At 30.9% G+C, this 121,372-nt stretch overlaps 3 protein-coding genes across 3 annotated transcripts; 1 reads left to right on the forward strand and 2 right to left on the reverse strand.

The window, feature by feature from the left end:
- Nucleotides 1-9,903: 9,903 nt before the first annotated feature.
- LOC145331435 (uncharacterized) lies at nt 9,904-61,365 on the reverse strand. Its single transcript, XM_080176079.1, has 10 exons — nt 61,162-61,365; nt 46,630-46,690; nt 44,621-44,699; nt 44,225-44,304; nt 43,521-43,617; nt 43,379-43,430; nt 27,399-27,516; nt 24,512-24,661; nt 10,961-11,009; nt 9,904-10,466 (listed from the first exon to the last, which is right to left on the reverse strand). Exons 1-10 carry the CDS (start codon nt 61,205-61,207, stop codon nt 10,389-10,391), a joined length of 810 nt encoding a protein of 269 aa, XP_080032205.1. The 5' UTR covers nt 61,208-61,365; the 3' UTR covers nt 9,904-10,388.
- Nucleotides 51,570-58,222, reverse strand: LOC145332367 (uncharacterized). Its single transcript, XM_080177366.1, has 3 exons — nt 58,175-58,222; nt 57,030-58,141; nt 51,570-51,575 (listed from the first exon to the last, which is right to left on the reverse strand). The coding sequence occupies exons 2-3, from the start codon at nt 58,029-58,031 to the stop codon at nt 51,570-51,572; spliced, it is 1,008 nt and encodes a 335-aa protein (XP_080033492.1). The 5' UTR covers nt 58,032-58,141; nt 58,175-58,222.
- Nucleotides 61,366-94,800: 33,435 nt separating the features above from the next.
- On the forward strand, nt 94,801-96,463 carry LOC145332530 (uncharacterized). Its single transcript, XM_080177530.1, has 2 exons — nt 94,801-96,319; nt 96,405-96,463. Exons 1-2 carry the CDS (start codon nt 94,801-94,803, stop codon nt 96,461-96,463), a joined length of 1,578 nt encoding a protein of 525 aa, XP_080033656.1.
- Nucleotides 96,464-121,372: the final 24,909 nt, after the last annotated feature.

Genomic DNA, 121,372 nt, shown 5'->3' on the forward strand with positions numbered 1-121,372 from the left:
ACTACTAAAGGAATCACCATGCAAAATTTGAAATCGATAGGACAATTTTAACATGTCTAAATTAACGAAAAAAGCTAACCGTGACGGACGGACGGACGTACGGACGGACGTACGGACGGACGGACGGACCGACCCTAATTATAGAAAAGCTTCGCTTTTAAAAAGCTTTATTGGTGACGTCTATCGATTGAGTGCAAAAAAGTATTGGTGAATAAAGGTACAATAATAATACAATCAAATTTTAATATATGTAATATACATATAGATCATATTTTAGCAAGGATTTAGAGGATAATTTGATGTACATACCTATGATAATAAACAAAATTATGACTTATAATGATAAAAATTATTGGTTAAAACTTTTGAATTGCTAGTTTGAACCAACCAATTATTATTTGATAAATGTACAAAGCCAACCAATGAGAAAACGTGATTTAAACTTTGGGTACTAGTGTAATAAATGCCATTGGATATAGTTTTTCTTGTTGTTATGTTTTCTTCTAGCATCACTTTAAATGACTTAGACTCCAAGACCTACTCACGACTAGACGAAACTTTTATTCTTTGGTTTAAATTCGAAGATTTATTAGGAACAGCTAAAAAACACAAGGATGATATGGTTAAATTGCAGCAAAATTTTCAAAGTAAAAATATTTAGAAAAAATAAATTATACGAATAGAATGATGAGCCAGTATACATCTACCATTGGTCAATATAAATTTGTACTGGCCTATCATTTGTCATTTGTATTGTATGGCGTCTTTTTTTATTAGGCACTATAAGCTACTTCGGAAAAAAGAAAATAAATTTATATGATTTGTAATGGTCTAATGGTAAAAATAGGTTTTAAAAATATGCAACGTTTGTTTGGGTATTGAGTTGCACCTGTTTTGGGCCAAGACATTCTTTCAACTCAAACTACTACTGGCATATCAGCAGTAGGTACTATCTTTAAGGCTTAGAATTTTGCGCAGTCGTCGCAGGATATCTTGGCTGCTAACTATATTTGCTACTTAACAAAAACATATAAAAAAGATGTTATGTAATGCAGAATTAAATTATAAGCGACAAAAATTGTTTACTCATATATCTTGATTATAGAGCAAAGCCTCTCTATAACTAATAACTTTAATACGTCATTTAGTTTAGTCTAAATTAAGAACACAGTTAAACTATAAAAATCTCTACAATATTCTGTTGATTCTAGCTTGATTTATTCTTAAAGTTCCGCGTCTGACAAAGCAGCATGATTTCATTTTATAGACTTCTTTAAGCATTATAATCAACGAATAAATGTATATTGGCATTCTTGTTTTATGCTATTTCTTCTTATCACCTATTCTTCATTGAATAATTACCAGACACTGTTAAAAATAATTTTTTTTTAGCATCAGATGATACTCTATATTCTTCACATTAATGTATAGTATCAATCCGTACGTAGTAGGAAAAAAACCTCATTACGATACAAGGAAGTTTTCAATGCTGTATTAAGTATTAGGTAATGTTCTGTGAAGTAACACGTAGTACTAAATAATGTATTTGTCTGTATAGTACTGTCTAATACGCTCTTGGGAATATAATTCAATACGGTAGAAGTAATTTTTCATTGCCCTCCTTCGCAATTGTTGTTACCCTCTATCATAATTTTTGATACTTTGTAGGGAATGAAACTGTTTTACTTTGTATGAAAGATCAGTTTATAATATATGATTATTATATGTACATATACATTTTGTTATATCAACAAACATACCAAGCAGAGCCATAAAACATTAATTTAAATATAAATTTAGTAAAAAAATTACTTTAAAGATGTTTAGGACTAAACATTATCCTTAAAAATAAAAACTATGGTCAGTCATAATTACAAAAAACAAAACTATAAATCTGAGCATAAATAGTAACATTTTATCTTTGTCTAAAACGACCAAGCATTGAAACACTTCCATGAGAGGTGTGCACGAATGGTGCCTGTTTCAATTATTCTTTACAGTACAGTTTCGTACCCTAGAACGAATGAATAGTTACTATTTTAATAAATCATTCTCTTGCGTATTGTCTGATACGCTACAGCGTATGAAATAGTACTAAATCAAGAAACATTTCTACAGCGTATTTTCCGATACCCTACAACGTATAAAATATTACTATTTTTATAAACTTTTCTACAGCGTATTCTATAGAACCCTAGAGCATATCAATCGATACTAAAAAATGTATGGGTTCTGTATAGTAATAATTATTGTGTTATATAGTATTACATAGTGTTATATATTAATTATATAGTTGTAGGGTACTTACGGGTCCAATACTCTCCAGAGTATCAATTGATACTAAATAAAAAAATTATTTTTAACAGTGGATACCAAAGGCAAATAAAAATGGAAACGATAATTTAATAGCCAATGTTCTTTCCCTGTAGACATGTTTTAAATTCCATTTTTAATGCCTATTACGGATGAGGCCCAAACTTACTACTAACGGCTAACATACAAAACTGTACATTTTAAAATAGATTAAAGTAGCAGAAATACTCATAATTTCTTGTTATCTAAGGGTTCGATTGTTGAATGGGGAGTGATAATTTTATGGTCAATGTCCTATCCCTGTAGACTTGTTTTAAATTCCATTTTTAATGCCTATTACGGATGAGGCCCTAACTTACTACTAACGTCCTGCAACCAAAACTGTACATTTTAAACAGATTAAAGTAGCAGAAATACTGTTAATTTCTTGTTATTTAAGGGTTCGAATGTTGAATGGGGAGTGATAATTTAATGGCCAATGTCCTATCTCTGTAGACTATTTTTAATTCCATTTTTAATTACGGATGAGGTCAAAAGTAAAACTAACTAATACCGACTAACATACAAAAATGTAGATTTTCAAGTAGCAGAAATTTCCTTAAATTTATAATCTCTGGCGATTCGTTTGTTAGTCAATGCGATCAAGAAAGAATCATTCTAAATGTTAAAATAGAATATTTTTGTGGAGTTTAAAGTTTTAAAAAGTATATTTTTGAGGAAAAAATAAAATTGGCTGTATTCTGAAACAACCCATTTATCATTGAATGACTTAACTAAACCAAAGGAGTAGGGATAGGGTATCGGAAAAATATTTCTCCTAAAACTATTGTCAACCCGTAAAAATCAACAACTTAAAAAAATATATCAAAAAATGATTTTTGATGCTTAATTTAGGTAAGGTCTAGATAGGGGTAGGAAGGAGATCCGCCCGTAGTGAGCCTTAACTTGCATTACACGTCAAAGCTCGACCCTTATACAACCTAAGGTTCACTCTCTATCGCTCTGCAGAGTTAAATTTCTCGCAAAGGGTTAAACAAAAAGTTTCTAAAAGTTAAATCAGATTTTTGTTCTTTTTTCCATTTATATAATATATAATGTTCTGTAGATACAAAAAAAAAATCATGGCTCGGCAGCAGCGCGTCAGCCACTTGTAAGCATTAGGTAAATCAACCTCTTACACTTTTTAACATCAGCTGAAAGACTAAACCTGACCGAAATATGGCAACCACTCTTTTCACAAATATTTTTATAACATCCAAATGGATTAAATTTGAGGTTGCTTCGCGGTTAAAGCGTGGCTGTCAGTGCCGAGCCCTGCAAAATAATGTATTTTTGTCTCAATAATGATTTTTTTTGCCTTTACTATGAATCTTACTGTGGACAAATTTTACGGCTTTAATTGGAAAAACCAAAATTATGATTAAATCATCTCAAAGTTCATTCTTTAGTTAGCGAATCTACTCACTAGACAAGGACGTCTACATTTTTCTTGAGAGAGGAGGGGGGGGGGGAGGGGGCAACCTTTACCTCCAGTCCCTGTTTACACGCCTATATAATTTTTGGTTAAGGGTGTTATAATTGTCATAGGGTGTTTAAATTACACCTCTCTATCGGACGCTTCCATGAAAATAAAATAAATGATTAAATATCTTTTCTTTTGAAGATCATAACAGCACTTAAAACTACTACTATTGTTAAACCTTACTTCAATGAAAATTAACTGAAATATGAGAATGGATATAGACACTGATTAGAGGCGTACAGAAGTGAGGTTTGGAGGTTGTGTATCCAACACCTGAGATGGGTTTTTGAAAGATTTTTTAGACATTGATTGATTGAACGAAGACGATAGGATTTCAACAGAGTATACAACTTAAGAATTCAAAATTTTAAAATTATTATTTTAGCCATTTGTACAATGTCTAATACAGCTCTAAAAAGATTAAATAAATAGTTGTATAAATAGTTGTTTACTCTGTTTAAATTTCGCGAATTGAAAAAACGCGGCATTCATCTTTCAAAAACCCATCTCTGGGCAAAATTATGAGAGTGGGGGTTGATACATACAAATACATACCCCTCAGGTTTTTATCCGCCCTCCCTACACCACTCTACACTCCTCATGACTTTTAATTTGATTATTATAATAATAACATCCCTCTTCTTGTCTGTATTACACCCCACTAATGCTCACACCCAAATACACCCCCTCGATTATCGGGTGCCTACCTAACATAAACCTTTGCACGCCCCTCCACTAGGTATATTAGAGGTAGTAGAATTTGTAACACCATAAGATGAATTTCTTTAGTGGGTTGTTTGTCAATGTAAAAATAAAAGAAAGAAGGCTATGTTTGGATGACTTTTTAGCAGAGAGAGAGAGCTAGGGGACAATGAGCTGTTAATTATACTAGTTTCCAAAGTTTTATAATAACGTTTTCTTATTCATTGGCTTAACAACTTTGGGGGCTCAAGTAAATTTTGATTGGTAGTTTTTTAAGTTGAGTGTTTAAACGTTTAAACCACTAATTTTACTCTACAAAAGGGTAATTTTGTGTATCATCATTGAGGATGTACATTTATCGGCCATTGACTTATCCCGTTAGATCCCTGTTTTTTACTCAATACTACCTCCACCAACCAGTTGGCTACAGGACACCAGCAAACCTTGATTCGTCTTCCAGGAAAAAAAAGTAGAACTTATCTCGGTGAATTAGAACCGGTTCTCATCCATACAAAAAAAAACTATATCTAGCATCGTATTATATCCAGTTTTCTACGGAAATGTAATTGTACCCGTGCCTTTGGTATCTTGGGGCTAAAAAACTGGTTTTAATCTTATAATTCTACACTTTATATCCACGGAAAGCTGTTTATAATACGATGCGGGAAATAACTATTCTTTAATTTAAACAAATCATCATGATATGATTGATCTATTTTTTCTCTAGATTTAAAAGAAGAGGAAATCAAAGTTACGGCTTCAAATTACAACACCAAAGAGTTCAGTTTCTCAAAGAAAAATCTAAACATATTTTTAATCAAAAGTGGTATTTAAAAATGAACAGTAACTTAAAAAAGTTTTAAAAACTTTATTTTACATGAAATACATAGACTTTTTACTATAATAATGTTTGACAATTATTACAGGGAGTTTAATGATCAATAAATTGATTTACATCCCCAATGATGATGACAAAATTACCCCTTATGGAAATTTTAAATTCTTTGTAAAACAGTTTTGACAGTTGAAACAACCAATAAAGATTTATCAAAAGTTTCATTCAACAAATGTGTTAATTAAATAATTTTTATTATAATGACCCCTCCCTTCCTAAAATGTTTATAATGATTAATTTCATAGCGAGGTTATATTAAGCTATTGAAAACTATTCAATGAACCTCAATTTTTTTCAATAGCTTTTTTCATTAATTATTTTTAGTCTTTATTCATAAGTTGTTGTTATAAAATTATGAATACATTTATTTATATACTAAACAGTCAATATATACATTGTTTGATATAAGAAGGAACAAGGGTGAAAAGATCCATATAAGCAAAACTCTGAACCGGCAGTACAAACTAACATTAATTGTTTGTAGATTTGTTACAAAATTGCGTAAATACAAGATAATTGTTTAAAGACATACTTACATATTTTGGATTTGATTATAGAGATGCTTCAAGTAAAGTATTGTACCTTGTTTCAAGGAATCATTTTTCCAAAAATCAGAAGAATAGAATCATTATGCCCTTAAAAAATTGTTGTCAAAAAAGTTAAAAATCAACATGTTTTCAATGGACATTCTGACTTTTCTGATTTTCTTACTCGTACATAGCTCTTGTACAAATCATAGGACAGAGGTTGAAGCGATAGGACAATACTAACATGCTTAAATTAACAATAAGACTTTATTCTAAAAATAAAATAGCCTTAACACATCCTGGGACCTATGTGAAGCATCTCTAAAATGTAGTATTAAATCAGTTGAGTATCTCTCGAAAACTTTAGTTTTAAACAAAAACCTTACTACTTTATGTTATAGAATATCTTAAAAGCTTTCAATTTTTTTTTATCATTTCCATAAATGTTTTTTTCTCTCTCCATATTTTGTGTGATTGTATAAGATTAAGCCAATAGAATGTCGGATTTGTCTCAGCTTTGTCTGTCTAGCTATTTAGCAGCACAACTATTCTACAATTCAAATAAATTTATTATTACTTGGATCTCTTACACCAGATTATCATGTACTCAAATAAAGTGAAACTTGTAGCGGGCTGAAATAATGATCCCTCCGACTCTTTCCCTCCAATTGGATGAATGAACGGATTAATAAATGACAGTGGAAATATCAATCTAAATTAGCTTGCTGTGGGCTAAAATAACGATCCCCTCATCCCCTTCCCTTCCTACTGGATGTACGAAATGGCCATTAAATTACTGACACTTTACGAGTATCTAATTTTGAGCTTCGCATTTATGGAAGTTGTCATCATTGTTATTTTAAAAAACAATATCTACGTTTATTTCATAAAAATATATTATTTTGTTATTTTTTTTAACACTTAGGTTTTAAAAGGTAGAATAGAATTGACAGAAATGTCGATGGTAAAACAGAAATTTATGTTAAATATCTTAAAACTCAGGGGTAAAAGTATAAATGTAAAATAAAGATTTCAAAGGATAAAAGTATCAGGTCTTTGTGTCTGCGTGTTTATAACTTACCGCATGACCGATGTTTTTTTACATTACCTTTTTAAACTAAATTGAAAACCCTCCCATCCAGCTACCATTTTCAGGGAAGCTTAGTTCGAGGCCGGTTTAAGGCTATTAAAAAGAAGATAATACCTCTCTTACAAAGAATAAACGCAACCCTTAAAAAATATTTATAGAGGGAGTGAGACCCCGCCCCCCCCCCCCCCACCAACAGCTACTATTATTGCTAATTTTTCAACATAACTGTCTTATTTTCATAAAAAAACATAAAAATATTTAGTTTTTAAACTAATATGTTTGTCCCTTTTTTTGTATACTTTGACTAAAATGTTTTTATTTATTGAAAAAGGTTCAATTCTATTCTTCTTTTATTGTTCGCGTGATAGCAGACGAAAAAGTTTTAGAAAGACCACAAACTTATTAAAACACCAGAGGCGTGGAGATGGTTGAGGGAGGTGTTCAACCACTGGCAAAATCAGGGAGATTTGATACAAAACTTTTTTAATGTTTTTAAATTTAGGAGGGTGGGGTAGTAAGGCACTTTAAAAGAAACCTAACAACATGTATATATTTACTCTAAAATAATGTTTCTATTGTATTATTGATAGCCGGATACGGATACACCTCTTATTCAATATTCTACCCCTGGTAGCTCCAACACTAACCTCGAGGGGTCTTAAAATACATGCCCGTTTCCCCCATAACATAATACAATGTTGAATAAACCATGTAGAGCCTTTAAGCTACAAGAATCTTCTAAATAAATTCAACCTAACCTGACTTGATTTTCTTATCGAAAGTAAGTTATTATGGTGAAAGGTACCCAGAAGACCGAAGATGAACACAATATTAAAAGTACAAAACAGGAAATTACTTCTAAAGTAATGTTTTAAAATTCTATTAAACTCTACAAAGTACAAAATAAATATGTATCGCACAAAATTGGGCCCTGAATTTGCATGTCATTTTTAAGGGAAGATGATAGAGCTCCATTTGTAGTATATAAGACTTTGTAAGTAATGGTTATTCAAACACACAATAAGAATACAATGGGAGGGAATTTTATAAACTTCCTTATGTATTTTTATTTTACTTTTTAAAACCTTAAGCTTCTGTAAAATTGTACACTATCAAAAGGTAAGAGATTTGTGGGTTTAGATATGGTGAAATTGTGTTACAGTTTTAAAACATTTAGTTTATGTAGATTTTTTGGGATTTTGTTCCTTTTGTTAATGATTTATAATAGGGATATAAGGCAAATATTTTATACTTTCGTACCTTAGAACTTCGCTTTTATGGATATTGTCATCTTAGTTAATGTAAAATAAAAATAAATATTTTACTTTCATATTTTTATTATTTTCTATAAAAGTTTGTTGTTTATATAGCAATAAATAATAATGATAATTTGGTCTAAAAACATAAATTTTTATCACAATGTGTAATACTGTAATATTTTTTAGTAATAATTCTACTCTATAATTCACGTTGTCTGTCCTTACGTTGTAAGGGTAATGTGATTTTCTCTGCTGCTTTTAAAGATAGACGGCAGATTTTTTTTGAAAATACCCATTACCAAAAAGCATCCATTATACCAGGTATAAGGTATAACCAACAAGTGAAATAAATCTAAAATAATTTTTGGGGGGCAAACGGGGAGGTCGTCAATTTTACGATGTGTTGCCCCCAAACGACAGCTGAAAACCACGTATAGGTTTCGTGATTTTTTTTTCGAATTAATTTCATTAATGGTATAAGCATCCATTATACAACTTTTCTTATACGTCAGTCATGCTACCAAAGACATTTATATATTGATATATAAAGGTTTAGTGAGTTTAAGTATGGTATTATCCTTTTTTTACTTTTGCTCTTCCACTTTTTAAAGAACTTCTGTTCTTTAACTAAGATTTCCAATTATCCTACAATTATTTTTGGCGTCTAGCTACTTATGGATGTTGTCATCCTTGTTTAAAATCCACATGCACTTTTAAAAATTCAAAAATCATTATTACTAATGTCTTTCCACAAATTTTAAATTTGAGTTCATAAAATCAACACATCGAGTACACAGCTTTACATATTTCAAAAAAGAGAAAAATATTTACCTATTTTGTGTATTTTTCGTTGTTTTTATAAATAATACAATTATTTGAAAATTTCAATTAAATACATATTTATTTGTTTTGAATATGATTATATTTGTTTACATGGATAAGACAATGGATAATAAATCTACCACTTCATTAACAAAAATGGAGGGAGAGTTTATTTATCTTTCATTGTCATTTACTCGCTGGATAGGTTTACAATATTAATTTGAAGGCAAAACACATACATTTAGCGAGCGATTAAGATGATTAAAAACAGGGACAGATCAATGGGGACAGATTATTGGTATTTTTTGTATCCAGGCTTTGGTAACTTTTCATACTGCTTAACTTTTGGGCATAATAAGAAGGGGATTAAGAATATCAATTATTTGCTTTAAAAAGAAAACAAAACTTTTTGAGAAGTACGAATACTTCCAAAGAAGGGAACCTCCATTAAAAAAATAACTTAACTTTTTGCCTTCTTAGGGAGAATCCAATAGTTTCAATAGCCGAAGCCACCAGTATATATAGTTTCTAATTCAAAATAGTTCATTTGGGTATCCCACTGATTTTTTAAATCATATTTATTATCTGAGCTGGATCTTTAAATCATTTTAGTTGTGAGCCAGATCGGGGTGAGCCGAATTTCAGCCAATGACAGCGCGGCATTTCATAAAATGCTGTGCTCTCATTGGTGGGAAGTTGGCTCACCCCGATCTGGCTCACCCCGATCTGGCTCACCACTAAAATGATTTAAAGATCCAGCTCAGATGTAGATTTATTCCTGTTTTTTTGGTGACTGGATTACATTAATATTTATATATATTTGGGGTCGAAATTTAAAAAAAGACATTTTTAAAAACGTACAAAATGGTATTAAGAATACTTTTAAATTGACCAAATCATAAATGAATACTCCTGAACAGCTGAAGTTGTATTCAATTAAAAAAATTATCAAGAAAAATCAACTTAAATTTTTATTATTTTCACTTATGATGATAAAAATATTTTTAACTTTACCAAAGTTTAATTTAAATGCCAGAAAATCAATATTCAAGGTTTTAGAGTTTTGGTTTTAGACTTAAAATTTACCGAGGTAACTTTAATTAAGATAAAGGGTATAACTCAGAAAAAAGTGCCCTATTAAAAAGGCTTCTTAACTTACTTATTTGCTGAATTAGACATTTGCAATTAAATAATTTTCATTATTTTTTTTCTTCAAAATTTTAAATTATTATCAAATTGACTAAATGATATATCTATATTAAGAGAAAGACAATGCAGTAAAAAGAAGAATTATAAGAAGTTTGAAGCCAATTTCACCAGCAGAAGTTCCAGATACCTAAAAACAAACAAGGATGACAATTTTTTATAATCTTTAAAAATTTTTCTTTTTGTCAGTGCACATTAGTCATAAAATTTAAAGCATTGATTTTTTCAATAAAAAAAGGTACAGAACAGCAAAACTATTCTATCATAACAAACAGATTAAGTTTCTGAAAATTAAAGCATAGAACAATTTTTAATAATATTTGAAGGATATTCTAGATTATTGCTTAAATAGTTAATTTAGAATTATTTAAATAAATTGGATCTTAAAATACAAATAAATTTAGCAAATACTTGTTATTCTCATTCCTTTTCAGCAAAGTTTTTAGTAGCTATGGACTGATTTTTGTCTTTTAAAATAAGGTTTTACAAGTAATTGCCAATATATGATATTAAAACATATCAACTTTAGAAATTTAATTTTCATTAAGTTAAACTTTCTCATTATAGTTTAACCAATCATAACAAAATGTTTATTTTTTTGCAAAGTGTAAAAAAATAACAAACCTGAGATGCTCTTGGTTGTATCTTCCCAGGAAAATACATTGTCTCCTCCCTAAAATAGAATTTATATATCAATAATATTTTAAGCCACTTTTACCCAGGGCTGTAATCAAGCAATTTTTTCCAACTTAAAATTCACCATAAAATGGATATTCAGCCATAGTAGAATATATTTTAGATATATAATCGAAGAAAGGAGATATAGAAAGTTGGTTGAAATAAATATTAAAATCATAAATTATTTGTCCAAATCCGTGTTCTTTTTCCCAAATTTCAGTTAGCTAACATCTCAAGAACAGTATCCCTAGTGTATTTAAAAATTAAATTGTTTTTAAAAATTGATTGAAGTTACAATATTATCACAAAGTATGAAATAAAAACCCATTTTATTCTTTTTTCATTGACTACTATCTTTGGAACTGTGCAAGAAATACATTTTCTTGTTTGCATAATAAATCAAAAAGTTTTCTAGTATTCTGTGAAATAAGAGGTCAATAGACCAATAAGCATCATATACTAATGCACCACTTTGACTCTGCTTTTTTAAGCTACAAGAAAGTTATAAGTTTAGTGTGCATTTCCAGAAATGCTATAGATAAAAACAACACATTTAATGCTTGTAAAATTATAATTTTTTGATCATTCCAAATAAAATATTGATTGTTTGGATTTTGAGTTCATATAAGCTAATTTGGAATTTGTCTGTATTAAATATAAACATATTGTTTTCTTACTAAAGTTCCATTATTTAGTCTCATTACATATAATCAAAATAGTCATTAATTGTTTTCCATTCAAAATGTTAGTCTTTTCTGTTTTAAAATTACTATTTTCAGGAAACCATATCCATGTCTAAAAGAGTATAGAAAGTAATATACAATAGAATTTATTAACAATACTTCATTTTCTCTTTTTTGGTAGTTCTGTGACTGCTAGCTTTAGTGCGGACAAAACTTTTTATAAAGTTAGTTAGTTAGGTTTATACACAGATAGAAACAACTATTCTGAATAACTTTAACAAGACTACTATACTAAGAAATAATATAAAAGAGAAATGTGCACTTTAAGATTAAATTTTTGTTCAAAACAATATGTTTCTGTTGAAAACATGAATATAATAATGCCTTTTTTTTGCTATCAATCCCCAATGTACAGAACCCAAACATACATCTATACCTTTTTCTTCTATCCATGAAATACATAAATAAATGCTTTTTATGTAAATCAACATAAATATATAAGGTACTCATTAGTAAGCTATTACTGTTTCTTTAAATAATTGAATAGAAATAACACTTATCTTTAATGTATACAAATCCCTTTCCATTAGAAGAACTACATTGCACAAAACTCTTATAAAGCTTCTCTGTGCATTTTTAGTTCATGAGTAAAATAGTAAAATTACAATAGAGGATTAAATTGTAAAACTGATATCATTATAACATTCCAACATTTCTGAGGTTATATTATTTAATTATCTATATAACAAGCTGGAATTACCAATCAAAATATACAGCAATATTAATTGTTTATGTCAAATGTAGGGGTTAATGATAAGTGGTTATGGCTGACCTAATATGCAAATGTCATTTTGTAGAATCAATACTTTGACTTTTTATTGTGTAATAATATGGCTTTAATAGCTGACATAGATTATATAATATTGCCATAACAATATTTTGATACCCAATATTCTGATAACATTATGACAACATACGTATGGTGATATCATAACAACACAATTTTCGACAGATACATAAGCCTTGCTAATACTTGGCTCATACATCTAAAAGAAAATTAGAAGATCCTTGCAATTACAAACAACCAAATCTTTAGCATATAACAATTTTTAATAGCACAGAACATTAAATCATTTCTTATCCTAATAATAATATTTACGTCCAAACATATGATCTCCGTCTGTCTTATAATTTAACAATATTAAAAATATCAAATTGAAAACTTTTAAAAATTATTTTTTTATATGTTTTTAGAAAATCTTTTGCTACTGTTACAGGAAGCAAAAAAAATTTAAATAACAAATTTTCACACGGCAAAATATGGGAGCTCTTTTTCAAGGTCGCAGTTTTCTAGTTTATCCTCAGGTTAAACTTTTGCGCAAACATTAACTGCGCTTTTAGATTTGCAGCAGAAAATAAATAATGTAATAATTAGTTGCATTACAATATTAGTAACTAGCGGCTACGCTCATAGAGGTCTCTAGTGGCACTTAAAGGAATGTTTAACGATAATAAGTGCAAAATTGGGAAAAGGTATAGATACATTCCATTAGTAGGTAACATTTTCAACGTTTCTGATCATGATCTTCAAATGTAAACTCCTTGACAACTAGTTGAATGGTTAAACTAGTTGTATGTTTAAGTTAACAATAAAACTATTGCTATTAAAACTTTGGATTTAGCAGACGTATTCGTTGTTGCTTGTAGCGTATATATTTTATAATTAGAAACAGTTCTATATTGCTTTAGCGTGTTTAAAAATCTGGCTATTATAAAAACGTATTTGTGATGCTTGTCTTAGGTTAGGTTAGGTTAAGTTAAGGTTAAAGTACCCCGCCAAGGGCTAGAACACCATTGGGATAGAGCCCCACAGTTATAAGAAAAATTGGGTATAGTCCCTTTCGTGACATCGCACCTTAAGGGGCGATCTTCGTATTTTTCACAGTAGGTTTTCTCCTATTTCTAGCCCCTGTGGGGGGCTCTAACCCTGCGGGGCCAATTACCTAACCCTGTGGGGCAAACACTTAAATGTTTTTTTATCTAATTATTATTTTAATAATATCCTAAGTTGTAAAGTTATGAAAATACTGCAGTATCAGTGGACAAAGACACGTATCCATAAAACACAACCTGAACAATTGCGTAAAACGCATGCGGCTGTTGGCTCTAAAGAAATTTTGTGTATGAATACTGCGTCATACTGGAGAATGAAAATAGGAAATTTTAGGTAAAGGTACGCGTGGTTTTATTATTACTTGGATAGTACATCCCCTCCTTTACCCCTCCTACTGGATAAACAGCCCGACCAATAAAAAGTGGACATTGAAACCTAAATTGACGACAATATTCTCCTGTCATAATATCCTTGTATATTCTACATCCATTTAAACATGCTATATGAAGGAAACAAAAATTTTTTTATGGTTAACTATTAGTTAAAGATAAAGCATTAAATTTTTGGAAGAAAATATAACAAAACAAGGATGACAACATCCATAAGTAGCAAAGCTAGGAATCGATCTAGCACCCCAAGTGTTAGACAGATTGACAAAACAATGTATAGATTAGAAGGGCATATGTCATAGGAATCTTCACTAAAAATTTCAACTGTCTATCTTGAATATGAGCCAAGAAAATCACTTTTCCCCCTTAGCGTTACGGACTGACGGACGGACTGACTGACGGACAAAATGAATTATAGAGTAGCTTCGCTACTAAAAAGTCAGAAAATATAATTCGTTGCCATATCTCTTTCCCTGACGATATCTAATGCAGAATTATTTCTAAAGTATTAATTAATTAATTAGATATGCTTCATGACAGTTTTACATTTTTTACAAGGACAGTTTTGTTCATAAATGGCGCAGCAATAAACAAAACTTTAATGTTGATCTTTACAAGGTTTTCTTAATAGAGGACGTACTTTTTAGACATATTTGTAGAGGTGCTACGTTTAAAACTTATTCTTAATCGGCCTAATAATTATAATTTGAAAATAAAGTTAATGTGTTGATATTTCTCAAGGAAAAAAGTGATATATTTTTATTGGTTAAAAAGGGCTCATGCAAGGTTTGAAATCCTTAGGGATGATTTTAAATGTCTAAAATCAAGTTAAGGCTTTTTTTTGCAAACATACGATTTTGCATTTAAAAGAAAATTAGCTTCGTTTTCATACCAATTAAAACTAATAGCATTACCAAATGTGCTATTTTCTTCATTTGTATGAAAGAATGAACCTCTGCTTGCTATCTATGGGTAAATTAGTGTTCCAACTTTTATGAAAGATTTTCTTGATTGTTGAACCAGTTGGTAGATTGTACACAAATCAAAGTAAAATAATAGAGGGGGCACGAGCTATATCTAACTCGTGAAGGGGACCCTGTGACGATTCACTCGGGTCTTGGAATAAAAACCAATAGCTTCGGAAGTGTTAGCACAGACAAGATCAGAAATAAATTTGCTAGCAGACTAAAAGGTCTCCACACCTTGGGCCAAGTATTGTCTGATAAATACATATATACATTTATTGCACACACTTTTTTTCATTTAATTAAGCACCTCTAAAAACAGGTTTCTTTGCAGAATTGTTGGATTACTTTTGCTATCTATGAGTAAAGTGGTATAGTGCAAATTGGTTTTCAAATTCGGAAAGTGGAATTAAACTTTCTATCTATCTATATCAAGTAGATTAAATTTAATCTATCTATCTGACATTAATGGATTTAAACTTAACCATCCACCATAGGAAAAATAAATTTTAATTTTATCAATGTAGCTTACTGAAGTTTAATTGCATCTTATTTTATCTAATTTATCTAAGCAATCTATCTATTTTCCATCTATAAAATTTTTGTATATCCTTAATTTAAACTAATCCTACTATCTATTTATTTTTGCCTCCTAAGGTCTTATTCAATTTTACTATGAGCTATGACTTTAGTTCCATATGCTTAGTTGGATGTGCTTTCATAGTAAAAGCAAGCCATTTATTTAACATACAGTAAAATATAAATGAAGAAAATCAGCAATATTATAAATTTATCATTCCAAATAACACATAACGAACATAAAGATAATTGGGTAGAAAATTAATTTTTCTTCCATTGTCTTATCCCTATATTCATGATAGGAAAATGTATATATTGATTCTGTTCCTTTTACCTGTCAGTTTTAAATCAGGAATAATATGTATAAGAAAAAAAAATGACTATTTAAACATCAATTTTGCAACTACAGGGTGTTTTTTTTTAATGGAACAAAAGTATTGCTTAATATAACCAACTTGCCATTACTTTGGGTAAACCGGTTTTTAAGGCATAATTTGTTGAGAATCGCTAAACATTTTTTTCTTATACAAAACTCCCCAACCCAATGAAGAATTTAAGATATAGATTATTAATTTCTTTCAATGACAAGTGGGTTATATTAAGCAATGCTTTTGTTCCATTAAAAAAAACACCCTGTATATTGCACTGTTATTTACTCCAAAAGGAATTTACAAAAGTTAACTTTTTAACCCACAAAATTATATAATACTCTATTCTTTGGGTATGGTTATCAATGTTAAGATTTAGGAATGTTATTTATATTAAAACTTTTGCATTTAATTAACAGCTAAAAATTTCGTGAACAGATTTTTAAAGAAATATTGAAAATGTGGTAAAAAGATGGCCAAGATAAGCGACATTTCCAAAGTAGGAAATCCAAAATGCCACACACAAAATCTTTCTACAATATACATAGATAATTTTCTTGTGGACCGCCGTTTTAGAGTTCTTTAAAAACATATAAATGAAGAGCACATGAAAAATATTTAATCAATTTAAAAAACAGCCAAAATGAAATATACCTTCCTCCCTGATTTCTGAGTGAAAAGTAAAGTGAGAGATATTGGAAATTTTGAATATTATATTACAATGTTTCAATCTTGTAGAAATATAAGTTTTATCAAAAATAAATAGAACAGTAGAATTTGAGATGCATGATATATGACTTAAATACTCCAATCACACCTTTTAATATAAAAACATTTATCTTGAAGTACCCAATATGCTTGTAGGGTAAATAGAAATACCTTAGTTTAAAACGGCAAATTTATAATGTTATGAAAGGTTCCAGGACAAACGCAGGAGTGACAAACATCGAAGTGGACAAACGCAGGAGTGTCTACAATGTTTAGTTAATTAAGTATTTCTATACAGGTTAAATAGGTTAAGTGAAGATATAAATATACAAAGAAGCCCACCGTAGGTGTTAGTCTTTTATAAAACCTATAAGATGGTTTAAAAAATGTTAGGTCTGGTTAGGTGTCTACCCCGACGTTTGTCACTCCTGCGTTTGTTTAATTTACTGTCTGCCCTGTTCTATTATTTGTGTTTAAAAATACTTATCCCTTCCCAAAGTTTGAATCCACTTTACAAATTTCCTAAAAGGTCAGAAAATTCATAAATTATTCTTGGGATATATTTCTTTTTATGGAAAACATTAAAAAAAAAGATAGACAGATAAATATTAAATAGACAGATAAATAAAGATATTGATAATGTAAAAAATAGATAGTTAGAGCTTAGAATAAACTATTTAAATAGATAGATAGAGAGTGAGTGAGATAAAGTGCAAAGTTATAAATTGACGATTTGCTAAGAGCTTAAGAGACATACATAAACTGAAAGCGGACTATCTTTCAGAATAATATAATTTTCAGGGGAGACAAAGATTTACAAAGGTCTTCTAATTAAAATATTGACAAAGAATAAAAAATCGTAATAGGATAGGATATATTTAAAAAGAGTCGCTTAAAGCTTTAAGATAAAAAAAAACAATACAAAGTTTTGATAGTAAACAAGTTTTATGTTAAAAATACAGGATACAATACCGTAATTTTCAAATTGAGTGCAAGATGGTTTTATCTTCATTTAACCTATCCTAGTAACGCTAAGTTTGCAAGAGATATAAATTAGTAGATTTTGGACAAGTATAAGAAAAAAAAGTTGAAATCTCTTTAACTTTTATAGAGTAGTAAAAATTTCAAAATAAAAATTAAGATTTTCAATTATTGCATCTACATAAAGAACTTTTTTATTATTTATTTTACAGAAAATTTGTCCCTTGTTTATAGTTAGAGCAATGGAATTTAGTTTCTCGCATCTTAAGCTGCATAAATTAAGCGAGATTCCATTTAATGAAATGAACAGTAGTATAATGTGTAATGTGTATAATATGCACCCACGTCCCACACCTCTCCTTAATAATATTAGAATAATGTGTATAATATGCACCCACACCTTCCCTGAATAATATGTACACTAGTATAATGTGTATGATATGCACCCACACCTCTTCTTAATAATATTTACACTATTATAATGTGTATAATATGCACCCACGTCCCACACCTCTCCTTAATGATATTAGTATAATGTGTATAATATGCACCCACACCTCTCCTTAATAATATGAACACTGGTATAATGTGTATAATATGCACTCACACCTCTCCTTAATGATATGTACACTAGTATAATGTGTATAATGTGCACCCACCCCTCTCCTTAATGATATGTACACTAGTATAATGTGTATAATGTGCACCCACCCCTCTCCTTAATGATATGTACACTAGTATAATGTGTATATTATCTTCTTCACCTTAATAATATATACACCAGTATAAAGGTGTATAATATGCACCCACACTTCCCTTTAATAATATTATACTAGTATGTATTCCGTATGTCTATATTTCAAATTGTTTAGGTTATGTTAAGGAGTATTGTGTTCCATTGCATTCCTAACAAACAGTTAACTCTAAATACATTAAATTAATTAACCACGCACATACGATTTACCATTTTCCTTTTTGCCTCTTCAATATTCATAATTAATAAACATTCTTAATCCTAACTACTTTTTCTTTGGTATATTAGAGTAAAACACTAGTGGGAGAAAGGGTTAAATAACGTATCTCCCCATTGCACTGTCCTTGTGCCGACTCTCAATTGGGTCTTTGAAAATGGTGTGGTGTGTATTAACACAGCCAAGTAGCAGAAAACAATTTGGTAGCAGAGACAGAAAAGATAATTGAAAAAGTGAGGGGAGGTAGTTATCTGTGTATACATCTATACTATGATCTGTTTTTGGTATCATTATCTAACCGTAAAATCTTTTTAAAAATTCTGGCTGCCTTTTTCTTCTTATGATTATGACGTTTCAATAGCGAAGTTATTTATAATTTACGTTGTCTGTCTGTCTGTTTGTCAGTTCGTCCGTAACGCTAAGAGAGAAATATAACTCTTCATAATCCTTGTTTAATAAGAAGTTAAATTACTTTAATTTGATTTATTAATATCAAGATAAGTTAGAGAAATATTTATTTATTTTCTTAACTTCTTAAGCACATATCTGTACAATATAATCATATATATATGTATGTAGATGGTTTGTCCTAATTTCAGATAAAGTAGAAACTAATAACACCTAAGTATGACATTTTAGAGCTCCCTATATACTTTAGAAAATAGTATAACTACTTTTAGCAGACGCAAAGTATTAGAAGAAAATTCAGTAGCATCTAGAGATGTGGGGAGAAAGAAGAGCCATCTTAGGTTGCTTAGTAAATAAATACCTTCAAAAAAAAAGTTGCTAAATAAAAGGGTAATAATCAAGCCTAGAATGACTTTGACTTTATTACAGTCTGTAAGGTGCCATACCAATGTCCTTAAACATGAAAAATGTAAATGTTGGAGGACGTTGCTGTTTGGTCCACTCAAAGTTTCGGGGTAAACCCAGCAGATTGATATTGCAAACACAAACAAACAATTCAGCACACTGTCTCTTCAGCATATCCAGGGAGGAAGAGAATAATAGACAGTAATTTTTCTTTACTAAAAAAAAACTATTTTTCATTACTTCTTTTACTTTAAAAGTATTAGAAGCTACTTTATAATTAGAAATATCGATACGTCCGTCTGGGTGTTTGAAATAAACAAGCGAAAGGGAAAGCGTGAATTCCTCGGCTGCTTTCCAAGATGGATAGCTAAAATTTTCCCTGTATAAGCATTTAGTATACAATTAGTGCTTGGCGAACATTAGAAGTAGGAAAACTTTTATTTACTCTTATTATATCAGCTGTGAACAGATTATAAAATGCTGTATTTTTGATTTATAGGAGCTAATTGATAAGTTAACTATTAACTTTTTAAGTATATTATAATACCAAAATTGATAAATACATTTAAAAAAATAACATTTCTTGTAAAAGTAAATAAATATTAAAGTGGTTTAGACTTCACATTTAATATTTCAAAGAAACACTTAAACGATAATTTCTTTCTCTTGGAAAAGAACTAAAAAAATTGCCACTACATTAAAAATATTACTTTTTAAAGGTTTTCTAGTCAAACAATCAAATTATATAAATATTTTTCAAATAGAATACAATATATCTCTAAAAGGTTCTATGAGTATGGTTGATCAATTATTTAAAAAAAAACTTTTGTTGTTTGTTTTTATGACATTTAAACTGAACTAAGATATTGCAAAATTTTATCTATAAAGAATATAAAACATATGCCTTGAAACCTATTCATAGTCACACATTTATTTACACACATTTAATTTACTACCAAACAAGAATGACAACATCCATAAAAGCGAAGCACTGAAACGGTAGGGCAAACGGACATAATACTTGTATAGTGTAAGAACTGAATAATCAGAATATAAATGTATAAGAGTCAAAGCAAAAATTATAAGTAAATTTGTTGAAAAACTTCTTGATACAGAATAATGTTTATGGACATACTTACATTTTTAGGACTTGACTATAGAGTTGCTTCGCTTATAATATTGTACTTTGTTGTCCCAGGAATCAGAATACAAAAAATCAGATCAATCGGATTATTAGATTACATGAAAATTTGTTGTTAAAAAAGTAAAAAAATCAACATGTTTAAAATGGACGTACGGACATTTTGGTTATGATTATAGAGTTGCTACGCTTTCAAAATCGTACCTAACTACTACAGGAATCACCTTGCAAAGTTTGAAAGCAATAGGACAATTCTAACATGCCTAAATTAGCGAAAAAAGCTATCCGTTACGGACGGACGGACGTACGGACGGACCGACCCTAATTATAGAAAAGCTTCGCTTTTAAAAATTGCCACTACATTAAAAATATTACTTTTGAAAGGTTTTCTAGTCAAACAATCAAATTATATAAATATTTTTCAAATAGAATACAATATATCTCCAAAAGGTTCTATGAGTATGGTTGATCAATTATTTAAAAAAAACTTTTGTTGTTTGTTTTTATGACATTTAAACTGAACTAAGATATTGCAATATTTGATCATATAAAGAATATAAAACATATGCCTTGAAACCTATTCAATTATTCATAGATCTTTATCTAGTCACACATTTATTTACACACATTTAATTTACTACCAAACAAGAATGACAACATCCATAAAAGCGAAGCACTGAAACGGTAGGACAAACGGACATAATACTTAAATGTATAAGAGTCAAAGCAAAAATTGTAAGTAAATTTGTTGAAAAACTTCTTGATACAGGATAATGTTTATTGATATACTTACATTTTTAGGACTTGATTATAGAGTTGCTTCGCTTATAACATTATACTTTGATGTCTCAGGAATCAATATACCAAAAATCAGGTGAATCGGATGATTAGATCACATAAAAATTTGTTCTTAAAAAAGTAAAAAAAATCAACATGTTTAAAATGAACGTACAGACATTCTGGTGATGCTTATAGAGTTGCTACGCTTTCTAAATCGTACCTAACTACTACAGGAATCTCCATGCAAAGTTTGAAATCGATAGGACAATTCTAACATGCCTAAATTAACGAAAAGAGCTATCTCTCTGTGACGGACAAATGTGCGGACGGACCGACCCTATTTATAGAAAAGCTTCGCTCTTAAAAAAGTATTTTAATTGAAAATTTTGAAGAAAACTTTTCCAAAGTTAACCTATGATGAATGCAGTTCTATAGTTGAGTGCAGGGAGGCAGAGGATAATGCCAGATAAATTTATTTTCATCATAATCTTATACCTAATTTTCTCAAGATAACAAAGGCATATTTTTACATTTAAATGTTATCCCCCACTATCATATCCCAGTATTCATTGGTTGTGTCCCAGAAAAAAGTTGACAAAATAAATTTCCAAGGAAGCAACAATTGAGAAAAAATCCTTTTTTTGCAAGTTGAAACTCTCCCCACCCACCAAAAAGGTCCTATAAAGGCTAGGGCGGGTTCATATCGGAATTAGACAAAGAGGGGATATGCAACAGATAAAATTAACCTTTAAAACATTTCTGACCGAAAAGGAATTTTAAAAAATTGAGTTTTAGAACGCGACCACTAAAAAATATATTTGATTACTTATTAATATGCAAAGACGACATTCAAAAAATTTGAATCAGAACTTTGGCTTCATGGTGCTCCCTGGAAAGGCCTTGAGGAGCTGAATCAGGAACTTTTGTCCGTTTCAAAATATCTCGTTACTAGCCTTAGAAATCACTAAAAAATCACATTTTTGAAAGGTTTATTGAGAATTGTCCAATTTGTAGAGGTTTTTTAGATTTTCTCAGGCTAGGAACAAGGTTTTTTGAAACAGTCACAAGTTCCTGATTCTACTCCTCAATGCCTTTCCTGGGAGCACCATGAAGCCATAGTTATGATTCAATAAATTTTTTACTCCCATTTACAAATAGCTATACAATTGAATGTCTGGTCGTCAGGGGTTTTAAGACTTAGGATAAATTTTAAATCATCCAGAGGTGTATTATACTCATACAAATCATTTGCAAATCCCCGCTTTGGCCTCAGAAAAAAATGTTCAAAATCGACCCACCCTAATAAAGGTTGATATCAGTATGTATGTAATTAAGAGTGCTACATATTATGGTCTCGGAAACTGTTAATATATCGAAACGCGCTTTGGATATTAAACTTGAAAATCTCAAAACCAGTGCACAGGGTGCCGATAAAAATTTGACGAAAGCGGCCATGTGGCTAATATAATATTTATATTTGTCATCAGGGGGTCCAAACTGTGAGAAATTTTCGACACAACTACCATCATAAACCAATAATACTGAAAACCTATTTCTAGCATAGAACTATTATGATTAAAGTCTTATTATCTTACCATACCATAATTATAGGGTAGAGGGGACATTGAGCTATTTATTACACTGCTCCTCAAAGTGTTATAATAGTGTTTTCTTATTCGTTGGCTTATCAACTTTGATGACTACATTTTGATTGTTTGGTTCATTAAGTTGAGTGTCCAAACGTTTCAACCACTGATTGTAATCTACATAAGGGGTAGTTTTGTGTTTAATCATTGGTGATGTACGTTGTACATCACTTAATCGGCCATTGTCTTATCCCTTTAGATCTCTGTATCATACCAGCAAAAACGATGAGTTATTGATAGGGAAAGTTGGTATTAACGTGTTCCAATAACAAAATAAGAGATTTCCCCTCAAATTCCACAAAATTGGAAGAACTAGTGAATTTTGGAATCTTCGGATAACAAGATCAAACTTTTTAATTGGGGTAAAATAATAGATTTAATGTTATAGACTGGTTATAATCATAGCTTTAAAACCATTTTGTCTTTAAATCATCAAAAGTATTATTTGCACCTGATAAATTAATTAATTTATCAAGTAAAACAATGAAAATCTGTAAAAAATTTTTTAACATGGTTACTAAATGAATAACAAAGAAATAACACTTCAAAACAATCAAATTTCATGAAATTTAGGTATACCAATCTTTAGAAGTCAGGTTTCTTTGTGTAGAAGCTAGTTACATCTATGTGAAGAGAGTACATTTTCGGATATTTGGGTTAATGTTTCTCTAATATTATTATCTCTATTGTAACTTAGCTTCTAAGAAATCCTAAAGTGTCTTTTCCTTTTCTTTTTATCAGTTCCCAGACCTTTTCAATTTATATTCTTCACAAATTTTAACAAGATCATAAATTAATTAAATTGTAACGATCCCTTTATCCCTTTTGTTCAAAACAACACTTCTTTGTTGATGACAATTACAGCAAAATAATGAACACTAACAGTCAGAAATTAAAAAAAAAATGTACTTTTGTTTTGTGTTGTAAGTAATTTGAGACAAAAAATGTGTTTCTTTAAAGCAGTTTTTTGTGTCTCCAAAAAAAGTGAACAAATGTTTCGACTTTTTTTTGCGTTAACAGAAGCAACTTATTACTAGGCCCAGTTAGGATATTTAGACAAGGGTTGTGCAATTAAAGGGCATTAGAGTATATCATTACAACGGGGTAATTTGTGAAACATTTTAAATTATTGTATTATGACAATTTCAAATACTAGTTAAAAAATATATCAGTTTTAAAGAAGATTCGCTTCTTTGCAGCAAATAGAAATAAAATGCAAAAATAGACTCAAAATGCACAAAAGTAAAAATAAGAGTTTAATAAGGATAAACTTTAAGATAATAAACATCTAAATTGTGTTTGAAGCTGTTTATAGGGAATTCAAAAGAATTCTAATGAAAGTTAAAAAGTTAAGAAAATTAGTTAAAAATCATTCCCATGATCTAAACCTGTTTTCAATAAAGATTATATCAAAATATACACAAAATAGAATACTACTTCATGTAAATTTAACATTTAAGTATTTAAAATTTCCCTCGAAAAGAAAAAAATGAAACTCCCATCAATGTTTTATTATGACACTTTTAGTAAATATATTAAGTTCAATATCTCCATAGAAAGAAAAAAAATAGAATCTCACCTAAGTGAAAATCTGGTGTTGGGTATCTCCATAGAACAAGAGAAGATGGTCTCTGGGGGCAGATCAGTTGGGGGAATAAGGCGGTGAACTGTGACGTCATAGTCCATACCACGTCGCACTGTTGTCTTCGTAACTTCATCCCCATTATGCCTAAATGATAAGATAGTACAATATTATTCCGCTTTATTTATACCATAATCATGAGATTACATCAGATCTTAGAATGCTTTCGGAAGATTTTATTTTATGCTATTTTATGCAAAGTGATGAATTTTGGCGACCTGGTGATTTCATGAATGAGAGTAATTTGTATTGTGTATTTTTTAATAATTTTCTAATCAATAGTTATTAAAATTCCCATTTTAACATCAAACAAAGGAATTTAAAATATTTTAATATATTTCCAATTTTAACTTATGTCAAGAATTTTGATGAAATAAAATCTATTTTTGACTTTTGTTTGATACTTTTTGATGACCTAATCAAATAATCAAAGATAGATTATTTAAAACTTGACAGCTCAATGTCTTCTTCCTCATTCAAAAAAGGAATGTATGGATAGACAGATTATATGATAATTTGTGATGCATTGTATATCATAAATTGATCTTATTTCCAAACTAGAAGACATGACTATTAACAAGGAGGAGGAACCAGAGGAAGATAGTCCTGGAAAAATTCTGCAGATGAGTAATCCAGTTTTCAAAGAGAGTTCTGTTAGCAGCAAAATTTCAACTGTTGTCGCTGAATTAAAAAGATTGAGGGAGAAAGCTGAGACAGAAGAGGCTCATGAGAAAGCTGTGGTTGTCTCCCAGTGGACTTCTATGCTCAATATTCTCAAGCATCATAAATTGTATCAGTACATTAGAGACAAACACACCAGAACACCAAACAAGTAACTCATAACATTGTAGGTTTGCTTATAAAAAAGTAAAGTAATCAAGATTTTTCCCTACATCATCAATTCTAATTCTAGAATCTACCAGAAACAAAGATGCTAACAACCATAAGTGCAAACTTTTGTGATTATTTGAAAAATGGCTACAATTTGTTGTCTTTGTTTTTCATAATATGGCTAATGAGACTTTATAAAGTAACAGGATGTTTGTGCATCTGTTTTGTTGGACTAATATGGTTTTTCTTTACAATGTAGTTTTTTATGACTATTTTGTGGAAGGGTAACACCAAATTACTAAAAGAAATCACCCCAGGAAAAAAATTACCACCCTAAAAAATTATCTTATTTTTCAAACTAAAATGGAAAATTATCTTTCTTCACAAATTCTGCTGGCATGTGAATTGATAAGAATTATAGGAAAGATTTGCTTTTTAAGTAAGAGAAGAAGAGAAAGTAAAAATAATTCAAGGAAAGATGATAGCATTCTAAAATACAAAGAATTACTTGTAAAAACAAATTTTAGATTTATTTATACCAACTTATAATTATAAAAATGATTTAAGTAACTATTCTTTTATTTTAAAAATCTTTAGGTGCCATGTTTTATACACATCCTTATTCTGAAAAATTGAACATTTATGTAATTGCACATTCAAAGAGATTGAATGATTTTGATTTCAGATTAGATCAAACTTACAACCTAATATTTGTTCAATTTTAGGCAGATTTATTTGTAAAATTCCACTAAGTTGAACATTTTAAGATAACAGCATAAAAGAATTAAGACAACTAATCAAATATGGAATAAAAATATTTTCTTTTTTATAGAGGTACTCAAAATATAACCTTCAGATGCTTCAATTTTAATTCTTAATCAATTTAAAGTTAAGATTTTTCAAGATCACATTCTCTTCCTGGCTAATGCATGAAATTTAGCAGTAAGCTAGCCACTGTTTTATTTACTAAATATAAATAAAAAATTGAATGTTACTTACTTACAATTTTTTCTATTGAAAATGAATGTTCTCTTCCTCCTCGATAAATCCACGAAAATGGTTTTGCACATTTCAATATTGTCACATTATATTGTGAACGGAAAGTTCAAGCTTTTAAAAATACAAGATTATTTTTTTCTGTATGAAGCCATTTCAAAGAAAAAATAATAGTTATGCAACATTGCCCAAAGCTGTCCTTTAAATGATAATACTATTCTTGTTACAATGTTAGAATGTTGTGTACAAATAGTGATGGTTGCCTTAAAGTGCAGGGAAATTCATTCTAATAAAAGATGATAAAACAGGGCTAAGGTTCACTGAAGTTCAGTAAAATCCATACATGATACGTTTAATTATGTTTCTCCAAACAATCAAATTTTTTTCTAGAACTGGTTAGTTTTTAAAAATCATACGTATACTAAGCCATAAGGAATAACTTTTTTTCAAACTGAAAGAATTTACCTATTGAACTTTTTTTTGGTGATAATTTGCCCATCCTGTGACTCTGTGAGCTCTAGGTTGCTACAGGTTCATTACTTGAAGCCACAAGATTAATGGATAGAATATAGAAAGGCTGTGTGTTTAGGCTAGCATGTACATGCGGGTGTTTGTCTTTTTTTTGTATTTTTTATTTATTGATGAAAATTAAATGATAATGTTAAATTTTTTACAAGATATATTTTTATGTTTTAGATTGCCTGAATTTTTTGTGTGTTATGGTTTTGTGTAATTAAAGTTTCTTGCAATTGTTATCTATCTTATTTGAGTTTGTTTATTTTATTAATTAACCAAATGTGTATTTACATATAATGATAAAACTAGATTTAATTCTTATATCAAATAATAAAATAAATTTGTTCAGTTGTTTCATAATTCAGTTTTTATTACTTCCTACTTGCAATTTTTGTTAATTTCAAACCTTTTATTTTTCTAGGGTTATTTTTTGTTGTTGTAAGCTAAAATTAAGATAATCTCATGTTTTCAATGAACCTACCTATGGTTCCAAGTTAGTAGAAGTATAGGCTCTGGATAAACACTGTGGGCACTACAGGAAATATTCACATAGCCATCTTCTGCAGTATCATAGCGCAGCTTGGGTCCTAGTCCAGGGTCTGAAAATAAATAAAATTATTATTTTCATTTCTTCTTTAAATCTGTATTTATTTGTGATAAAACCATCATTTAGTTATACTATATTTCTTTTGTATCATGGACAAACTGATGGAATGATTAATGATGGGTAAAATATTCCAATAGAAAAAAAAAACAATTATAGACAATGACAGGCATATTTGAAATAAAACACTTTAAAATAGAAATTATATAAAAAAGAAATTTACTATTTCTTCCCTGTTATTTTGTTTTTTAATTTATAGAACTTTTTACACATATTTAAAAATATATCTAAATACTTATTCCTATGTTGCCTGTGGACAAAATTTTCCTTAATAAGTTTTTTATGCCTCTCCCTCTCTTTGAGAGGAACTATCCTGTATACAAGCTGACAGATATATTGACAAGAAGAATTCCATTTACAAGAAATGAAATCCATCAAAAAGAAAATGGAGCCTTGATATAAAACCAATATCCTGCACTGAATGACCGCCTTTGAACATGGGATTTAGAAAATGAATGATAGGTTTTTTGATGTTGTATAAGATTAATTGAAGACTGTTTCTTATAGATGACTCTTTTAATCTTTAAATGGCGACCTGTTAAAAATATAAAAATATACATATATTCAGAGGGTTATAGTCTGTTCGTAAATCAAAAGACTACAAAATATAGAAAATTTCAAATACTAGAATTTTACATTTAATTTGAGTTATTTCATTCTTAGTTGTCTAGAAAACATTATGCTTCCTGTAAATTATATCTTTAAAATATATATTTGGTAACAATTTATAATTCTTTTTCTATTATATAGTCAGATGTATCCTATATTCATATGGTCTTTCTAAACTATATTTTTCTTTGTATGTTTAATTTGTTCCTATGATTTAAAATCTAATTTTCTTAGTAAAAGAAATTAAGTACCTAGCTAAAATTCTTTCTTTTTCTCTGTTGGCTGGTATACCATATGTGATATATAAACTATCCAATACTCTTTTTACTCTTACCACAATTTTGGTCTCTTTTTAAGTTGAGATTTTCTCATTTTATTTTCAATATCTGGGCTGGAAAATTTTCATTATCAAGGAGATAAATGTTTTTCTTTAAAAAATTTTCTTGGGTCTTTTTTTATTAATATTATTATAGCAGTGTTATAATTAGTAAATTAATTTGAAAAAAGTTTGTAAAAGTTTTTTAAAATGTTAATGATTTTGCATTTCATCATTTTTTCTTATCAGCTGCCATTTTTTTATTAGGTTTACCTTACTTTTAGTTTTGCAAAAGATGTGAAATATCACATAAAGCAAAGAAAGATATAAGGAAAAACATATCAATTTAAATTAAATATAAACTAAAAATGAGATAAAGAAAAATATGGAGAGAACCAAAGCGTTAGATAGGTAGAGAGAGAGAAAAAGAGAGAATGGGTTGACCACAATTTTCTTTGAAATTTGATCACATAAATTTTTCAATATATTTTGATAGCCAAGATAGAAAACTAAACAAATCTTTGACATACATATTTTTGCAGCGAAGCTACTCTACAAGTTGGTCCATATATTGTTAATATACATATCATGGAATGATGGAACTCCCTTCAGATTCAGTGATGAAGGTAATCATTAGACTGTAAATCATACAAGAAACCGCAGACCTTTAAAATTTTTCTCATTTTTCATTAGTTATTTTTATCTAGCAGTGTCCAAACTTTTCAACCAATAATCATAATCTACAGTTTTATCCTTTAAAAGTCGAGCATTAGATTCCAACATAAACATATCATGGGGTATAAAATGATTATTACATGAAAGAAGAATTATTGGAAAAGGACCCAACCTCCAACCAATAGATTTGCCTATGAATAATAAAAAGCTATAATATAAAGAAGAAGACTACCGATTGAATGAATTGTAAGGTCTTATCCGAAAGATAGAAAGAAATCCAGCTCCTTCTAAAAGTTTTGCAACTGCTAAACATAATCGTCCTTGTATCCTTATATAAAGAAGCATAAGCCTAGTTCACAAAAGACAATGGTCAACCTCTAGAAATTCTAGTTTGACCTTTAAAAGATTCAGGTTGACCATTTTTATAAAGGTATTTGTTGGTTGTACCTAAACAGGTTGACCTGCGGAATAAATAGGTCGACCTCTAAAACTCTTCTGTGAACTGGGCTATGATGTCTTTCTGCGTGTACCAGAGGATTTGATTAACCGTTGAACAAATATAGTTTCCCTTTAAAATGAAGCTTCTCAAGTCCTGGAAAGGTTTATAACTATTTTGCGATCAGCTGAAAAAGTATTGCCTATTTCTTATCTAATTTCCAAATGTGTACAGCAGATAACCCAATTATTGCGAAAGCTATTTTCAGCTACCCCGGTCAAAGGGAAAAGCGATATAATGTATAAACGATTTAGACATTATACATTCAAAATTTTAATGTTTAAAATTTTGATTTTTTTCTGAAGGTTTGAAGCTATTTTAGCTAGTAGTAAATTTTGAGATAGGACGCGGACGCTAGGTACACTTTCGGAAACTAAAATTCAATTCATCTATTTTGCAATTCTACAAAAAAAGTAGACTTCCCTCCCCCAATTTTTTTCCAACTTTTTTTTAAAAACTAAAACTTATAAAAAGCAACATATTTATTTTTTACAGGAAGTATATTTATATTTTTTTTGCAATATAATAAACAAGATTGATGTAAATAATATGTAGGTAAATATAAGGTGAAGGTTAAGTAATTTCTGTTTTATATAAATGTATAAAAGTAAAAATATAAACAAGGATGAAAATATAATTAGCACGATAACAAAATATTTATTTTTGTATTAAATAGCTTAACAAACAAATTATTAAGTAAAATGGTAAACAAATTATGTTCAAGAAAAAAGAAGGAGTACATCAAAAGAAAGATTTTTGTGAATCAGAGTATTAATCTTTAAAACCTTTCTATCTTATAGACCAGTAGATCAAATTGTACCCTTAGTTTTACTAAAAGACAGAAGGACGGACTGAAAGACTGGCAGATAGGCAGGGAAAGCCATTTTAGAAAAGCTTGACACCTTAGCTTAAAAGCAGAAAGATTTTTTGCATAATTTAAAGACCAAGAAAAAAATAAAAAGCCTTTTAAAAGATTGCCCAAAGTCAATTATAGTTTCAGAGATCTTTATATACAGTTAGTGAAACAGTCATTCAGATACTTTTTTATATTTGTTGATTGATTGATTGATTAGCCTCCAGAGCTACATCTTGTCAGTCTCGAATTTTCTGTTCAGGTTATGCCCTCGTCAAGTGATAAAAATTCTGCCGCCTGTTTAGGTTGGGTCCAAAGAGATAAAATGTTGAGGTCTGTGGGGTTATTTGGGCAGTTGAACAGATGTTTTGTGTTGTGTGGGGTTGTGTTGCATAATGGGCAATTGTCGTCTATGTTAGGCTTAATTCTGCTCATATAGGAATTAAGCATTCTGCAGTAACCAGAACGTAACTGGGACAGTCTGGATCTGGTTATTCTGGGCAAGTTGACTTCCTCCTTGTTCACCTCAGGGGGGTTGGCATTGAGGACTTTACTGGGGGGATAGTGTGCCAGGGCCTTCTGCACTTCTCTAGTATGGATAATTTTCGTTTTGGCCTTTAAATTATCCTTATTTACAGGGAGAAGATGGTCAATATCTTTCCTGTAATGTTGGAGCGTGGGTTTCAGATTGCGGGGAGGAAGGGTTTTGGTTGTAAGTCTGAAACCTGGGTGATCTGTGACATGGTTAGAGAGGAGAAATTGGCATGTGATCATCCTGCAGTGGTCCTTGATGGGGATGATTTTGGCTTCTCTGTGCAAGTGTTGCTCAGAGGCCATTGCCAGGTTGCCAGTTATAACTCTGAGAGCCTGGTTTTGGGTGGTCTGGAGCTTAAGCCAACTTGTATCTGATATAATGGGGCTCCATATTGGAGCAGCATACTCTAATACACTACGGCAGATGGATTTGTAGGTTAGAGCAAGAGTTTCAACATCTTGCCCCCAGGTAGAACCAGCCAGAGATTTCATAAGATTTATTTTGGTCTTGGCAGAGTTGGTAATGTTTTTCACATGGTGTGAAAAAGTATACATTGTGTCAAACGTGACACCTAGTAACTTTGGTGTAGGTTCATGGGGAACAATGGTATCTTTCATCTTTATTTCTGGGTGTTCTTTAAACTCCTTGGTGTCTGGGGTGAACAATGTTACTGTGGATTTAGTTGGAGATACTTGTAGTTCTCGTTCTTCCAGAAATGCCAGAACCCCCGGGATGTACTGGCTGATGGCATCTGCCAGGCCAGTTATTGGCTTGCCTGTAGCATATATACTGATATCGTCAGCATATTGAACTATTTGGATGTTCTTGGGGGGTTTTGGAAGATGTCTGAGGTAAAAATTGAACAGTATAGGGGATGTTACTGCCCCTTGTGGTACTCCGGATCTGTTGTTCTTGTGTTTAGACAGTTGGTTTCTAAAGTTAACTCTGGACTGTCGTCCTTTGAGATAGCAACAGAACCAACGTTTTAGACATGAAGGAAGATGTGTTTGGTCTAAATCTTTGAGCAATTTGTCGTGGTTAACCATGTCAAATGCTTTGCTGAGATCTATCTGAAGTAAAACTGTCCTATCTGGTCTTGTTGAAGCTTTTTGATTAAAGCCTGTAGCAACTTGGTCGTTGAATTCATTTAAAGCAGAAACTGTAGAATGGTTTTTTCTAAAGCCATGCTGGAAATCTGGAACTTCAAGGTTGTCTGTGAGGGTAGGTAGGAGTAGACGTTCAAGGATTTTTATTGCAGGACAAAGAAGGGAAACAGGTCTGTAGGAGTCTGATACATTAGCAGGTTTACCAGGTTTTAAAAGTGGGATGATGATGGATTTTTTCCAGATGTCGGGTATTGTGCTGGTAGATATTGAAAGATTGAACATTTTGGTTAGGTATGAGATACCATTTGGACCTAAATGTTTTAGATGTAAGTTGGATATATTATCTGGACCAGCGGCTTTAGAAGCTTTAGATGCTTTGATGGCTTTATCTGTGTCTTGATAGGTAAAAGAGATTGGATTATCAAGCTCGTTTTTCTTGATCTTTTTGGAAACAGTTCTAGAGTTTTTTTTTTTTTTTTTTTTTTTTTTTTTTAGAGCTCATGTGTCGAACAACTGATGTGTATTGTTTGACGAAGCCATTGGCAATATCTTTAGATGATATGAGATATCTGCCTTTGAATTTAATGGCTTCATTTGGTGAACTTGTTCCTTTACCATTTAAATTTTTGATTAACTTAAATAGTTTTGTTGAGCAGGATTTACTAATGTCGTTGATTTTATCTCGCCATTTTGTTTTTCTATGTTCACTTATCTCTGTATAGATTTCTCTATTGAGACTGGCTATTTCAGGTGAATGTGGATCATTAGTTCTTATCTCATCTCTTTGTTTCATCTTAGCAGCTGTTGAGGATGGAATTTCAGGTATGATGTCCTTTATTCTTCCACCAGGGATGGTTTTCTTAGCTGCTTTATTGATGATTTTTCTGAACTTTCTTTCAGCTGTGTGTATTGTATCTGTGTTGGGATCAATGTCAGGTATGTTTTCAAACGCTTCTTCAGTAATAGATGTAAATTTATTCCAATCAGCTTTTTCAAAATTTATGAAATTTCTGAAATCACTTTTGATTGGATTAATCTTTGTACTGATTTTAATTATGATGGGAAGGTGGTCAGATCCAAGACTAGTGGAGGTACTCCATTCTGTGCTGTTCATGAGGGATATTGAGGCCAGAGATATGTCTGGCGATGTTGCTGTGCCATTAGATGGTAGTCTGGTAGGCATATTTTCATTTAGCACTCCATAGGAGGAGTTTCCTATGGTGTCAGCAATCTCAGATCCTCTGGTATCCTGGATACTAGAGTGCCAGAGTGGGTCATGGGCGTTGAAATCGCCTAGGACCAGAGAGTCTCCTGCTGGTAGAAAATCTTGGATTTTAGGTTTGAAACCTGTAGTACAGCTTGTGGTGGGAGGTATGTATATATTAATGATGTTAGTGTCTCCCACCAGAATACCTAGTGATTCTGTGTGGCCGTCAAATGGAAAATCTGGAAGCATTTGGAACTGCAATGTTTTATGTATGTAGATGATTAATCCACCCCCTTTGTCAGAAAGTCTGTCTTTTCTGACAGTGGTGAAGTTAGGTATGTCAGGTGGTGAAGAGTTACAGTTAAGCTTCGATTCTTGTATGACGGCTATTTTCAGTTGATGTTTGTAGAGGTATTGAGTAAGTTCAGTAAGTTTGTTCTTGATTCCGTTACAGTTCCATTGGAGGATAAGTAACTCATATGCAACGCTGTTGTGAATTTGAAGGATAGGTCGGGTAGGTAGGGATGAAGTCGTAGAAGATGTTGTAGTTGTAGAAGAAGTTGATGTTGTATTAGTTGATGTTGAGGAGGAAGGTGATGTTGTAGGCATTGGGCGGGGAGGAAGGTTAGGTATACAGCTGGAGCATGTGTACGATGTCTGGTCATAATCTTTGTAAGATTTAAGTTTGCTGCAATTATTTAATTTGCGGCAATGTACCCATTGGTGACAGATGGTGCATTCTACCGATATTGCATTTGCCAAAACTTTGGCATTGCATACTGGGCATATCCAGGTTGGTCTTGGTCCTGGGTTGGGTTCAATTCCGGCCATCAGCAATAAGAGTCTGACCAGTCCTGCCGGCATCGGCTGGTCAGTTAGTAGAAAAATTCATAAAGTGACTGACTTGATGTCCTCTGAGAGGAGTAGGGTAGAAGACTTTGCTGGTTTGCTGGTGTTGTTGCTCTCCAGGTAGATGCACCTCGTACAGGCTCTTCCTCTTTTTTTAGCCGGTGCCTTCGGCACCTCGGGGCTAAAAAAACTAGTTTTAACCTTATAATTGTACATTCTATATCCGCGGAAAGCCGTTTATAATACGATACGAGAAATAACTATACCGGTATGTCGATTTTTGATTAAATATATCAGCCATGACCATTTTATACCAAAAATCTTCATTTGGCTCCAAAGGTTTTTTTATATAATTTTCCCGTCAAGGGCAAATAAAAATTGACTTATGACCGACTGATAAAACACACTGTTTTCCTGGAGTCTTTTTGTCAACTTTTAAAATATTTCCTTAAATCCTAAAAGAACTGCGCCTAAAATGGGGCGGAGCGAATACCATACAATCACCTTTGAGAAATTTTTTTTTTGCGGCAACCTCTTTTTAGAGGGTGATGTACCCTCTGGCAAAATAGCCCAAAACCTGGCCTGGCCCCAGCGTTGCGGAGCCGTTTGATTTTTGATAAAAATGGACTTGAAAAACTGAATAGGGGCATTTGCACATGACAAAACAGAGTTACCAATTTATATTATATTATATTTTATATTATCTCTTTATTTATCTAGTCCGGAGCCGGAACCGTTTTTTAACAAAAATTACGGCTCCGGCAAAATATGGTCGCTCCCGGCTCCGGCTCCGGCTTCGCAACCCTGCCTGGCCCAATACCAAAACTCTCTAAAAAAATATTTAACAATCGTTAAATCCGTTTATGATTTCTTTAGTTACTAAAATACACACAGACGAACAACCTACCACTTTATTCCATCTTAAAAGCTGGCATTGAAAAAGAGGCAGCAGCGATGCGTGGACACTATCTCTCTCTCTGTGTCTCGCCAAATCATTTTCTAATGGCAGAGAAACGTTTACAGAATAATTCTATATTTGATACAATCATTTGGTTGTAGCGAAGCTTTCTAATAATTATTTGTAAGTCTTTTGGTCTGTAAGGAACCGAAGTAGTTATATATTGAAATAAAAAAAGTGAAAAAAGTTTAAAACTTTCCCAGTACTTATGAGAAGTTACTCTCTAAAATAGAACCATATCGGTTCAGCGGTTAGCGTGAACCTTAGGTAATGGCAGGTAGACATCCTGTTACTTTATTATAAAGATAATATTGCAAATGTTCAAAACCTTCATGACTCTTTCATTTTTTCCTTACAGAAGAGTAAAATAAGTAGGTAGAATGTCAGAAAACAAAAGCAATGTTCATAGAAGTAAAATGTAGGAATGAATAAATTGCTCAGAATAATGAATAAAATCTTATTTTCTTGAAACTTTGTTAACAATAATGCAAATTTTTCTTGGGAAGTGAGAAATGTAGAATTCATTTTTTTTATGCAAGATCATATATAACCAATTCTCTTTTACTAAAATTTTTCTTCAGAATTAATACAGCAGTGTTGGGTACATGAAAATAAAATTCTAATATCTTTGCCAAATATTAAAATTTTACCAGTCCGATAATTTTCATTTATTTTATATATTTCTACTTTATTAACTTTTTTGCTTATAAATACAATTAAATCATATTATTATTTGAATAACGTTAGAAATAATCTAAAGCAAGCATTTTGATTGCACAGTGATTGTTTGAAGGCCTAAATCAACAAATTATGAGCAACTCCTGGCTATTGACCAACATATTTTTCTTATCATGTTTAGTTTTTAGCTAATCCATAGCTCAAAATTTCCGTGCGTCTGTCCGACAGAAGATATTTTGAAAAAAGTTAAATATATTTTGTAAATTTACCCATTCAATTAAATAAAGTATGCAAACTTAATTTAATTTTAAAGAGAAAAATTTCTCTACTTCGCTCCCATTGATGTTGTCATCCTTGTTTAATAGCAAATATTAATATTTGCTTTATCTACTACTACTATCTTACTTCATTTTTCACTTAATCCATAATAGTTATAATGTAGCCTTAATGGAGATTAATTCTTTTACATTTAGAATATTGAAAAAACATAAATCTATATACAACCTATCCTACCCATATGTATATTATGTATATAGTTGTATATATTAGGGAAAAAGGGAGAAGCTAAAGGAGCTAAAATAATTTTTATGTTGTATAAATTACTATTTTAGGAATAAGTTTACATTATTATTTTTGTCATTGATTTTAATATACAAAAGCTTAGGCCATAGACGTCCAAGGGGGTGGGTAAAGTGGGGATTACCCCCCCCCCCATTTAGGAGGTTTTTTTACCCCCCCCCCCAACAATTTTGGGGGATAAATACCCCCCAAAAAAAATAAAAATCTATAACAAAGAAAAATTTTCCCCCCGACAAAAATTTTACCCCAGGGGTAAATTTGGGGGGGGGGGTAAACAAAATTTTCTCCTGCCAACAGATTTCAGGGGGGGTAATTACCAACCCCCCCAGCAAATTTTACCCCCGAGGTAATAATTTTGGGGGGGGGGGGGAGGTAAAAAAAAATTTTACCCCCCCCCCCAAAAAAAAACCTTGGACGCCCCTGGCTTAGGCCCATCACTTTCCCTCTTATTTTGATATGAATTGAAAATAAGAGAGGGGGGTAGTTTTCGTTTGTTTGTTTATTACTTTAGGCCAGGTTAGGGTAGGTTATATTGGGTAATTAGTAGGGTTAAGGTACTTCCTTGGGGATAGGCATATGAAAAAAATGCTTCCTTTTCCCGTCTCCCGCATTTTTAAATATTTAAGCAAAAAATATGATTCATAAAAATGATATGTTTTTAAAAATTTAAAAAAAACTTCATATTCCTCTATTCCTGGATTATGTATACTTCATTGGCTTTGCAATTTATACCTTCCCTGAAGCAAATGTTTTCTCACTGTGCACTTTTTATCAAATTTGGGATTAACTCATAAAATGCTCATTGAAAATCTAGCAACATATAGAGATTTAAAAAGATTAGATTATTTAAGAAAATAATGAAGTGTCTGAAGCTAAATTTAAAGCATTGATCTTGCACATATTTTAATATTTTGGAGAAAATCCTTTTTTTAACAAAAATAAGTCCAATGAATATAAAAAATTTAATTCAAGCATTGCTTTTGAATGCAATTTTTGAGTGCAGCTCCATATTTATGTGTAGTAAACTAGAGGCTGGGGCCAGCATACTTTTTATACCCATAAAGTTTCATCATATGCTCAGCAGGAAAATATTGGTTATATCCCTTTACCTGTTAGTGAAACACAAGCAAACTTTCCGTAAACAATGCTTTTACGTAAGTTTATAGGATAGTAAAAGATTTAGCATATTCCTACCGAGTGTGTCATTCAGTCGAAGCAGATGCTGTGAGTATTGGTGCAAAATATGGGGACAAATTTCAAATTGTTTTGGCGTGTGACGTCATACCCCCATCTCTTTTCTAGGGGATTTCTTTCCTCCTTCCCTTTTCTTTCCCCTTACTTGTGACATAAATAATCAGCCCCGTCAAATCAATTTAAAATTTGTCCCCATTTTTTGCACCAATACTCACAGCATCGTCGAAGCAGCTTAAAGATATCGTTACAAATGTTAAATAATATGCCAGTATACATTGTAATTGACTAATGGTAAAATGTAAACTGGCCTATCATTGGTCATTTGTATTGTTTGATGTCATTTAAATTAGGAACTACAAGCTGCTTTTATTTAGTCTATTTGAGGTTTTCTAAAGTTGAAAATAAGGGGGTAATGGGGTTCTAAATTCTGTAGTAGGTGATATAGCAAAATAATATTTGTAAATTTTCCTTATATATATTAGATTTCTTTCAGCAAGGATATTTTATTCTAAAAAAATTGAATTTCGTTTTAATACAGATATTCATTATAAAAGATCTTCATTGCTTGAAACTTTTCTGTTTTCAAATGTTTTACTAGAGTCAAATTGACATTTATTAAACGTTGATGGTATAAATTTGAGCTATTTGATTTAAATAGGTGTACACGGTTAAAGTAAACGCGGTATATTTGCCTTTTTTAACCTTAGATTTGCGGGAATAAAGACTTTTAGATTAAATTTTGAATGAACAAACTATAAATATATAAAAGCTTGGACATAAAATATCTCATCATTGCTGTGATAAACGGTGACAAAAGTTTTCATATTAAAGACGAGTTTCAAAGCCTTAGTTTAGAAAGTATTTCACAGCACTTGGTTAGTATAGGGAAATCAAAAATAATGAGTGAAACAATTTTAATTATTAAACGACCCAAATAATCAAATGAATAAATTGAATATATACACATAAATATACATAATCTATAATACAAAGTAGAACGATGTCTGTCTGTTTGTTTGTGTGTTTGTCTGTTTGTTTGTAGCGAAGGATCTTGCTAACCGCTGAACCGATCGGGTTCTCATTTCCAGGGTAGATTCTCATAGTTCCCGGGAAGGTTTATAACTTTTTTCTTGGGGGTGGGACACCCCTAACCCCTCCAAAAATGAAAAATACCACCCCCCCAAAAAAATTTTCTTTTTAAAACTAAAATTAAAATAGTGGGGCCGACTACCCCCCCCCCCCAAAAAAAAAATCCCCCCCCCAAAATTTTTTTTTTCTTTTTTATTTTAAATCTAAAATACGAAAAATTCGTTTGATCAAACCTCTTGGGGCAAAGCCCCTAGAGGCTAGGGGCGAAGCCGCTAGTTGTTTAAAAACAAAAAAGAATTCACTGAGGTAAGACAAAATCTCAGAATGATATCCGTAAACCATTGTAATAAATACTAGCGGCTTCGCCCCTAGCCTCTAGGGGCTTTGCCCCAACAGGTTTAATCAACCCAATTTTCGTATTTTAGATTTAAAGAAAAAAATAGAACACAGTAATAGTGTCTGACTGATTATGACGTAACAAAAAAAATTAGCCAATGAGAGGCCGTTATTGACCAATGGTAAAATTTATAGTGGCCTCTCATTGGCTAATTTTTTTTGTTACGTCATAATCAGTCAGACACTATTACTGTGTTCAAAAAATAGTTATAAACCTTCCCGGGACCTATGAGAAGCTACCCTGTAAAGGAGAACCCGATCGATTCAGCGGTTAGCGAGATCCTTCGCTACAAACAAACAGAAAGACATCGTTCTACTTTGTATTATAGATGTATGAGTAGATTATGATGTATAAACTTTTTTTTGTGATTCTGATTTAGAAAAGAATTCTGAGAATCCACTTTTTCTTCACCTCAAAGTTGAAGAAACTATTTTTTGCGGTGACAAAAGTTTTCATATTAAAGACGAGTTTCAAAGCCTTAGTTTAGAAAGTATTTCACAGCACTTGGTTAGTATAGGGAAATCAAAAATAATGAGTGAAACAATTTTAATTATTAAACGACCCAAATAATCAAATGAATAAATTGAATATATACACATAAATATACATAATCTATAATACAAAGTAGAACGATGTCTGTCTGTTTGTTTGTGTGTTTGTCTGTTTGTTTGTAGCGAAGGATCTTGCTAACCGCTGAACCGATCGGGTTCTCATTTCCAGGGTAGATTCTCATAGTTCCCGGGAAGGTTTATAACTTTTTTCTTGGGGGTGGGACACCCCTAACCCCTCCAAAAATGAAAAATACCACCCCCCCAAAAAAATTTTCTTTTTAAAACTAAAATTAAAATAGTGGGGCCGACTACCCCCCCCCCCCCAAAAAAAAAATCCCCCCCCCAAAATTTTTTTTTTCTTTTTTATTTTAAATCTAAAATACGAAAAATTCGTTTGATCAAACCTCTTGGGGCAAAGCCCCTAGAGGCTAGGGGCGAAGCCGCTAGTTGTTTAAAAACAAAAAAGAATTCACTGAGGTAAGACAAAATCTCAGAATGATATCCGTAAACCATTGTAATAAATACTAGCGGCTTCGCCCCTAGCCTCTAGGGGCTTTGCCCCAACAGGTTTAATCAACCCAATTTTCGTATTTTAGATTTAAAGAAAAAAATAGAACACAGTAATAGTGTCTGACTGATTATGACGTAACAAAAAAAATTAGCCAATGAGAGGCCGTTATTGACCAATGGTAAAATTTATAGTGGCCTCTCATTGGCTAATTTTTTTTGTTACGTCATAATCAGTCAGACACTATTACTGTGTTCAAAAAATAGTTATAAACCTTCCCGGGACCTATGAGAAGCTACCCTGTAAAGGAGAACCCGATCGATTCAGCGGTTAGCGAGATCCTTCGCTACAAACAAACAGAAAGACATCGTTCTACTTTGTATTATAGATGTATGAGTAGATTATGATGTATAAACTTTTTTTTGTGATTCTGATTTAGAAAAGAATTCTGAGAATCCACTTTTTCTTCACCTCAAAGTTGAAGAAACTATTTTTTGCAAGAAAATTTTTTAGAATATATTTTATATTTAAGCTTTTTTACAACTATATACTCTAAAAAAAATATATATTTTAAACGGTTTTTATAAACTTTACATTTACCAAATATGGCTCAAGATTTCTACATATAATCATATAATTTTTTTATAATCATGTCAGGTACTATTGAGCTACTTAGGGGCATAATTGTACATTTTTATTTTGTGGAATTTTGATGGAATGTACCTTCACTTGCGAGAAAAAAAGTTACTGTACCTCTAGAAAAATTATTTGAAACAAATATTGCGAAAATGATATTTGTAATAAGGGACAAATATTCTTTTAAAAAGATTAGCAGCTTTTAAAAGAAGGAAAATTAATTTTAAACAGGGCAGGTATTGATTTCGAGAAAAAAATAGCAGCTATGTAAAACGCACATAAAAAAATATTGATCACTAACCCCCTTTCCTAACAAAAAAAAAACCTAAAACCCATATCAAAATCAACGTTTTCGTATTTAAAATGAAGTAAAATTGGTCTCCACCCCACCCAATATAGATTTTACTCAAAACTAAAAAATTTGGCCGCTTCGTGCAGCATTTTGCTCCCCCACCACCAAAAAAAGTTTGAACGTCTATGGTTACAGCAAACTGAATCATTTCTATAAATATTTATGATTCCTAGATAAATATTTTGCAATTGAGGGATTTGTTTTCAAAGATGCTACAACCATAGGTATGTTCTACTATTTCTTTTTCCAGAATATTCATACCTGAAGGTGGTTATTTGTAGGTAAATTTAACTTGACAGCTAATTTAAATAAATTCATATTTTATGTGTCTTTCTAGAGAGTGTGTTTATTATTTATATTTCAAGAAAGAGGAAACAAGATATAGATAGATAAGATAAGAAATAAGATAGCAAGAAAGTTAGAATAAAAGATGGATAGAAAATAGAGATATATAGACAGAGAGGGATATTATTTTAAAGACAGAAAAAAATTGCTAATCTAGCCCACATACCCTTGACAAAAATTAGTCATTAATATATAAATTTTCTAGATTGGCATGGGGAGTTTTATATTTTTTTAAAGCAAATTATGCCTTTAAGCTATTAAAAAATCTATATAGGAAGATAGAAAGAGAAAGTAAGACACATACAGTGAGAAAATGATCCATTAGGAGACTGAACTACAGGGCTGGATCCTTAAATCGTTTTTAGAGGTGCGCTGAATCAGGGGGATTCAGAGGTGAACTGGAGGTGCGCTGATGGTGCGCCACAGCCACTGCTATAAAACATGGATCTTTAAAAGGTTTTGAGAGAGGTGTTGCTAGATCGCTGGCGACACTCAATAACATATCCATACATGCCGGTAAAATTTTATAACTTAAGCCGTGTCAGTACGGTATTTTATATAAAACAATATATAATTTATTTTAAAAATAACTATAAAAATGTGTTCACGATAGTTTTGCAATAAAATATTAAACTAATTAAAAAAAATATTTATTTAAATAAATCACACCAGTTTCCCGCACCAATGGTATTCGCTGAGTACCATTGGCGCGCTGAGTACCATTGGCGCGCTGGTACCGCGCAACTGGCCGCGCTGATTCGCCCATGCCATTTGGATTTAAAGATTGGTATTAATAATCCAATGGTGCGCTGAAATGAATCGCCCCGATTCAGTGCACCTATAAACGATTTAAAGATCCAGCTCAGTGCAAATTGTGTCTGTTTAATAATGTATTATATGTGGTAAGAAAATTGAAGAGAGAATTAGAGAGCAACTGCATAGACTTACAATGACATAAACTGATAAATAAATTGACAGATTGCAGAATGAATTACAAAAAATATTCAATTCTAAATCTGAAATCTAAAGCCTTTTTAAATCATATATAAAATATTCATAGACAGAAATGTTATATTTTAGTTTCAAACATAAAATAAAATTGTCAAAACTATATTAAGAAAGATAGAGTAAAAGAGAGAGAGAAAGATAGGGAAGGTTAGAAAAAAGAAATAAAATGATAAATGTTTTAAGATTTTGCAGTTGAATTTAAAATTTATAATATTTGCAGAATATCATGAATTTGATATTTATAATACAACGGCTACGGTGGGGTAACTTGACAAAACCCTTCTTTTAATTTTAGATTTAAAAAAAAGGAAAAAAGAAATTTGTAGGGAAACATTTTTAAAAGGGTGATTTCTCTTGGGAGGTTTGTCGCACTTTCCCAGGACCTATGAAAAGCTAAGCGTTAAAGGAAAAACATTTAAATTCAATTTTAACAGCATCTTTAATTTCCCAACTTTTTATAAAGATGCGATGCATCGCTACAATTCATCAAATCAAAAGAAACATTAAATATCTTCAGATTTTTCAAAAATAGACTTTTTGTATGTATTATTTACTGATTTGTGTTTTTTCCTTTACAGGACGATTAAGAATTAAAACTTTTGTTTTTGAAATATATATATATCCTGTACAAAGATGTTAGTTTGATAAAGTAGTCTTGGGTTGAGATAAATAGCTTTTAAAACTAAAATCATATTGGTTCAGCGGCTAGCGAGATCCTACTTTAACCCTTAACGGCCGAGGGGGGGGGGGGGCGTTAACCCCCCCCCCCCGACCGATTAAGGTGCGGCAAGGGGCCCGACTGTTAAGAGTTAAAATACCTTCTTATTAGCCTATTCAGTTAAATATAAAAACTCACCATAGATGATAAGATCTAACTTTGTTTCTTTCTCTTCATGGAAAGTTGATACCTACATTATAATTTAGAGATTATAAGTTTAGAATATTATATATATGTATATATGAATTATTAAACCAATAAAAAATCAACTTTACTTTACCTTGCATCTATAAGAGCCAGAAAACTTGCTGCTTGGGTTGGAAATTCGCACCCTCTGGTGGTATTGATTAGAACTATTCTTGTGTGATAACTCTAGTCTAAATATAAGTAAATACTAGCATACTCTGGTGGTATTAATTAGAACTATTCTTGTGTGATAACTCTAGTCTAAATATAAGTATATACTAGCATACTCTGGTGGTATTGATTAGAACTATTCTTGTGTGATAACTCTAGTCTAAATATAAGTAAATGCTAGCATACTCTGGTGGTATTGATTAGAACTATTCTTATGTGATAACTCTAGTTTAAATATAAGTATATACTAGCATACTCTGGTGGTATTAATTAGAACTATTCTTGTGTGATAACTCTAGTCTAAATATAAGTATATACTAGCATACTCTGGTGGTATTGATTAGAACTATTCTTGTGTGATAACTCTAGTCTAAATATAAGTATATACTAGCATACTCTGGTGGTATTAATTAGAACTATTCTTGTGTGATAACTCTAGTCTAAATATAAGTAAATGCTAGCATACTCTGGTGGTATTGATTAGAACTATTCTTGTGTGATAACTCTAGTCTAAAAATAAGTAAATGCTAGCAGACTCTGGTGGTATTGATTAGAACTATTTTTCAATTTTTATAAATTTCAATCAGCTCCTCCTAACGACAAATTTAACAACTATTTTGTACTTACTGTGAGGCCCACTGTTCTCCAATAGACTGGGGTTCTCTTCCTGTACTTGGCACCCATTGAATGAAAGGCTGTGCGCTATTCTAAAATTAATAGAAACTTTAGCCGCTAAGGTCTATATTCAATCTTTTTTATTAAAATCTAAAAAGTGTTAGAATGTTATTTTAAACTACGTCCCTAGAGGCATCTAGGGGCACATAAATTTTCGATTCGATTATTTTTTTCGATTTCTCTTAGGACGGTTGTGTTATCCTCTCCGGAATTAGCTATAAACCTTTCCAGGGCATTTGAGACTACTTTGTAAAGGAGAACCATATCGACAAACACTTACTGAAAGACAGATACACATTACACAGGGATCCTTTTATTTTAATACATATAGAATATCTTTTTCTATACCTGAAAATACCATTTAACATCCAGTTGGTTCATCTCACTTGAGTTGAAACTGAATACACATGTCAGATCAACATACGGCCTACAAATAATTTGGTTAAATCAATTGAGTTTAATATGAAAGTAAGGAAGGGGGAATTAGGCCGTAAGTTAAACTGGTTTTATTTGAACTACGTTTTCTTATTTATTGGCTAAAGAACTTTGGTTATCATTATAGAATTCTCTATGGTTGGTTCCAAACAAGTAGTGTACAAACCTTTCAACCAATACTTTAATATATAGGGAAATATAAAAAGAAAGTGAGAGGGTAACAAAAATATCAAATATCTAGCGAGATGAAGAATAATAGATAGATAAAGAGTGAAAGAGTGTGTGTGAGAGAGAGAGAGAGAGAGAGAGAGAGAGAGAGAGAGAGAGAGAGAGAGAGAGAGAGAGAGAGAGAGAGAGAGACAGAGAGAGAGAGAGAGAGATAGAAAGAGAGAGAGACAGAGAGAGGGAGAGAGAGAGAGAGAGAGAGAGAGCGAGAGAGAGAGAGAGAGGGTGTTTGTGTGTGAGAGAGAGAGAGAGAGAGAGATAGAGAGAAAGAAAAGGTAGGGACGTCTAAAGAATGTAGAAGTTGATTAAAAGTAAAGTTGGGAGTTTTAGCTTAGCCACAAAATCGGTTCAGGGACATATTTTCAGAAAGATTTTTCATTATGCCAAAAGTTTACTAGAATATTATTAGCTTTTTTCCAGAACAATTATGTCCATATGTAGCGAAGCAATATCAAGTTTAAGAAAAACAGTTCAATATTTTAATTTGTTACTTGGTCCCAATTCTATTTTATTTTACATACCTCATGTTCATATAGTTGAAATTAAATTATCTCATCCATATATTACTATTTTACGGTCATAAGTTTTTATTTTATGTTATCAAATTAACTGAAAATAAAATGATATAGTCAGGAAATCATTACATAATTTAAATTAACTTCATTACGTACTTCCTAGTCTCTAGTAGCGAAGCTACCTTTTAATTCACTAATTATAAAGTCCACTCTAAATACATTGCTGTATATCTTTCTGTTGTATTGTTCTTATCATTAAAAAGATATTTTCAGATAGAAATTATCTTAAAATAAATGTATTTTTTTGGCATAGTTCGAACTTCCAGAGAAAGGTCGTGCAATCAAAGGTTTTTTTTTTGTCTGAAGGGCGTTTGATCATCTTACCATGCACATCATTAAGCAGGATTTAGTTCAAAGATGTACCAAATAAGAGTAACTTAAGGAGTAACTCATACTCTATTATAGGCTTAGGTTGGAATAGATAGAAAAATGAATCAATATTTAAGTCTTGAATAATTTTGAGGCAGGTGTATCAAATTGGTAACTAGATAGATAGATAGACAGAAGGAAATATAAATAAAAAGATAGGAAAAATAATAAATATTGTATTTTGAAATAAGAGTAAGCAGGCCAGCAGCTGTACTAAATTGATACCATTAAGTTTGAAGACACTTTAGAGTATATTTAGAGTAAATTTTAAGCCTCATATGCATATCTATTTTAAAATAAAAAATTGAAAGTTTTAGTTAAATCTTTTTATTAGGAAGGGACTGTAAATTGTTCTGATTTTTATAGGTTTATAAACACGATATCTCATTCGATGGTTTACTTTGGTGGATTTTATTTAATCTTATAAGTTTAAATCTTCATTGCCTAATTTTTTCTATACTTGAATTTCTTTTTATAGAATATTTAAGTTCATAACTGACCATAACCCCCCCCCCAAAAAAAAAAAATTGCTTTGTCTTTTCTAAAACTAATAGATCTGTTCTATATTCAAGATTTAAACTATAAGAAAGAAAAAGAGAAATATGGAGGCTATCTAACGCTTTACTTAAATCTAAAGTACGCAAATAAAACTATTTATGAACAATAGCATAGTATCTAATTAAAACTATATCAAAGTTAATATGCTCTGGTAATAAACCACTCTGACCTGGCTTGCCTGAGCAAATTGCATACCTGGAATTAGCCTCAACCACCCAGGGACCTTCCAGTGGCTCAATATGAACACAGTTATCACCTAAAATAATGAAAATTAAAGATAATTTTTATACAAATATAAGAAATTTAATATTATTATATAGTTAAAGTTAGGTCCAGATATCTATACCAAAGTGAGAGGGGACAATAGTCCCCATAGTTTTAGAGTGACGTTTTCTTATCCGTTGACTTAACAACTTTGGGGACTTTAGTGAATTTTATTGGTTGGATCATTAAATTGAGTTTTCAAATGTTTCAACCAATAATTTTAATCTACTGAAGGGGGGATTTTGTTTATCATCATTGGGGATGTACACCAATTTATTGACCCTTGTCTTATCCGTTTATATCCCTGTAATTATACTTATACAATCGTCCATCCAACGGCCAATTGAAGTCAAACTATATTTATTTATTCCTTTTTGACACTTTAAAAAACCCTAAAAAATATAATTTCCCCATCTAAAATTTCTTCCTAAAATGGTATTGTTAATTTTGTATTTTATGCTCAAACAAGTTAGTTTCAAAATAAAAATTAACAATAAAACATTGCATATAAAAACTAAAATATATTTTTTTGGGGGATATTAATTAATATTCCCCCGTATTAAAGTTGCAAAGTTGCTTGAAAATTACATGCCTAAAAATAATACACGGACGTAATATTAAAATTACATCAATATAAACAAGGATGAAAATACGATGAAAAGACCATGAAGACCTATCATTTAAGTATCTATCTAGGCATATTATTGGCATAGTATATATTCTTAAACAAGCTCAGGCTATCTATGAAGATTCCTGAAAAAGCAGAACCTAATCAGTCCACTAGTTTCCCATTCAAAATTGTCAGAACTAAAAGCTTTAACGGTTTATGTGAACTATTAGGCTTTAATAAAAGTTATCATAGCTGAATTTTCGTTGTGACATTAGAGCTAACTAGTTTGATAATTACATCGACATTATATATGTCAACAACAAGCTAATTGCTAGATACCTAAATGATAACCCAACAGACTTACTTAGTAAACTATACAAAAGTATTACATGTAATTTATGCTTTATAAAATGAAATTAAGAGATAAGTATACGAGTAAGAAATATATATTCTAAGTATTATTGTTCTGAAAAACTAGCGGATACGCTCTATAAGTCTTTTGGGAGAATTGTAGTACCCCTCCGAAAAATAGTAATAAACCTTTCCAAGACCTTTCTTTTATAAAAGGGATGCATAAAAATCTAGTAAAGTTTTTAAAAGGTACTAATATTGAATATATATGAAGACAGTTTGTACTGTTTTACTATTTGTTTACATTTCCTTTTATCTCAGTTTATATGAACTACTATACTGTTTATACTATAAAATTAATATAAAATGGCTCTTACGACCTAATTATTTAAGTTATATGGCAATAAATTTATGAGTAGGGAATTACTTTTAATAGATTTATTATTTTTACATAATGGTTTATATATTATTCTATCTTTTCCTTATTCCAGGGGAGTTGTGGGCTTATTTAGACCCCGCCCCCTCCCCCCCCCCCCCTGCTAGCTAAAAAAAACTCTACAGGCCATACTTAAACTAAGAAGATTGAAATTTAAATACTTCATAACTAAATTTTTGTCTTTCCTGTTCTATTTTTAGGCGTTTTTTTAGATTACTCGTCTATTTCTATTCCTCTGTGTAATATGCAAAAGTTTTTTCTTAATTGGTGATTTTCGTGCAGGGTAACAGTGGAGAGTAGCAACTTTAATATTTTCCTTAGTTAGTATTTACATGGATCATATCCAGTTTTAGCTGCAACATAGCAGTGTAGCACTGGAGTAGCAACTTTAATATTTTCCGTAGTTAGTATTTACATGGATCATATCCAGTTTTAGCTACAACATAGCAGTGTAGCACTGGAGTAGCAACTTTAATATTTTCCTTAGTTAGTATTTACATGGATCATATCCAGTTTTAGCTGCAACATAGCAGTGTAGCACTGGAGTAGCAACTTTAATATTTTCCGTAGTTAGTATTTACATGGATCATATCCAGTTTTAGCTACAACATAGCAGTGTAGCACTGGAGTAGCAACTTTAATATTTTCCGTAGTTAGTATTTACATGGATTATATACAGTTATAAATACAACACTGTAGTGTACAGTGGAGAGTAGCAACTTTAATATTTTCCTTAGTTAGTATTTACATGGATCATATCCAGTTTTAGCTACAACATAGCCTTGTAGCACTGGAGTAGCAACTTTATTATTTTCCTTAGTTAGTATTTACATGGATCATATCCAGTTTTAGATACAATAGAGCAGTGTAACAGTAGAGTAGCAACTTTAATATTTTCCTTAGTTAGTATTTACATGGATTATATCCAGTTTTAGCTACAACATAGCAGTGTAGCACTTGAGTAACAAATTTAATATTTTCCTTAGTTAGTATTTACATGGATCATATCCAGTTTTAGATACAACATAGCCTTGTAGCACTGGAGTAGCAACTTTATCATTTTCCTTAGTTAGTATTTACATGGATCATATCCAGTTTTAGATACAACATAGCCTTGTAGCACTGGAGTAGCAACTTTAATATTTTACTTAGTTAGTATTTACATGGATTATATCCAGTTTTAGCTACAACACTGTAGTGTACAGTGGAGTAGCTACTTATTATTTTCCTTAGTTAGCATTTACATGGATCATATCCAGTTTTAGCTACAACATAGCAGTGTAGCACTGGAGTAGCAACTTTAATATTTTCCTTAGTTAGTATTTACATGGATCATATCCAGTTTTAGCTACAACAGAGCAGTGTAACAGTAGAGTAGCAACTTTAATATTTTCCTTAGTTAGTATTTACATGGATCATATCAAGTTTTAGATACAACATAGCAGTGTAGCACTGGAGTAGCAACTTTAATATTTTCCTTAGTTAGTATTTACATGGATCATATCCAGTTTCAGCTACAACATAGCAGTGTAGCACTGGAGTAGCAACTTTAATATTTTCCTTAGTTAGTATTTACATGGATTATATCCAGTTTTAGATACAACATAGCAGTGTAGCACTGGAGTAGCAACTTTAATTTAATATTTTCCTTAGTTAGTATTTACATGGATTATATCCAGTTTTGGATACAACATAGCAGTGTAGCACTGGAGTAGCAACTTTAATATTTTCCTTAGTTAGTATTTACATGGATCATATCCAGTATTAGATACAACAGTGCAGTGTAAGAACAAGAAACATCAATATAAAACGCTATTCCATACTGACGTTCAGACCCTTTTCAAAGAGTAGCTATTCTGCTAAAAAAATTATCTTTATAAATCAAATACAATAAAAAATATTCCCTAAATGTCATTTTATCCCTTGAAAACTTTTCCAACTTTTTATAGCCTTAAAACTAGGCTAAATTTTACTTTTTTATGTCTAGCAATACTAAAACATTTTATATGTTGCTAGTATTAGGGTTAACAAATCACATAAAAAGTATTAACGTTTGTTAATCAGGTGGTCTTTTGGTATTTTTTTGTGTGGCAATTCTACTATGCTAATCCAAATGTCCGCTTGTTGCTATTTAATATAGAAGAAAGATTTTGCTAACCAATGAGCATATACTCTATAACTCAATTAGTCTGTCTGTGACCGAAATAAAAAAGTTGTGATTTTCACTTTTACTATTTGATAAAAAAAAGATTTTTTATCATAATATCTCAAAAACTTCTAAGACTAGACGTAACATTTTTTTACTGTAATGCATCAAACTCTTTCTGCGCAGGTTTTAGGCTAAATTAATTGAGAAAGGACTTTATAATGAAAAATTGACCTAATTTACTAAACGCCATACTGTAAAATAAAATCCGCAAGCAATATTGTTAAACTAATTTAGATAATTGTCTTAATAAAACTTTGCAAGAAAGAATATTTTTAATTGTAGTTTTCTTTTATTGCCGTTTAACTATTAGTATTACCTTTCCATCTTTTGCGTTGTTATTATATCAACACATATAAAAAGAATAGAGGGGACATGAGTAAGCTGTGCCTCTATTGACTCACATTTCACATTACAAAAGTATGACCTTTGTCATTTGGTCTCAATTCAAATATTTCAATGGTCACTTACTGTGACAAAACAACGTTTTAAAGCATAATTTATTAAAAAATATGATTTTTATGTAAAACAAAGGAAGAAATAATATAAGAATAGAGATAAATTAATCACCAATTGTCTTATCGCTTAAAATTCCTGTGCGCTTTCGTGTACATCATTTATTTATTGTACTAATTTTCAGAAATTCACTAACTTTTAAACTTATTTTCTAAAGAATCAACGAACGAATTTGAAAAAAAAGAAAAATTAAATAAAGAAATGAAAAAGCGATTTTATCAAATCATAATTAGATAGTATAACATAGACGTCCAAGGGGGGGGGGGTAAAGGGGTGATTACCCCTCTCCCCCCAAATGAATTTTTGATATTCAATTTCCCCCCCCCAAATAAAAAAAAATGCCTCTATAAAATAAAGATTACCCCACCCCCGTAGGCACCCCCAAAATTTTCATTTTCAAAATTTTACCCCCCCTAAATAAAAAAGCTTGGACGCCCCTGTAGTACAATTCCACCAATAACTTGAATATGTTTTAGAGAGAATTTTTTTTTTTAATTTAAGTTGTACTGTAATTAACATCAATTTAATCCTCCTTTTCTTATGCCTAATGATTCATGCAATTTAACTCAATTTCAAAAACAGTTTAATAAATGGTAATAGTTATTTCTCGCATCGTATTATAAACAGCTTTCTGCGGATATAGAATGTACAATTATAAAATCAAAACCAGTTTTTTTAGCCCCGAGGTGCTGAAGGCACCGGCTAAAAAAAACTGGTTTTTATTATAGTACACCTTAAATTAAAAAAGAAAATTATCTCTAAAACATATTCAAGTTATTGGTGGAATTGTACTACAGGGGCGTCCAAGCTTTTTATTTAGGGGGGGTAAAATTTTGAAAATGAAAATTTTGGGGGTGCCTAAGGGGGTGGGGTAATCTTTATTTTATAGAGGCATTTTTATTTTATTTGGGGAGGGGAAATTGAATATCAAAAATTCATTTGGGGGGGGGGGTAATCACCCCTTTACCCCCCCCCCCCTTGGACGTCTATGTTGTACTATCTAATTATGATTTGATAAAAGTCTCTACGCTTCAAAGTGAACGAATGAAAAAACATGTTAATAAAATTTTTAGGACTACATGGGAGAACAGTTAGGTATGTCCTAAACCCCCCCCCCCCTATGAAATATTTCAACAAATATTCCCTACTCTAAAAAAGGTAACTTGTACGATTTTAACCCTCTATTGGGTTTTGAACTAATTTGTTCTTTTTTGCAATTAAATAACGTTACTTTCATTTCTATTTTAATACTCAAGTAAAGAAAAAATATATATTTATTTCCATTCATTTGTAAACTTTCCTGTTTTTATGAATAATTTATTTAAGAAAAGAAATGTTATAATAAATCGCTTTTTCATTTCTTTATTCAATTTTTCTTTTTTTTCAAATTCGTGCGTTGATTCTTTAGAAAATAAGTTTAAAAGTTAGTGAATTTCTGAAAATTAAAACAATAAATAAATTATGTACATGAAAGCGCACAGGAATTTTAAGCGATAAGACAATTGGTGATTAATTTATCTCTATTCTTATATTATTTCTTCCTTTGTTTTACATAAAAATCATATTTTTTGATAAATTATGCTTTAAAACGTTGTTTTGTCACAGTAAGTGACCATTGAAATATTTGAATTGAGACCAAATGACAAAGGTCATACTTTTGTAATGTGAAATGTGAGTCAATAGAGGCACAGCTTACTCATGTCCCCTCTATTCTTTTTATATGTGTTGATATAATAACAACGCAAAATTGAAAAGATGGAAAGGTAATACTAATAGTTAAACGGCAATAAAAGAAAACTACAATTAAAAATATTCTTAAACCAGTTTTTTTAGCCCCAAGGAGCTGAAGGCACCGGCTAAAAAAAACTAGTTTTAATCTTATGATCGTACATTTTATATTCGTAGAAAACTGGATATAATACGATGCTAGACATAGTTTTTTTCGTATGGATGAGAACCGGTTCCTATCCACCGGATTCGAATGAATACGAGAAAACTCATTCAAATTACACAAATAAATTCATAGTTTTATCTTTTTGATTGCTTTAGTCAAAAATATAATTAAACGTACATTCAAATCCCCCTAGCATAATAATTCTAACTACGTCCTTGGAGTGACAAAATATTTGAAGAAAATCTAATTACTATTATTAGAAGACAATTAATCATAAAAATATGCATTTAATAACATGCCTGCTTTTTTGGGTATTCAATAATTACGAAATAATTATTTTTTAATGTTTTTCACGTAAAGGATAATATTTTAAAATTAAAGTAAATAGATTATATAGATGGTCTCACCCCATAGACCCAGTGCAGAATTTAAATTGGGTTTTGAATATCAGCCAATAGCATGGGAATTATTAACACAGGCAAGTCGCTATAAAACAGCAGAAAACAATTTGCAAGCAGACAAAAAATATCCACAACACTGGATCCAAGTAGTTGTCTAGTTTTATATAATGATTTATTTTCATTTTAAATCCTTGGTAACTTAAACACCATAAAATAAAAATTATTAGCTTTTAATTTAGTTTGCATTCACCACTTATTTTATTTTTTTCAACAAAGACCACAAAAAGGATTTTCTTAACAAAAGATATATCCCTGTCAAAAATGGAATTAAAATCACAACAGAATTATCTTCAATTTTAAAAGAGACAATTTAGAAAAAGTATATTTTTAGTAACTTTTGTTAATTATAGAGAACTATTAATTATTGTAAGGACTGTTTTTTAATATACTTCCGTAGACAAGGAAGATATTTTTTTAACCACGGACAAAAACAACTATAGAAAAGCTTTACTATGCAAATAGTATGCTGTTAAAATCAATTATACATTATGAAATAAATAGTTATAGTTTTCTTTAAACCAACAAGAATTTCAGTTTAAAAGTGCAACTAAAATGATCTTAAATGTTAACAGGGTATAAAAATAAGGAAACAAAGCATACATGCATATTTATTCTTTTCTATACATTTTTGACAATAGACACTTAGTTATTGCAAATACTTCAGTGCAAATTAAGGAAAAATCTATTAAAAAAACAAGAAATTTTTTTTATGAGTTTAATGTTTTGTTAGTTATATCATCTTTTAGTATGATTAAAAAAAATTTTTATTGTTCTTCTGCCACACAAAAAATCGACCATAATCCTAAATGCCCTTTTTTGCAAGGGATTTAAATTGCAAAACTTTAAATTCTTTTCTCTCCTTATATTTTCTTTTAAAATAAAAAAAAATCCTTATAATTTTTTTCTTAACAAATTTATCTTTATATAAAATTAGTGAAATATTTTCTTATTTAATATTATTTCATATTGTAAAAGTAATATCATAAATAAAAACGTTGCATAAGAAAAGGTCTAAAGTTCCAAACTTTGAAAGAAAATAAAAAAGAAAAGCAATAAAATAGAAAATATTCAATATTTCTATACATTTATATATACCTTATGTATATGTGAAATATATTTAAGGTTTGTTATAAAAGATAAAATTCTATAGAAGGATAATTATATTTTTACATTTAATAGCAGTTTGAATTTAGCAAAGTATTCGACGATATTTTTTTTCACTGTCTTTTTTGGTAAGTATTTATGACTTTTTTTGCAACCTCATATTTATTACATTTCTGTCAGTGTTAATGTCTGTTTTTCTATCTATAGGGCTTTCAGTTAGTAGTTTTTTTAGCAGTATTTTTTCCTTAATTTTACTTTAATGTCTAATATACAATGCCTATCTATTTTTGTTACATATATTGTCTAAGGTTAAAACAATAAATATGGACAAAGGAAATAAAATATCCATTGAATGTATCTATTTTTAAAAAGTGGGTTCAAAAAAGGGACCTTTCTTTCCATAAGTACTAATAGCCTTTAGAGGAACTAGAATTTTATGAAAAGAAAGAAATTGCTTATTTCACCTTGGAGGTAACATCCCCAAAAATTTACAAAAATTCTCTGTATCTATGAAAAACTTCATTGTAAGGATATGCATTATGGTTGTATTTAGCTAAATTCTATGTACAGACACACATCCTGTTGCTTTCATGTAAGGATTGATAAAACCTTGATTAAAATGAATAACATAATCTATTTATCTATCAATCTAACCCAATGTTTGTCTAAATATACATATCTCAATGCTTGTGTCTATTTAAAACCCATAAAACTGGACAAGGGAATAGAATATGGATATCTAAATGTTCTTAAGCTTAAGGCCACTTCAATGGTTCTAATATAAATGGATAGCACATTTGTTAAAAATTATTTTTAAAACATTCACTAAAAATGTGAAATTTTCATGCAACGAAATACAATGTTACTTATTAATCAAAAGCGAAGCATTTTTTCCGTCTATCCATCCCTTATGACATAACCCAATCTGTCCCGATTTTGTATCACTTTGAAAAGTGCGATTCCAGTTACGTCATATACGTTTCGGGAAAGAAAAAGGGAAGGGGGGAAGAAAATCTCTTCAAAAGAGATGGGAGAAAAGGGAATAGATTTTCTTCCCCCCTTCCCTTTTTATATGACGTCACAGGAATCGCACTTTTCAAAAGTGATACAAAATCGGGACAGATTGGGTTGTGTCATCCTTTACGGATAGATATTATTGTTTAATTTAATCTTAATTTATTTACTATTTTTGACCAATAAAAAAAGTATTAGTTTACACAATTATCGACTTTATATAAAAACCTTTAAGGATTAAACATTTAACCTTATCCTACCCTGTTTTACTTTGTGAATACTATTTGTCTCAACCATGACACTTTGGTTGAGCTTGACTTCCGAATTAGCGGGAAGTTCACGAGATCAGTTGGCGAACATACAAACCCCCAATACCAGGAACCATCAAGTTTCAACAGCAGGTTTGAATATAGATTTATTGATGAAATTATTTCAAGGACCTGAAATTACAATATCAATTAGTTCATAATTCCAGTTATTTATAACCACGTAATCTTATTTGCTTTTTAAAAATCATTTTTCTCAATCTAAAAAAATCTGCAAATCATTTGGTAGTTAATACACGCAAACTTTTGCTTTTCAAAATCATACTTAAAGAAACAAAATCTTTTAAAATCTGCTTTAAAAGTCTAAACAATTTTGTAGAATTTTTGTGCTTAAATATGAACAATAAAATTAGTTGAATAATGAATACTTATTCTTTGCAGAACCTTTTTAGGTTCCCTTCACAAGCTTAATATATAACTTGTAATATTTTTTCTTTAAAGATCATTTTCACATAAATAGTTTATGTTGTAGATTAGATATGTGTGGTTTGAAATTTTTCAATGACTTTCTGGCGGCAACACCCGCCATATTTCCACCCGCCATTTGCAGGCCTCTTACCCTGTGTCGGGCGGCAAGGTTGGCAGCAGCCAAGTCGATTCTTGATTCATGACAGCACCAGGGCAAGTAATAAAAGTGTGACTGTCATAAAACTTAGAGTCATCTACCGGCTTTTGTCCGGTTGGAACCGAAACTCCCGTCGGCTCTTGTCCGGCCAGAACCGAATTTCTTATTGGCTCTTGCCCAGCTGGAACCGAAACTCCCGTCGGCTCTTGTCCAGCTGGAACCAAAACTCTGATCGGCTCTTGTCCAGCCGGAACCGAAACTCCCGTCGGCTCTTGTCCGGCTGGAACCGAATCATTCAGCGGCTCAATACCCGCCGTAACAATATTCTCAACGGCTACAGTATCGTTACCAATATCATCAGGAATAACTGCAGCACAACTAACATCATTATCAATATTAGCCACGGCAACACCCACCGTAGCCATGTTGTCAACGGCTGCGGCACTAGCAGAACCAAAAGGTTCATCAGCAGCGTTACAAGCAGAACCAACAGGTTCAATAATAGCAGCTACGGCAGACCCAACCGGCTCATTATCAACAGCTACGGCAGAACCAACCGGCCACGCACTCTTATCAACAGCTACGGCAGTACCAACCGGTTCATTATCACCAGCTACGGCAGTACCAATCGGCTCATTATCAACAGCTACGGCAGTACCAACCGGCTCATTATCAACAGCTACGACAGAACCAACCGGCCACGCACTCTCATCAACAGTTACGGCAGCTTTATACGCAGATTTCTGCTGACCAGCTCCATAGTCAGCACTTGTACAGATAAAACCACTACCAAAAATGGTTCGCCACAACATAGACTGGCCCACTTTCTGGTAGGTTGATGGAAACACGTCAGGATGTGTATTTCCAATGATGATATCTAAGCCTCCACTAATATATGTAAATCTTTCTGGCGGCATCTTAAATATTTCGGCGGCGGTTTCCGGATGGACCGAGCGCATCTCGTTGCCACCTCCGAGGTTAGGCATAACAGCTGCCTCAAATTCTCTCAAGTTACCATCCCTGTCCTTCAGATAGAACACCACATTGCGGCAGGATGATTCACTACCGTCAGCAACAGAAATGTTTGTATATCTGCCGGTAGATTTCAGCTTCAACTTGCTGGACAACTTCTCAGACACAAGTGATAGATTTGCACCAGAATCAAACCTGACGGCGGCATGGCAGGCGCCGCCGCCAGGTGCTACAACTGGAACTATTTGCAGCAGGAAGGTACATGTGCTAGGCGCAGAACTTGATTTGTAGACTGTATTCACACTAGCACTAGCCTCATGCAACATACGACTATGATAACTGTCGTAATAATTGGTGCCACAGACACCAAGCTTATCCGAGTTAGATGAACGACGTTCCATCTCTCTAAGCCTTCGGTACATATCACGTACTTCTTGGCGCAACTCCATGGAAATTTTAAGCACTCCCATGTCCATCCTCACCTTCTCAACGACATCGAGGTTCCTGGCGACAGTGCTCGACCTCACGTCGTCTGAATCATTGTCAAGCCAGTGCAGAATTTTCGTACACTGTTCCAACGACGCATAAACTTTATCTGCAACAGTTTTCTGTTCACTAGCTTCATCCAAATCACGCTTGAACTTGCGCATCTCACTAGTATCCACGGCAGGTTTTAGACTTTTTATTAGGTCAGATTGGTCCTTGACCTCACTAAAAATGTCACGAATTGATTTTAAATTCACATTTTCACATGAACTAAAACTTTGGCAGGCTTTTAGATTTTCATAAAACACTTTTATCTGTTCGTCAAACACCTCTAGCCTTTCATTGCCAATAGCGATAGCTCGCTCAATTTTCTGCTTTTTAGTGAGCACCATATTGATTCACTAGGTAATTATTTCACAGAAAAATTGTCAATGTTTTTTTTTCATCAATACACTATATGCTATTGATTTATTGAAGAATGCTAACGCCTATTCTTCAGATTCTTTGAAGAATGCTAATGCCTATTCCTCAGAACCATTTGAAATTGCTTGTGCAGCGCCTTCAACCATCAGGTTATTTGAAATTCGCTTGTGCAGCTCCTTCCAACTCCATTCCTTTGAAATTGTCTCAACCATGACACTTTGGTTGAGCTTGACTTCCGAATTAGCGGGAAGTTCACGAGATCAGTTGGCGAACATACAAACCCCCAATACCAGGAACCATCAAGTTTCAACAGCAGGTTTGAATATAGATTTATTGATGAAATTATTTCAAGGACCTGAAATTACAATATCAATTAGTTCATAATTCCAGTTATTTATAACCACGTAATCTTATTTGCTTTTTAAAAATCATTTTTCTCTACGGTAAAAAAAATCTTTGGAAACTTTGGCTTTAAAGGAAAATTATTTGGTTTAATAAATCATTGTTAAATGCAACAATAAGGCACATAAAAATTACTAAAACATATATTAATCATAATTAAGTTTCATGCTTAGCTGGCTAAAGCCTTTTTAAAACTACATATAATCGTCCTATACACCATTCTTCCTAATAAAATTAACAAATTCTACCTGAAGTTCCTATGGTTTCAAATCCCTGGTATACTAGGGTCGTTCACACACTATGAGACCAATGATAGGCCCAATTTTGTTCTCCGAAATCTTCACACTCTCATATCTCATTCAAAAGTGAAAAACGTGGGCGCATATAAACAATCCATGCTGCGTCACTTTATGAAGGGAAAGTCAAAAAAGACGACATTTGCGCTTAATTCTAGGATTAATGATAAGGAATTAATTTCGTACTTGATAAACACAAAGCTTCCTCGAAAAGAGGTTAAGACACTATTCTATTTCCCCGCTGGTCAATAGTTGAATGAGTATTGGAAATACATTTCTTTTTCTGTATGTAGATATAGAACTAAAGGGAATACAATCATCCGTGGACAAGACATACCCCCTTCCCCCCTATTTAAAAAAATAAAAGTAGTCTTTCTATAAATTTTACTTAGTTTTACCCTAAATTTTTTGGGAGCTGAGAGGTTAGACTCCTTTTTTTAGAGGGATTGGTGACATTTATACCTACAAAAGCTTTTAATACTTTCCAGATTTTTTATAAAGCCTCACCATAAGCTAGAAGCAGCTACTAATGTCAAATAAGATATTACAATACAAATGACCAATGATTGGTCAGTATACATTTTACCATTAGTAAATATTAATGTATACTGGCCTATCATTGGTCATTTGTATTATATAACGTCAATTTTTACTAGGCACTATAAGCTGCTTCCATAAGAAGTTCCTTGAAACACAAGTATCGCCTAATTGGCTTTGGATAGTCAGATCACCAATGCTTCATTTGTACATATTTGTATCTAAAAAATCGAATATTTGAAGAATTTTGAATATATTTTGGAAGATTTAAAAGTTTTATTTGGTCATTTGGTTCTCCAAAGCTGATTGAGCGATTCTTTAAAACAAGAACTTACTTCTATTTAATTATAAAAAAAAGAATACTCAACATTTATTTTTTCTTAATTCTAGAGTTCTTATCCAAATCCTTTATTTAACAAATGTATAGTCATTTGAAAAAGCCTCTAGCCGACATAATACCATATTGAAAACACATATATTTCTGTATCTACATTTAGCTGGCTAAGGATAGGAATCCTTAATACAAGGACAATCATGTCTATAAGTAGCACAGCTAGATTTTAAAAAGTTATCTCTCGATTTTCACTTGCAAGCTTCATAAATCACTAAAAAAATCAAGTTTTTTTTTATATATAGCTTACTAGCGGCTACACCCCTAGAGGACTCTAGTTTCATGTAAAATGTTTTCTTTCAATTTATGTTAAGATCAGCTGTTTATAAAAAATATCCACTAGGAGGCGCTTTATATATATTTTTTTTATTTTTGTCGATTTCTCTTGGTGGTACCCTCCCCTAAAAAAAGGACCTAAAAGAGGCCACACTGTAAAGGAGAACCATGTTTAAAGTCTAGACTAAAAGACATACTGATATTAAGACAACTGGACTGGTGCACATATAGAGTAGCATAGCTACTAAAATTATAAACCAAATGGCTAAATAATTATTGTTTTTTTTTAAATACTTTTTCTGCTGTTTGACTTTGTAAAATCTGTCCCTGTGAATTCTTTCGATATCTTTATAAGCCTTTCGGGAGTTAGGGAATTATTTTATATCCTGTATTACTAGAAATACAAACACATTTAGAAACAACAGGGGCGTGCCAAATTTGATATCTCCTCCTCCAACAAAATTAGGAGTGTTTAGAAATTTCTCGGATCCAATGCAATTTACGGTAAAATGCTCCTGGGATCAATTAATTCAAAACATTTATGAACTTTAAAGATAGCTGAACGTCTTACTGTATGTATTTTCCTAGACATCGTTGAAGGTGACATAAGAAGGCCTTTACATAATCTGGAATAGCAAAGATTCAAAGATGCACTGGAAAAATAAGTCTTATTCGCGCATTTATGGTTATTAACGATCCAAGGAACTGCAGATGATTCCTTTACTTCCCTTGAATAAAACAGATAGGAGATGTCAACTTAAAAATATCATTGACTATTAATTTCATCAAATTTTTTTGGACGCGCCTGTTTGTAAACAAGAAATAAACAATCCAAAAGTTGTAGAGTGGTTTCGCTACTAAAAATAGTTGTTAAGTCCATAATGAACATAAACCCTTGTAATGTTACAAAAAGATTTTTATTTTAAATACAGCTTTAAAAGAATTACAAAATATTGAGCAGATAATAAGGGATTAAATCTTTTTCTTACTTAATGAAAATCAGGAATTTAGAAGTTATTATTCAAGCTTAGTTGCAATATCCTCTATACTCTGCCTATCTATCTATCTATCTATCTATCTGTCTATCTATCTACCTACCTACCTATCTATCTATCTATCTACCTACCTACCTATCTATCTATCTATTTATATATCTATCTATCTATTTATCTATTTATATATCTATCTAATTATTACCTGATAACAAGGCTAGAATGATGATGGCTGAACCAATAACATACATTATTGGTTATCTGTTATCTATTAGAAGTATAAAATCACTATTATCTATTTTTGAAAACTCAATTAATTGCAAACTTATCACTTGTTTACATTATGAATGAAACCAATTTTAACTCCATTTTAAATTTATATTGAATCTTTTCCAATAAATTCTTCGTTTTATCTGAAAAAAAAGAAAATATTTAAAATTCATATTGTCATACTCATACTTAACTAACATAAAAGGAAAAATTTATATTATGAAGTTATTTTTCTTGCATGTTTACCAATAGCCTTTTTCTGTTTTAGTTTTTTAAGAAGAAAAAAATCAAACAATTTATTTAAAATTGATTTAACGATCTTCAATAATCCATTTTTATTAATGAACACGACTCCCTTATTTTGTAAACCACTTGATAAGAATGTAATTAAGCTACCTTTCTCTCCGACTTTAGTTATTTTTCAATGATGAAATTATATAATACAAGTATACATAGAATGTGTCACACTTATAAAACATGAATAAATATTCAGAAAATTTTAGTTTTTACAAAAATCCCCAAAAATCATTTTTATTCTATGTTTCTTTTATCTATAATACAAAGTAGCTTGATGTCTGTCCGTACGTCTGTATGTTTGTCCGTCCCATAAGATCTTGATAACCACTAAACCGATTAGATTCTACTCTTCAGGGAATATACCTACTGGTCCTGTGGTGGTTTTAGGCTTTTTTCTTATTCTAAATATTGCAATAAAGTGATGTTAATGGATATCAATCATAGAACGTTTGGGTATTATTCTAGTCTTTAACTTTACCCCACATGAATTACAAAATCATTTCAAATAAAATAATATAGGACAAAAATCTAATAAAGACTAAAAAATTTTAACAATTAATTTGAAAGCTTAAAATGACAAAATAAATTTTTCCGAATTGTTTATTTCTATTCCTAAGTGTGTGTCACTCTCTCTCTTACACTAGAATAGAATTTCATATATCTTCAACAATTCTACATCAAATTGAATTTTTATCAGAAATAATTGGATTAGCTAAAGATTTTGGTTTATAAAAAAATATATAATACTTACGACTACGCCCTTAGTGTCATCAAGGTGCAATTTATTTTCATGTTTGTAAATCTTCAAAGAATTTTTCTTATTCCTTTAACTTTGTGTAAGTTGTACTATTGCATAAGAGATAAATGTTTAGGCTGTTATACCGTATTGCTGTCATTATATCAACATAAGACTATTTTTACCATATAGTAAGTAGGAGATGCGCTCTTAGCATCTAGGGGCTCTACATTTAATTGGTAAGAAGTGGGCAAAAAATAGGAAAAAGCCATTTGTGTGTGTGTGTTGTTATGGGGGAGGGGGATTGATTTCGGCAGGGGGATAACTTTTATTTATTTTTTGTCTAGGGGGGGGGGGGAGGCTAAAATACTTGTTACTCAAATTAATTTTCATGGGGGGTAATCATGATTTTATTATCTAAGGGCTGTATCGGTAGTATAATAGTATGTTGCGTTTGTGAACTCGAACCTTTATCCTTTTTGTTTTCCTTATCATTATTGGCAGTTTAGAAAGCGCCTATTTTCAAATAGTTCATAATTGAACACGGCATTCATAATAACGCTTGCGCAACCAAACATAAACAAAGCTAGCGTAGCCATCATTATTCTTTCTTTCAAGATGTGCGGAATATCTGTGTGATAAAAACCCATGTATAGTCAAAAATGTGGTGTTATCCGTACTGAAAAATACCTTTGAGTGCTTCCCGGCTTGACATGTTCAATGACCTCGGTAAGAATTCTTTCTTTTAAGCATTTTTAATAGTGTGGAATGATTTTCAAAGACGGCAAATTAATTTCTTTATTTTCATTAAAATTAGACCAAGTAATTAATTTATTTTTGTACCAGAATATTTTAATAGTAGTCTATGATGATTTTATCCATGAATTACAAACTCGCATTTAGTTTGATTTAATTTTAAGCAAAAATAACCCTAATTTCTTTTATACATTTTGAAATGTAAATTCGAAATCACGAAACCTTTTATAAGGAAAAGATGATTATTCCCAAAATGAAAAAGATTTATTTTCTTTTACAAGATTTATTTCTTTATGATGTATTTAACATTTTAATATTTGATTATTAATTTTGTTATTTTTATTTCAGCGTGACCGTTTTCATACAATAAATTGTATTAGTAACTACGCTGGTTTTGCTCATGTGGGAAGTAGCAGGTTTAGTACGTCTGTACTAAAAGATCTTGTACACGGCCAGGCAAATGCCGTTGTACCGAAACAAGGGCTTTGAACAAGTAAACATTTTTTTGGGGGGGAGGGGGGGGGGTTTCAGAGATTATATTTTACACGAAAAGTCCTAAAATGTTGGTATTACTATGCATCGTGTTTTTTTGGAACAGATTTACATAGAATTCAAATCTTTTTTAACATGAAAAATACTATAAAATCTTCTCAATATAAGTTTAAAATGTTAGAATTTTGAATTTAAAATTTATGTGAAGACACGTAATATTAATATGAAAAGTTTGAAGGCGGTGTGTCATCACTTCCACCAAATATATCATATTAGCAAACAGTAATGTGCACATGGTTTTGCCAGGAGGTTGCACTGCGAACACAAAAATTTGTATATCCTCCTACTTAAAAATTTTTTTGTGATGTACATAAAAGAATTGGCTCTTTTGCTGAAAAAAATTTTTTAGTTAAAATATTTTTAAGGAATATGTGGTGTTTTAAATATTTTTAAAAGATCTAAAAAAATGATATTTAAAGAATCTTTCAACACCACCTAGGCTATCAAAACTCATTTCTAAGTACAATTAAGACTTCGAGACAAACACTGGGCAGTTAAACATGATAGTATTATTAACGACGAACAAACGGGCAAAACCACATTGTATTAGCGACACGCGACCTATGTGAAGCTTCCGTTCAATGTGCGACAAACAAACAGGTCCAACTACTTCTTACAGAAGCGGCACTACTAAAATAAATAGATAGATAATTATTTTTTGCAATTAATGTTTGTTGTCCCCGATTAATTTGACATGTGTTTTTTATCATACGTCGTGTTAATGTCAAATTGACAAAAAACAGAAAATTTTCTAGAAGATATATTTTTTTCCAAGATGGTTATAGGAGTCCTTAAAACTAAAGTGCTATTTTATTTATGTCTTCACTTTATACTATTTGGTTACAATCTCTTTTCTGAATATCTTATTAAGGCCGTTTTTCCCATTCATAAAAATATTTTTAAAACTAAAGTACTAATTTGTTTATGTCTTTTATAATATTTACTATATACACTATATTTATTTAGTTACAATTACTTAAGAATGTCTCATTAAGGCCGTTTTCTCTTAATAAAAAGTATTTTTTAGGTCCTGTTATTATGTGAAAAGCTATATTGTCGATTTCAACCGTATAGTTAATCACAATTATAGAGCAACTTAAATTTAAGAGATAACTTTGAACGAAAAAATTAAAGAGAAGCTTCTAAAATTATGCATAAAACAATATCCGTTCTAAAATTGACTTCCTCTCTTTATTGACTAGGGGAATAAAACACTTCTTTAGGTTTTATTCTATTTGTCAAACAAAAAAGGAAGGATTTAAAATGATGTTCCAGTTTCAAACTATAAAATATCTGTTTAAACATTCAGGGATATGAGAATGGACGATATATTTATGTCCAACCACAAATATACAATTTAAATACGAATGTCCCCTCCTTCTCTGCTTAATATCGCATTAATCTATGATGCTAACTAAATCTATAATTCATAAGATGCCTAATATGGAATAACAAATTAACTTACTTTGTCCGTATGTACGTCATTTACAAAGTTATCAAATGAAATAAAACAGAAATATTTTGTTTAGCTTATATTAAAGATAGATTTATAATAATGCTTTTAAAGCCAATCAGTACTTAATCTACTCCTCAATTGTCCGTCTGTCAATTTGACTGTTTTAATCATGTTGTATATTTTATATGTATACGCCTCTTATGGATTTGTTATATGTATACGCCTCTTATGGATTTTTGTTATCCTTGTTGAATTTATTATCAAATGTTAATTTTCATATCAATAGCGAAAAATAGGCCAAGAAAAAATGTTAATAATACCTTTCAGGATGAGAGGGACATTGAGCTGTTTATTACACTGGTCCCCAAAGTTATAATATCGTTTTCTTATTAGATGTTTAAAACTTTGAGGATTTTTATGAATTTTAATTTGTTGATTCATTAAGTTGAGTGTCCAAAAACGATTCAAACAAGTAATCTACAGAAGGGGTATTTTTGTGTAAAATCATTAGGAATGAACTACAATAAATTATCGGCCATTGTCTTATCCCTTTAGGTTCATGAATATCTTTTTTATCAACTGTTTACTATTTTTCACCCCTGATAGTTAAAAAGTACATGAAAACAACCTGTTCTAATCCATTTTAATGTAAAGCATAATAAATATAAAAATAATCATTTCGCCATTATATACCTTAAAAACATTCATGCACTTTTAACTTTACTAAAATGTACCTATTTGTTTAGGAATCTTCAAAACACCTTTCTAAAATTACTTTATCGTTTATATTTAGTATGAATTTAATATTAAAGCTATACGTTACGGATGAACTTATGTACGGACATACATCAACTGTAGAAAAGCTTCCTCTTGCATTGATGTACGTGGCCACTTTACTGAAAAGCAACTGTCTTAAAAGTACATTTTAGTAAATCCATGCTTGTTATGACCATCCTAAAATGATTTATGTTGAAAGTTTTCCATCTAAGAATGATGTATTTTCCACCACTATTATCAGATAGAAACACAATAACCGTACACTTAACCTTTATATTTTACACTTTCAATAAGGGTAAACTCAAAAGAAGCGAACAGCAAAAAACACACTACTTTAGGGGCTCAAAACAGTGTAGTCTTAAATAAGCAAACTAAAAAATTAATTTGGTAAATGTCCATAACCAATTGAATAGCCATACATATAAATTGTAACTCAAAGAGTGAATAACAATGAGTTTATCCAAGAGGAAAGATTTTATGGTATTTTTGAGCCAAAATAGTATTCGCGAATTTTGAGTTTTACTGAAATAAATTTGGTAATGGAGGAAAGTTGAGAGCATAAAAGAATTTTGATGAATCATTGAAAACCAGAAAAATTTCACAAAATTTCAGTGAAGAAATTCAGAGAGAGAGAGGGGATAATGGGCTGTTTATTACACTAGTCCCAAAAGTTTTATAATAATGTTTCTTATTCGTTGGTTTACCAACTTTGGGGAATAAGGTAAAGTTTTATTGGTTGGCTCATTTAGTTGAGTGTCCTCTAATTGTAGTCTACAGAAGAGGTAATTTTGTGCATCATCATTGGGTTTGTACATTCATTTATCAGCTATTGTCTTATCCCTTTAATCCCTGGAAGAAATTTCTTTTACATTTTTTCCATTTAAAGGCAAAGCTTCAATTTACTTTGTTCATCTGTAGCAGACATTTTAACGTTAAATATAAACTCATAAATAAAATGCCGACGTTAAAAAATCAACCAAAAAATCAAGTTTTGCCATTTGTAAGTAAGCTACCTTTCTAGATTTAGTGATTGTCCGTCATGACATAACGGGTAGATAAAGTATAAGCAGAAACTTACTCTGATATTTTTAATATTCAGTGACGATTCCTAAGACAGAAAGGTATTATAGTAAATAACATTTATTTATGTTTTAAGCTTAGCAACTCCAAAATATGGCTTTACGTCCTATCATATTAAAAAAACTAATAAAATAATACTTATACTTAAAAAATCATATTTTTATTTATTCTGACAATAGGAGGTACTATCTAATATTTAAATAAATTTTAGTAAATTCCCTTCTTACCCAATTTATTTCACTTATCAAATAAAATTCCTTTCAACCTTCGAGGGACACTCCTGTGCTTTGATATTTTAAGTTTTAAGTTTTTATCTTATGCCTAACACCTGCAGGGGATCCTAACTATTCGGGGCCTATACCCGCGATGCCTTATCCCGTTAGGGCTACATAGTACCCAATATAATCTAACCTAATCTGACCTACGGCAATAAACAAAAAGACCTCCCCTCCTCTCTTTATTTTAAACTTTTATTCAAGAATTATAAGAATGGGTATAGAATATATGTAGATATTATGACAGCAAAAAAAATTGCCAATTAGGTTGCTAACATTGACATCACTTATCGGTCAGTTCATTCATCCAATAGGAGGGGAGGGAATAGGGTAGTTGGGAAGGATACGAGAATCGTTATTATAGCCAGCTAGATGTTTTACTTTATTACACGATAATCTGGTTTAAGATCCAACAATAAATCCAATGGAATTTTAACAAAAACTAAACCATTTGCTGTCCTTTTATTAATAATACATAGTCTGATGTTGAATTGAGAATTTTATTTTCCCTCGAATATTTGACTCCTATTGTAGTAGAATTCTTTATGCTCTTTTTGGAAGAGCAGCTATTCTTTAATCAGTGTCTGTACGTCCATATTTCCAAAATAGTAACTTTGTAAGGTATTAACTTCTTGGCTCCTTACTAATAAGTCCCATAAAAAAAATAAATATGTCTTAATTTTATTCTCAAATTATGGACGTTCAAGCTTTTTATTTTGTAGGGGTTTAAATGAGTGATTTCAGAAATTTTGAAGGGTAAAATGAGGGGTTTCAAAGTTTGAGGGGGGTAAACAACCATTTACTCCCACCTTTGGAGGACTAGATATACATTTTATGTATCCCTTTTAACTGAATTCTATATATACCTTGAAGTAGCTGCACTTCTTTTGGACAGAAATGTGTTTTTCTACTTTTAATAAAGGAAATATTTACATTAAATCTTTTTTTTTCACCCCTCTAAACTTTTCTGGGTGGGTGGATACACCCCCTTAAACCCTTTGGCAGCCTCTGATTTAAATAAAAAGAGAGAAGTTAGAAAGATAGAAGTTGAAATGCAATTAGGCCTTAAAAAGTAGTTATTGATGCATAAATATTAGATAATAGATAAATAGCGAGGGGATAGATAGATAAATAGGAGAGGGGATAGATAGATAGATAATGCCCAAGATGGGAAGACAAAATAAGATGTAAATAGAGAGAAAGAGATAGTGTACTGAAATGTTTCCGTTATTACTACAAGCCAAACTTTATATAATAATGCTAATAGTCAATCTTAGCGAAATTATTATGCTTTTGCATATATGTATAATGGATTTTTGTTTGTCTTTATGACTATTTTATGAGAAGCTACCCTGTAAAGTACAACTCAAGAGGCCTCTTGGCGCATAGCTGCTAGTTACATAAAGCTCTTGATCCTGAAGAATGTGATCTTCAATAATAAGAAATTATTGTACTTCTTGTCGTATGGTATAAGCTCTTTTTCTTTCCGGTACATTAAGTTTGTTCCACTGATATACAGTTACACATATGTTATGGGAGTTTACACGTTAGGGATTGTCCTATTTTGAAGCCTAATAATGCCGCGTTTTACTCATGATATTGAACTTTATCTTTACATGCATTAGTGCATGATTGCCTAAAAATGCAGCTTTTAACAGATTATCTTATAATGTTTCACTTAAAAAATAATTATTTTATGTTACAGGATTTTACTCTCCAAGGTTTGACTAACACAAAATAAAGATATGATGTTAAGTGCAATTAAACTGTGAGATGAATATTACTTATAATAAACCTATTCCGAAAATTTAAAGACAAACCAAGATGATTAAGTAAAAAGTAAAAAGATATAGTAAAACGGAGCAAACAAAAATGTCTAAATCATTTCATTAATACATAATATACTTTTCTTATGTTTAAACAAACAGAAATCAAACAGAAAAAGTTATTACTGCTTGTTGCTACTGCGGATTGATATCCCTTGTTAAAATAAGCTTAGCCTTATGTCTTGTTCATTGCTGTATAATTAGGGATATAAAGATTCTACATTTAGAATAAACGTTTATATCTTTAAGTACAATATGCAGATTCATTAAATGATATTCAACAACTTTTTCACAAATTACAAGATGCATAGATCTTACAAAATAGTCAAACTTATACAACAAAATATTGCAACTCATTGACTGTTTGACTTCGACAAAGTGTTCGGTCTAAATCAAGGATGGAATCATCCAAAGAAGTAAAACTATAAAGTTTTGCAATGGTCTACAATAAGAATGACAACATCCATATAATTAAAACTCAACCTTTCGTAAAAGGAACGAAACAATCAATGCGAATGGATTATATAACTGGTTAACAATTGCTTTAAAAGGACTTAACTAGATTATCAAGTGATGCTTAAATGACAAATATTTTACTACTTTCAATTAAAACCTTGTCCTTGCTTTAAAAGGACTTAACTACCATATCAAGTGATACTTAAATGACAAATATTTTACTCCTGTCAATTATTACCCTTGTCCTTGTTTATTATTCTAAGTCTTTAAAGTTTAAAGACATATCTGCCAAAACATTTACCTTCTACTAGACAAACTTTTCATACGTTTTCACACAACAGGCAATCTTTTTATTTTTCTCAAAAAACTGGTTACAAGTAGCTTTAAATATAATTCTAACGTAATGCAAAATTTTGCAACATATCTTAGTACTGAGAAGGAAATGAAACCATTATAAGCTTCTTTAAAATTGAATATAATTGAGTTCAGATGAATTGATATCAAACTTTTATACAGCAAATTTTTTTTCTGTTGTACAGAAACGTCTAGTTTTATAAACAAGTTACTATAAGTTTGACAAAATATTATAGAGAGAACACTTTTAAAAACAAAACTTTTAACCAACCTTTTAACTTTTGGGATACAAAACTCAGGGATAGATGCATAGCAGTTTATTTGTTTTCCATGTTTTCCTTCATTACTAAGCTATATAAGTTGGAAAGAATTTTAATGTATATATAGATTTGAAATCTGCAGAAAATTTTAAGGATTTTTTTTTATAAAATTCGTTTTTTATATAATTCTTTATTTAAAAGCGCAAATACAATTTAAGTTAATTAATTTTGACCAATAGGATAGATGGATTGGAAACTACCTGAGCTCTAATTGGTTGAATGATGTACGAAACTTAAGCTTCTCCAATCAGAGCGCAGATTGTTTTCAACCCACCAATCACAGATGTCAAAATTAATTAAGTTAAATTGTATTTGCGCTTTTAGATAAAGAATTATACAAAAAACGAATTTTATAAAAAATCCTTAAATTTTTATGCAGATTTCAAATCTATTATATACATTAAAATTTTTTCCAACTTATATAGCTTATTTATTTTGCTTATAAATTAGTATGACAATTTTACTTATTAAGGTGATTTCTGGAGAATGTGCTATAGGCTTTACAAAATAATTGTGGTGCCGAATATTCTATAACTGGATACTTCTTCTTATTATCAAAAGTTGTAATATTAGCATCGCAATTTTAAAGTATTCGTATCCATGTTTTTTTTGGTAAAACATATTTGCTTCTATGAACTATCTGACCTGTTTTACTTGACATGATTACCAGTTTTAGTATAACAAAAGTAATATTGATGATTTATTAAAAAAATATCCCTTCTGTAGATTAAAAAAAGTTGTTAAAAAGATTTGATATTACTATTTTGAACAAGCAAATAGCTTTTATAAAAAGTTTTAAAACTATTAAAACTGGGCAAAAACTATTTTACAGTTAAATATCCCCTCCTTCCCTGATCGGGCCCAAAGTTTATAATTATGTACTTTTCACGGTTTTAAAAACTTTAAATAGACATAATGACTGTCGACTTTGGGTGACGAAGCCTGCTGCTCTATTATTTGTATGTCTCATTGTCTGTCAGTCAATATATTACCCACTTGTACAAAACTATTTGAGGTAAGATAAAACTATTTGTGCTTTAACTTTACAAAGTGTCTCAAAAATCAGTCATGTGACGTCATAAAAATGAGGAAGATGAGAGGAGAATTGGGAAAGAAAAAACTTAAAAAGAGATGGATATTCCCTCATTATTATGACGTCACATTTGTAATTTAAAAAAAACAAAGTATTAAAAATACCACTAAATAAAATATTAATACCTACTTTTTCTACTATTTCTAAATCAAAAGATTTTGTCATTCTATTTCATAAATTAGTAAGTTTTTTGTCAGAAGCTTAAGAATTTAATAAATACTGAATTGATTTAGTCCCTCTTTTTAGAGAAGCTTTGCATAGGTGAAAGGGTCATTTTAAGCTATATAATAAGTCTTGGTACAGTTGCAGACTATTTTCTGCCCCTTTCTATCCCTTTGATTATAGAGCTCCTAGATGCTAGGGGCTCAGTAACTAGTATTTTACATTATAGGACAGTTTATTCATACTTTTTATAGGGTTGTTTAGAAAGTATGATCCAAAAAAATTCCACAAGCAACATAAAAAAATCAAAAGAGCATTTCATTACTTACAATTTCAAAACTTATTTTCTTATCTTTTTATCCATTCTTTATTGTTTGTTGTTCTTTCTACTATTGACGTTAATTTAATATTACTAATTTTAAAAAAAACTCGGATTACGGAAAGAAAACGAAGTAGCAGGTTTCGTCGTATTTTCACAGTAGCTTTTCCCATATTTCTAGCACCTGCGGGGCATATTTTCTAACCCTGCGGGGAATCTTTAACATTTACTTAACCTAACCTAAAATGACCTTTTAAAAGCTATTGTTAAAACTTGATGAGATCCACAACTTCGTTTTCTTCCCACGACCCAAAAATACTTTATACATTCAAACCTTTATAAGAAGAATTAAAAAGCATATGAAATTGATCCTTTACAATTCAAAATCAATAAAGTAAAAGAATTGAGGGGGCATGGGTTAAATAACTGTATTTTCAAGGGGTGGGGACACTTTGCCGACTTTCAATTGGGTCTTTGAATATCAGCAAATAGCAGACGATAAAGATCTCCAACAGTGGAATCAGGGTTATACAACTACACTTCTTAATAGATATCTTTAAGTTTGGTTAAATTGCAGAAATAGCCTTTTCATTTGCTCAGCAAGTGTTATCTTTTCCTTTAAAGTTAAGTAGGTGCTTCAAATTTTACATTTTTCTTGAAATGAAAAAAAAAATAATTTAGGATAGTAAACATAATTTTGTTTTCTTGATAACTTTCTTGATTCTAAAACCTTAAAATCTTTGATCTGTAGAACAAAGTCATAAGAAAAATAAAGTTATTATATAGTAAAATATTTGTAATTTTATGCAGTTTTGTAGCCCCCCGCCCTCCCATCTTTCCAACAAAATATATGTTGTGTTGTTGTAAAGTTAAGGTGTAAAGTGAAAATCCAATAATGGTTTCTCAACTTTAATAAATAACTCCTTACATGGGGTAAACGGATTGGTAATTAAAGCGATCCAGCAAGATTACTAAAATATCTTGATATAAAGGTTTCTTTTATTGAATCTAATCAAACCATAGATAAACTCCTTGACCATTGGACAGGCCATTAATAAATTTTTGTTTAAATTGAAACATCCGGACAAAGGTGCTTTGATCAAATCTTTGTTTTCTAAAGAATGTTACACACTAGCTCTCTTTAATTAAAATTTGTAATTGAATAGTTGACGTGAAAATGGAAACTAAAAATTTAAGTCAAACTACAACAAAAAATTAATAGTTATTTCTAGCATCGTATTATAAACAGCTTTCCGCGGATATAGAAAATACAATTATAGGATTAAAACTAGTTTTTTTAGCCCCGAGGTGCCGAAGGCACGGACTAAAAAAACTGGTTTTAATCTTATGATTGTACATTTTTATATTCGTAGAAAGCTGGATAATACGATGCTAGACATAGTTTTTTCGAATGGATGAGAACCGGTTCCTATCCACCGGATTCGAATGAATACGAGAAATGTTTTTCCTTTTCTTTCTATTCCTTGAACTCTGGAATAATTTCTTACATCTAGCAAACACAGAGAGACAAACAAAGAAAAATAGTGATAGACAAAGAAAAGACAAACAGACAGACAAACCATCATTGGAACAGACAAATAAAAAAATATACAGATAAAAATAATTGTACATGGAAATCCAAGAAGAAATACACATAAAGCAAACACATGAGAATGAAAACAAATGATTTTGAAAAGATTTACTTTAGCTTTGTTAGTGGATTAAGCTTTATCTGAATAATTCGAATATAGCCATAACCAGGGATCTAAAGAGATTAGACAATGGTTGATAAATTGATGTCCATCTCTAATGATGATTCACAAAATTACCACTTCTTTAGATATCAATTACAGGTTGACACGTTCGAAAACTTAACTTAATGACCCAACCAATCAACATTCGTTTAAATTTGTTAAGCCAACCTATAAGAAAACTTTAGAATAAAACTTTGAGGACTTGTGTTATAAACAAATGCCTCCTCCGCTCCATGGCAATGACTAGATAAAACTAGTACTACAAATAAGATGAATACCTATAACCTAAGAAAACTATAGAGTAACTACGCTCCAAATAAAACAAATACTCATGTATTAAGAAAACTATAGAGTAACTACGTTGCAAACAAGATAAATAGTCTTATCCTAAGAAAACTATAGAGTAACTATGAATACCTATAACCTAAGAAAACTATAGAGTAACTTTGCTACAAATAAGACAAATACCCATGTCCTAAGAAAACTATAGAGTAACTATGAATACCCATGTCCTAATAAAACTATAGAGTAACTATGCTACCCATAAGACAAATAGTCTTGTCTAAAGAAAACTATAGAGTAACTATGAATACCCATGTCCTAATAAAACTATAGAGTAACTATGCTACAAATAAGTCAAATACTCATGTCTCAAGAAAATTATAGAGTAACTATGAATACCCATGTCCTAATAAAACTATAGAGTAACTATGCTACAAATAAGACAAATACTCGTGTCCTAATAAAACTATAGAGTAACTATGAATACCCATGTCCTAATAAAACTATAGAGTAACTATGCTACAAATAAGACAAATAGTCTTGTCTAAAGAAAACTATAGAGTAACTATGAATACCCATGTCCTAATAAAACTATAGAGTAACTATGCTACAAATAAGACAAATAGTCTTGTCTAAAGAAAACTATAGAGTAACTATGAATACCCATGTCCTAATAAAACTATAGAGTAACTATGCTACAAATAAGACAAATAGTCTTGTCTAAAGAAAACTATAGAGTAACTATGAATACCCATGTCCTAATAAAACTATAGAGTAACTATGCTACAAATAAGACAAATAGTCTTGTCTAAAGAAAACGGATTATGTGTGTTAAAATAATATTTTATTTTTGTGCACAAAAAAGTATGGCTAGGTAAAAACAAGCTTCGGGACAAAAATTCTCAAGAAATTATTAAACAAGGAAAAAGTAAATTATGTATTTCATGGGTGTCAACACTCTCCTGAAACAACTGCCTTTCTCCTTTTTCAACTACTAAAGGGCTGAAACCCCTTAAAAATTTGCTGTGCACATTTATAGTTCAAATATTACGCTCAAAATAACATTATTTGTTTGGTTTTTATTACAAAAATGACATTTAATAAGGCAAATATAATATAACCTAATAACAGAAAATGGGAAAAGGAAGCAACTTTTAAGAATGTTTGCGCTTCAAATATAGCTAGATAAACTACGAATTATAAATCTTTAATATTACAACTAACATAATCTTTTCATTTCAAATATAATTTTATCATTTTGAAAATTTACTTTTTTCATATAATTTTTTTTTTATTTTGATTTTCGTGTCCCTGTGTAAAAAGAAAAACTCTATGAAATATTCAGAATGGTATAAAGCATGTCATGGGTGTCAAAGGTCATAATTCTAAAAAATAATACTTGCCGCGGCACTAGCTTTCAGGATGTAATAATAGAAAAAAAAAGGTTCTATTGATTTTAAAATCACTTGTAAAGAAAGAGCAACTAATTTTATATAATATCTAAAACTATAACAACTTGTTTAAATTTCTTTTAAATGGACAACATTTTTTAAAATCTAACCCTCTCGCATTCTGGTTAAAAAGGATTCTTAAGGATTGGCCTTAATTTACAGACAATAATTTAGTACTAAAGGATTAAACTTATCTACAATACAAAGTAGAACGATGTCTGTCCGTCTGTCTGTCTACTCTTCAGGACACGCCCCCCCCCCCCCCCCCCTCCTCCAAAATAGAAAGAAATAACACAAAACTCTTCTGGAAAAATAGGAAATGGCCCTGCGGTGGTTTTAAGTTATTTTCATGAAAGTTGGAAACCCCCACTCCCTTAAAGTGTTAACCGCACTTATCGGTTTTATTTCATCCCCTATGGCAACCTAGTTGGAAAAAGAACATAAAAGGATTAGCCGTAACATGCAGAAAACATCCCAGGTACAAAATCCACCAAAATCTGGACAACAGGGATTGGTAATTGGACAATCTTAGATGAAAATGTACACTTTTAGGCGGCGAGAAATAATTTTTTATTCAAAGTAATTTAGCTATGATAGGATATTAGATTCAATTGTTTTAGTCCTTTTTAAAGAACTGGCAGGATATTTGGATAGGCTATATTTATTAAAATTCATAGTTATTCATTTGTATGCTTGTTTTATGATGTGTTTCATTGATTAGTCCCGCTCGATTTTCTCTAAATATACACTATTATAAGTTCTCTGTTATTTTTTTAATTGTGTTATGATTTTTAAAATTTGGAGCATATTTACTTTCTCCTAAACTTCTGACCAAGATGTATATTTCATTCAAAATTTATAGACCTCGCAAAATTGTATTTAAATTTTCTTTTCTTTTAAAATTTCTATGTTGTTTTTAGCTTTTATAAGTTTTAAATCAAACAAGAATAATTAGGTTCACAGAGTATAAAAATATTTATATTAAGTCTTTATATAATCTTCTAAATTATTACAATAAATCCTCGAAAAAAATATTGAACTTCCTAAATGCTCAAGGAAATTATTAAAACTAACAATATGAAACGTTGTAATTTTTTCCCAATGTTTATTAATACAAGACTTTTCCTTGATTTAAACTAGATTCAAATAATATTAAATAGACATTAACCCATAAAATAAGTTTTTGTGTAACTTAAACTACAAAAAGAATTATAACTACTGATAAGACCTATTGGGTTTACTTTTTTATAGCTTTAGATTGGCCATTTTACATAATTAACACTTTTTTTTATTTGTATCTATATAGTTTTACAACAAGAAAGTTAAAAATTTAAAAGGAACACGTTTTTGCTCTCTACGAAGCTCTTTTGTAATGCAGAATTTTACCACTCTTTTTTTTCAGGGACTTTACATTTTTTGATTTAATTTGGAAGACGAAGAAAGGTAAAACAAAATCAACATGTTACGTTATAAAAACGAGGGATTCTACATCTCTTTTTTAGGGGTTTTCTTTTCCAATCCTACTCTCCTCATCCCTCATTTTTACGACGTCATTAAGGGACTTTCTTCGTCTTCTTAATTTCTGTTGAAAATTTTTGGAATTGATCGAATGGAAAAGACGGAAAAAATACATACAGTGTGCATAAAAATTGCTTGTTACTTGTAACTTTTCCCTGGGATTTTTGCAGTTTTTTTCTTCGACTTGATTGAGTACACAAATTAATGAAAATAGAAGGAAGAGAGAGAGAGAGAGAGAGAGAGAGAGAGAGAGAGAGAGAGAGAGAGAGAGAGAGAGAGAAGAGAGAGAGTCAAACGAAGGGATTAAAATGTGAAAGAAAAGGAAAAAGAAGCAAGAAAGAATTCTTGTGATAAATGCACAAATTTGTTTTTTCATCATTCATTAATATGCATTGATTTAGAAAGTAAACAAGGACGATGGCTACCTATAGTTGCCAAACTCATGTCAATGGGTTTGTTTCAGAGAAATGTTAAAATTTTTTAGACTTTTTATGCTAGTATACTTTGGTGAATTGTTAAAAATATATATAGGTATTTTCAACATAATTAAAGTTAGTTTGACTAAAGTGTAGTAGTTGATAGTAGTTGTTCGTTTTCAAGGATCTTAAAAGATAGGTCTTATCCAATAAATTTATGTATATCCCCCATGATGATGCACAAAAGTACCCCCTCTGTAGATTACATTTAGTGGTTAAAAATAGTTGACATCTTATTTTAATGAACCGACCATTATCAAATCTTTAACGTTGTCAATTCCAAGAATATAAAACTTTGGAGACTTGTGTTATATAGTCCAATGTCCCCTCCCTTCCTAATATTTAGTTTATTTTTAATACGAATTATAGGATTTTAAACCAAATTATCTAAGATTAGTTTTTATTTTCTTACTCGAAGCTTTAAAAAAACAAGGATGACAACATCCATAAAAGCGAAGCATTGAAACGGTAGGACAAACGGACATTAACACTTGTATAGTATCTGAACTAAAAAATCGGAACATAAATGTCGAATCAAAATTGTAGGTAAATTTGTTGAAAAACTGCTTAAAAACAGGATAATGTTTATGGACATACTTACATTTTTGGACTTGATTATAGAGTTGCTTCGCTTATAATATTGTTCCTTGTTGTCCCAGGAATCAATATACCAAAAATCAGATCAAACAGATAATTTAAACACTTGAAAATTTGTTGTTAAAAAAGTAGAAAAATCAACATGTTTAAAATGGACGTACGGACATGTGGTAATGATTATAGAGTTGCTACGCTTTCTAAATCATACCCAACTACTACAGGAATCACCATGCAAAGTTTGAAATCGATAGGACAATTCTAACATGCCTAAATTAACGAATAAAAGCTATCTATCTCGGACGGACGTACGGACGGACGCTTTTAAAAATTTCATTAATTATGAACTTCTTTAACTATAAAACTATAGATGATTAAACATAACAAAATAATATACTTTAAGGTCAGAAAAGTTGATTTAAAGATCATATTCAATTTAAAATATACAAAGGCAGAAAAAAATATCAACAAAAAAAACAACAATTCATAAAGAAAAACTGTCTCTTTCTTTGCAATTAAAGAAAGCAATTATTAAGACTTGATAAAAACATTGACAACATGGTATTTTAATAATGTTTTTAGTATTTTAATAATGTTTTGTGGTAAAAATAATTATTCCCTTACCAGGGTTATTGAACAAGATAGACAAATTTTTTTGATTTTTATAGTTTTGTTGTACTTTTTTATTCTTTTATTTATACATGAAACTTAGCATTTGGGGGTGATTTACTATATTGGGAAGAATAGTGACAGAAAAATAGCCTTACTAAACCCATCCAAATACTTAGATTTATATCAGGAGCTTTATAAACCTTCTCTAAAGTTGATATCTTAATTAGTAAAATGGTCAGAGATACCTTAACTAATAAACAAGCAAAAATATTACTTCTTTATTTCTATACCAGCGGCTTAGCCCCTGGGGGGGTGGGTAGATTTTTTTTCTAGGAACTATTTGTCTTGGAAGGGTGATGGTACGTCCCCCCCCCCCCCAAATAGTTATAACTTTCCAAGAAACTATAAAAAGCTACCCTGTAAAGAAGAACCATATAGGTATATCGGTTAGCGAGATCCTTCGGAACACGTATCCTGTTGCTTTATTATATGGATATACAAAATGGGTCTATATTAAGAGATATAAGTTTTCCGGAATTGTAATGTAGGGAGTAGATTTGAAATCTGCATCAAATTTTAAGGATCTTTTTTTATAAAATTCGTTTTTTGTATAATTCTTTATCTAAAAGCGGAAATACAAATTAAGTTAATTAATTTTGGCATCCGTGATTGGTGGATTTAAAAAATCTGCGCTCTGATTGGATGTCGTACATCATTCAACCAATTAGAGCGCAGGTAGTTTAAAATCCACCTATCCTATTGGTCAAAATTATTTAACTTAAAATGTATTTCCGCTTTTAGATAAAGAATTTTACAAAAAACGAATTTTATAAAAAATCCTTAAAATTTGATGCAGATTTCAAATCTACTCCCTACATTAAAATTCCGGAAAACTTATATCTCTTAGTCTATATGTCTCAGCAATTCTGGGCACTACTTTTGGGTATAATTGTCCCTATCTTCACAACTATTTATTCCCATTGTTTTTGCTCCAATCTATAATTATTGTAATTTGAAAATAATTGTTTTCTTTAAATTGAAATAGTTTTTTTTTCATTTTGCAATTTAGATATAAAATTTATTTAAGCTAATTAAAAAATAGCAAAATATTAAGTAATAAATCTTTTAGCATAAAAATATAAAATATTTAAAGACCATCTTCAGAAAAATAGGTTTAAACCAATTTGTATGATTTATGGGAAGCTATTCTTAATTGTTAATTAAGCGGTACAATTGATTGTGATATTTTAATGTACAATAAAAAATCTTATCCTAGGGGCGCAGCATATACAGTGTAGACGTAAAGACAAACGGCATCAATCAATAAACAATTAGTTAGTTAACTGAGATTGTGAAGTCGAGAAATGAAAAAATTACATTTATGAAACTTTCACATACCTAATAGCCAATCTTCTATATAACTCTCTTTTTTAGTTAATCACTTTCAAATTGAAATTTACTCTATTACTCACTTGGTCCGTTGGACTGTCTGTAATACTCTGATGAGAGACGACCAACTTCTGTAAATGATCAATCATGACCACTTTGCAAGTACTCTATTTTGTCTGTCTCTCCGTTTTGCTGTTTTTTTTCAGCCGTTATCAAAGATAGATGTCTTACATTTTGTGTAGAGATTCCATTAACAATATAATATACTATTTAAATGAGATTATCTGTCCATTTGATCATTTAAATTTCTGAGCTTTGCTTTTTGTGAATGAATTCATCCTTATAATTTATTTTCCCTTGGGATAATAACTACTTTTAAAAAAATACTGTAGAATATATTATTAAATAAAATAAACATTCCCTCATCTTTTATTTGTTTTAAAAACACTTTTTCTGTTGTTTAGTAAAATATTATTAAATATATAAAATTTGTTTTCAAGCAATTTGTTTTGATAAAAATAGTTTTAATATTAAATAAAATTGTTGTACAATTAAAATTTTTTCATAAATATATAAATTTTGTAGTGTTTTTAGTTTTTATTATTAAATAATTTTATTTTCATTGTACTTTTTTTAAAGCAAGGATAGTATATAGAAAATGTGTGAAAAAATATTGGTTATAAATAGTAGAGCAAACAAAAAGATTTTTTGAAATGAAATTAATATTGAGTATTGTTTAATTTTAACTCAAAAGGAATTTTATGTATGATGAAAATCCATTAGTCCTCTTTATTTAACACCTTTTGCTCACAACTATAGAGCTGTGTTACCCTTAAAAAGTAATTCATATTTTTAGAAAATATAGTTTTTAAAAAATATACGTACATAATTTACCATAAAAACAAATTATTGAAAAAATAAAACTTAAAGGTGTCCATTCCATATGGAATAAACGCTTGTAAATATTTACTATTAACATTTCAACTTTGAGCTGTAAGCAACAACTGAATAAATTCGAAAAAATATTCAGCTAATTTTTCATGATTTTAGGGGGGCAACGGTTCTTGGTAAAGACGACTTTTATATCTGCCCCCTTAAATATTATATATGTCGCTTTCGCTTTTTGCCTATACTTTATTTGATTTCGGTTGAACTTTACTTACTCAGATTCTTGATGTATTGATGTTTTTATTCCTTAATGTTTAATTTTGTCTGCCTATCCTAAATAATGTGAATTATTAACTTTCCTGCTAAATGAGATAGTTTCCTGGATAATTTCATGTGATTATTTCCCTGAATTTCTGTTGGTTGTTTTATATTTTTATTTATACTTTTAAAATAAAAAAAAAGGTTATGTTTATTACTGAGATAAAACAGCTACAAATATGAATAGTTATCTGTGCACATTAAGAAAGCTTTATCATTATTATATAACTAAAATTCTTAGTTAAAACGTATTAACACCAAAAAATAATAGCAAAATGATTATATACACTAAAAAGCTGTCAAAACCTATGAAGAAAAACAACATAACAACCTGTTTTTCACAACCGAAAAATTTCCATTTTTAAGTTGAAAACAAGCGTACATAAATTGAATAAGCAAAAATTTTTTATTTTTTATATTTTTTGTTATAAAATAAATAGAATGAATATATTCAAACTGTACTTTTACTGGTATTCTTTTCATTTAAATTCATACCAAATTTCGTAGTGGGACAAAGTGACTCAAAAAATCAGCCGTTATAAAATGAGGGAAATGAGAAGCAGGAAAGAAAACCCCTAAAAAAGAGATGGATAATCTGTCATTTTTATGACGCCACATGGCTGATTTTCGAGTCACTACTTTGTCCTACTACCCAATTTCTAGAATACAGTCGATTCGACTGTTCTATTTTATCTGTATTAAAGTTTACTATTGTATTACTAACTTGAAGAGCTACTGACAAATATCCTGAATTGTCTTATTTAGTTCTTTTATTAGCTAATGAGGTCATAATTATTTATAAACTTTTCTTTTCTATAACTTGTTCAATGCTATTGTTTATTTATTTATTTGGAGTGCAGCTTCTCTATAACTAATAAAGTACACCAAATAAAAGAAAGTATCAAACATGAATTTGTAAAAGTTTTTCAATTTTGAAGTTTTGAAATAGTCTCAAAAATTTGAAATGTAAATAACCATTTTTTAAGATACTTGTATTGTTTTAAACATTCTAATTTAAGAAATTATGCTTAAAATATGATATAATGCCAACTTAATTAAACAACACAGTTATATAATTAATGCTTATATTTTCAAATATTTAATTGAAAAATTATTGGGATTTTTTTTGCGTTTCATTATTTAATGAATTTTATTTACAAAACAAAACTGTTAAAGAAAATAAATTCCTATATAAATAAAAACTATGGCGGCGTTGCTAGCCTCTAGGGGCTTGATTCTTTTAAAATACAAAACCTACTAATGCTAACTATCCTAGAATTGAACAATCATTCAGTGAAGTGGTTAGTGATATATTAACAAACTGATAAAATATCGATTAATGTATATGGATGAAATGTTGAAATAAAATGAGAAAAGTGCAACTGAGGCTGTGTTTTTGCCAGTAAAGTGGTAAATATCTTTATAGGTGTACTTTTGTCGATTTGAAAAGAAAGAATATATTGACAATTACACATTTAATATTAAAATTGACAATGCGAATTTGCGAAATGCAAGTTACAAACACAAAACACAGTAACTGTATTTTTGCTAGCTAAATCAACGAAATAAATTGAAGTAAATAAAACAGTTTTGATTTTTAAATTATTCCATTAACACTCAAACTACACAAAAATTTCTAGTACTTTTGTCTTTTGCGTTATCAGAAGCTGAAATAATAAATAGTTGGATTTTAACACCCCCCCCCCCCCCCTCCACATATCTCCTATTGACAAAGAATAAATGTCTGGAATGCCCGCCTGTTAAGAGTTAAATCGTAATTTTTAATCTTTGTATTATTATTACGCCTTTAAAATACTTATCTTTCCATTTCTAATATGGAATTTAGAAGAAAAATAATTTTGGTGTTAAACCAAACACAAAGATAGTCTCTTTACTACTTATAATAGTAATGTTCTAGTTCTTTCTTAATAAAACAATACTAGTAACTTTTTCACAGATTTTAAATATTTCTCCGTCACACTTTCCATGCCAGCAGCGGAGTAACTCTGGTAAAACTGTTAACATTTTATAGGTATCAAAAATACCAGAAACAGAAACAGCGTAATAAAAAGAAAGAGAAAGAGAGAGAGAGAGAGAGAGAGAGAGACGGAGAGAAAGGAAGAGAAAGAGAAGTAGAGGGAAAGTGAGAGAAGTTAAGAAAATGAATTGAAGACAAAAGGGGTTATTTGTGTCTGTTTGTCTGCGTGTGTGTGTGTGTGTGTGTTTATGTGGGTAGCTCATTCCAAAATTGGTTTTAGAGAGAAATATATTTACATAGAGAGAGAGAGTTAGAGAGAGAGAGATAGAAAGATAGAGAGATGAAGGGAAAAGAAGGGGAAGAGAGAGTGAGAAATTTGGAGGGAAAAAAGGGTAAATAGTTTTGGGGAGACGTTAAAAGTAAATCATACAAAATTGCAATTTTTATTAGAATTACAAACAAAAATTCAGAAGAAAGTAAGAGTCTCAAAACTAACTACATTGATAAAAAAATCGTTAATTTCAATTTGATAAAGGAATGTAATAATGAAAAATCTCAGTTGCTTTAAAAATGCTATAAATAAAATATATTTTTTTTACAAAAAAATTAAATTCTAATTCTCTTATCGTTGAATTGTTTAAAAATTTATTTTAAAATTTGTCTATTGTAATTTTCATCTTTTATATTTTACTGCTTAAATATTTTAATGTTTTGCAATGGCACCGAAAACCGGAGTATAACCTCAAGCCTCTGATAGACTAACTCAGAGTGTATCGGAGAAATTGCCATTCTGGTTCTGTGGATTGGTGTATGCTTTAGATTAACAATAAATTATTTTGAATATCTAGAGTAATATTGTGATGTTCATCCATTGATTGTATTTTTTAGGGGACGAAGTATACTTTCCGTGGTTTTAGGAATATTTAATGTCCTTCTCTATCTCCCTCTCTCTCTCTCTCTCTGTCTCTCTCTCTCTCTCTCTCTCTCTCTCTCTCTCTCTCTCTCATTCTCTCTCTCTCTCTCTCTCTCTCTCACTCACTCTCTCTCTCTCTCTCATCCATTTCTTTCTTTTAACTTTTCTTCTATCCAATATTCTATTTCTTGTGGTTTTCGTCTTTATTTAGTTGCTTTTTCCCGATTTTTTTTACATTACATTTACATCTTTATCTTTAGCTTTCGGTCATCCTCTCTCTCTATATATATTTTCTAGCGGTTTCGCCCCTAGCCTCTAGGGACTTTGCACAATTTGTAAAATAACCAAGGAAATCTTCAGCAAATTATTTTTTTAAAAGGGGGGGGGGGAAAGTTTTGGTTTTTGGGGTGGTTGGGGGTCTCCCACCAACAAAAAAAAAACCTGAAGAGTAGAATCCGATCGGTTCAGTGGTTACCAAGATCTTAAGGGACGGACGGACGGACGGACAGACAGACAGACAGACGGACGGACAGACATCATTCTACTTTGTATTATAGATAAATATATCTATTTATCTGTCTTTTACATTAAAAAAAATTGTTAGAAAAGATTCTCTTTACTTAATTTCTATGTTTTTAATACTTCGTCTATTAGTACTAATTACCAATGAAATAGAGCAGCCAAGTTCTTAATCATTTTTTAGTCAAAATAAGTTTCCTACATAATAATAATAATAATAATAGAACTTTTATTCAATAACTCTTCAATCCTGTTATGAGTAAATCACATAGACAATTAATTATTATATTGAAATTACATGTTAATATGAAGTATAGAAGAATATATATAATGCTTTATCTAAAAGACAACTAATTTGCCTTGCGTAAATTACTGTCATTTCGAAAGAATTACAATGATAATGAACTTTTTTTATTAGGGAATAGGTTGGGTCATAATTCTTCCCATTTTACCATTAGTCAATTACAATGTATACTGGCTTATCATTGGTCATTTGTATTATATAACATCATTTTTTTAGAGGCATTACAAGCTGCTTCAATAACTTTTATGAGCAAATTTTGTCTGCCCTGTTCTAATTCTCTACATCTTATTATCCATTTCACTCAGTCCAGACAAATTAAGAAACAAAGAAAGTTAGAGCCTCTAATATTTTCTTTTCATAGATTGCTTTAGATGAGTAGGCGGATAGCTTAAAAGCTGGAGAAAACATCAGATAAAGATATATGTAGGAAGCTCTCATAGACAAAGGCTAATATTACATCGGTTATCTAAGGAAGGGCCAATTAGCTAACAGCTTCCTTATAACTTTAATATTTTTTAATGAAATACTTCTAACACAAAACAATTAGGCGATTCAAAATTTTGAAGATTAAATCTGAGTAGTCATAATTGAAATGATCTGAGGAGAAGACAATTGATAAACAATTAATGTACCCGACTCATTATGTTCAAGAAAATTACCTTATCCTGTGGACTTATATAATTGGTAAAATATTTGGACGATGCAATATAAAAGCCCGGAAATTTTTAAACCAACGAATTAGAGAACCTGATCATAAAATTGGTTAACTAGTTTACTTTCTAATGATCTTTTTCTTGGATAATTGATACCAATTGGTTGGAAGTTATAAAGATGATGAATTAAAATTCATTGCTTTTATGACGGATGTATTGCAACAAGATCAACATAACTTTTTAAGTGGTAGCTGTTGCCGTTGCCAGAACTAAATGAAAACCATACACAATTAAGACTTTTAGAGGAAGCTAGTGCAATCAAAGGGTTAATTTTCTGAATAGTATTGATTTAATATATACCAATGTTTATTTCACAAGTAAATCCAAAACGGCATAAATGAGCGCTAATAAATTAAATTATTCTGCCTAACTTTGCTACATATAGCCTTTGGCAAGGATTTTTATCTCAATTTATTCTCTAACCCATTTCTCTCTCTTTCTCTCTCTTTCTCCTTTTTATTTTTCTCTTTTCCCACCCTCTCTTTTTATTTCCCATGAATCTGTGGAAAATAGTATGTTCATACATTTAAACATTTTTGTTTTAAGTATCATCTAAAGTTTGGTGCTTTCATTTAATTTTTTTTGAAACTTCTGAGCTCCCTTCTTCTTCATTATTACCTGTTGAAAATAATATATTTTTAGCCCCTGTTGATGGCTTTAAACCCAGAAGGCCCTTTCCATACTGGACACTTTCCCTGAATGCAGGGCTCTCCTAACCTTAACTTACAATAATCTAAAATTAAAAATTAAAAGTATATTCTTTTAAGCGATGTTGCAACTAAAAGTTAGAACAAATCTCAAATGCTTCCTACAGTAAACTGTTGGTTTATCATTGATCATACTTAGTAATCTTATGGACATGCCTTTATGTCTAACTTGTAGAGTAATTTTTCCCTATAACCAAGGATCACGAAGACAAAAACTATTCCCCTGTGAGTAAAAATAGCTACCATTAAAGCAAAATTTTTGTATTTCACTTCCATTGGTATTTGTTGAATTGTAGGCTAACTGTAAATAGAATCAATTTGATTCAGAAGTGGGGAGTTAATGATAGAGATAATAGTCACGACCATTTAGTACACAGATAGATAGATAGATAGACAGATATAGATAGTTAGATAGATAGATAGATAGTAAGAAAAAGTATTAATCACGTATAGAAATAAATATTAAATTTGTCCATATTTCATGCATCCATAAATAGTTGTTAATTAAAGCTAGTTTGATTTTAACAAAGCGTTTGATTTTAATCTGACAATATATCAAAATTTAGACAAGCAATTCTATAATAGACTATTTCTCTGCGCTTTGAATACAAAGCCATAATAGCTAAGGGATCAGCCGCTTGTAACTAAAAAAAAAAAATAAAAAAACTATTTGCAATGCAATAATTCTAATATAGGAATTTTAGATGAACGTTCTGTCTAACATCAAACAGATCTCAATAATAACTTACATTTAGTATCTAAATTATTGTCATGTAATTTGTTTATATCTAAAACTCCTTTTCTGCTAGAAAAAAGTATTAAAAATATAAAGAAATAGAAAAAATTTGAGGGGAGAAAAAATGTAAATTAGTATTCCTGGCTTCATCTACAGCTCTAACAAGCTCTATAAGTATAGACACAATAGATTTACAAAATATGGAGACAATATTTCATATTTATTAGTTTCATCCTATTTTTAGAAGTTCAGTTATAGGAAAGTTTGTCTGCAGGGAACTTAATGGACACGACAATGGACTGTGATTGATATAAAGCTACTAGATTCTGTGCATTCAAAGTCCTAAGAGCGTTTAAGCTTATAATATATTGGTTAATCATCTAAGAAAGCAAGATTCCGAAAATTTGTACAAATATGTCATACTAAAAAAAAACTACTGTAAATGCTTCAAAATCAACATGTGTACCTAACAACGAACGGTTTTAACGGATTATAGAGAACTAAAAATAAATACACTATATTAGGTCCATCATTTTACAAAAGTGTAAGAAGGGAGTAAAAAAAATTGTAGGAAAAGGGGAGAAAAATATAAGATGAACTTTTACTTGAAAGCAAATCTTTTCCACTTTAATGAAATGTAGGTTAGTATAATATTATTTAGTGGATTGCAACTGCTACAAATTGCATGTTAGTAGGATGAGTATGAAATGCGTAATTTAGGCTTATTGTAGGGGCTTGAAGTATGAGTGGGAGGGGGGGGGATTATGTGAAATGAAAGTACCCAATAAGATGTACTAAAATTAAGAACTTTAGAACAACCATTTTGACTATTGTGACATTGAGCAACTATAAAAATTAACGAAAAGTTGAGAAAAATAAAGTAACATGATGTGAATTCATCCCTCCTTAAATTTAAAAAAAAAATTCATCCTTCCAAATTTTTTTTTTAAATTTAATTTTAAATCTAAATTAAAACATTGTTAAATCGAATTCAACTCCCTCCTCATCAAGTGCTCCTAGAGGCCTCTAGGGGCGTAACCGCTAGTAATGTATAAATTATGAAATTCATAATTTTTTTCGAAGATTGAAAATAAACCATTAACAACCTACAAAAATCTATATCAGGAAAGGAAAACTGCAACGTGTATCTTAATCATACTCAGATACAAACAGATGGATAGATTGATAGTTAAATATAGATAAATAAACAAGGATAATTCTCAGCAAATGTAAAAAAAGATATGTATGAGTTTTTAATACTTAAAATATGTCGCTTGTTCGTATTGATTCTAAATTCAATATATTTATATCTTGAAAAAAACAAATATTAAGATGATGTTTGTTAATTGAAGTTAGGCTAAATCTAAATATCTTCCAAATAAAATTTAAAAAATAACTACTATTTTAGGCCTTTCAGGCAAAGGTTCCGCGATCAAGTAATCAATAAAACAAGATAAATAACTACATGTAAGTTACTGATATGTGGAAATATATTGTAAAGTAGTTGCACTACTAAAAATGCACTAGAGTATTAGGAGACGTTTTCTAAAAACAGCAAATAACTACTAACTAGGAAGTTCCATACGTTAATTTGATCCTACATCCACTCGTCGTCGGGGAGGTGATAGGTTGAAATATTGGCTAAACACCGCGTCATAACTAAAGACGTTAAAAATAGTTCCTACTGCTGCTATATGTCAGGTGTGCGGCAATTAAAGACTAAAATAGGCTAAACTCATTACCAAACACAGTTAGGACTTCCAGACAACCAAAGAAATGGTTGTCTGTTGGCTGTTACTTATCATAATACCCCAATTGTTTGGACAGAAAAGGAGATATATGGCTACCCTTAGTTATCCTTGGTTGTTGGACCTTACGTTAGAGTGTCATGGACAGCAACCCGTATGAGTTAATTGATAGGTAAATAGGTAAGTATGTGGGTGGGGTAGGAGGGGTGGGGGGTTGTAGCTGGTTACCAATCCTAACAATGATTATAAAATAGTAGAATAATTAATTATATCTAAAAAATTTACTGTTTTTTTCTTATTATTTAAAAAAAATCAGACTGTTAATATGCTGTAAATGAACAATTTACATTATTATCCATGTAATAAATTTGCTAAAATAAATATAAAATTAGTTATATTTTATGAAAACCTAGTATTAGGTGCAAAAAATCTATCTAAAATACTCTTTTCAATATAAAGAAACTTTTAATCAATAGTAAATATATTAGGGATGGCAATCCGTCAAATTTTTGGACCGGATTCAGATTCATACAAAAATCCGTCAACAAAAATTGCGGATTCCCGCGGATTCCGGATTCTTAATTTGGCGGGTTTCGGATTCCGGATTCTAGCAATATTTAAAAGGCTTTTTTTAAAAATTAAGTGCTACATATGTCATAAAAATTAATTTTCTTGGTGTTCTCTATAATTCACTTACGAGAATCGAACCAGATTTTAAAAGATTTTATATATAATGATGATAATCTTTGCATTCAAAAAGCGGGAGTTGAAAGAAAAAACTCAAGACGCTAATTTTAGCCTACCAATTAAGAATCCGAATCCGCTATTAAAAAACGGATTCCGGATTCGGATCTCAAAATTGAACAAAAATTGGGCGGATTCCGGATCCCGGATCCGGATTGCCGCCAACCCTAAAATATATGAAAGGTAAAAGAGTTTATACTAATCTTTGATAACTATAAATGAAAGTTCATGTAGTTTATTTTACAGGAACTCTATAATCAAAACCAGATTATATAATTATCATAATCAGTTATTTTTTTGAATTAATGAATAGGACCATTAAGTATATCATTGTATGGGAAAAAAATCTAAAAAGAAGTCTTATAATTTTGTGATAAATTTTAATTAAAATAAGTTAAAAATGATGAGCTTTCAAATAGTTTTGGGGTTAGATCATGCAATTTAAACTCAACTTATATTTCAAATACTTTTTAAAATGTGTTTTAAACTATCAACCTAATTTAAACTAAAATCATATCCTATATGATATTATACTTGCTGTATTAGTTATCTATCGCATCGTATTACAGACAGTTTACGCGGATAGTACAATAAAATTTCAAAGATTAATTTTTTGGATCAATCTTATGTTCTTTTTCGTGGACAATTCTCTATTATACGATAAGATAAATGATTTTATTATTGCCTAGAACCGATTCTAATCCAACGGAAATGAGATGGATTCTTAATCATACTTAAATATATTTTCCAAGCTATTTTAATTTAAATAAAATAACTGTAAAGTACCGAGTAAAAAGTATATAAAGACCTATTTAGCTAATGAAACAAAAATTAAAGAAATTGTACTTTTCAACAAAACTACAAAAAAATGTTAGTCCAAAAAAGTTAATAAATATATTATCTAAATGATAGTTTTGCTAGCGAATGAAACATTATCTACAGGGTCAGGGGCGCCAAAGCTTTTTTTTTGGGGGGGGGGGTCAATTCCCCCCCCCCCTTGAAATCTGTTGGCAGGGGTAAATTTTGTTTACCCCCCCAAAAATTTACCCCCGGGGTAAAATTGTTGGGGGTGGGGGTAAATTTAAATTTTATTATATTTAGTATTAAAAATGCGCGCGAAGCACGCAAAATTTTTTTTGTTAGAGATTTTTTCTTTTGGGGCGGGGGGGTATTTACCCCCCAAAATTGTTTGGGGGGGGGTTGGGTAATTCCCACTTTACCCCCCCCCCCTTGGACGTCTATGTACAGGGTGATATCATTTATGTCGACTTTATTTCCTGATATAAAAGCGTTTTTTTTCGTCTGCTAGCAAATTATTTTGTGCTATTTTGTAGCGACTTGGCTGCTTTAATATTTTCGACACTTTTAGCTGACATTGAAAGACCCAATTGAAAGTCGGCACAGGGTCCCAACCCCATGAACATACACTTATTTGATCCCAGCCTTCTCAGTTCTTTTATTTTAATCTCTATTATTGTCACGTGTTATACTTTTTTTAAAAAAGAACATGTGCACACTCTGTAGTTTGCAACTTAGGATTTCATGAGTCCTAATCTAAATTACATCTTTATACATTTCTATAGTCATAATATCATTAGAGTGATACAATCAAAGTACATTTATCCATGTACTTAAACTTTGAAAAGCAATTTTTTTAAAAATAAACAACAACAAACTTAAAAAATACAGTATCGATTTAAGGTTAATTAAGTTAGGTAAGAAAGAACTCAAAATTTATAAAAATTATCCCGTAGGGTTAGATAAGGCACACTCGTTAGTACTAGAAATTAAACCAAAAATGTATATTTTGTTCCTTTATACATTCAAAATCTTAATTTATTTTCGGTTGTACGTCGATTTAAAGATAACGGTAGTTAATAGTAATTTTACTGTTTTATTAGACAAAAAAATAGGGATGAGACTAATTAATTTATTGTCTTTCTTTGTAATTTAACATCAATTAGACAGATTTTTTTTTCTTTAAAAGGTTTTCTAGGTTAAAAAAAACAAACTGTACTAACATTTTATTGATGCTTTTTTTATGTTATCAGTACATGGAATTTTTTTCAATGATGTTTTAATGATTCTATGAAACTGTATTGTTCCTAGTTATAATATCACTCAAACTCTTTACTGTGCATACATTAGGTGTTGCACCTTTACAGCAGTTTTAGAAATTTGAAGCTTACAGCATTTATTATCAGTCAGACTATAGCTTTAACCTTTATTATGAAACTATATTTAAAGCATCAACCAATCAGACAAGCCATTACAAGCAACAAATTTCAAAATATATATTGACATCAATTTTATTTTGTTTTTTGTTATTTGATTCTTATTATAAACTTCCCCTTGACCAATAAGAAGCTTCACTTTAAAGAAGAATCATTTTGGTTGGATTTCTTGAAGACAATGGACAATAAATAAACAATTATATAAAGAAGTAATCTTTTTTGTCTGTGGCTTAAGATTTCTATAACTACTGTTCCGATTTAGAGAAAGACTGAACTACATAACTTTTGTGTCACTTTTGAGGAAGACGATTCCTATATGACGTCATATAAAGGGAAAAGAAAAGGGGAAGGGGGAAGAAAATCTCTTCAAAAGAGATGGGAGAAAAGGTAATCGTCTTCCTCAAAAGTGACACAAAAGTTATGTAGTTTAGTCTTTCTCCAGGGATGTTTTTGGGCTGTAATTTTTTAGATTTAAGGCTGAGGATGGTTTTAGATTATTTTTGGCTTCTCCCTTTAAAGCAAAGCTCTTAGATACTAGGGGCGCAGTCGCTAATATTATAGCTTAAACTTGCAGCTATTTTTCATCCCAATTTACTTGACCAGTTTGAAAGGAAGATTGCAATGCACATTTGCATTATATTAGTGTGGATTATAATTAAAAGTTGGAAAAGATTTTTGTCAGTTATAATTTGGTTCGTCCTTGTATTGTAAGGACACTGTCATTACTAACAAGGATGATTAGGAAGGAAAAAGGGGACAATTGGCTGTTTATAATAACGTTTTCTTATTCGTTGATTTAACAACTTTGGGGACTTTTATTGAATTATGATTGGTTGGTTCATTAAGATGAGTTTCCAAACGTTTCAACCACTAATTGTAATCTTATCATTGTTTTATTACTTTAGATCTCTGATAATTATTTAGTAGAACAGATACATAGAAAGGGATTGTAATTATTTAGGTACCCAGACTTTCATTAACTCGTTTTTCCAACTTTGTCTCAAAAAAGTTGGATACTTTTATTATAGTTTAATTAAATGGTTTAAATTCATTTAACAGTCGCCAATACACAAGAACGTTATAGTAGTTTTAGTATGGACGTAGGATCATAGCCTAATTATATAGCTACAGCGGTACCCTAAAAAAATATTGAGTTATTAAAATACGTTTCATAAAACCATTTCTAAAAAGAAGAAAATTAGTTTTTAGGTAATATAATATGAAAGAAAATAATGGTTTCTAGATGCATTTTAAATTGAAAAATGAACATTGAAAAATAATTAAAATTTCCAGAGACGATTTTTCTACAAAACAAAAAAAAAGAAATTAAAGGATGCCAACAAAACAGATGTTCTCTCTTTCACCAAATAGCTTAAAACTTGTCCCTGGTAAAAAATGAATCTAATTTATTTAGCTGTTTACAAACTCTTACTGAGAACGCCTCAATACAAAAAAATCTACTTCTACATATGATTAATAGTTTGTAAATTTCTTACTTTTAAATTAGAAATATAGTTTATATTTTTAAGAATAGGTTGCCCTCCCATTCTTTAGGAAATTGAAAGTAATTTATATTATTTGTGTTAAAATTGCCAAAAAATACTTACATAATTAAAGAAAATTTCATTGTGAAAAAATTATAATTTGTCATATATCAAAAGCCTTTTTAAAATGAAACCCAGAAATTTAGCTATCATTGGTTGTATCAACTTTCCCCGAGAAGATTTTTATTAATGAAAGCTATTCGTTACTTACGGATGTATTATCGGACGTACGGACCGACACTAGTTATAGAAGAGTTTCCCTTTTGACAAAGTTACTAAAAATAATTATCATAAACTATCCATATGATAATAAATGAATAATATGCATCTCTCTAGAGTTAGATACACTAAAAATAGACTTTGACAATTAGGGGAAGAAAATTATGGTTTAAGATTATTTTGTGATAGAGCATCTTTTCACAGTGAGAAGACAGTGCCCGATTAATTGAAGTACATTCCCAATGATAATATACAAAATCACCACTTCTGTACATTACAATTCGTGGTTGAAAAGTTTAGACACTCGACTGAATAAACCAATAAACCAAAATTTAATAAACGGTCCCAAAGTTGTTAAGTCAACGAATAACAAAAAGTTATTATAAAATTTTGGGGACTAGTGTAATTAACACCACAATATCCCCTTCCTCCCTGATCTTTAAACAAATCCAAAACTTTAATTCTTTGTAGTCGCTAGTTTTTTCACATTAGATATCGTGAAATGAATAATTACTTTGAACGTTAGTATGTTTTTTAAAACAAGGATGACAACATCCATAAAAGCGAAGCACTGAAACGGTAGGACAAACGGACATTAAAACTTGTATAGTGTCTGAACTGAATAATTAGAATATAAAAGTATAAGAGTCGAAGCAAAATTGTAAGTAAATTTGTTGAAAAACTGCTTGATACAGGATAATGTTTATGGACATACTTACATCTTTAGGACTTGATTATAGAGTTGTTTCGCTTAAAATATTGTTTTTTGTTGTCCCAGGAATCAATGTACCAAAAATCAGATTAAACGGGTGATTAGATAACATAAAAAGTTGTTGTTAAAAAAGTAGAAAAATCAACATGTTTTAAATGGACGTACGGACATTCTGGTAATGATTATTGGGTTGCTACGCTTTCTAAATCGTACCTAACTACTACAGGAATCACTATGCAAAGTTTGAAATCGATAGGACAATTCTAACATGCCTAAATTAGGTGGGAGAGGTGTCCCTGCAAGTTGGTCCACCTGCACAGTGTATCAAGGAGCTGGAAGGCTATGCTGTAAACGTTCAACGACAACAGACAGACTGCCAGGGAGATATCAGACAGAACACACCTCCTGGTCCCCCAGGTTGGGGGTTGGTCGTTGGGCTAACTACCCAACACTTTAAAAACACCACAAGTTTACGGAACTGTAACAAGAGCTAATGATAACCACGCGGGTACACAGGCTGGCTCTATTGGTCCCCATGGTCATCATGGTGACAATATGACCGTGCCTAATGAAAGCCTCTGGGAGGAAGTTAGGTGCGAGAGGAGGAGTCTTCTAGGTCCCAAACAAAATTTACAAATTGGAACATGGAACGTTAGAACCATGTGTGACTGCTCAAAGTCAAACCAAATTCTACGAGAAATGAAAGTTTACAAACTTGATATACTATGTCTCAGTGAATGTAGACTAAAAGATAGTGGTAAAATGCTGCTAGAAGATGGAACTACACTACTTTTCTCTGGAAATGCAGATCAATGCATTAGAGGTGTAGGAATTGCAATTAGAAAGCAATTTTCAAAATGCCTTCTAGAATGGAAACCCATCAATGACCGGCTAATCAAAGCCAGGTTCAATTCCAAATATGCCAAAACCACTATAATTCAATGTTATGCTCCAACCAACCAAGCAACAGATGATGATAAAGACAATTTCTATGAAATTCTCCAAAGAGAAATTGATCTTGTTCCAAGTCATGATGTCCTTATTGTACTTGGTGATATGAATGCCAAGGTTGGAAGCAATAATAGTGGAAGGGAGCAAGTGATGGGTAAACATGGTCTTGGAGTCATAAATGACAATGGAGAAAGGTTTTGTGAACTGTGCACTAATAATAATCTTGTTATTGGTGGTACAATTTTCCCTCACAAAAGGATTCACAAAGAAACCTGGACATCTCCAGATGGAATTACCAAAAACCAGATTGACCATTTTACCATCAACAAAAAATGGAGAAACTCTCTTCAAGATGTACGTGTCTACAGAGGTGCTGATGTCCACAGTGACCACTACCTCCTTGTAGGAACTCTCAAACTTAAATTGAGAAAGTCGGAAAATCCTGCTAATCCAACAAGGAGAAAGTACGATACAAATAAACTAAAGAATAATGACATTAAACAGCAATTCAAATTAGAGCTGAGAAACCGCTTTCAAATTCTTGAGAATGAAGAAGAATCTCAAACAGAAGAAGATAATTCTGTTGAAGGAAAGTGGAACAATTTCAAATTAGCTTTTCAAAAAACATCTGAAAATGTTCTTGGTTTCAAAAAGAACAAATCTAAGCCATGGATTTCCAATGAGACATGGTCAAAGATTGATGAAAGAAAGAAAATTAAAACTAAGATGTTGGGAACAAATTCACCTGAGACAAAAGAAGAACTAAAAGCAGAATATAGTGAACAGGATAGAAAAGTCAAAAGGAGTGCCAGAAAAGATAAGCGTGATTACATTGAAGATCTTGCTGGTAAGGCAGAAACAGCTGCCATTCATGGTGATTCAAGAGAACTTTATAGAATTACCAAGCTCCTAGCTGGAAAGAAACCAGCATCTTCAAATACACTTAAAAATAAACAAGGTCAAATACTCACCACAGAACGTGAAAAAGCTGATAGATGGGTAGAGCATTTCAAAGAAGTTCTGAATAGACCTGAACCACTAACCATAGCTGATCCTGAAAGTGCAGACAATGACTTAGATATAAATGTTGATGCTCCAACAGATGCAGAAGTCAGAAGAGCTATTGAATCTTTAAAATCTAATAAATCACCAGGAATCGATCTTATTCAAGCTGAAATTTTAAAAGCAGACTTGGATACTTCCACCAAATACTTATCTGATCTATTTCGCGCTATTTGGATGGAAGAAACTATACCTGAAGATTGGTGCAAAGGTGTTATAACAAAGCTTCCTAAAAAAGGTGATTTAAGCAATTGTGACAACTGGAGAGGTATAACTCTTTTGTCCATTGCAAGCAAAGTTTTCTGTAAAATACTTTTATTTCGAATTGAAGATGAAATTGACTTATTACTAAGAGAAGAACAAGCTGGATTTAGAAAGTCAAGAGGTTGTATTGACCAAATTTTTGCTCTAAGAGATATTATAGAACAAGCTTCAGAATGGCAAAAACCTTTATTCATCAATTTTGTAGATTTCAAAAAGGCTTTTGACTCTATATGTAGAGTAGCCATTTGGAGAATTCTCAGAAACTATGGAATTCCTGCAAAAATTGTAAATTTGATAAAATTGTTCTACAACAAATTTGAGTGTTGTGTGGATCTCAATACACAATTATCTGATTGGTTTGAGGTGCAAACAGGAGTTCGACAAGGGTGTATTATCTCACCCATACTCTTTCTTATTGTTATTGACTGGGTAATGAGACAAACCAATGAAGGAAGCAACGGTCTTAGATGGCATGCAGCAAATGTTGATGACCTTGATTTTGCTGATGATCTTGCAATTCTTGCAGATTGCATAACTAATTTACAAAACAAAACCAGCAGACTATCAAATTTTGCTGAACAGACAGGTTTGATTATTAATGCTGACAAAACTAAAGCCATGTACATATCAAATGACAATGCTGTAGCACCTATTATTGTTGACAATAATACAATTGAAGTAGTTGAAGAATTTACATACCTGGGTAGTATTATAAACCCAAAGGAGGGCGCAGCAGCAGATATTAAATCAAGAATTAATAAAGCAAGTGCAACTTTTGCTATCTTAAAACCAGTTTGGAAATCCAATAAATACAGCGAGAGAACCAAAATTAGAATATACAATAGTAATGTTAAATCAATACTAATGTATGGTTCTGAATGTTGGAGAGAAAATGTACAAAATTTCAAGAAACTAGATGCATTTCATAATACATGTCTACGAAGAATATGTAGAATATATTGGCCTGAGAGAATATCTAATAAAAATTTACACAAAAGAACAAATAGTGAAGCAATGTCATTACAAATAAAGAAAAAACGTCTTTCTTGGCTTGGACATGTATTACGCATGAGCAATAGAAGGCTTACTAAACAAACCTTTAAATGGGTACCAGAAGGACAGAGGAAAAGGGGAAAGCCAAAAGGAACGTGGAGAAGGACTATAGAAGCTGATCTTCAAAAAGCTAACCTAACCTTGGATGAAGTAGAGACAGAGGCACAGAATAGAAATGGATGGAGAGCCCTTGTTGCAGCCTTATGTTCCCAGGTGGAATGAAGAGCTGGTACAGGTACAGGTACATCTTGGACGGACGGACGGACGTATGGACGGACGGACCGACCCTAATTATAGAAAAGCTTCTCTTTTAAAAATGTTTAATTTTCTATTCCTTTATCCTAATAATTATTGTTGATCGATATAAATTATATTTATATGCATATTCTGTAATACAAATAATACATAAATAATCCTTTGTTTGTCTTTACCACCATATTTCTTTAAAGTACACTCTTAAATTTTGAATTAATTTAAAACTTTTTGCAGCTTTAAGTGCCTTAGGTTGGCTCAGAAAGATTGTGGCAGATGGTAGTCGATGATTGGATTGGACGATTCTTCGTCCAATCCACCTGGCTTTCTTTATCTGACCAGTTTCTTGCGGCTGTAAGACTGATGCTTAGTGTAGCCTGCATGGTTGGTTGCAGCGGCCGCTCAAGCTAAAAGAGAGGATGCAACTGGTAGCGGCTTGTGGTGAGGCTTATCGGGTGGCTTAGAATCCACGAAGCTGAATTGAAATGTTGTGCCTAGGCTTTTTAGGTTAGCTTCCGCATGGTGTTTGTTACTATTTTATATCTATACTAGCGGCTACCCCCCTAGAGGCCTCTTGGGGCACTTGAGGAGAGAGTCGAATTTAATAATTAAATTTCCTATTATAGATTTTGAAAGAAAAAGTAAAAATAAAAATTTGGGGGGGGGAGCGAAAAAAATTTTTTTTTTTGGGGGGGTGCCCCCCCCCTCATTTTTAATTTTAGTTAAATTTTTTTTAAAAACTATTTTTTTTTTGGGGGGGGGTGGGGGTGTCCCACCCCCCAAGAAAATAGTTATAAACCTTCCCGTGACCTATGAGAAGCTACCCTGTTAAGGAGAACCCGATCGGTTCAGCGGTTAGCGAGATCCTTCGGTACAAACATACAAACACACAAACATCCTGTTACTTTATTATAAGGATATTTAGCTCTATTCTTGATTTTACACATATCATAAAGAAAGAGTTTCCTTTTAATATAATATAATATTGATGATATCATGTTACCGTAAGGTTCAAGAAAATAATAGATGTAATATACTAGATATTTGTTACTAATTGCTACGCTACTTATGAAAATGTTATTTAATACCTATATTTGCGACAACTTTTATTCTATAAATTCCTCCAATTTTTAACATCAACAAAAACCCCGCCCCTCTCGGAGAGAATCGAACCCGGTACTCACGGATAAGGAAACCAACATTCTATAAATAAGCTATGGAGGAGACCAATTATCAGAGGTGAAAAAAGACAATGTAGACAAAAAACTTGTTTCTTATTGTATACTTTAAAATTTCACAGATATTCATGTCTATCAACTTAGCTCAGGGGTAGAGGTGAGGTTCCAGTAGGAAGGTTGTGTGTTCGAATCTATCCATACACTGAATATAAATTTCAATGTCTGTGACATCAATTAATATTTGGTAAAAGTAAAAATATTTTAAAAATTTCATTATAACAACAGTCACTTAAAATATAAAAAAAAGCTTTTTTTATAATTTGTTTAGAGAGTAGATATCATGACAATTGATAAAATTGTAAAACTTTAACATTGGAGGAGTTGAACCTGCAATCTTCCTATCGATTCACTAACATGATTACCCCTACACTAAAGAAGACAAGATTTGGTGCATGAAAATTTAAGTATAGAATACAATACTCTCTCTCCCTCTTTCTATCTAATTGCAAAACTTAACATCAGAGTTAAACCTACATTCTTTCTATCAATACCCTAGCATGATAACCCCTACACTAATGAAGACATGATATTATGCATGAAAATTTAAATATATAAATACAATACTCTCTCTCTCTCTCTCTAATTGTAAAAGTTTAACATTGAAGGAGTTGAACCTGCAATCTTCCTATCTATACCCTAGCTTGATAACCCCTACACTAAAGAAGACAAGATTTTATGCATGAAAATTTAAGTGTAGGATACAATACTCTCTCTCCCTCTCTCTAATTGTAAAACTTTAACATAGTAGGAGTTGAACCTGCAATCTTCCTATCCACACCCTAGCACGTTAACCCATACACTAAAGAAGACAAGACTTTGTAAAATAAAATTTAGGTATAGAATAAAATACTTTCTCTCCCTCACTCATAATTTTTCAGTTTGGCTGAGAACCGGTTATAATCCAACAAACATTAATCAGTTTCAAAGCACTACTGTTATATGTTATTTTTAAAGGAAAGAACAACTTGATGTCAATTATCCCACAATAAAATAATAATTTTTCCGCCACGGTCTAGATCCTGCAACCATTGTAATACAACACTTTGACGCTAACCACCAGACTAAAAAAGAAAGGAATTTTTCCAAAAAATTTAAGGATATGCAAAAAAAAATAACATTGAGTATGGAGGTATGCATAATAAAGGTACGGTACTAAGAAAGAGAGGGAATGTCTGATTGAGCCAATAGGAGAATCGCATCGGAATTTACATTGGATCTCATTGGTTGAAATTATGTACACATTTTCCTACGAAGGCATGTTTTTTTTCATTTCATACATACATAAAAGTCAGCTGTTAACAGTATATTTTCTTAGTAGAAAGCTTTGCGGAATCAGAATTAATTGCCCAAAAATTTCGTTTACAATTTGAAAGCTTGAAACAAAGTTGGATTCTTAAAAAAAAAGTTAGGCTGGCAACTCGCTGGTGAGGCAAAATTATTTTTGTGAAAAATCCTCCAAAATCGAATAAAAAAATTTACAAAAATGAAATAAAATCTTAAGAGGGTTATTAACATATGATTTTGTTTAATTTTTGTAGATTTTTAATGTGCTTTTGTATGATTTTTCACAAAAATAATTTTGCCTCACTATCGAATAGCGAGTCTATCATTTTTTAAGAATCCACATCAGCTTGAGTCGAAAGTAAACAATACTTTTGTCTGCTAGGAATGTTCTCTCTTAGATTTGACGAAAAAAGGGTTCAAAATATTCTTCTACTCTTCTAATTCTATTTATGCATTGTATTATAAACAGCTTTTCGCGGATATAAATATATACAATTATAAGATCAAAGCCAGTTGAATTAGTCATGAAATGTCGAAGGCACGGGCTTAAAAATTGGTTTTAATTTATTCTTAGGAGGGTGGTGGAACCCTCTCTCAAAATAGTTACAAACCTTCCCAGAAACTATGATAAGCTTTCCTGTAAAGGAGAACTATATCGTTTCAGTAGTTTGTGAGATTACTTGGTACAAACAAACAAACAGAGAGCCAAACAAACATCCTGCTACTTTATTATATGGATGATAGCTACAATCTTTTAAGTTACTTGCCGGGATTTGAACTGGAATTCTTAGATAGGTTACGTAAAAATTTGCCCCAAGACCACAGCAGCACAATTGAGATATGGTGATTTTTTTTCATATAAGTATAGCGAAAAAAAGACAACATAATCATTTTTCATAAACATTTCTCTCTCTAATCAAAAAAAATATTAGCTGAAATGGAGTTGAACTCGAAACCTTCCAACTAGCACGGAATAGGTATAAAACAGTAAAATTTAAGTCAGACGTACATTGCCCCTTTCTCTCTCTCTCAAATTGTAAAAACATTTATACAGGTGGATTTGAACTCGCATCCTTCATAACTCAACAATTGTACAATAACCCCTACAGCAAAGAAAACTAGGATTTATATGTTAAAATTTAACTATTATGTACAATACCCCTTTTATTCCGTTCCTCTCTCTAATTAAAATTAGCCGATGCGCCCCCAGCATTTATGGGATCTATATTCAAAGGTATATGGAAGGGCAGAAAAATAGCCTAATACCATACCCAGACTTTTTTTTATAAAAAGAAAACAGCCTAAAACCATCTCATGACCTGTAAGAAGCTTCAATGTAAAGGAGAGCCATATCGGTTCAGCAGTTAGTGAGATCCTTTGCTATAGACAATAACTCTTACTACTTTATATTATAGGCTACGCCCCCAGAAGGCCTCTAGGGGCACTTGAGGAGGGGAGAGTTAAATTTCAAAACCCATTTTTAAATTAAAATTCATAAAAAAAGTAAAAAAAAATTGTAGGAGGGTAGGTATTTTTTTCTAAGGGCGAATTCTCTTGGGAAGGTGGTGGTACCCATTCCCAAAATAGTTATAAAACTTTCAGGAAATTATGAGAGATGCTACCCTATTAAGGAGAATACTTTATTTTAAGGATTGTAAAAATATTAACATAGGTAGATTTTATCTCGGTATTTTCTGATTCAATTTCAAAAACGTTAACTCCTACACTATTGAAGATAAGTTATTGTAATATCAAATTTAAGTCTTGCGTGCATTACCCCCCTCTCCCTCTCTCTCTCTCTCTCTCTCTCTCTCTCTCTCTCTCTCTCTCTCTCTCTCTCTCTCTCTCTCCCTCTCCCTCTCCCTCTCCCTCTCCCCCTCTCTCTCTCTCTCTCTCTCTCTCTCTCTCTCTCTCTCTCTCTCTCTCTCTCTCTCTCTCTCTCTCTCTCTCTCTCTCTCTCTCTGAGAATGAATTCCAACAGTGGTAATAAATAAGTTTGTATATTTCAAATATTTGCAAACTCATAAATAAAAATCTGTAAAATATCATATAAATTAACTCATAACTAAGAGGAATGGTTTGTGTTTAAATCTTAGTATACTTATTTATTTATTACTTCAATTGGAATTGAACATGTTGTGTTAATCACGGAGGTTTAGTTAGCAGAATTTTTACATAATGGAAATAATAAACACGGATATTATGACAGTAAAAATTTTGTCGTAAATTTATGTTACGACTTTAGTTCTCATTTATTTATTAGTACTTTCCTCCCATAGGAGAGTAGGAGATGAGATAAAAAGGATGGATGGGGGGGAATTGTTATATTAGCCAGCCAGAAGGACCATTTTATTAGAGTAGGAGAAAATGTTGCTCCATCCAAATAGTTATTTATCGATTTTGCAGTAATAAAATGGGTGGAGTGGGGGGGATGACCTTTGAAATCCTGATTGGAAGAGGAAAAAAAGGGGGGTTTGCTATATCGGAAACTAAAAGAGGTCTACGTAAAAATATACGGGTATTTTAATACAAAATACAATTTAAGAAAAGATTTTATAGTAATATAGAGCGTATTTTATATTGAAAAACCAATAGAAAGTAAATAAAACATTGAATAAATCTAGCCAATCGCGTGATATTTTTAGAACGCGGCCTCTAGTCCTTGTATAACAGTGAATCACTAGAATAGATCAAATCTAAATGAAAAAGATAAGTATGTCAAATTATAGAATGTAATCAAAAAGATAAAAAAGATCATTATGTTTGAAATGTAAATATTGTATTGTATTGAATCTAACAATTACGAAAATTTCCATGCCAAGTTTGAAATTGATAGGACAATTCTAACATGAAATTAAATAAAAGAGCTATAAATCACTGCACTGGAAGACATATAGACGGGCCAACTATAAATGTAGAAAAATTTCGCTTTTAAAAAGTTTATTTAAATAACACGTTGACATTGTTGTATATCTATTAATTATATCTCTATATTGTAATAAGGTTATATTAACGAAACCAATCTTATTTATAATCCTTCGTAGGCTTAATTTAGATCCAACAACAAAAATAACAAAGAAGGAAAATTGTAAGTATTTGTAACACAGCTTCTCAATAATATATTTTCAACCCAAATTAATTTGTAAACATCCATTCATAGACTTGATAAAAGTGGTAATAATTTGCGCGACTTATTCTAACTAAGTATGAAATACTAGCGGCTTCGCCCCTAGCCTCTAGGGGCTTTTTCCCGAGGAGTTTTGATCAACCTTTTTTTGTGTTATTTAGATTTTTAAAAAAAATATTTTTTTTGGAGGGAGGAAATTTTTTTTTGGGGTGGGGAGGTAAGTTAAATTTTAGTTTTAAAAAGAAAAAAAAAATGTGGGGAGATTTTTCATTTTTGGGGGTTGGGGGTGTTCCATCGCCCAAGAAAATAGCTTAAAACCATCACAGGACCAGTAGGTATATTCCCTTAAGAGTAAAGCTCAATCGGCTCAGTGGTTACTGAGATCTTAAGCTTCAGACAGACAGACAGACTAATAGACAGACAGATAGAAAGACACACAGACAGACAGACAGACGGACAGACAGACATCGTTCTACTTTGTATTATAGATACAAATAATCTTTTATTTTACCTTTACATGTTAAATCTCTGGTGAAAATGGATTTATTATTACTTGGATCTTACACCAGATTTTCATGTTCTCTAATAAAGTTACACAAAACGGGCTAAAATAGCGATCTCCTACATTCACCCTTTTTGCCCCATCACCTCCCCTCCTACTGGACGAACGAACTGTCTAACAAATTATGTCCATGTTTTCAACCTAAATTGACGAAATTTTTTCCATTAATGTAATATTCCAACCCAAAATGAATACGTAAGTATCCAATCTAGAGGCATAGACTTGATGAAATAGAAAATATCTTGTATTTTACCTGTACATGTTATATCTTAGGTGAAATAATAGATTCAAATGTAAAGAATTTATAGCCTGAAACGTCCAAATTATGTTATGATATATAAAAGGTTTTCATTATACTGTTTTGTAGTATTGCGATTTAGAATTTAATTAAGCCACCGGTGTCCTGGATAGGAAACAGGTTTTTTTGACATACGTCTCACAAGACCTACATGGCCATGACTGGGAGACGATGACGGTTCAGTACATGACTTTCGTTAAATCATAGCTGATCATTTTTGTGGATTTTTTTGAAAATTACTTTTATACCCAAATTTTCATAGTTTTTCCCCAAAAAGTCACAATTTTCTCACATTTGCAGCTTAGTTAGCTTAAATTTACACCAGAAAAGTATAGTAAATACAGCTGAACCTAAAAAATGTGTTATCATCAATAACAAAATCTTTAAGAATCAATTGAATAATCTCAGATTTGTAGTCTAGAAATAAAATCAGAGTTGTTTGAAGTTAATATTTGAATTGATGTCTAAACAGCTTTTGTAATTATCTTTAAAAAATATTTCATGTTCCTGTTGCATGCCTCATGACATATTATATTGTTAAAACATAGTTTCTGACTTTGAAATGACCACTCTCTGAGGTTCCACTCATGAAGTTAATACAAACATGCTTCAGAAACAGCAATGATTCTGTTCCAAGTTTTCCTTGGAATATTAACAAGTTATCCTGCTCAATAATTATATTGGTTCCTGGCTGATTTAATGTCTCAACATCAAAACAATATCTGCTTGGGGTATAACATATGTCCATAACCACAGTTGCTATGTTCAAAGTCCTATAATACCATTTATACAAGGCTACAATTAAATATACAACCAGTCCCTGGTTCAAAAGAGCTTGCAGAAAGTTAGTATAGATGGTCTAGATTGAGTCTCTGCCCTTTGTACACACTGGTTGTCTCTACTACTAATTAAATGTCGTAGTGAGAACCATGGTAGACACTCTTGTTCTTTGAAACAAAAGAGTTTCAAGTGGTTCAAACTGTGTTATTTAGATTAAGTAAAAGTCTTTTCAAGGTTTTCATAGGTGAACCTACATAATAATTATAGATACATATTGGATTCTAAGCTGGATGGATAATTTGTAAATTAGTGTATTCAAACATTGTGTTGATATGACTCATGAATGTAAGAGCAGCTAAATCACAGAAAAGCACTTGGCTTGTAGCTTGAAGAAAATAATAGTTGCTTATGACTAGAGTGAATGTGATTGCTGGTTACATGATCATATCCGGATTTCATGCAAGTGTGGTTTTCAATGGTGACTTTAAAACCCAATTTGAAAATAAAACACAGGCAAGTTTTCTGTCCTAAGCAGATCAATACTACCCTTCCTAAAAGCTACCAGTAGTAAAGGGACCTAGGAAGGTGTTAAACAGGAAGACCACAATATAGAATTAGCAAAGCAAGAATAAAGGGCAGTTTGTCTATCAAATGGTGTTAGATTTGGAATCATAGGCCCACCTGACTTTAGCATATCAATCAGCAGAGTAGTCGAAAACCATGTTGAATTTCTGAGTATTAGAAAATGAGAGGACAGGAGCTCTTAGCTGAAGCAAGGGAGTCTTAAAGACCATGTAGCTAGATGCATGGCAGTCTAGGCTTTCGCCCATGGAAAGATCTCTCATGACAGTAGCTGGTTCTATGAAACCAAAGGAAGTAAAAAGTAAGAATACTTGAAATTTTATTCTGAATCTTGAGGTAATCCCTTCATGTGGCAAAAGTCAAGCCACAAGCTCAATAGCAAACAAGTACCAAAATGGGAAGTTGAAAAGAACTTTGAAGAAAGAGTCAAAAGTGTGTGAAATTTATGATTAACAAACAATGTTAGAATTATAAACTAACCTCCATCAAGATTTATAGGCTGGGTGAACTATGTTGAGCCAGCTAGAATAGAGGTCTAGCTATACCAGGTTGGAAAAAGGTACCCTGTTTAGTGGACATTAATATGAAGCATACTTGTTAAATTTGGAAGGACATAGACGGTAACTTCAACGTCTTAAAACATGGATCAAGAAGTTTCAACAGGTGGATTGATAGGGGAGAAAGTTTTTGTGAAAGAAATTTGAGGGCATAAACATTATGTTGCTTAGTCAAAGGCAAAGTCAGATAGATTGAATCATGTTGAAGTTAGGTGAAAGCCTATGGAGGCCAGAAGCAGTTCTGACTTGCAAATTTATTGTTGAACATTAATTCAAAATAATTAACTCTTACTCAATTTCTGACTAAAAATCTTTTTCCATTCATTTTAAAAGATCTTGTTGTAGGTGATAGCACAATCTTCAGTACAGCTGTTATTTATTATACTTTTCTTGCATAAATTTATGCTAACTAAGCAGCAAATGGGAGAAAATTGAGATTTTTTGGGAAAAAACTATGAAATTTTGGGTAAAAAAGTAATTTTCAAAAAAATCCACAAAAATGATCAGCTGTGATTTAGCGAAAGTCATGTACTGAACCATCATCGTCTCCCGGTCTTGACTACATAGGTCTTGTGAGACGTATGTGAAAAAAAACCTGTTTCCTATCCAGGACACCGGTGAAGCAAGTCATGCTTGATTTCAAACTTTGCATGCTTAGTGCTTACTCTTAGGTTAAAAAAAGTTGAAAGCTACTTTTACATGAAATTTTAGTTTATTATTTTGATTTTTGAAGTGGTGATTACTACATCGATTAGGCTATATATTTGGGATGACACATATACATATTTCCAGCTTATGCCTTCAATGTAATACTGTGTGAAGTTTAAATTGAGTTTTTGTGTGAAAGTTTGATAATATATTGTATATGATCTCTCATTGTGTTACATTATAATATATTATAGATTTGGACAGGTACTTTTATTAAAATAAGTTTAAAAGTGTGCCTTCTGCTTAAATGTCAGATGCTTGACACTTACAGAAAGAGTATTGGGTAATTACTCTAATGGTAAGTTTAAATGTAAAACTTCAGCAATAGCAAAAAAATGTCGGCTTAATGTGGGGAAGGTGTCGGTTTCGAGTCTTGAATACACCGGGTCATACCAGAGACGTTGCAAATTATACAACATACTGCTACTCTGTCATGTGTGTGACATTAATATTTAATACTAAGGTTAGGGGGAAAGTCTTGGGCCCTTGATAGTTACATGAACAGTTAGGACTTCCCGTGAAATGTTTTGCAACGGGTGTTTACATTCCGAGAGTTTGGACAAAAAAAATGCTTTTCTAGTGCCATGGACACTAGCCTCCCCCTTACAAATGGATTTATCATTACTTGGATCTTTCTCCAGATTATCATGTACTCTAACAAAATAAAACCTGAAGCTTGCTAAAAAAGCGATCTTTCCATACCCCTCTCTTAGTCCATGCACTCCCCTCCTTCTGGATGGACAACTGACCAATCATAGATGACCATGTTAGCAAACTAAATTGACGACAATTTTTCCCTGTCATAATATCCACCTATATTCTATATCCGTTCCCATACAAGCGATTTGAAATTTTCTTGTGAATGAAAGACAAATGTAGCTAAAACAAGAGGTTAAGAGGTTGATTGTGTATTTGTAATATAGATAAATAGTAGATTACAAGTTATAGAATATTGAAAAATGTTTGTTTGTTCGAGCCCTTCAGTTTATTTAATTTCTATTAATATCTCTCCACGTCTGTGATATATTAAAATACATTATATTATACCTGTATTTTTATTTCCATTTATTGTTAGGCTTCTTACGATTTTAAATATGCTTAAACCTTTATATGTCCTGTTCTACTATAAAAACAGAATTATACATGAGAATCAGCAATATTACAACGAAAAGAAAACTATTATAAAGTGAAAATAAAGAATATTTTTACACATTTTGTAAATACATTGATTAAAATATAAAAATTTGATCAAGCATAAAATAAAGATTATAAGATTCTAGTTAATAATAATAAAGTCTTCAAATGTTGTTATAAACAACTGTACTTATATAGTTTTTTATCTTAAATAGGATGCAAGAAAATCTTATTTCGTCCAAAGTTCTATAATTTTCATTGTAGAATAAAGGATAGATGGAACTTGATTTAAAATCATAAATGTCTCAATGGACATATGGACGAATAAATCATAGAATAGATACTAATTGATCATGCGATTCGTCACCAACAAAATCTGACATCTAATTTAAATAGCAGCCAAGCTTTTTTATGACGTTAATTTGGAGAAAATATTTTGTTTTTGATACAATAGCAATAAATGAAATATCCATTGCAAGCCAACATTTTGGTCTGTGCTGTCAAAATGAGTAATCTATTTTCTTCTCCTATATAAAAATTGTTGTTCAGACAGTACAGCTATTTTTGTAAATATATTTTTTTTTCATTGTATTAAAATTGTATATGTATTGCAGGATAGAATTACTTACTCCTGTTTGTCACTTTTTCTATCTGTCTTTATTGCTGACTGCATGACTATTACCTTTTTTCCTTTAAAAGCATGATTCACTGCTTTACTGACTTTATTTTTCTTTATAATCAGTAAAATAGCCCTTGGCAGGGTTTAGGCCAGCTGTATGCAGAAGGTGGTGGAGGTTTACCCAACCCACTGGCAAAATAAAAGTGGTCGGATACTAAGTGTTTTCCCACTACAACTGTTCAAGGGTCTACACCCCCCGGATACACCCCCGTAAAATGGCCAATGGGGTGTCAAGGCACAAAAATTTAACACACCCCTTAGTTATAGAGGATGTAAAAAACTTTTTGCCTTTTGACAATTTTCGATGCGCTTCGCAAACACCCCTCTGAAAGAATCCTGTGTTCTGTTTACGGCTATCTTGCGGTAAGTTGTGAGGTAGCTTTGTATAAACATTTGAAAAACTTTGAAGAAGAAAGAGCAAGAGTTTTTCTCTCAAAAATAAAGGTACTAAGAAAGAGAGGTAATGTCTGATTGAGCCAATAGGAGAATCGCATCGGTACATACATTTAATTTCGTTGGTTGAAATTTTGTACACATTTTGTTACGAACGCATGTTTTTTTTCATTTCATACATAGATAAAAGTCAGCTGTAAACAGTATATTTTCTTATCAGAATTAATTGCCCAAAAATTTCGTTTAAATTTGAAAGCTTCGAAAAGTTAGGCTGGCTACTCGCTGGTGAGGCAATATTAGTTTTGTGAAAAATCCTCCAAAATCGAATAAAAAAATTTTCAAAAATTAAATAAAATCTTAAAAGGGTTATTAACATATGCTATTTTGTTTAGTTTTTGTAGATTTTTAATGTACTTTTAGATGATTTTTCACAAAAATAATTTTGCCTCACTATCGAGTAGCGAGTCTATCATTTTTAAGAATCCACATCAACTTGAGTCGAAAGTAAACAATACTTTTGTCTGCTAGAAATGTTCCTTCTTAGATTTGAAAAAAAGGGTTCAGAATATACTTCTATTCTTAAATTTCTATTCTCTCAAACATGTTTTTATAAATTACACAGAATAAAAAAATTAAGAGTTTGAAAAAGTATTTTCTAGGAATATTTAGATTTAAAATGTTCCCAAGTAATTAAGCTGTGTGTTTAATGACAGCTTTACGTTGATATCAAAATAAAAAATTGAAGGATTAAAACCAGTTTTATTAGCACTGAGGGGCCGAATGCCAGGGCTAATAAACTACTAATAGTTTCATGATTGTTCATTTAAAATGCGTAAATTTTTTTATGATACTATGATATACGTTATTTTTCAGTATGGCTAAGACCCGGTTCTAATCCAGTGGATATCATCGGTTTTGAAGCCATACTAGAAAAATTATTACACTAGATTTATATTGACTTTAAGGCAGGCTATTTTACCTCAATGTCCTTTTGTAAATTAATTTTAAAAGCGTTGAGCTTAGATTTGTTGACCTCATTTATAAAATAAATTTGAATGATTTGATTTTTTCCACAATGCAATGTATAGGAATATTTTATAATCTTAATATTTAAAAATAAAAATATTATAATATTTTAAAAACTTGGTTTATAAAAAGAGGAAAATATTAACAAAAAGTAGACTCATTTCTTGCTTATATTAAGAAGAAAAACATTGATAAATGAATTTAGGAAATAATATCTTAAACTACACAATTTTTTTCCTGTTTACCAAAGCAAGGCTTCTTTTTAGGCTTTTTTTTGTCAGTTGTTCATAAAAGACGTAAATGTACACAAATGCAAACACATTAATTTGACTATTACCATATGATGCGTTACTAAATCAAATTGGTACACTAAAAAAATACATTCTAAAAATAAATATTTTGTTATTATTTCAAAGCTTTTATTTTAAATTTTGATAAATATTTATCTATTTTTGTTTTTATCTTTTAAGCTAAAGATTAACTTATATAATATTATAAAATGTTTTATTTAAAAATAACAAAAATATTGATAAAATGATGAAATAAATATTTCAACAAATATTTTAATGGTATGGTTCAGATTTACAGCAAAGCTTCTTAAAGGTTAATAGTAGATTTAAAACTATTTGAGGGAGGAGACCTCCACCCTCTCAAAAGATATTGCCCATAGAATAAAAACCCCCTCTAAAATTTTTTAAATTAGAGTTTAAAGTTGTGAGTCGTCTTATCCCTCAAATTCCCTCTAGGAGCGTAGATATATGACTCATAAAATAAAAACAAATAATTTAATTTAATATACAAGCAGAAAGATTATTAGAGATATAATAATTATTAGGACTGAATGTATTTGGAAGAATCTATTAGTAAAGATTGGAGACTAACAAAAAGGTATGGTTTAAATATCAAACACTTTACTAAATTCAAACAGACACAAAATTTCAAATTAATCATAGAGATCTAATAATATTTTAAAATATAAAATAAAAGCTTACAATCACTTTAAATTTAAAGTTTACTTATGGTATACAATAGTCTATGGATAGAAACACCAAGGCTCGACAGCCACCTTTGATCCTCAGGGGAATCAACCTTTTACAATTTTAAAAATCAACTGGAAGTCTAAACCAGACCCAAATATGACAATTCCAATTTTAAAACATGTTCAAAGCATCCAAACGGGTCTAAAATTGAGGCTTTGTTGCGGCTGCCGAGTCCTGGGATATATGCCATTTCCTGGAATTTGGTAACTGCCTGCGCCAGATATTCTGAAAGAAAATAATTATCTAAATATGTGAATAATTTCCTCACGGCTAGAGTTATGTAATATGTAGCAAATAGCAATTTTTATTATTTTTTTAAAATCAGAAAACCATGAGAAAGTAATAATATTGAAATCTACATAATATCCTAAGACTACTTGATGCACTAATTATAGAAAATTGGCGAAACGCACTAAATAGATATATTAATCCCTCTCTAGTTCCAAAAAATTCTGGAAAAAAGAAAGTTTTTTTATGTACAATTAAGAAAATTGAAAGCCAATAAGTATTTTAAGCACAAATCTTTAGTTGAAGGTGCATGAAACTTTTATATAAAGAGACAAATTTAAAAAAAAAATTTTGATCGAAATATTCAAATTTGACTTTATATATCCTTCAAATATGTGACGTCAATCGGATTTGTGCGGATAAACGTTGTTGCATTTGTTCATTTTTTTACGAGGCACTATCAAAAGCTTCAAGGTGCATAGTATAAAGATTATAGAAACAACAAGGATGACAACATCCATAAGTAGCGAAGCTCAAAAATCATGGATAAATTATCAAGAGAAAATGAACTATAGAGCAATTTCATAAAAAAAACTTTTTAAATCACGAAACCTTGTAACATTTATAATGTGAAAAATATAGGAATCGATCTAGCACCTCAACCAATAAGCAAATATTAAGGAAACTTTGTGGGGAGATGTAAATTCCTAACTTATTTTCTTCCTAAAAATGTCAGCCGTCTATTTCGAATAGGAATAAAGGAAATCATGAAAACTTAAAAATCTAGGAATCGAACTAGCACCCAAAACCAATCGGCAAATCTCAATAAATCTTAATATAAGTATGCAGAATATTAAGGTATTTAATCCCTCAAAATTTCAGCCGTCTATCTTGAATAGGAGTTGAGAAAATCATGAAAACTTAGCACCCCCATTAATTAACGAATCTTAATGAAACTTGGTAAAAATATTAAGAATATTAACATAATTAATCTCTAAAAATTTCAGGACTGACCGAATTGTAGAGTAGCTTCGAAACTAAAAATAGGTACATAGCTATTAACTAATTACGGAACGAATGCAAAAAATTCTTTTATTCAGAAAGTATAAATAAAATAAATGATAGATAGATAGATTGAGTAGAGAATGATTTAGTGTATCTGTGCATTACATTTATTATTGTTTATGATGTATTCAAACCTAAGATTAGGATTATTCCGGACAATTATGGTAAATACTAAAGCAGTAGGTTGTTTGTCACTTAAATGGCTAGACATGTAGGTTTAAAAGTAAAGTTATGAGTTTCTTACTAGATTTTCTTAGTTGATAAATACCCCAAAAGATTATTCCTCGTGGGATTTTAAAAACGATTTTAATAAAAGAAATGAAGTAGGGCCAAACTAAAAAAGTTTATTAAATTTTGAAAATTAAGCATTTATCTTTGTGTTCTTAAATGAAGTTATTAAACAAGGGATAATAAATCAAATCCCTTCGAAATCTTATGTGTCAGTTCAGCTTTGGTAATATATGGTAAAAGAAATGGGTGGAAGGTTATGTATTCTTATTATTACTTTTATTATCTGAACTGTACGAAATATTCCGATTCATGTATTTTCATGATGATTAGGAACATTAGAGGAAAAAGAAAAAAAAGCATAATGTTTATGATTTACCAAAAGTATACTGAAAATAAGCTATAATAATGGATCTACAATATAAGGGGATATTATGACAGGGGAAAAATTGTCGTCAATTTAGGTAGCTAGCATGGAACTCTTTTATTGGTCAGATCGTTTATTCGGGAGGAAGGGAGAGGGTGTGGTAAAGGTAAATTTTAGCCCTCTGCGAGTTTCACTTTATTAGAGTACATGAAAATCTAGTGTAACATCCAAGTAATAATAAATGTATTTCTATAATGGCGAAGAATGACAGAGCAATTCTGTAATTGTAAAGGAATATTATTCCCTAAAGTAATTCTGTGTAGTGTGTGTAAGTTCTAAAAGATCTCGTTTACGGCTGGACATTGATATTTATGTTCAAGGAAGCTAATCAATGGCCCAAGTCAGCTTTTAAAATTCGATAATGTGAAGCAGATAATAAAAAAAAAACGGTAATAGAAAGTTTTTGAAATAATTTTCATGCATTAACTAAATCTATTTAGTTTTCGACTGAATGAACTATTTTTCCCTAGCTTATAAAATCCCTAATTCATAGACGGTCAACCATCGATCACAGAATTCATGACGGTTGTTCTTTGAGCCTGTAGCGATTGAGTTATATTTTCGGATCATGGAAAGAAAACGAAGTTGCGGTTTTCGTCGTATTTTCCCAGACTTTTGATAGGTTATGTTAACTAAATGATAATGATTGCCTCGCATGGTTAGAGCCTCTCCACTGGGGCTAGATGTAGGAGAAAAGCTACTGTGAAAATACGGCGAAACCCGCTACTTCGTTTTCTTTCCATGATCCATATTTTCCTCAGAAGTAAAAAAAACAAACACTCCTCCTTATTTCTACTTTTTCAAAATAAGAGGATTGGGTTTCTGTGCTCGATGAGGCACTTTTGAGGAAACCACAATCTATACTTAGATTTCCTCGCTTAGAACTTAATCATGCTTGTATTGTATTGTATAAGATAAACAAATGGCTTGGCACACTGCTATGCTATTGTCACAGATTCTCAAACTATTTCCCTTACATTTTATATGATTGACTGCTTTATACCACCCCACCAGAGTCACACTGGTACCCAAAGTTTTATAACATTGGGGACTTTTATCAAATATTTATTGATTTGTTACTTTAAACTAATAGTGTTAAAACTATCAAAACAACAATTTTAATCTGCAAAAGGGGTAATTTTTAATCATCATTGGGGATGTACTCAATTTATCGGCCATTTCCTGCACCATACATATTTCATGATGAGCAATCAAATTGATAAAGGGGGGTAATTTAAAAGGCCTTAATGAATTGATAAGGAAAATGTATCAAATCTTTTTATGCCATTGGAGAACAAAAGTAAAGTAAATAAAACATTTTTTGTTCTTTACACATAAATACAATAACATTGGTTACTCTTTGTCTATATAATCAAATGATTTTTAGTAGCGGAGCTACTCCATATTATAAATGCTTCTTTGCAATTATTCCTTATGCTAGTTTTCTTTCTAAGGGGAGAGATATTTGTTTCTAGGGCAATTTCTCTTTGGAGGGTGAAGGCAACCTTCCCCAAAATAGTTATAACTTTCCCTAGATAATAAAAATATTCATGTAAAGGAGAACCATATCGGTCTGGTGAATAGCAGGATTCTTTGATACAAACACTTAGACAGACAAACATTATGTTACTTTTATGTAGAGGATAGAAAGTGTTAATATGAAGCACAAACTTACCCTTGCTTTCTTACAGATTATTACTCCATGGCACTCTATCTACTCTACATATTAATGTATAACATCTGACAAAGCAGCAGTAGGAACCATTTTTATTCCTTAAGCGATTATATCAGGTGGCTGATATTCGAACTCATCACCTAACCGACGACGAGCGATTGCGATATGTGTTAATCCATTGTCGTGGGTATTTTTTTGTTTTCTGTTCTAATTTGTTAAAAATTCTTCAGTTAGAAGTACATGTTATAACATAATACAATGATGTATAATACATATAATAATATCCCTTTTCCTGATAATAATAACAAATCTATCATAATTGTATGAATCTATGACTGACATAAAAGTGAAGGATTACACACAAAATTGCATACAATAACGGGATAAACGGATAAATAAGTAAATGGTTTTTTGTCGTCTAAATGGCGTATATTGATGGTGATTAAAAGATACTTAATATTTTAGAAATTGATAATAATAACTAACAGTTTGACCTGTGAATTGCAGTTGATAGGTATAGCTGGCACTAAAAGAATCATCTACCTGAAGTGTCCTGACCGTTCTGCTGACAATAACAGGCTACAAAATATTTTTTTCTTCAGAAAGCCAACAAAAAAGGAATTTGGATCATGGAAAGAAAACGTAGTAGCGGGTTTCGACGTATTTTCACATTAGCTTTTCTCCTATTTCTAGCCACTGCGGGGCCTATTTTCTAACCCTGCGGGGCAATCATTAACATCTACCCAACCTAACCTAAAATAACCAATCAAAAGCTATTGTGAAAATACGACGAAACCCACTATTTCGTTTTCATTCCAAGATCAAGGAATTTTAAAAAAATCTAAGTCAATAATTTAACTAAACATATTTTTTTATTTCTGAAACACTTTTGCAGCTAACTTTGTTTTCACATGCCTCTGAAGTACATACACACATGCAAACTAAAACTTTTATCAAATTTATGTGAATTATAAGAATAAGAAAACTGAAAAATATATAATAAGAATAAATGTAATATTGTAATAATCTATAGACTTGAAAGTTTTTGAAATACTACACCTAGTATTTTTTAGGGACTTTCAAAACTGGATAGGTGTATTTTGTTATTATATTTTTTCAAAAACCTTGTGGAGGGGTAAGGGAAAAGGAAAAACTACTTATAACCCCCCCCCCCCCCCCCAGTAAATAACAGGAGACAGATAATTAGCGCAGGTAAGAAAACAATAAAAATATCTTTAAAAAAAGTTCAAAAAAGCAGTAACATTCAAGATTCTATTTCCAAATACATACCATAGTTATAGAGTAGCCTCGTGCTAGCTAATAATACATATACATATTATTCATTAATATATTATTTATATGCAATATACATGTTATATATCAATCAGAGATAGAATGATAGAACAATAGACGATAATTTAATCCAATTATTATAAACATAAATACCCAATTTGCAGATTAAAGTTGTTGGTCGAAGCATGTGGATAAAATACTTAGGAAGTTAAGTAAATCAATGACAGAACGAGTTTAAAAACTGTAGGTCAAAGTTTCATAATTTTATCCATTGTCCCCCACTCTCTCTCTCTCTCTCTCTCTCTCTCTCTCTCTCTCTCTCTCTCTCTCTCTCTCTCTCTCTCTCTCTCTCTCTCTCTCTCTCTCTCTCTCTCTCTCTCTCTCTCTCTCTCTCTCTCTCTCTCTCTCTCTCTCTCTCTCTCTATCTCTCTATCTCTCTCTCTCTGGTATAAATAAAAGCGTGAAGACATAACATTTCATTATTAGGTTATTCAATAAATGTAGCATGTATGTGCTATTCTACTAAGGAATTGTATCATCATATTCTACTTCATTATAATACTTCTGATTTTGACTGATTAGAATTGATGGACGATTATAGCAAAACAAATCGGTTCAGTGGTTGCTTGGATTACATAATTAAAATATAGATAAACGTCATACTATTTTTTAAAATCTACCAGTAACACCCGTATTTACACCTAAAGGTACTTTAATGAGAAAAAGGAAAATTTTTGAAAGGGTTAATTTTATAAGGTTATTTTTTCTATGGAGAATTGAGTTAGCCTTCCAGAATATAGTCAAAATGCTTCCTGGGTCAAGCTCCTTAGCGAGTTCTGACTATAAAGACAGACACTCCTTTCCCTTTTATAGTAATCATCAAATTATTGTGCAATTTATTGACATTTTATTTTGACTACAATGTATAAACTCTATTATGGTGTTATGGTAATTTAGTACAATATTGATTACAATATACTTATTAGATATGCACTTTATATGAAACAAGTGGTTGAGACCCTAGCAACTAGGGGATCTTTATGTTTTAGGGTGAGGAAGGGGTAAGAAAAAATGCATATATACAGATTTTCAAATCCCCTAGTCCTATTATATTACGTAATAAGGTTTTTATGTCTGTAGCTTAAGATTTCTATAACTGCTGAACCGATCAAGTTCTCCATTTTAGAGAATTTTACATGGATCCAGGGATGATTTTTTAAATTTTTGTTTAGGCTACTTTTCTGCCCCTTTCTTACCCCTTTAAAGACCTTTAAAGAGTTCCTAGATGCTCGGGGCACAGGCGCTAGTTTCTATGCAAAATCTTACAAAACAATTGTTATTGCTGCGCTACGTATGGACAAAATTTGTCCTTGTTTATATAATTGCCACAACATAAAACAAATTTGGCACTAGGTTTTACTTTTGTCCCCCAAATAAAACAATAGCATCAAGTAAATGTTTCTGGCACTTTGCTTTTAAGCAATTTCTTTTTTAAAACAAGGCTTCCTACATATACTGTAGGTCCGTTAAGTAAGAGTTTGTCAATCATTTTAAAACTTTTCATGGTGATTCCAGTAACAATTTAGGTACAATTTTTAAAGCTTAGCAAATCTAGAATCAATATCTCAAAGTTCGTATGTTCATTTTAATCATTATGGTTTTAGGCTTTTGATAAATACTTTATAAGCTATGCTCATCCTATTAAATTGACTTTTGGAACACGGATTCCTAGAATCATTAGGTATAAATTATAAGCATTATATTTAAGTCTTAAAATGTAAGTTTTAATTATATTCTAGTTTAAATTTGTATATTTTTAAATGTAACGTTATTTTGGTCTTTCTCTCATACCCCTCTTTAAAAAGAAGTTTACCTTTTTTCGAATTTAATTTTTTCCTTAGAAAATTTAATTTTCATAAAATATTTTTCTATATATTAATTGTTTAGTTATGTGTCTCGAGTTTCTTGACTCTCCCTCCCTCTTTTGAGGTTTAGATTTAGAAGCAAAGATTTTATAGAGTATAGTTTTAATCTATAGAAGACTTGTAACAAAAATAAAAGGATGTGTGTCTATTTCTGTGTGTACCAAAAGATCTCGCCAACAGCTGAACTGATATAACCCTGAAAGAGGGATCTTTCTCCATTCCAAGAAAAAGATCAACATTCCCAGTTTTAAATTTCGAAGACATTTTTTTTGTTTTTTTTTATTAAATATTTATTTTCTGCTATCCTTCCTTTCAGCAAAAAGCAATAAATGAAAAGGACTAAAAATATGTAGTTTTGCAACAATATGAACCTTGTATATTTCTTTCCCTTATTTTCTCTTTTTGTCTTGGTCTTTATGTTTAGTTATGGAGCTTATGTTTCAAAGTGTGAGTAGAATTATAAATGACAAAAATTGGTTTAGCACAGCAAACTTTTATAGCAGAAACTTTTTTTCCATTCTCACACAAAACATATATAATCAGACTCTCATGGTGGGCTATTCTACAATCATTTACTTATATTTATTTGTAAAGTATAAAAACATTCTAACCATTTTGGGGCTCTCTTCTTACGAACTACTATTCCTGTGCTGGTCTAACCCTTTCTTAACCTAACCTAACCAAAAATTAGCTTCAGCATGCGTAATTTTTATTGTGGTCTACTCGAAATATAATACCACCAACATTACATTTTCTAAATTGAACATAATTTTCCAAAATTTTACTGCATAACAGTTTACTGCTCCGTTTTCATAATATTATAATAGTAATGATTTTCTTCAAATTTTATGATTTTTGCTACTATTTACTTGCTAGTATAACCCAATCCTTTGAAGCCAACAAATATTTTCTTTTTCAATTTAAAGTACTCCATTTCTTACATTTTAAACAATAGCCAATGTCGTAAGTTAAATATTCGTGATTGAGTATTGGTTAGGTTTTTGTTTATATTAACGTTATGCATTAAAAAAGAATGATTTTGTCCAATACTAGAGAGGTCTCTAGGGGCACACGTATTTTGATATTGAAGCAAGGATAACAAAATCCATATAAGCGAAGACAAACAAATCAGACGAACCAGTAAATAGGATAATTTTCTTTTGACAATAAAGCTACAATATTTGAAATTGGCATACGGACTTTTTAATTGTGATTATAGAGTTGGTGCACTTTTTAGATTAAACCTTACTGTTGCAAGTTGTTAGGACAATTTTAATATGTTTAAATTACTGACCTGAGCTTTCCGGTACAGACAAACTGCTTGACCCTATATGAAGAAACCTTTTATTTTTACGTCTTGTTCAAATCCGTAAGTATTAGATACTAGTATTTTGCAAGGCTATATTTTTACTTAATTTGCAGTGGTTGCTACCATATTAGAGTCATAAATGTAGAATGGACAAAACTTCAGCTTTTATTATTTTCATTTAGTCTTATAAATAGACACATATAAAATATTCATGAAATTTAAACTGAAAAAAAGAAACAAAATGCAGTAATATTAGTTTTATACAAAATAGAACAGTTTTGCTTTTCAAGCTTTTCAAGCTTTTGCCCTCGAAACGTTGAATAAATTTAAAAGTTTGATGCCTTGAGTTTTTCATTCTGAGGATTTTACATGTTTGGTCCGTTAACCATTCGTCTTACTTTGCTTTTCAAGATTATACCAAAAAGAGGATGATAAATATGCCCAAGAGTAAAGCAATTTTAAACGATGAATAGCTTGGGTAAAAAAAGAACAGAAATCTGTCTAATTAAAAATAAACTGGAAGTTGGTAAAATTAAGAAAATGTAGAAAAAATAAAATTATAAAAAAAACTTATTCAACTTTGTAGGTTTAGATTAAAGTACTTTTAAGTTTCAAAAATACCTAAATATTTGCAAATAAAGTAGTCATAATTGCATAAGTAAGCTACTAAGAATAGTCTGGAAATATGTATGTTTGTTAATGTATCATTTTGATAAGGAAATATTTTCCTCTTTAGATAAGTGCATTTCTCATCTCATTTGAATGGGTGCAACTACAAAATTTAGATTCTTTATACTTATAGTGGGAGGTGTAATTTAATTTTTGATTAAAATGAATAATGCTATTCTGTTCTAAAATACGTTGACCTTTTTAGTAGATGTAATCTTTTTTTATAGTTATGGTCGGTACATCCGTCCATATGTACGAAACGGTTAGCTCTTTTTGTTATTTTAGAAATATTAGAATTGGCCTATGGATTTTAAACTTTGCATGATGATTCCTATAACAGTTAGGTATGATTTAGTTCATGTTTAATTTATTAAATACAAAAATAGGTCATAGGGATCTAAACCAAGAAACCAGAGGTTCATTATAAAAATTAGACCTCCAGAGACTTAAAGAATTAAAGACAGAACGACAGTCAAAGTGTTAGTTGTAGAAATAAATTCGTGTTGATTGTTAAAAATGCCATCTTTGATAGCAGTCTGTTTATAGTTGTTGGTAAAAATATTGAGCCCTTTCTCTCAACCTCTAACAAGTACTGGTCGCCGTCGGAGCTTCACTTACAAAGAAGCAGTGGTACTAAAAGCCTGTTTTTAGTTGCTCCTATGAATATTATGCCCCTCCTCTCAGCCTCTCTTGCATAATTTCTCATTCTCTCAATGACCAAACTTTTACAATATATTTCAAAACTTCAATCCAAAGTTGAACATTCAGAGTCCTGGTCACATGGATAACTTTAGATGGTGGTTCAGGTAGCTTTTTCCTTCATTTTTCATATTCAAAGCTACCATCAGTCTCTGTCATATATGCCTGAAATAATGCAAGTTAACATTCTGTTATTTGTTTATTTATTTATTCTAGTAGTGAATGACTTTAAGTTTTTTTCTAATAGGATGATTATACCTCACAAAGTCTTCAGTTGTTGAATATTTTAAACAAGATTTAGATGATTTAAAATCATCATCTGAAGGATCTAATGGAATCATCTTGAAAATGCTGTTTCCCTACTAACAAAGCTCAATGATATTCAGACAGACAAACGGATAGTTTAAAAATTTTAAAATCTACTTTCTGCGAAGAATATTGAAATGAAAATAAAATTCTTTCTACTTTGTATGTGGCCTACATCTAGACATTTAATTGGATGGAATAAAAACCGCATATTCTTTACAGCTTTGATTAATTATTAGACATTTTAAACTGTGTCATTCATCAGAATCAAAGAATATCTACAATAATGGTATATATGTCTATTATAAACAAAAAATTTTTTTAAATACAATTTACACAACAAGAAGATTGTACTTTTATTCAAATGTTGGGATCTACTGCAGTTCACGGTAAATATTGCTGGTAACGAATATTGCCAAAAATCTATGAATTTTAAAGATTGCTAGCTGCCAAACGGCTGAACGTACAGATCATGCCCGCACACTGTTTTAAGCGGCATAAGAAGGCCAACAAATAATCT

Source organism: Acartia tonsa, chromosome 11 (assembly GCF_053477335.1).
Source record: "Acartia tonsa isolate MP-2025a chromosome 11, ASM5347733v1, whole genome shotgun sequence".
NCBI classification, from domain to species: domain Eukaryota; kingdom Metazoa; phylum Arthropoda; class Copepoda; order Calanoida; family Acartiidae; genus Acartia; species Acartia tonsa.

Bases quoted from the DNA above. Each gene is read 5' to 3' on its own strand.
- LOC145332530 (XM_080177530.1), top strand. From the start codon at position 94,801: ATGCTGCTAGAAGATGGAACTACACTACTTTTCTCTGGAAATGCAGAT. The intron at 96,320-96,404 runs GTATAACTCTTT...CTTATTACTAAG, and splicing joins CAATTGTGACAACTGGAGAG to AGAAGAACAAGCTGGATTTA.
- LOC145331435 (XM_080176079.1), bottom strand. From the start codon at position 61,207: ATGTATGTTATTGGTTCAGCCATCATCATTCTAGCCTTGTTATCAG. The intron at 27,517-43,378 runs GTGAGTTTTTAT...ATTTATTTTCAG, and splicing joins GTTAGATCTTATCATCTATG to ACCCTGGACTAGGACCCAAG. The intron at 11,010-24,511 runs GTGAGATTCTAT...ATTCTATTTTAG, and splicing joins AACACCAGATTTTCACTTAG to GGAGGAGACAATGTATTTTC.
- LOC145332367 (XM_080177366.1), bottom strand. From the start codon at position 58,031: ATGGTGCTCACTAAAAAGCAGAAAATTGAGCGAGCTATCGCTATTGGC.